Below are 144179 nucleotides of genomic sequence, written 5' to 3' on the forward strand. Positions count from 1 at the left end.
TCCTAAATGAGACAGAATTTGGTACAAGGGGTTGGGATTTTCAGTGATAGGCCATACCATGCTTTTATTTGAAGGAATGTGGACCTTTGGACTGTGGATTAGAAAAGCATTTGAACTTTAAAAGGTGTTTAATGTGTCAAGCTAGGAAGAACTTGGTAAACAGTGGTACTAAGTATGTCTTGATGAACTGTGGGGGTTGGAGATGGTGTTGGTTCAAGAGGTTTTAGAGGGGAATATAAATATGTGGCCTAGAGATCAGTCTTGTGTTATTTTGATGAAGAATGTGGTTGCCTTTTGCCCTTGCCTGAACAGTCTGCCTGAGGCTAACATGAATAAATTTGTGTTAATTCCATTGGCAGAAGAAATCTCAAAACAGCCTCCTATAAACTCTGTCTAAACATTTACAATGAAAAGGAACAAACTGCGCAGGGTAAATTACAAAATGTAAAATTTGACGAGTAAAGAACAGGAGGAAGTAGAATAGAACAAAGTCTTATGCTCAAGAAGATAAACAGATTAAGAAATGGAATAAAGGGAGTGTTGACCAAAGGGTAAGATACCAAACACCTAGTTAAGTTTCCAGCTTGTGAAAAGGAACTAAAGAAAAGTTTAGAGCTCAGTGTGGCATTGCACGCCTTTAATCCCAGCTCTGGGGAGGCAGAGGCTGGCAGATTTCTGAGTTTGCAGGCAGCCTGTTCTAATGATCAAAAACAGAAAGTTGGTAGAGATGTAAATGAACAAGGAGGTCATGTTCCATCTCCAGCAAGAAGCGGAACCTGGCAGCTTTAGTCACAGTGATTCTGGCATTAAGGATAGAAGAAAGGGGTTATGGAATTTGCCGCTGTGACTAAGGAAATCCTTAAAGCCAGGCATGTTTCAGGGGTGTCCCTGAATGGATGCCTAGAGAGGCCAAGGTGCACAGCTGTGAAGTTGAAGCCCGGATTGCCTTGGAAAACTGAGAATCAAGATGTTAGAGATGCCAGAGTAGTGGGGTGCATGATGAGGAAAGCTGTTAACAGGGAATGGAACCAGCCCAAAGGAAAGAAGTGTGTTACACTCAACAACGCTGAAAGGAGTTGGAGATCTAAAGAGTTCTTTGACAGCAGTTATGGAGATGCAGTTTGCCCTGCTGGTTTTTGGTCTTGCTTTGGCCCAGTGTTTTCTCACTATGCTTCCTTCCCTACATTTTGGGATGGTAATGTATATCCTGTGCCATCATATGTTGGAAGTATGCAATCTGCTTTTTTTTTATTTTGGTTTTACCAAGAATTATAGTTAAGAGAGTGGATGAATCTCAGAAGAATCTTTGGAGTTTAAACTTTTAAATAAGTTTAAAACTGTTATAGATCAAGGGGACTTTTGAGGTTTACCAAATGCATTTTTGCAATGTAAAATGGCTACAAGCTTTTGGGGGCCAGGGAGTGGAATGTGGTGGTTTGAATAAAAATGGATACTGAAGGGAGGGGCATTATTAGGAGGTGTGTCCTTGTTGGAGTGGGTGTGGCCCTGTTTGAGAAAGTATGTCACTATGAAGGCAGCCTTTGAGGTCTCATATACGCTCAAATTATACTCAGTGTCACAGACCACAATTAAAGAAAAAGTGGTCACGAGTTTAGAATAAATATGGGTGATATTAGAAGAAGGAAAGTAAGGGGGAAAGATGTGTTATTATATAACAGTCTCAAAAAATAAAACATATACATATGTATAAATATAATAAACAATCTGGTAGACATTTATAATTCCAGAGCATGTCACTTTTCTTTCAGTATGATATCAGGAGACATACTTTCACCAATATCAGTCATGTATTCATTATTCTAATAGAACACACACCTATTTTAAGTATCTAAGTCTATTGTGTTATTCTAACAATAAGAACATGGAATAAATAACAAATATTTATTTCTGTTAGTTCTGGTACTCAGAGATTTCAGATCAAGACACTGGAAAAGTCATGTCTAGTGAGGGCATACGGACTGCTTTATAGAAGTCAGTCCTTTTCCTCTGTCCTCATAAGGCATTGACAGTAGAAGAGGTTAGTTAGCTCCGTGGGGCAGCTCTCCTTTGGACAAAGATACTCTTGCTTGCAGAGGCTGCAATCTCTAACATTATCATAATCTTGGATTAAACTTTTCGGGCTCAGGGTACTGCTGAAGAGGTGCATGCATATTCAAACCATAGAAAGATTTAAAATAAAGTGCTGCCACTCTGGAGTTCAGCATGGCTTGTCATTGGTTTGGGATGAAGTAGTCTGCTCTGGTGTTGGTTACTTCTGTGATGTGTTTAATCAGTACCATCTGAAGAAGTACCAAACTCTCTGTTCCAAATTCATAAAGCAAAATTTATCAAAACATATCAAACAACTGTATGCAGGGATTACAATAGCAGGTAACAGTGACTCAATTAATGCACATTATTTCAAACAAATCTCATCAGAACAACTTTGCTGGAATTACATTTTTCCAAATCTTCCATCTTTCTTTTTTTTTTCTTACTGGAATCTCTTATCTCTCATGTCTTGCTTCTCTTTATTTCTTACTCTTTGTCTTGAAAAATTTTCTCCAATATACATTTTTAAGGTCTAATCTTCCTTTTTTATCTACCTCTTAGAAAATGTGGACTAATTTAAGTGGTACTTAAGGTTTTTCTAAATTAAAAGATAACAAGATCAATATTTGGAACTAATTTTTAACTAGAAAACAGGCAGAGGATGTGCATGAGCAAAGTGTAGGACCTGCAGTCAAGGTAAGGCCTCATTCTTAAATATTACCCAACAGCAAAGAATACTTTTAAAATAATAATTATAATGATATGCTTGAATAAAGATACCAGGGACAGGGTATCTGTCAGTTCTGTGACATATTTGGACATCTCTTTTTATTCATATATTCTAATATAATTATGAACAGACAAATGCATCTACTTATCTTCAGACAAGTATGACAACTAAGGCATCATAATCCATAAACAAAGGTTTGAGTATAATGCAAGGTATGCTACTAAGGTCAATAAATAAGATAATATGCACAATAAAAAAGAGAAAAGATAACTGTAAAATATGACCTCATGGTAATAAAGAAGTGACAAAGAGAATACTTTTTTCAATCAACTAGTAACTTTATAAGTTTATTCCATACATCAAGGATGAGAAGAATATTAAAAGAGCTGCTTCTTTGAATATATAACAAACTACATCTTTGAGGAAGGCACAAATATCCAGGACCTGATACATTCCACTCAGATGTCTGCTGCAGAAAGTATTCATGATAGGAAGGCCAAGGTTATTATCTGAGTCCATTGTTTCATTTGTGTTATACTTCATGGGGAATGTTACCACCTATTACTGGTCATGGCTTGAATACTTATCCTGTCTGCTGGGATACTTCATTTTAAAATTTTCTGTGTGCATGACTTAAACACACATTTATATTATACCCAAGGTTGAGATTACAATTCTTATAATAGCCTTCCTTGTTCATCACAGCAGTAAGTCTTGGGTATCAGATTGTTCGACCACTTCTACTGGCTGCATACTATTGTTCCTCGCTGTCATTTCTCCAATAACTTTTCTATATCTAATCCTCTTTTAGTGTCTTATTCTCAAAGGATATAAACAAAGAATGACTTATAAGAAAAAGGAAATTCTTAAAGTAAGCTTTCCTAAATGGTATGATCAAAAAGAAAAAAAAATGTATTTGACAAATCATGACAGAATAATATACTGTCAAAATATTGTCCCTTAAATATGAAAGCACAATAAGTTAAAAGGAAAAGAAGAAAAAAATTGAAATCTCAGAATTGTAAACCTCTATCACAAATCACACAACACAGAAGGGGCTGTAAAGGTAACTCAGTGGTTAAGACCACTTGCTATTCTTGCAAAAGACAAAGGCTCAAGGCTTAGCACCTACATGATGGATCAAAAGAAATCTGTAGCTTCAGTTCCAAATCCAAACACTCTCCTAGCCTCTGAACACATATACCTGCTAAAAGAAAACTCTTATATATATAAAAGAAAAAGAATAACCATTAAAGGAATGGGTATTATCAGAGTTGAAAAGAAAAGAATTTAATAAGATATCTAATAAGAACACAGAAATAAACTATATTCTCATGTCTTATAAAGTAGACTTTAAAATATGTTTAGGAAAAAACACACAGAAGAGTAAAGCAACAGGTACCAAGTTGCCAGTAATAACTGTCTTTCTTAGCATTAGCCTATTTAGTTGATTGGTTGGTTGGTTTATGGATGGATTGATTTGGGAAAGGTCTATTTATCTCAGACAGTATTCAAATTATAATCCCCTAGCTTCAGTTAGAAAATGCTGACTTTATAGATATCTAGACCAATTCCAGATCCTTGTCAGACACTATAGAACAAAACCAATAGACAAAGAGCAGATCAATGCAAACTATCTATGTAACCTACATGGCACAGAAAACTTATCACCTTTTCATATGACATTTCAAATTCGTTGGTGTACAATTTTCTCATGTAGATGATTAAAAATTAATCATGATGCTTTACTCATTGACATTATCTAAGTCTCATTATATATATATATATATATATATATATATACACACACAAAGATTAATGATAAGCAAACATGTATGTCTATAATTGAATTACTAGCCTAATTAGAATCAAAAGAAAATATCAGCTCTACAGTGTGATAGATATTTATAATCGAACTTCTGTTCAGCTAGTTTGTGTTCCATAGCAAGATCCTATCTCAAAAAAAAAAAAAAACCAAGTGAAGCAAACCCAAGAGAAAATACACATAAAAACATATCACATGGACAATGAAGTACATAAAAAGAATTTTAGAATGCCTATGTTCTTCAATTAGCCAAAAAATTAAATAAGATGCCAAAAAATGTTTGTAGATAGAAAAGAACATAATAAATACAATTCTGTAACAATGTGTCTCTGCACATGAAATCAATAGATTCTTTGCAAAATAAAATGGATGCAGAAACACAGCAAATATTAGCTGTAATTCCATACTATGATTAGTTGTTCCATAAAATGATTAATTTGAAACATTTCTACAAGTAAACTGCTGAATTATATTCAATCCAAATATAATGACAAAATAATACTTTTGTCAAGTATTGTTGTTAAAATCAGAGAGGTATTTTGAAATGTATTTTATGATTTTACTTAAGTCCAATAATAAAACTTGACAAATATTTCAGAAAACACAAAAATTAAAAAAATGTTCATACAGGTAAAATAAAAGGCAACAAAGTCTTACCAAATTAACTATTTCACAAGTTCCTGAGATTTGTACATAGAGTAGTTAGTTTCTGTTGTAGCGTCAACAACGCTGTAGTCCCAATCCCAAGAGCTCTGTTGCTCTGTGCTGTTCTCTGCTTGTATGAGGCATTTGGGTAATGCACACACATGCAAAGAAAACACTGATGTTCATAAATAAGTACACTTCTGCCTTGTTGCTCTTTGGTTGCTGTGGTAAAACACCATGACCCTGGCACCTTAGGGAAAAAAGTGTTATATCTGACTTACAGTTACAGACTTCGTGATGGCTGAGCGAAGAAACAATTGAGAACTCACCTCTTGATCCACAGTCACAAGACAGAAAGAGAATACTAGAAAAGTGTGCATCTCTTGCAAATGCCCACAGCCTGCCCAGAGTGATACACATCTTCCCATAAGGCCACACCTCCTAATCCTTTGCAAATCTATATTATGTACATTATCTAAGTCGCCAAACATACTTAAAGACTAATGTATTGCAAATATCCACTAAATGTTAATTATGTAATGAAAGTAAAAATTGCTAGTTACCTTTCTGAGAAGACAATGAGATGAAGTTGATTCTTCTGGTTTTTGAACATCCAAGGGCCCACAGCTAATTTTTCTCTGTTCAAGTTCCTCTACTTGATCTGTGAAATATTTGGGGTCCTTGATTCGATGTTCAAAACTTCTGAGGAATATTGCCCAAAGTATTGTTAATTTAATGAGAATATGTGACTAAATAAAATGGTTCCAGGACAGCCTCTGTGCTCTTTGTTCTCTGGAAGTCCTAGGGAGGAAATAATCCCTGTTTAGAAAGCAGTGCCAATAGTGGTTGTTTCCGCAAATAAACACCAAGATTTATGAGAGAGTCGAGATAGCTGCATATAAACTCTACACATAGATTATTCTAAGGAATAAATGTGAGCTGTGTGGTGGTGGCACATGCATTTAATCTGAGCACTCAGGAGGCAGACACGAGCGGATCTCTGTTGGAGGTCAGCCTGGTCTACAAAATGAGTTCCAAGTCAGGCTCGAAACCAAAAAAAAAAAAAAAACCCTATCTCAAAAAAAATAAAAATAAAAATAAAAACAGCAACTAAATAACTGAATAAATATGCTAATGAGAAAGGATCCCAATTAAAACAGAAACTCTGAAACATCAATTCTCAGTCTTTGGGTTATGACTCTTTTTTGAGGTCACGTATCAGATATCCTGCATATCACGTATTTACTTTATGATTCACGACAGTAGTAAAATTACAGCTCTGAAGTCGCAAAGAGAATATCTACGGTTTCTGGGAGGGGTGACTTCCTCATGGAGAACTGTGTTAAGTGTAGCAGCATTAGGAAGATTGAGAACCAGTGTTTTAGAGCAGAGAAACAATAATTTTGTTTGCTCCCCATCGGACTCTCTTTGTGAAATGGAAGCTTAGACCACAGCCCTAAAGCAGATGATGTGACTTGCATATGTACCCCCACGCTGAGGTGAACAAGAAAGGTTGCTCCCTGTATGTGCCAAGTAATGCAAGCTTCTGCTTGGGTATGCAGAATACTTGGAAATGCTGATAGAATGGTATCATCGAGTCCACAGTGAGACACTAGATTATGAAAATTTGCCCTTGGTTTTTATCTCTTTGGTTTTCTGCACAGAGGAGGTTAGAAACATGAAACAGCTGGTTTTCCTTCCAACAGTGATATTTCCACTCTGTTTGCTTTTTTTATATTTTATAAAGAACTTACAAATTAGTTTTGCCTTCTTAAATTCCCCATCTCTGTGGATGTGGTAGACTTGACCAGCAGCTTGACCCTTCTCTCGCAGTTATCACTAACCATGCTCTCATTGCACTGTGGCTTTTATTTTTTATTTATTTATTATTTTTTTGCTTTTTCGAGACAGGGTTTCTCTGTGGTTTTGGAGCCTGTCCTGGAACTAGCTCTTGTAGATCAGGCTGGTCTCGAACTAACAGAGATCCGCCTGCCTCTGCCTCCCAAGTGCTGGGATTAAAGGCGTGCGCCACCACCGCCCGGCTCTGTGGCTTTTATTTTTGAATATATATTTCTATCTAATGTGGTGTAGTTATTGTAGTATGCCTTTTCAGGCTTAAATCTCTGTTTTCTTTTTCATATTTTTCTGTCTTTCTTTTCTCTCTTTTCTAGACTCATTTATGGATATGTAGGAAACCAAGTAACTCCTGAAGGAGCTACCGTTTAACTATCTCCCTGACTTCGAGCTTGACCATATGCCAAACTTTGATAAGCCTTCGCAGGGAACTTAACACTCAGATATATCTGAGGAGAAAACAAACTGAGGGCTGCATTAGGAGTTTCTACTATGACGTTTGCTGTTATTTCAGAGAGAGTGCTCCTCCTGACTGGACTCTGGAATGAGAAGACAAATAATACAGAGCCATAGAAAATAGCCGGCAACAGGTCATGAAGAAGAAATTAGATGTTGCAACCTCCATCACTGGTGGGTTTGCCTGTTAGCTCAAAACCAGCTAATGAAGCTCATATGCTAGCTTAGAAAATAATTACAGCCGGGCAGTGGTGGCGCACGCCTTTAACCCCAGCACTCGGGAGGCACAGGCAGGCAGATCTCTGTGAGTTCGAGGCCAGCCTGGTCTACAAGAGCTAGTTCCAGAACAGGAACCAAAAGCTACGGAGAAACCCTGTCTCGAAAACCAAAAAAAAAAAAAAAAAAAAAAAAAAAACAAACAAAAAAAAACAAAAACAAAAAAAAAACCCAAAAAAGAAAGAAAATAATTACAATAAAGTATTTTAACACCAAGTACACATTGCAGGTTTTCATTACTAATCTTGAATTGATATTTTGGGTGACACCTTTGCTATGTAAAGAGAATATATGAATAAATAAACTATTTGAATTTCACAGTAATACGAGTTAAGGAAGCAATACTCTGCAATCCATGGTTGCTAAATGAGTATCTTTGTCCATTTGTTGTGATATTGAAGATAAATCAACTAGTTTGTCATCATCCATTTGAAGAATTTTTTCCTTCTCCAGAAGCCCCCAATTCTGAGGGGCTTTTTGGGGAGACCCATTAGGCAGGCTATGGCCAAGCGTAAAGAGAGCATCCTTTCGATTTTCCATGGCAGCGCCACCACTGGTGTTCCCCTCCACCTCCTCTACTTCCATCACCTACTTACACACTTACTCTTAGTAACCAGCTGTCTTTTGCACTGTCTGTCCTTTCTCCTGCCCTCATTTCTGGTGACCCAAAATGTCTCTGTGTTGCTTTACTTTCTCACCTGTAACAAATTTGATTTTACTTCAATTTACCTCCTCATTTATTCTTGTACCTCAGAAATTCAAGTTGCTTTTGTCCTCTTAATTTCTCTAGCTTTCCATTAAAACTGAGACTTTACTGAATTTTTTATTTTATGAATGAAGTTCTCTGTTTTCTGGTTTTCTACCTTAAACTTGGTAGTTTTTCTTTTATTATTAGGAGTTTTATTGCCCTGTTAGGGAACATATCCACTCTCTTTTCAAAATTAACTGACAGTTATCAGCACTGCTTGATCACAAAGATGTATGTTTCCTGTGACTGGAACCTGTTAACAATGAATGCTGTGTTCCCAAACCCACAGTGGGAGTTCTCCTTAAAATCAATGTTAGGCTCCAAGGACACAAACAACGCTACAAGTCTTCGTTAAATTTTCTTTCCTCAGGTTTCACGAAAACATATCAGAAATTTGTTTCTTATCAATCCCTTTTTATACAGAATGCTGTTTCTTTTAGCTTATAATACTGTCTAGGGAGCAGTTTGCTGATACTTCTGACATTGATTTCCTCTTTCAAGAGACTTCAGCATGTATTAAATAAGAACCTTCATTTGCAAAACCCCCTGGTGCAAACATGTAGGTTCCATGCCGCTGATCATATACACTCTGACATCTTTGTCAGTTCTGGGGCAATTTTAATAATACTTTACATATAATGTTACAATGAGCATTCATTTTTAAGAATTCACTGTAGATGTAATCTTTTGTCAAGAAGATTAAAAGTGAATAAATCCACCATATTTACATCATATTCTAAAGCATGTTTTGGAGAAATAAATAATTGTACATTTAGGTCATACATTAAAAGTCATGATATTTTTATATTCCTTGTATAGCGACTCAATTTTATAATGCTTGTTTAATAGTAGGATTGTTATTACAGCTAATATAAATCATCATAAGCACATAAATGATGGATGTGAGAATGATGTGCCTAACCACAATACATATGATATCTATAGCTATTGACAGATTTTCAAGTGGGATATAGGGAATTATGATTGTGGTAATAGAGAGGAAAGATCAATTATTTATTTTATGTGGGGGAGTTATAGGTCAGACGTAAAATGGACTCATTATTTTTCTCTTATTCTCAAAGGCTCCCTCCAATGAGTGTCTATTGATCCATCTTCACCAGCAGTATTCCTTTACTGATGGATCAGGCATTTCTATGCTTGAAATTCAAACTTTTTTATCAGAAAGATTTTTTTCATTTGTCCAATTTCTTACTTTTCAAAAATTGAGATTTTCAGAATCTTAGTACAATAGCAGGCCAAGCCTAAACTCTGTAATCTTTAATAAAATTGGTTGCTTTGTACATTTAAATGTGAACCAATCCAACTTCAGTAAATAAAAGTGGGAAATAAAAGTTCTGGAATAAACAAAAGGTATAAATAATGAGAGAAGACAATTGCTAATCAACTCCACAATATTGTCACTCTAAGAATAGGAGAGTCTGTTTTTTCTTAATTGTAATATGTATTATGTTGTGTGTGTGTGTGTGTGTGTGTGTGTGTGTGTGTGTACATGCCATTGTGGAGGTCAGAGGACCACCAGCAGAAATTTATTCTCTACATCTTTTGTGTGGATCCCCAGGATCCAACTCCTTTGTTGAAACTAGGTGAATACATTTACCAGTTGGGTCTTCTTACTGCTCTGAGTCTGGCTAAAAATTTTAGCTTATTTTTTGGAAAAAAGTACTATAGGGAATGCAATGCATGTGTGTTTGTGTGTGTGTGTGTGTGCGCGTGTATATGTGATGAGTAGATACAGGTAAATGCATATATTTAATTTCAACACACTTTTCAGGAGAGCAAGTCTTTTGCATACTATACCACCAATATCATGCCAGCTAATAATAACCATAATATTATTTTTATTAGGGTATACAAATCATATTGTAAAATCCATTAAAATGTCCTTTTGTTTACGAAATTTATTTTCTTAAAAACAATGAAATGTAATTCGACATTGTATAAACCATCACACGATTTTTTCCAAAGCTATTCATTATGAATTGATAAAGAAGTCATAAGAATATATATTCAGATTTCAAAAGAAATAGATCTTTTGGTCTTGAAATTTTGTGTTATAATTTTTTCTTTAGATTTTAATATGATGTATTGAGAATTATGTGAAAAGGAAGTACATAGAAAAGAAATTAATTCTTTTTTTTTTCAGTTGGGAAATGTGAGGGGAAAAGTTCATAAAAGAAGAAATGAAAAGTAGACTAGCCCAGGAGCAAGAAAGAAGATTGAAAAGGCACACTTAAAAATTATAACCATTAATGATATTTTTAGAGGTAGTGACTCAAACAATCACCCAGTGAAGTTCCCCTATTCACAAAGAAAGCTGTACTGACGAACATTGGTCTGACACACACTCTCTTCCCATCAGGCAGGACCAGTCATCATATTCAACCAGAGAATCAAAGCAAAAAGACATTTTTTTTAAAAAAAAGTAAAAAGCCAGGTAATAGAGTAGGATATACCAAAATGCGGATGGGGTAGTGCTTCTGTATATTTTTAACATCTCAAAGTGCTATGTAATAAAAAGTAGTAAGAGCAAGAACCACAGAACTCCTAGGCTGAAACAAGGGTCTATAGATAATTAAAATGTGTACCTTAAGCAATTAAAATGGTTCTTAAAAACGAACATGTCCTCTCATGGGACATTCAAATTAGCTATTACGAATTGAAGATTAAGTAATAGTACTTGTTGTCCACTGCAAAACAAAACAAAACAAAATAAAAAACATCCATGCTTGGCTACAAACCATGGCAATGAATGCAAAAGAATATGAAATAAATTATGCTAGCCAAAGAATGATGATGAACTGAAAACAATGATAGACTTTTGCTGATTTGTAAACTAAATTTATGGTTGTGCATTCTAGCTAAAGTCAAGGTCTTTCTTGATTGGACACATTATATTTGCTTCTTTTGTATGGAAATAACAAAAGGGCAACATATAAAAAAACAAGAAATAAAAGATTTTAAATGGGTTTTTATGTGAAAAATGAATTAATATAGAAAAAGTTTAGTCACATATTCATGTAAAAATAATTTGCCTTTCAATAAACAGAAGTTTTTTTTTTATTTTGTAGTGTTTTTTTTTTTATTGCTACATAGACAAATCCCCACAATACCTTTCCTTTAACTCAAATAAGAAACTCTTTTATGCTTCTCCCTGCTGCTAGTTGAGAAGTCTAAGTAACAAAAATGCATTAAGGCAAGCAGGATTTGCCTAGACATCAATAAACTGGGAAGGCTCCTGGCAGGCCACTTATAGTGTCAATAAAGGCTCATAATGACTTGCTCCTTGGTGCTTTCTTAGAGTCAGCCCTTTGCTTGGCTGTGTTGGTGAGATTAGGCTCTCAAAATTTGAGAGATTTTTAATTTAGTAAACCTCAAATAGGGACTGACATGCATCAGCCAGGAGCCCAGGTCTTACAGTAAGCTTTCTCATGTTATTTATAAACTTCGGCAGCTGGGCAAACTCTATCCCTGAACTTCTGGAACCCCAGAATTTAAGAAAGAGAGTGATGTGTTTCCATTTCTTGCTTCCCCAGGAGTTACTCAGAATTCCTCCTCCAGTCCAAGAATGGCCAAGTCCTGGTGGTGGGCCTCATCGTTTCCTGATGAGAAAAGTGTAAACTTAATGGCTTGCCTAAAGGACTACCAGTGGCAATGCTCAGTCTTAAGGAGCAGGAATTCAGACGTCAGAGCCTCAGGGATCTAGGGGCTAAGGCACACAGATAGGAAGGAGTCTGGCTTCCAGGCTCTGTCTCCAGTTGAGGAAGAGTGCAGATGGTACGTGTGATAAGCCCCTGTAGTCAGCTCACGTGGATGTGCCGGAAACTAGGAAGGAGAGGTGCTCACACACACGAAACTCAGAAAGCGCGCCAGCTGCACAATACAATAGGGATAAGGAAAATGGGAGGAGGGGTGAAAATCAGTGGCCAAAACACTTGAGTTCGATTTTCAAGACGTGTCTGCCGGTCCTGCGTTCAACCCTTCCGTTCTTGGTCTCTTGGACTGAGAATGTTTGTGGGTGTGCCTGAGTCCAGTCCAGAGGTCGCTGCTTTTTCTCTGAATCCTGGTTCTCTGCAGTTAAGTTTAAATGGCAGTGGACTTCCCTACGCTTCTTCGTGAGTAGTTTCCAAATGACAACGAGAGGGTCACATAAATACCCGTAACGTTCATAAGGCCACCTCTGACTTCACTGGCTTACCGTAAACCTCGAGCTGGGATCCTCATTACACACCCATTCTGGCCGAGACCAGCTCATTGACTCCCGTGTATATTTGTATTTTCCAGACAGAGCTGTGCACTAAAATAATGAACGTCCTCCTTCTACTTCCCTGCTGGATGTCACTCTACATCGGACAGGTTTATTCGCTAGTGCGATCATGTATGTTTAGCAAACACGCTTTCCGTAACAGGCTCCTTTCTCATCCCACCCCTAGTCCTATCCATGGCATTCCTCCGGTGGGATGAGTGTCTCTTCTTTCTCAGATCCGACACTCTCTTTACATTGATGTAGTCAGATAGTCCGGACGCTCGTGGATCCGTGGCGTTGTCGTTTAGGCGTCCTAGGAAACGGTAGGAGTGTGTCTGTGTGTGTCTCTGGTTTTTTGAGTATGTGCGCGAGAACGCGCGCGCGTGCGACAGTGAGCTTCCTCCCCCGGCATAGTGCAGACCGAGCCCACGACGTTACTCTCCTAGCTGCCGCCAGCAACGCAAGGCAACAGCAGCCTCCGCCCCCTCAGCCCGGTGATTGGCTGGCCTTGCTTATCAGTTCCCTGTTACGGCGAGGAAAGGGCCAGTGACGCCCCCAGCCCAGCTGCAGAAGCGACCGCCACCTCCTATGCACAAGGTGTCACATTTGAAAAGAAACCTGAGCCCCGGGGAGACGGCGCCTAGCGACCCTGGCCTGGCTAGTGCAAACTGCGCGGCAGGACGCTGGGCAGCGCTGGGGAGCCCAGAGAGCTCCACCGCAGAACATCCTAGCGACCTGATTCTGGGATCTCGGCTCCACGCTCCCTTCGCAATTTTCAGATTTCTCCCCTCGCTTATTTCCCCAAAACGGAGCCTTTATACCAGGAGAAGGTGCCGGAGCTGGGGCAACCAGGACTTTCCCGGGCACCCAAGATGCGCTCCATTAGAAAACGGTGGACCATCTGCACTATAAGTCTACTTCTGATCTTTTATAAGACAAAAGAAATAGCAAGAACTGAGGAGCACCAGGAGACGCAACTCATCGGGTAAATGCGTGTTCAGGATATGACACAGTCAAGCCATGGTGAAATGGGCACAGAGTGATGTTTGGATAGCTGTGTGTGTTGGTTTGAGCTTCTTTATGGCTAGTGCCATGAATTAAATAACAATGGCTCTTTGGAGGTGTGTGTGTGTGTGGAGATAAGGGGTTCCATGCTGTTTCCTGTATGAGTTTAACTTGTCCTGTCCTGTGCGGTAGTGGTGGTGGTGGTGGTGGTGATGGTGGTGGTGGTGACAGATATATTGGCACAGGGTGCCGCTTGCCAAAGAAGTCACTGCAGAAGTGTCAACAAAGAACGTGTGCCCTTGTCATTTTAATGTTTGAGCGGAACTCAGGAGATGTCTTTACTCATTGAGTCCTTGTCTTTCCTCCCTTCTGTGTCCTGCCAGTCTAGGAAAATACTATAAAATGCGGCTTTCTCGAAAGGCAGAAGTTTAAGTTCACAGAAGAGGAAATGGCTCTTCTTTACTCTTCCTTGTTTGTTTGTTTTTGATTTTGGTGGTGGTGGGAGGCGCCTGTGAGATCTGGCTTCTTTCTTTCTTTTTTTAATTAGCAATTACAGGGCCAATAAGGATGATACCTTACTTGCTTCTCCACGGATAAAACTCCTGAGTTTCGTGGTTTCTGTTTTAGAAGGGCACTATGCCTTCACAGTCTGTTTTCTCTTTCTTGAGTTTGTCAAGATGTGTTCAAAATCTCCGCCCCATTAAGTTCTGTAAATATCACACTTCCTTCCTCTCTCATCTGGCCTCTCAGCCTTTGAAGTCTCTGGGGAGCAGACCTCCTTGTAACTTCGTGTCTCTAACTGACTTGGAAGCTTTTTTCTGAGGATATGATCCTCCTTGTCAACTCTGTTAAAAGTCCTGTTTCGGAAATCCTTCCTAGCCCGGAGGTTTCCGCAGTCGGAAAGAAACTGCCCTGACTGAGATTTCCTTCTGTTTTTAAATTGTCTCTGACATTTTTAAAACGAAGAAGGATGCTTGCCATTTTTGTTTGCGCGGGGGCACGGGGCTGGTAACACACACACTGTGAAACTTTACGCAGCTCTTTTCTTAATATCCCTGCTCCTCTATGAGTAATCAGTCGCATTTAAGTGAGCAAGACGCAGGTGTATCCTCGCGGAAGGACTTGCCAGTCTGTACAAAGCTAGCCTAACAGTACCACATTCAAAGGGGACTGTAGGAGAAAGGAAAGCTAATAAGGAGGAGGCTGAATGGTCCTTATGCTTCAGCAAACCTATTCAAGGTCTGTATCAGAGAAAAGAAAATAAATAAATAAATAAATAAATAAATAAATAAATAAATAAAAGACCCATGTGAGGTCGTTTACACAGAAGTGGGTGGTTTGAAAATCCACGTCAATGGTGGGAAAGAAAAAATTGGGAGGGGTGTGGGCATCCCCAGCAGACCTGTTTTTGCCAGGCAGACAAAGGAAGGGGTCTTGAAGGTGGTGAACTCACGCGTGGGAATTCCTGGGAGAGGCGGAGGCTGGGGCTTGTGAGTAGAGGCTCTTTGTTCCCTTCTGAACTGATGGGTTCGGAAGATGAGCCCCAGCCTAGACAAAGCATCCAAGCCTCCCCAGGACTCCAGTGGTTTGAGACCCTGGTGAGCAGGAGTGGGCGTGGCGACGAGCAGGGTCTCCAAATACTAGGAAGGAATCATTTCCTAGCTTGGGTAAACTGCCTCCTGGGAGAAGGCATGCACCCCAGTGCCCTGGGGGGGGGGGGGGGGAATAACAGATTCAGGACGTTCCGCGTTTCACAGTGACACGTCTTCTGTGGCCTTTTTCTGGAAACCTTTGGCGGGTGGGCGCAGCTCTGGGAGGCACTAAACGGAGGTGGGGAACCTCCAGCCCCCGCACCGTGGCTGGGTAGCTCTACTAAGCCGTGGCCTGCACCCTTTGCCCTCTTTGGTCCCAGATCATTTGAAAAAGACTGAGGCAGTCACTTGAGTTAACAAAACAGGAAGAGAGGTGTGCCTCGTGTCTAGCCTTTCCTCTCAGAGAACTAGCAAGCCAGAGCAGGATAAAAGGAAACGGATCGGAGGGTGCATCGTTTGTGAAAGGAGTGAACCTTTTGTGACAGTCAAACAAAAAATTCACGCTCAAAGCTCCTCCTCTTTAAATAAAGCCGGCAACTGCAGTCCTTTCAGAACAAAACGGGGGTCTGGTTATGGAGATCCCCCTTCCCCCCCCCCCCCCCCCCCCACACACACACACACGTGCTGGAGGAATTCTGACTCCCAGGAGTTCCAGACTCAGTAGCACAAGGTGGAGCCAGTGTTGTCAGGAGCAGTGCAGGGAAGCTGTTGTCTCTGGACATTCGTTCCCCTTTCCTCCAGAATGAAACATTATGGGAGAAAAGCACATGCTTTTCTTTCAACTCCCCAGCCCTGCCTCTGGTGGAACAGCTGACTCTCAGCTAACTCATCTCTCTTCTCCCTGCAAGCTTATGAGAGAGAGACCACTTTTGAGGTGACTTAGAGAGCCAAGGGGCTTCATTTAGAAGTGAAGTCACAGAGGCAGTGCACAGCCTTTGGGGGGCACTGCATGCCGTGCAGGTGGGCCGTAGTGTCAACCTAGTCCTTTAACCTTACGTTCCTCTGGGTTCATAGTCAATGTCCCCGTCCCCATAAGAATTTCCCAGCAAGGCAGTGTCTGTTCAGCCCTTCCTCCTGTAGCAGACCCCAAGCAATCAGTGCGGCCTCACTCTTTGTCCCACTTTCCCACTTTTTCTATGTTTGTCAGAATACATTGGAAATGGCTTTGCAGATGTCCACATGCAATACATGCACATGAGGAAGGAATTCGCAAGTGTGACAAAGTTAAATGGTGTAGAGGTGTCTGTTTGGATTAGATTCCCCAGAACTTGCTTGGCTGTCTAAAATAAGACTTAAGCATACTTGGTCATTGCACATCTCCCCCCCCCCCCCTTAAGTCTGCTTACATTAGATTACTAAATTATCAACAGTTTTGACTTCTGGCATTCATAAAGCTGAGAGGAAAGTTAAACACTGGTACTTAGACTATGCATAGGGCAAGTGAGTTTCGATGTGTTTAAAGGTAGATGGTGGTTTTGGAAATCAGCATTCCGTGGTTTCCACTTTACACCATACATTATCTTTCTAATTACACTACACTATATCTTACCTTTATTTATTTGACACTCTAGGAATAAAATGTGGAAATACCCGCTGCTTGGATTTAAACTTAGTTTGATATTACTTTTAGAAGTTTAAAATAATGAGGAAGCTTAATCTAGTCACATTCATTCCAAAGATAAGTAGTCATTAGGCGCTTCAGTGGGATGGCACTTGGCTGTAGAGACCTAATATCCAAAAGCATATTTAACCACCTTTGTCCTGTATATCAGCACTGAAGAAATAAAGATTTGCAAAGTCTGAAAACTCATATCAAGGAGAAGACACCAACAAAAGATTTGTAGATATTAAGTGACAAAAATAAGAGCATCCCTTAACCGTGGATGTTATATAGTATCATCTTTGTCCACTTTTTGCAGCACAATAAACAGGAATATTGGAAAATTACAATCTTTAGAACTGAGTAATTTCTTTGACATCTTTAGTCTCTTCCCTTTTAAAATTGCATGTTGGATGTTTGGGAGATATCTCTGTGCAAACAAAAAATGTTTCCAGGGCAGCTGTTCAGAAGACATGTCCAAACTAGAAAGAGAAGCAACCAGTGGGTGGCAATATCCATCATCATGCCTTGAGTTCATGGGCAGGTAGTCTGCACTAAGACAGAGCGAAACCAACATCATGTGCAAAAACATCTCTTGGGACCTGTCTAGCTTTGCAGAAAAAAAGAAAAAGTATGCTCTCTAGGCTCAGATGACTCTTCTCAGCGTAAAAGAGAAGTTTGAGGACTTGTACCCACCCATTTCCCTTCAAGGTTCTTTCCAATGACAAAAACCTGATATGTGGCCAATCACCAAGGTAACAGAAGCAGTTCAAGCAGTGAGGCGCTGTGGTGGCATAGTGTCCACAGAAAGCAGACTTTTACGTTTTAAAAATTGCTGTTTGAATTTTGATTTTAGAAGTTCTGATAAGGCTCCATAGAACCAACTATATCATTATGAAAACCACTGAACAGGTAGAAATACACCCGCGATTAAGTGCCATAATAAGACATAAATTCTAAAAATTCAATCTCATGTGCAATTTTACTTCTATGAAAACATATTGGTTGGAAAATTATTATCCTAATCTTTGCAATCTGTAGTAGAAAAAAGAAAAATTTACAGCTATTAATGGAGTGAAGATCCTTGTCTCTTCCCACGAAAATAATGATAATTTATGCCTCCTTAAAGGTGCATGCCAAAGTACTAAGGTTAACTTTTGTGCACATCCACATTTTCACTAACATGTAATTATTATCACTAAAAGTATAATATGAAAATTAATGACTGGATCACTGCTTAGTAAAAATATACTCTGTTTCCTAACATCCTAAGTGACCCCTGCAAAATGATTATCATTATCCTTGCACAGACATGCAAATGTGTCATTTTCATCAGTAGAACTGTGTAAAATATTAATTTTTATAGAGTTCCAAATTTCAGAAGGAGTGGCTTTCATGATTTCAAAAACAGCACAGTGGGTTGCTTTAAATTAAAACTACGTATTAACAAAATAATGCAAAGCAAGAAACAAACAACAAGCGTCCAGTTTGAGAATTCTCCAACAGCTGTTAAAGGCTATGTTTCTATTGGTAGGGAAAATTATCTAGGCAATATACACACATTCAGACTTTGTGATTTTAACAGTCAGGTTGCTTTTTAGTAATGCTATTGAGAGGCAAAAAAAAAATTGTTTCGTAGTTACAGTAAATAACCAGTACAAATATTAAAAGAGCTAAGCTTTTTCTTCCTCTGCAATAGTGAATGTCCTTCTAATTTTCTGAATCATTTATAAGAATCAGAAAGACAAATATCTTTTCAAAGGTGAACTGCTTAGTTCTACAGGTCACAACAAAACAAAACAAAACACTGTCTATCACCATTGTAACACCACCAAAACCCTAAAAATCACCAGTTCACATGGTAAACTATTTACTAGAGAACATTAATTAATAGAGGTGGTTACTTTTACAACAATACAACAGCACTAGATTACGAACAGAATGAGTTTTCTTCTCTGTCTCCTGGGAATCTCATCCTTATGATGTTAGAAAACAATTCTTTTTAAATCGGCACTTCAACAATGTTTGAAAAGTTACTTTGTTAGAGAGAAAATGCACAATCTCCACAGTCATCGCTTATTAAATAATCTTATTGCTGTTTGCCATAAGGCTAAGGTAAGACACAAGAATACAGAGCAAACACTGCATGCTATCAAGAACATGGACAGATCTGCTATGCATAAGATTTTCTCTGTAGTCCTCAGTAAAAAGTATTTTCAGTACTTTTATATGAAACTTTACCTTTACCTTCTCTGAAACAAAATGAATCTTGGTGGCCAAAGTCCTAGGCTTACAGAGTCATTGACCAAATATCACACTGCTTATTATGTAGGCAGTGGGTGTGGGGCTAGATGGCATTGTAGCTTTGATGGGAATTGTTTTTCTTCAAATGTCCTGAGGTCTGTCTTATATGAAAGACAGATTCTGTTCTAAAATATTATGTAGAAGTTTGCTGGGATAATATCCATCACTTAATTTCTAGAATATCCCCCCTCATGCTTCTCCTCCCTTCTAACTTGTGAAAATAATATACAATCTTTTATCACTAATGTAAATATAATTGTGTATGATGACACTTATGCAAAGTGCTTCTAATTCTCACACAGCTTGCCTCTTTGTTTTCTTTCAGAGATGGTGAATTGTGTTTGAGCAGGTCGCTTGTCAACAGCTCTGATAAAATCATTCGGAAGGCTGGCTCAACCATCTTCCAACATTCTGTACAAGGCTGGAAAATCAATTCTTCCTTAGTCCTGGAGATAAGGTGAGTTTCTTTAATAAGCCCCCCAAATTTCACATCATGATCTTAAATATGTTGGGTTTGGCAAACTTATATTGGACACTTGATTTATGGCTTAAGTATGAATCCTTAATGAAAAAGTGAATCAGTTATATTTAATGTTCCTCATGGAAGAATGTGGAACCAAGAAATAAAATCTTTGCATAGTCAAATTTTCAAGGATGATGGACTTTCAAATATACTATCTTATTATCAGTAGAATAAAATATTGAGCAAAGTACTAACCTTTAGCCTGTTTTTACTCAATTGATCAGGACGGACATTCATTTTAAGAATCATTTTCATAACTTTTCTTTTTTGAGACTTCATTCTGGTTTGACATTTAACTGCATGGAACAGAGGTTCCTTGATTCCTATTGTTTTAAGTATAGATTGGTTTGATTTATTCAGTGTTCATGCCTGTATAATTTCATGTGAAAAAGGGTATAAAATCAGCAAATAAACTTTCTGAAGTTCTGACTTATTCTTTACCAGACTCACATTTTAAGCAAGCATTAACTATTGAAGCAAACTCCAATGACTCCTTATATCCATTTCACTCTCTTTTATTTCAACCCAAAGTTAATGAGAGAATTGGGCTAGACATTCCTATGCATGGAGGAAGTAAGAATCTCATTTTTTCCCTTATAATTTCATTGCACCATTGCTATGGTTGGTATGCCTAAACTAGAACATTTTGGTAATTAGGAACTCAAGAAGCTTTAGAGAACATATCCATATACATAAAATCATCAGTTTTCAGTGTTTTTTTGCAAAACGCTAATTATTCATTGATGAAATACTGACTGATTAAAAAGTGAGGGTCTCATCTATTCATCAGCTTGGCATTTTTGTCATCTTGTAATACCTATAGAGTAGTATCTCTTTTGGTGTCTCCCATAGGTAGCTCTGCATTGGAATCTAATATAAGTTAGCAATGAAATAATTATTAGGAATGAGGAGCATTACATTAAGTCTCAGAAGTTGATTGTAAGAGAAAAGAAAAAAATGATTAAAAAGAAAAGTTATTTAAAATCATGACTCCAAAGAAAAATTATCTGGCAAGAAAGGAGACCTTTAGGTAATGCTACATAGAGGATGTAAAAGAAAGCCATAAAGAGTTATACAAAACAAAATTGCATTAGTTTAACCAACATGCATAGCCATGCTTAAAATGTGTCATTTCCATGAAAATCTAAAAAGTGTATTAAATGAAAAATACACCTCTATAATTAATACTTCAGTACATGCATTTTTAATAAATAGATTATATATATATATATATATATATATATATATATATATATATATATTATGGGACCTATATTTTACATTTTACTTTTTACTAAGGTAGCCAGTTTTAAGGTGTTAAATATAAACTGACTATTGTGAGTCCTCTGTTGAAACTTTATAAATGAATGAAGGCTGCAATTGCAGTTTTGAAGGTGAGCTTTTTCAGTTAATAGCTGATAATGTGAATGAAAAGCTAGTACTTGCTATGCTCATATTTTTTTCTTTTAACAGTCAAAGAGGTAAACAATGCAACAGTGAACAAATATTGACTAATACATAGAAATTTGCATGGAAGTAATAATTTGTAAGTTCATTATTGCAGAATGTGCAAACAGTTCGTAAAAATCACAGTTGCTTCTAACAGCAATACCTAATGTGTATTAATCAGTTTGGCACCTGTAATAAAAGATTTAGCATATGAAAACAACATCTTGTTGTTTGACTTAGATTTTACAAGTCTGTTGCTAATAAACCCATCTGTGACAGGGTAGTTGGATACTGTCAAAGTTTCAAGTTTTACAAATATTCTACTTTGAATGCTATGATTGGTCCAAAACCTATAATTAGTTTTGTCTTAAATAGTTGAATTGTGTTTTAAGGTTTTTTTAGTTTTCCTCAAAATTACGATTTTATTTATAATGATCTAATGACATTTCTAATAAATTGTTAATTTACATTAAAGTGCTCAATAATTGTATAGGAGCCTTCCCTATATTTTGGGGGTATAAATTGTTTCTAGTGTTCAGTCCTTCATCCCGTTGGTCTGCAGCTTTCATTAACACATCAGGTGTTGACCTACCAGACAATTGTATGGTAGAAAATTGTCCAAGGAGATTGGAGTTTCTTGTGCTCTGAAGACTCAAGGTTTAAGGAGTCCATGAACTTTACGAGCAAATTTACAACCAAAGTGCCTACCACATTCTAAGGCTTTGCTGTATCAACAATAGTTTGTTTATATCATTGTCTTCGGAAGTGACCCATTTCAGCTTCCTTACTTGTGAATAAGGCTTTTAATAATGTCAGCTTCTTCTCAGCATTTTCTCCTGACCTATTTTACATATTTTGTTTCTTTTTTCCTTTTCTCAGTTTTCATATATTAAAAATACAAAGCACTAAGAAGTGCAAATGCTAAATAAAGGTGTAGAAATGAGTGAACTCAGTTACTCTCCCAAAACAGCCCAACCAATAATTAGTGAGCTATTTTAATTTGTCATAGTCCTTAATCATTTAAGACAGCTCAACTCAGCAGAAGCGCACATTTGTGTGTTTAGTTCTGTAAAATAACTTGCTGTTACATTTATAGATTTCTTTTCTAGATAAGCACCACATACAACAGTCGCATATGGACTGTGATCAACCAGTGATGAGAATGTTAATTGTGGCCTAAGAAGCTCATGTAGCCAGAGTTGGCATTCCAATTCAGAGCTTTGCTGAGCCAGTCTTTTAATGGAAAAATTGCAGATGATACTATTTAAGTACTAAATGTAGAGTATTCTTTTCTGGAGTAGGCGATATTTATTTGATGTAAATTAACAGAAATTGTAAGTTGTCATCATCCAGTTTTACCAAATTTATAGCTAAGTGTGAAATGCTAAAGTGTATAACCAATGTCTTCAATATATTGGAGTGATTTTAGTTTTGATTTTGTGTGATTGCTTAGGATATTCTTTTTGGTACTAAAACATCCCCCCGTAACATGTTTCTAAGTTCTGAATTACTAAGTAATAAAGGGACTTTGTTCTTTTAGACCTTTGAGGCAAATGGCTTCGGAAGATAGCTTTTAGACAGATTAGTCTTGTAGGGATATCTTTCCTTTTACAGGCAAAACCATGTACTCACCAATTTCTAAGTTCTAACACTGATTCTCCTCTCTCCTTTTTTCTATGCACTGTAACAAATTGATATCAATTTCATTATGATGTATGTGTGTTTATACACAGAAGGTAATTTGATTTTCCACTTAACGTTTCCTTGCTGTAAGGAATGGCACTCAGTGCTTTCTGGTGCCTCAATGTAGCTCCAGTGGAATTTCAGTTGCTACAACACGTATTGTTGACAAAATGTACAGAGAAGAGAGAATGGCATGTGATGGGGGGTTAGCTATATTTAACACTTCACAGATGAAAACAGTATGTAGTAAATTAGTCCCCTGGGCCTCTGCAGCTGCTCTGACAACTGATGAGCGGCATGGAAAGGGATGTTACATTTGAAACTGCAGTTGAGAAGTTTCTGTGTAGGATCTTTCCTGTCAGTTTAACAGTTCACCAACCTTTTGGTTTAAGCCAGCTTTGGCTGGAAAAAAAAAATGGTTTTTGTGACTAAGATTTCAGTCTCACTGAAAATGAAACGCATTTTCAATTTTTTTTCCAGTTTCTATTAAAACAGCCACCGTGAGTAGGTGTTGGCTTAACTAAAGACCTTTGAAGGTCTGAATGTCTGAATTAGAATGACCAAATGACAGTTGGAGATCTGAGTAATCTCCTGCCTTTGTTCTTTTAAGTCAGACACAATCCCTGTCTTTAAATAACTGTAGTGGCTTGAACACATAGCAAGAAAGTTTGCAAAGTTTTGGTTCATGTACAATATAAGTTTTTGCTGATTTGTGAGTCTGTAACTTTAGAGTTTAAGCTGGGTTTCCGTTTATTTCGGAAGCAATTTTGCTTACTCTGCTTTTGAGCAAAATTAAATTCATATTATGTTCTAAAGTAAACCATTTATGTCTTTCTGACAAAACCTAAAAGTTTTTTCAATTTATTCTAAGAAGTACACTTCCTGTTTTCAGGGACTCTCAACTAATTAAATATTTCTCCCTCAATATATACAGTCTGTGACCACTACATATAGTAAATCCATGAGAATTCTTATGTCTCATTGCATCTAAAATCTGATAAAGATGGTTTTAGCCTTTTCTAAAAATGAGAAGAAACTAACCATTTCCCACTGGTTTCAAAGGAGCTTTGTGCTTCTAGGCCACAATATTGTTCATCCATAATTATTGTCAGCATATTGTGCACTTCTACCAACCATCTTATCTCCAATAACTTCCTATGCATAATTTCAGCCTTAAAGTAAGAATTAAATGTATAAAAATGTATAAAAAGCAAAACATACCAAAAATCATTTAAAGTCATCCAAAATCTTTTCCTTTTAATTTTCCATTTTAAAATAGCACATTCTGCATTCAGAAGGCTTTAAATCTTATCTAAAAGCTTTTTCTATTTTTAATTTTAATTGGTCTATATGATTTGGAATTTTTATGGCTTTTAAAGGTACTTTGCTTTTTTTTAACTACTGCTTTGTAAAAACAAATGCTTGCTAAGCATATAACCCAGCATTAGAAGAATACACAACTTTAAACGTGTACTGTCCTTAGGATCTGATATGTCACTGACTGACATTGTCTCTCCAAAGTTAGCCAACCTAAGCATCAGTAAATTTTGTTCAAACATTTAAAACACCTTTTAAATATTTTCCCTAAGAGTAATTAAAGTCCATGTGTATTGCTTACTTGGGCATCTGATGACACATTTTGAAATTAATCTGCTTCTAATTTTCTATTAGCCAGAAAAGAAATCAATTTTGGAAAGTCCCTCTTTGTCTGTTCACATGCGTGTAACTGTAACAGTTTGATGCTATGAAAGGGAGTTTCCCTTCTGGATTTCTAAGCTACGGAAACGTCTTTTATACCTGAGACTCTGATCATCTCATCTGAAGCTGCCAGAGACGTTACTGTGGAGCACAATCTTTAAATGCATCTGCAGCCACCCATTTTTGGTCTCTTCAAAGGGAAATGGCAGCATCACCCACTTCGATGATTAAACCACATCCGTGCAGTCTTTATTTCCAAGACAACCTTCTTCACAGCCAATGAAAAGATGTGTGAAAATACAGATAACGCTCCCTTCCTATGTCCTCTCAGGCAATCCAGTGGTGGTTAATAAATGTGTATAGATATTTTTTTTTGTGGTGCCACTTCTGATAGTAGGGGCTACATTTGTGGAGAATAACTAGATTCTTATAATGTTTGGTTCTTAATAATGAAACTTACCCAGTGTCATAGCGCATAGACAATATTAGTACAGAAGAAAAATATGTCTCTATCATACATATTTCTACCAGGCACTGACTTTTATCCCTTTGGAATTGAAAGCTTCCATTTAGAACACATTGGTAAATAACATCTACTTTGCACATTTTAATATTGTTTTTCTCTGATTGTCTTTTGGCTGCTGTTCAGTTAAAAAAAATCTTGGACTTTTGTATGCCATGTTCCTAAGCTTTTGTCTAAATAATTTCTTCAAAAGCTAGTACATCTTGGTCTATTTCCTTGATGTTAGTTACAAACATGAATGAATTCTTCCGAAGATCCCTTTTTATGCTTTAAAAATTACTCTAATCTAGCCAGGCAGTGGTGGCGCATGCCTTTAATCCCAGCACTCGGGAGGCAGAGGCAGGCGGATCTCTGTGAGTTCAAGACCAGCCTGGTCTACAAGAGCTAGTTCCAGGATAGGCTCCAAAACCACAGAGAAACCCTGTCTCTAAAAAACCAAAAAAGAAAAAAAATTAATCTATTTTTTTCTGCTGTGTAGTACTCCATTGTGTAAATGTACCACATTTTCCTTATCCATTCTTCAGTCAAAGGGCATTTAAGTTGTTTCCAGGTTCTGGCTATGACAAACAATGCTGTTATAAACATAATTGAGCATATGTCCTGTGTCATAGTTGAGCATCTTTTGGATATATACCCAAAAGTGGTATTGCTGGGTCTTGAGGAAGGTTGTTTCCTAATTTTCTGAGAAATTGCCACACTGACATCCAAAGGGGCTGTAATATCTTGCATTCCCACCAGCAATACAGGAATGTTCCCTTTACCCCACAACCTCTCCAGCATAAGTTGTCATCAGTGTTTTTGATCTTGGTCATTATTACAGGTGTAAGATGGAATCTCACATTTGTTTGGATTTGCATTTCTCTGATTACTAAAGATGTTGAACATTTCCTCATGTGTTTTTCAGTCATTTTAGATTCCTCTGTTGAGAGTTCTCTGTTTAGGTCTGTACTCCATTTTTTTATTGGATTATTTGTTCTTTTGATGACCAATTTCTTGAGTTCTTTGTATATTTTGGAGATCAGACCTCTGTCTGATGCGGGGTTAGTGAAGATCTTTTCCCATTCTGTAGGCTGTCATTTTGTCTTGTTGACCACGTCCTTTGCTTTACAGAAGTGTTTCAGTTTTAGGAGGTCCCATTTTTTAATTGTTTCTCTCAGTGTCTGTGCTATTGGGGTTATATTTAGAAAATGGTCTCCTGTGCCAATGAATTCAAGTACACTTCCCACTTTCTTTTCTATGAGATTCAGTGTGGCTGGCTTCATTTTGAGGTCTTTGATTCATTTGGACTTGAGTTTTGTTCATGGTGATAGATATAGGTCGATTTTCTATATGTTGATATCCAGTTATGCCAGCACCATTTGTTAAATATGCTTTTTTTTCCATTTGATATTTGTTGCTTCTTTGTCAAAGATCAGGTGTTCAAAAGTGTGTAGATTAATATCCAGGTCTTTGATTCAGTTCCATTGTTCCTCCTGTCTGTTCTTATGTCAATACCAGGCTGTATTCAGTACTGTAGCTCTGTAGTAAAGTTTGAAGTCAGAAATTTTGATGCCTTTAGAAGTTCTTTTATTGTACAGAATTGTTTTGGCTATCCTGGTTTGTTTGCTTTTCCATATGAAGTTGAATACCATTCTTTCGAAGTCTGTGAAGAATTTTGCTGGGATTTTGCCTTGAATCTGTAGATTGCTTTTGGTAAGACTGCCATTTTTTCTATGTTAAATCTACCTACCCAAGAGCATGGGAGATCTTTCCACTTTCTAGTGTCTTCTTCAATTTCTTTCTACAAAGATTTAAAGTTCTTGTCATACGAGTCTTCCACTTGTTTGGTTATAGTTACTCCAAGATATATTATGCTATTTGTTATTTTGCAGTCAAATGGATGGGTACAGAAAACATCATTTTGAGTGAGATAACCCAGACCAAGAAAGACAATTATCAAATGTACTCACTCATAAGTGGTTTTTAAACGTAAAGAAAACCAGCCCACAAATTCTAATCCCAGAGAACCTAGAGAACCATGAGGACCCTAAGAGAGACATACATAGATCTAATCTATATAAGTAGTAGAAAAAGATGAGATCTCCTGAGTAAAATAGGAGCATGGGGACCTTGGGAGAGGGTGGACGGCGAGGAGGCAGGCAAAGAGGGGAATAGAGAAAAATTTAGAGCTCAATAAAAAGAGCTCTAAATATATATTCTAATATAGTCCTGCATTCCATGATTTGTTCACCCATACCTGTTTGCATCATTCAAATCTACAGGTTTACATAGAAATATAATTTTATCACTCTTGTGTGGACAACTATGATTTATGCTCTCATTCCTTACCAATCAGGGTGCAGTCAAATATGGGAACTGCAAACAGCAGAACATCACATTTTGGACTGTTCGCCCTTCCAATAGATAAATTCCTTTGCCTCACTGATTGCCACTTGGCTATTTTATGTATGATTCTCCTATTTTGCATCTTAATTAACAAAATTAAATACTTTCAAAGCAGTTTTCTATGAGCAATCAATTTATTGTGTACAACATTCAACTTCCAAAGTTTAAAAGACCAACCACTTTACCAGGTACATTTTTATCTTATGCTCCACTTCACCTGCCCTCCCGTCAGTTCTGTCTAGTTTTGCATTTTCTGTTACTGACTTAGAATATGCACATATTTATATTTGCACAGCATCTTATATCTTATCATTAGCTTGTAGCATAGCTATAGGATGGGATACATTTTAAAAATGAAAATATGGGCTTTAAAATACAGTGATGAGCTGAGTTACAGTTGTTTCTCTTGTACTTTCCTCCATTAGATGCATTCACATCCAATATGAAAAGATCAACTCAATAGCCAAAACAACTAGATGTACACTTAAAAACTTAGAAAGGTTCTTACTTATCTAGGGTGTGTTGTGCATGTGCACAAACACACACACACACACAAACACAATTTCCACATCAAATTAATGCTCTGTCTGTTCAGGACTTTCTGTACCTAAACCATCTTACTTCTTGGACTTTTAAGCATAAATAAAAACTTACAGACAGATTTAATGTACCATTTTGGTAAAAGTATTTTGTGGAGATTCTCAATGATTTAGTATTTCTGTCTATAATCTAATTCAAAATTATGCCAAGTATTGCTATTCAATTCACAGGACAATATTAAATAAAAGCAAAGACTCTAGATAATTGAAAACACTAACCAAGTATCTACTGGTACAAAACCCAACTGTACTAATTGTATTTATTTAATGAATTATATTTAAGTGTATTTTCAATGAATGGAGTGATTTCTTCACTTTTGATGATATATAAGTATATACTATATCTACGTACAGAATTTTTCTAAACTCCCTACACGGTATTTTAAAAAAATGCGTTTCTGATAATATCTACTTGATTTAAATACCACCTGAAGATTTAACAGTAGCAGCTACCAGTTTATATTGTGCATGCTTTGTCTAAATAGCCCCATCAGGTAGATATGCAATTCTTAATATAAAACTTTGCTTGCATTCCAAATATAGGAAGAACATTCTCCGTTTCTTAGATGCGGAACGTGATGTCTCTGTGGTCAAGAGCAGTTTTAAGCCTGGTGATGTCATACACTATGTGCTGGACAGACGCCGGACACTAAATATTTCACATGATCTGCACAGCCTCCTGCCTGAAGTTTCCCCAATGAAAAACCGCAGGTTTAAGACCTGTGCTGTTGTTGGAAATTCTGGCATTCTGCTAGACAGTGAATGTGGCAAGGAGATTGACAGTCACAATTTTGTAATAAGGTGAGCATCCTTCTGTTTTGTGAGACTCTAAGTATGGTAACAACCTTTTACTTAGAATCCTGTAGGACCTGTTTGAAATTCATATTAACATTAGGAATTATTGATAAGTCTACCATTTATGTATCATATCCTTTGCAGTGCTGTTTACAAACAACCCTTTATTTTGGTTTAGAAATTTAATTACTGTATCATTGGAAGAAAAGTTGATTACCTTGGAGTAGCATTTCACAACAGAGTTTAAAGACAGAGGCAATGATTATGTTGATTATATTATTACATACAGAGACAAACATTAGTTTCTTATAGCTCTTCTTTCAGTCATCCTTTTCATATAACTTAATTTGTGGAATGAAGATTATTATGTAGTGTTGTCAAAGACATAAATTAATTTTGCTATTTTTATTAATAATTAGTTATCAGTTACAAAAAAAAGCTAAGTTAGTGAGTTTGTATCTACTGTCCTGTGTCAAATTGTCTTTATTGTTCTTTATTTGTGCTATTGAAATGATATGTTTTTAAGTTTAGCTTTCTCACGTAATTGAACACCCTCATTTGTTGTTCATTAGTGATCAACATATCTGACAAATCATGTGTTTGGTTAACTTTTTATTAACTTAAAGAATTAAACAAGTGATCATATCTGAAGATGTTAAGCAATTTTATTCAGTTCTAGCATCTGTACAGTTTTTGTCATGTCTTATATCCTTAGGTTGAGTGAATAAAACTTATGTGAAAAAAAATATGTATATATATATATATATATATATACAATGCGAAGGTAAAGAGTGTCCACGGTAGCTTTAAACACTGGTGTCTACATGGCATGTGATTGTGAAGAAAATATAAGGATTCTAAACACTCTCACACCCATACATTTACAGGGCAGGTAAGATAAGGCAGTGAAAGTACCAGCCTGTGTTAGAAAGTATTGCAACATGCAGAAGTAGATTTCAACATGGGACTAATCCTGAAGGTAGTTGCACCAAATAGGACTCACTTCTTGTTCCTCCTCCTTGGAACATAAACATTACAGGCTGATTAAGCTGATAGATTCGCTCCTATTTTGGATGCTGATAAGAATATTGTTTTCCATGTGACAGGGGCTGTAATCCGTATTGGTGGCCTTTATATCAGTTCATTGGTGACACTTCCTTTCTTGGCTTTGTTACCAACTAACATTGACTGTAATTTTTAAATTATTATTATTAATCTAATTAAAAATACTGGTATCTTAATATTGTAATATTCCTTCAATAAACAGATCCCTACCATCTTTGATCATTTGGTGACTATTGTTACTACAAACCACAGCTTTTCATTTTCATTTTTTTGCATTACCTAGAAATTGTCAATCTTTGTTCCAGTCTCATTCTCTTGCAACAGCTTGTATGTTTGCAGAGCCCTAGGATCTGATCAGCTAATGATTAGAATTTTCACTCTAAGAATCTTGATGTCTGTGTTTTGTAGAGACAAAATTCTCTTTCTTAGTCTAGAGGAGCAATAGGCAACATCAATTCCCAGACTGTTCTACTATGGGCAAGTAGAATTTAAATCACAATGCTACTCTGCCTAGGTAAATGTTGAGAAGCAGGGGTCTGGCTAGTATTGTCTCTTTTCTGCCTTTAATGACTTGGGCACTTAACTTTGCATCTAACTTTTAGACTTACAATTAATATATTCTGTTTCAGATCGCTAACCATCAAATATATTTTGAACATTTCTAAGGAAAGCAAACTCTGGTAATATCTAGTATGATATTTTCATATTTGAAACCTATAGTCTGTGTCTTCATTATCATTGACTTGCGTCATAATGATTGGCAGGTGTATGTGGGGACTTATTTTATTGTCTGGAACAGAGTTGCCTCTCACCCAAAAGACAAACAATAAAAAAAAATGTGGTCATACATCCTCCATGAGAACCCATTTGAATCCAGCTATATTTGACCCTCCAATCTTGTATGGATAGCAGATGATTGTTTTGTCTACTTATGAATTCACAGGTATTCTGCTTTCACCTGCAAAGATTAAAAGGCAACATTCATTGCTTCAGTAGCTAACAATAATTGTATGAAACTACTTTAAAAACTTTGACAGTGAGATGGAAATAATTCACTGACTAATGGCTTCTCTTCCTGGAGGTTTCCAGTTGCTTTCTCTCCCAGAGAAAGGATCTAGATGGACTAAATTATAAATTATTACATGTAGATATATGCCACAGAATGTTATTGAGCATCAATTGTATATTACATGCACACATACTAATGTATTATTATTTCAGCTTCAAATTCCGTTGTGTGGCAAATGTACATGGAAAAATTATATTTATCATAAAGTAGCCTTGTTCCTTCATCACCCTTAGCACTGCACTGTCAACATATCAGCAATTTTCAAAGACAATATTTTCAAATGGAAAGATATGGCATCATCAGCCTGCTACCATCCTTTTTTTGTTGAGAAATTAGTCCTTAAATGATCTCCTTAGCTTCATGCTTTCTCCTTTATTCTGAAGCTAGACTCCACCTTAACTGCAGCATCTGAAACATTATTACTATTCTAATCGTCTCTGCTTCTTTGCCTTTGATGCTTAAATTTAAATATATATGTATATATACATATATATCTTCCTTTTTGTTTTGATTAATTTACATTTTTTACTTATCTATTTTTTAAAGTTTTAATTTTTGTTGTTTTGCCTTTTGTTTGCTTGTTTGTCTGTTTGTTTCCAAGACAGGATTCCTCTGTGTAGTCCTGGCTGTCGTGGAACACATTCTATGAGTTCTGCTAGCCTCAAATTCAGAGATCTGCCTGGCTTTGCCTCCCAAGGGTTGAGATTAATGACATGTGCTGCTGTGCTCAACTTTATAATTTTCTAATTAAGATATAATGACATCACTTCCACCTTCCTTGTTCTCCTTTTAAGCTCTGTGATGTCTCCTCCCTCCACCTCTTTCCATGCCTCCCCACCCCTCTGAAACTGATGGCCCCTTGTTATTATTTTTGCATATACATACATAAGTACATACATACCGCCAATCAAGTTCATTTTTATTGCTGTGTGCATATGTTTCCAGGGCTCACCACTTTGTTTTGGATAACCAATTGAGAGTTCATACCCAGGAGAGGCTAATTCTCTCTTTCAGTAGTCATTATGTTGCCTATAGTCCTTTTCTGCGGGTGGACCTAGTGAGATTTTCCTCTTCTCATGTTAGCGTGTTTACTAATATTGTAAATGTTCAGGATTATGTCGTTAGCCACATTGGAGGTGTCAGAGGTATAGCATTCCTGTCATTGCTAGTAGACAAAATAACAACAGCCTTTTCCCTCTGCCGCTTACAATCTTTCTGTTCCCATGTTGTAGACATATCCAATGGAACTGAACTCCCACAACCCATTTATCTCTGTAATATCAGAGTTCTGTATCTGTGATATTAAAAAAAAATCAGTTGTGGTTTTCTGTAATGCTCTTCTTTGATGAGGGAAGAAAGCTGAAATTTCACATGGTTACCCATATAGATACCATTCAGAGTGCAGTAAGAAATGCTGCTAGTCTAACAAAGCAGTACTATATAGGTTCTCTTTGGAGATCCATGACTTCACTAGACTAGGGTGTTGGCCAAGTTTCTATTTTCCGGTGTGATTTTCATACTGTTGATGTTTGATAAGTCCAGTTAGACGGCTGTTAGTTACCACCAACATTTGAATATCACTACTATACTTTACGATACCTCGCTATGATAATCATTATTTTGATTCATATGGATAGGATTATCTTGCTTGTCTTTCTTGGCAGCTTGCATAGTACTTTCTGGTACCAAGAAAACTAGATTGCAGAAAAAAGATTTTCAGGTTAGATCCAGCCAAGTCTTTCAAGTCTCATGCCCTATGACTGAGTGTGAACATCAATAGAGTCCTTCAACTACTGAGAGATGATCCAAAACAATAAAAACATAAACATAGACATATGTTTATATGTATGTATACACACACACACACACATGAATATAAACTTAAATGAAGTTATATCACTTGGGCTGACTATACGCCTGTATAATATCTATACACTATAAAAAAAACCCACTATCAATTTTCTGCTTTATTGATAGTCTTCTTATCCACATGCAAGAGTGAACCTCTGTCTATGTAAGTTGTGTCTTTCAAGGGTAAACGGTCATGGGGCTTGTATCTCTTGTCATCATTTTAACTTTGTTAGTCACAAATAAGTGCATGAAAACCTCTGCTGACTGACTCTTTCTTCCCATGAAAACATTTTCGAACTTACAGTAAAATTATTTCTCGTTAAAAATTTATAACGTGTGACTTACAAAACAAATTTGTAATGAGTTGAAATAGCATAAATTAAGTGTTCTCCAGCCTATAGCTAGTCTACAAGAAAGAGGCTAATGTGTATGTGAATATTTGAAGTCTTTTCATAACTAATTTATTTTCCTAAGTTGATCTCATTTCTGTTATATTATTCCCTTAATGTCACAAAATATTTTAACACGATAAACTGGGCCAAATCTTTTGGGATGTACAAGCCAAGCATCTATTAAGTTAACACTGAACAAAGGTTTTAAACAGGCTGTCAACAAGAAATAATTGACTGCTCTTTGGGTGTTTGAAGCTGGTCAATACCCTTAGCTCTAGAACTTTTGAAACCTCTTTATACTATGTGAACCTATGTTTACTAAGTGTTTAATAAAAATTTCATAATGATAAGGTATATAACTTTTATCTTTGTTATATAGGAAACAAGGCAGGTTTAGAAAGGAAGTAAAAAAACATCCTTTTTGGTTGTTTTTATTGTAAATATTTTTTATTGATTTTTATTGAGCTCTATATTTTTCTTTGCTAAGAAACATCTTAATGACAATTTTTTGCCTTTTTGAACATTTTCTTTACTTTAAAAGAATAGAAATGGATGTGTTTCAATTTAGTGTATTTTATGTAAATCTTGTCAGGATTTTCTGTTTTCCCAAGAGATAAAAAAACACCTCATTTTTCAAGATTCAATTTAACTATGTCCATTTTAGAAAGCTTCTTAATTAGTTGAAGAAATGCCTTTTATTCAGTAGCAGTTCAATTCATTCTTTTGGTTTTTATTAGGCATTTGTTGAGTGATCATTTCCTGTACGGTACAGGATAGTTGAATGGACATATTTGGAATTTTTCTTAAATATTCAGGGACTAAAAATAGTCATTTTTTGAATGAAAGAACAGATAAAACATTAGTATCTGTTTACCATTAAATAACATCTGATTTTGCCAAAGTTGGATAATCAATTAAAATTCATCACTCCAAACAAGAAAAAAATAAAATAAAACTATAAAAGTAAGCAAAAATAATATGAGAGAAATAAATCATTGTCACTTGTGAATAAAGATTGCCACCAAGGGGTATGTGATGCAAAGTCCTGAATATTATTAATGAGAACAATTCTCCGGCATATAATAGCAATCAAAGTAGTGCACGTTTATTGTGTCTGGTACTGTGAATGAAGAAGTGGGTTCTCCTAGTGTTTACAGTAGTTCTTTGTTGATTTTTTTCTATATATATATATATATATATATATATATGAAAATGAAAATGAGAAATGATGTCAGAGGTATAAATATTTTCCCCTAGAACATGATGAAAATAAATTGAATCTACCCTGAGGATACTGATTTGTATTAGGTAGGTGGAAGATGTGAAACATAATAGTTTAAATACACAGCATAGCACACAGGCCAAAGATTGAGATGGTGATACTTCTAGTAATCAAGGAATGACACTACCCTTTTGAAAGGGTTCAGTCTATATTATATTATGAGTTGTTTTTTACATTTCTCTCTTTTACTGAGTGTATTTACCTCATTTTTCCCCAGTCATTTTGGGGTAACTTTTAGATGTCCTGATGATGGTAATTATCTCCAGGAAACTAAATTCTAATTTGATTCTTGAACACCAACAAATCTTGATAGTAATACGTGCCCCAAAGTTCTTATCCTCCATAACATCGTATCATTACATGGAATTCATTAGCACGTTGTGTGCCACTCTGTAGTAGTAGGAGCGGCGGGGCTGCGTCCCCGGCACCCAGCCGCCCACATGGCTAGCTTTAGCTTATGCCCCGAAATAATTACACGGACACTGTATTCTTTTAAACACCACTTGGCCCATTTCTATCTAGCCTCTTCTAGGCTAGCTCTCGCACCTGGACTAGCCCATTTCTAATAATCTGCTGTAGCCCACCAGCTGGCTTACCAGGAATGATCTTAACCTCTGTCTGTCTGGAGTGGGAGAATCATGGCGACTCTCTGACTCAGCTTCTTTCTACCAGCCTTTCGTTCTGTTTACTCCACCCACCTAAGGGTGGGCCTATCAAATGGGCCTAGCAGTTTCTTTATTGCTTAACCAATGAAATCAACAGATTGATATATGACACTCCCACATCACTTTTCCTTCACAAGTACCTGTGAATTTCTATTATTGTTTCTTTGTGTAGTAATGGTATTCTTTCCATTAAAGGGTCAGAAAACATATTTATTTAGAGTTTATTGAAAATTGCACTCTTTCTTGAAATACTTCTATATTTATTTTGAGCTGACTAGAACATTTGTATTGTTTCAGATATCTGATCTACTTAAAGATACATTATACACCTGCAAATATACACAGGCTATAATTTGAATGGTTTCTTGAGTAACCTATGCTTCCAGCTTGTTTATTTGTATCCCACTTGCCTTAGTGGATAAAGGGTTTGTCGGGGGAGAGATGAATTATGTCTAGTCTGCTTTTATAGGGCACCAACTAGTGTAGTGAATTCACAAGATTGAATTTGTCTAAGTAGTATGTTTAACTTGACCTCTCACTTTAAAGATAATAAAACTTTTTAATGATAGATCATTATTTGGCATCAACCACATTTTTATTCATTTATTACAGTCATAGTAAGAAGTAAGTTGACATTTATCTAGGCTATGCAGCATTATGCATACTACAACATGCAAATGGCAATCTTTTGCTCCAAGTAGTTTCCTTTTGGAAGAAAGCTAGGGGAGTGTAAATGGTATAAGTCTCTTGTCTTGGCTATTTACTTATAAGGACTACAAATCTTATTGTCCCCATAAATTTTGAGATAAGCACAAGAAAACACCCAAGTCATTTTATAAGCATGGAACACATTGAAGCACATTCTTTTCCCCATGCATATGACACTCACAGCACTAATTTGTACAATTTATCAATCAATTGTATTAAAGATCGTTTCAGATAGATATTAGACAAGAGAAACCTATGATCATATCAAGATATGATGCCTGCGGTATCAAAGTAAAAGTTGAAATATAAGAATGGGAAAAGCTACTGAGAGTTTCCCTCATGGTTTGAGCATATTCAACCCTCCCTACCACTCCCAGGCCCACCCAAATTAGTGCCTTTAAAAAAATTCTTTAGGACTGATTTGTCCTACCCAAATATTCTTGGATGTGTGCCCTTCTACTAGAGCACATAGTCTTATACACTTAGAGACTATACACTTAAAGATAACTGCCTCTCCCTTTCCTAGTATCTAAGCTTTTAATAGCTTGAGGTGTAAGGGTTGGATTGTAAGTCCAACTTTCCTTTCAATTCTGGAATTTTTCTAGCTTCAGACTGCACCAGTTTTTTTGCATGCTTCCAGAACCACGGTGAATTCATATGTACGGCTTCCCTGAGGTATACAGAAGATAATGTTTCATTGGACTCATCCACCACAAAGACTTTTTGCAGTCTTTATACTCCCTCATCCACAATGATTCCCAAGTCTTGGTGGTGTGGTGTGTTACATGTGTTCCCTTGGGGAATGAGCATTCTGTCTCTCACTCCCAGCACCTTGTCTAGTTGTGAGTTACTGTATTGATCACCATCTACTGCACGCAGAAGTATCTCAGATGATAGTTGAGAGCTGTATGTATCTATGAATCCATGGGTACAGCAATAATTCGCTAGGATTCAGCTTAGTACTATATCCATTTAGTAGCATAATATTTGTAATCCCTCCTTGCGCTTGCAACATGTCTAGCCAGAGGCTCTTAACCCAATAATGTTTTTTATTCTCATTGAGTGACTAAATATTCAAGCATTTCCTATATAAAAGTTTTATAACTATGTGTATTTATATAAAAAGCAAAGAGAAATTAAATAAGCATTTCTAAAACCATAAATAAGAAATACTGTCAACTGCACAATGACTAATGTTTTTTCATGTATATACCTCATGTATATACCTGTACACGATTCCTTATGTAGCAGATCTGATGTTTCATCAAAGAAATCTTAAGACAAAAAAAGTCAGCCCCCGCTTCAAGTTGAAACAATCTTGCCCCGACATCTCCTCTGATAGAGATGGCTGAGGGAATAATGGGACCCATTGGCATTGGCTATTTTGTCATTTTGGGCAGGAGGACAAACTGATTATTTTAATCTGGCACTTATATACCAGTTATGAACCACATCCACCTCCTCCTGCTTAATAATATGAACAAATAAAAGCATAGAATGAAATATTATTTCAGCTATTTATCACAGAAGCTTATTCTTGAAAGATTCAAGGAAATTGTGTTCAGTTTCAATGTCCTTTATTTAAACTGCAGTAAGTTATTATTTTTGCATACCAGATTCTACACTGGTGTTGTAGGCACAGACTGTGATCTATACAAAAGAATTCAGCTCTATGTATGATTTTCATATCTAATATTTTTTTTCTCTTGAGGATAACCGCTTCTATTGTTCAAGAAACATTTGTGTCTCTGATATTGTTAAGTACACAGGGTTTAATTTGGGGCCTTTCAGCTTTTTTTATTAAAATGAAACATCACAAATATTGACTTTTCTGAGTCTACCTATACTCTTAGCATCAATAACAGCACTGTGTGCAAACATAAAAAAGAAATATGTCATATTAAAATTGTAAAACCTGAAATATTTCTGTCTCTTAATATTCAAAATATCATTATATTTAGCATGCTTGGAAGTAACATTTTTATTGTGGTTTTTTATTTTGTTTCTTTTGTTTTTCTGAGACAGGGTTTCTCTGTGCAAATTCCTTGCATTGTAGATTAGGCTGGCCTCGAACTCACAGAGATGTGCCAGCCTCTGCCTTCCAAAGGTGTGTGTTACTATACTTGGTGGCTAGAAATAATTTTATAAAATTTACATTAAACTGTTCTTCACATTGCATAAAATTGTTAATTAGAACAGTTCAATTTTATATTACTTTTGTACCTATACAAAGTAATCTGTTATACAAGAAAACACTAGTTTATTTTAGAAAAACACTAATAAATCATGATAGTACTTAGTCTCAAGTAATACTTGATATGTGATACCATGGTCCAGTCTAAAGCAGATCTCATTATAGAATCCTTTTTACAGGAGACTGAGGCTGCAAAGGTCAGAAAGAGTCACTGAGGCAACAATCTCTGTAGATACCTGGTGAATGAGTAGTTTTCCATGTCAGTTATAGCCAAGAATGGAGAAAGACTTATAAAAAGTTCTAGAGAAATAAATAGTAGCTCTATTATTGAATATAGTTATTCAGCCTTAGAATTTAACGTAGTTTATTAGATACTACAAGGTAAGTTTAAAGGCTAGATAGATGAGAAACCGTTAGTTATCTTAATCACTTGTTTTTGGTAACCATTGATAATATTTGATGTTCCTATCGTACCATGAACTAGGTCAAACCAACCAGAATAGAGCAAACATGCATACAGCTACAGAATTAGTCACACTATTAGGAGACAGTCACCTTTGCAAAGTGGTATGCACAATTTAGCTTGAGCCCAAACAGCATGGTTTAGGCTATGTGCAAAGTATAACAGGGGAACACACTTTGAACCTCTCTCTATAAATATTGATGAAGTTTTCAGTGTTTCAGAGCCAAATCTAATTCAATTGGATGTAATTTTGGCACGACACAAATAACTAGAAATAACAGAAACCTTCATTAAGTTAAAACATAAAGTTATTTTAGTGTTTGTGCTATCATCTAATTTTTAAGATATTGTAGGTAGATATATGACTTTTTGAGTATAATTAATTTTATTTTCAGTGATACTGAATAAAGTGTCTATTCTTACATTTCTAGTTTTTGTCTTCATGAGACAAGAGCTAGACTGGCCTCAGACATATTCTGCCTCTGAGGAAATCCTTAATCTCTGATCCCACTTCCTCCAGGACCTAATTGTTGGGGTTAGAGTTGCTTATACCACACTCATTCCAGTTTTCAGCCTTCATGGACCTGTGTTTCCTACTTCAGAACCTTAGATGCTTTCTCTCTATGGACAATGGGCAACTTAGCTAGTCACACAATCACAGAATCATAATCTCTCCCTCCCAAACCCTGACTGAAGTGCTGTCGAAGACACTCTGAATACTTATGTATGTAAATAAATTCTGTGCAATTCTTTTCAATTTAGTTTATAGCAGAAAATTCCACTTACATTTCACTCTATGAAAAGCAGGGTTAGAAGCCAACCTTTGCCGTTTATTTATAGTACCATTTCCATTCCATTTCCCCCACTTTGGAGCCATGGAGTTAACATGTTCAAGCCGATGAAGTGGTTAAAGTTATTTTGGGGCTTTCAAAAAAAAAAAAAACTCATCAAAATCTTTAAAGTGATTTGAATTTTCCTGAAGTCCAATACAACTTCTTCTGTAGGGTACTTTACCACCTTTTATGTCTACCAAAAGTGCATTGTAAAATAAAAATGCTGCAACTGCTGTATCCCTGATGTGAGTACAGAAGTTGTTCCCTTCGCGCTGAAACACTCTTACCATGGATTCTGAGTAACTGTTTCTGCTTAATTTTGTCATTTTATTCCTTATTAATCTTGCTTTTATCCATTCTACCTTTTTTCTTATCTTTAGCCTAAATCACTTTCTCTTATTGTACTCTTTTTTCCTTTAGTCGCCTCTACCTTTGTTGTAGGCTTCAAATTGCATTGTTAAGGAATAGATTACTTTAAAAAACAAGGGAGGTTCAGAGATACAAAATACTTGATCTACATTGTAGGTCAGGATTCCAGCACCAACCAGATGCTCCTTACAAAACTGAAATCTCAAACTTGAGTCAGGCCTACGGAGTCAGAATGTGTGTTATTATGTGTTCCGGTGGTTCTTACGGTGTGCCATAGGGAAGTTGGAGCTAAACATATTTCTGTCTCCAGCTTATGCATTTATGGTCTAGTAACCAGACTGGTGCACTGAATTTTACATTGTTTAAATGACTAAAAGACCAATAAGGAAAACGTGTAAATTTGATCAAATTTTCCTTTTTTTGTGTTGGTGTAATCATTTTTTATTTTATTTTTTAAAATTTATTTTACATAGCAACTCCAATTCCCATCCCTCCCCACCTCCTGTTTTCTGTATCTCCCTGTCACAGCCCCCATTCACTCCTTTGAAAAGGTAAAACCTCCCATGGGGAGTTAACAATGCCTGGTATGTCAAGTTGAGGTAGGAGATAGGGCCAAGCCCCTCCCCGATGCATCAAGGCTTACCAAGGTATCCCACCATAGAAAATTAGCTCCAAAAAGTCAGTTTGTGCACCAGGGATAAATCCAGGTCATACTGCCAGGAGTCCCCAAGAACAGACGAAGCCATGCAACTGTCACCCACATTCAAGGGCCTAGATTGGTCCCATGCAAACTTCCCAACTGTCAGTCCAGAGTCCATAGCTCCCACTATCTCAGGTCAGTTGTCTCTGTGGTTTTCCCTATCATAATCTAGACCCCACACACCTTGCTCATATAATCCCTCCTCTCTTGCTTCAACTGGACTCCAGGAGCTGAGCCCGGTAGTTGGCTGTAGAGCTTTGAATCTCCAATTGAGTTTTTCTTAAAATATGTTTATATACAAGTATTACAATATTGAGTTTCGAAATTAGTAATTAGGCCTTCCTATATTATCATCTATATTCAGTAAAATAATCATGAGATCTAAAGTAAAAATAATGAACAGGGAAATAATATATATAAATAATATATATAATAATATATATAATATAATAAATAATATATATAAAATGTTTAAAATGTTATTATTTTTAATTTATGTCTCTGTGTGTTCTGCCTGCATATATATTTGTACACTGTTTGTACTTGGTACCACTGAAGAACAGAATAGGGTTTCAGAAACCTTAGAACTGTGTTACAGTTTTCTGTGAGCTTCTATAGGAGTCCTGAGAATCAAATGTTGTTTCCCTGGAAGAAACAGCTAGTAATCCTCTAATCCACTGAGCTGTCCCACCAGCCTGATTATTTCACATATGCATGTATATTCACATATACATATACATACACACACACACACACACACACATATATATATATATATATATGTTTGTATAAAACGAATATGCGAATATCTTGCCGAGCATGGAAACTCAATGACTACACTTGAAAAGTCTTATTGTCCAATATAAATCACACATTCATTACCTAAATTTATCAAATACATATAAAGTTGACACTGGGTAAGAGAATCTGGATGAGATGGAGTAAGCTATGAAAGAATTTCATCTGAAAGGGCAAAGGAACACGGCTTTAGTAGACAGGAGTATCTATAGAATACAAATAGCTAAAAACAGATTTAAATGTCATGAAGGTATAGATGTCCTGGGGAATGTGATGTAATATGGTAAAGATGGCCTGTCTGTCTAAGAAGAGGGATGTTTCACCCAAGAAAGAGATGAAATATGGAAGAATCAGATTCCCTTGAGAATAAAACATTTTGACTTTCCCCCGGTGTGTAGTTTATGACAAACATTAAATCACACAACTGACCTTTACTGCATGCTATCATTTATAAAAATAAAACTTAAATAAAAGACTATTTGCTAGAAGAAACAAAGTTTCCTTGTTATTGCAAAGGATAGCTTTAATTCTTCCTCAGGTGCTCACACATTTCTTAATGGCAATTAAAACCCACAAAATGTGTAACAGAGAGGCAGTCCAGAAAATGAAGAGAATGTTTAGCATTTGTATAAATTCAAATAACAATTTGTGTTTCAGAGACAAGGCCATGTCTTAAAAAGATTTGGCCATTTTATTTTACATTATTTTTTGCTTAACATATTTTTCATAATTTAATTCTAATAGAATTTTACAGCTTTAAAATAATTACCTTTGTATGTTTTAGCTACATAAAATTATATTTAACTAATTACATTTAATTATAGTTAATTAATTATGTTTAACATAACATCCATAAAATTATGTTTAATTAAAAAATCCATGTCCTGTGTACAACTCAGACTTCAATTTCATTATGATCAACGATTCTAAATTTTAACAATGCTAAATAGGAAGTCTATTGTGGATTGCTGCATGATATGAATATATTCGTTTTTGTAATTATGTTAGTTCTAAGACAAAGGGACACTTCAAATAAAAAATAATAATCAAAATGAAAATGAAAAATATTAAATCTATTTAAAACATGTTTACTAATATATATAATATATATATAACATCTATAATGTTAAAAATTAGTACATAGTGAAAAGCTTCACTGATATTCTTATTTCAGTGAAAAAAAAATCCAGAAATGTAAATAGATAGAACTTGACCAAAAATCAAATTGATGATGCCTTCCAAGGCCCTAAAATATTTATGTTCATTTACATGTCCTTTCCCATTGTAGAAATCCTGCCAAATGGAAACAATTGCCTAACCACAAAAGCCTTGTTACTTTGCACAAAAACAATCAAGAAATCACTGGACACTTATATAATTAATCATTCTCTTGGTGGAAAAGAGAAGTAGAAGTTCCAGTAATAACAAAATACAAGTGTTTTCCAGGGTCATAAGATAACATAAGAGTTTGGGTTGCTTTCAGTTTGGGTTCATAAGGAATATTACATGCCAAAGGAAATGTCAAGTTTTGACATATCTGTTGAAGAATAATCATGTGATGTTAATTATTACCTGACATTTTCAAATATCTCAAGAAATACCCACTGGAGTCTTGGTTTGTTTAAACAAAAAGAAATAGATTTAAAATTCTAGAAATAAGTATCTATAAATGGAGTGATAACGCTATAAAAAGTGGTTACGAAAAAAATTTTCAGTAAGGGTGTCTAGAGGAAGCAAACTTGAATTTTAGGTCAGAGCACAGAAGAAGAGAGAAAATTGTGCTGGGACAGCATGGCATAACAGAGAGGTTCTTATATTTGTTTGTTTTATTTTGTTTTTTTTTCTTACACAAAGTGCCACCAAATGACCAGTTCCTTATTCTTCCCATAGATTTAAAAATATGGTGTCAATTTTCATGTAAAGTTAAACAGTCACCTGTTAAGTCTCTAGTACATGAATGCTATACTTAAATTTTTTGATTCAAAGTTAAACACAAAATTTTGAGTACATAATTTGAAGTTTTTTGTAATAACTTTCTGTCATTCACCTGAGTTATCCTGAAGTAGTTCAGAGAAGAAATCTCTTCTGTTGAACTTACCAGAGTATAGGGAAGGACTGTAGCTCATGAAGCAATGGTGTGGAACAAAATGTATAAGAGAGTTCTCACAGTACACAACCGTGATGAGAAAAAGTAGAGGAGGTACCACTGTCCAGTTGAGAAAGGTTTGTTGAAGTTGGGTGTGTCTGAGTTTAATTGTAAAGAGGTAAATATATAAGGGGAACAAGCAAAATTATGTGATCTTTGTTAACATCCATGGACATGGTGAATAATTTTTGTGTGTGTCAATACAAGAGTACATTGGTTAATGAGAGTTAGTAAGACTGAAAAAGGAGGTGGGACATGTTATACAAAGTGAAAGGACCTACGAAGATTGAGATTAATTTTGCACAAGTTCTGGGAAGACATTCAGCTGAAGAATTGTAGGAATAAATGTCAGGCTCAATAAGATGTTTAAAACAATAGATTAATGAAAAGGAAATAAAATTGATTCAGGATAAGTATGAATTATCATACAGTAATGATTAATACTGAGTCTGCCATTACATTCATTTTTTCTCATATTTAAGGATATTTGCACATATGCAGTATTTACATGGCTGGATCCTGTCTAATCATAGACACTTATGTCTCACATACTCCTTTTCGACATTGCCTGAAGGTATTTTTAGTGAAGTGGTAGAGCATAGCATTTTGACTCTGACTCATCACTAGCAACATCATGATAATGTCAGAAAGCTTCCAGATACTAGCACGTAGGCTTTGTATGTTCACATGAGGGATGCTCAAACTGTAATGCTGAAGACAGTCTGCAAACTTCCAAGAGGAAAGAGAAACTAAGAGAAAGATGTAGGGATGATAAACTGAGGACAAGCAAAAAAAAATAATGTAGAAATACTGTGAATTTGCATAATGAGAAAAACACAAATGGTAAGATGAGTATGCAACTCTAAGAAAAGGCTCGATATCTTTATGATATATTAAACCCAATCATGGAGAATGTGAATTTATTCTAGCTGAAAATTCCAAGGTGCTTCATACATAGGTTAATCTTCTGCATTTCTTCACAGAACAAGAAGTTTAGGGCCTTCTTGTAAGTGCTCAGAGACTAGACAGAAGAACCACACATACTTCTTTCCAACTCAAATTCTAACAATATTCCTAACACAGAAAAATGTGAAAACACGTAGAACTTCACTGGTAAAGATAAATCAGTGTTGTTCCTGATTGAGAAGAATTAACCGAATGTTTATTATGAAACTAAGGACATCTCTAAGTTATATTCTAACTTTCAGGGACACCATGAAGGGCAAAGGGAGAATCCCATTTTAATGTCTGATCTCTTTCAAAGGTACCAAGAATTCTCAGGTGTACATTAAGACTCTATTTTTTTTTTAAATCAAGGAAATCCAAAGTAAAAACCACGAAGCTGAAATGTATATGGCTGAATAGATTTTTATGGTCTATGGTCTATACTATGAGAACTTCTTTTAATTAAGTTCTTACTATGAACAAAAGATATGTTTGAGTATCTTTAAGACAAGTAACCAGGAAACTCAAGAGTTACTACATTAAGTGCCTTATCATCTTAATCAAAACGATACAAAATTTTAAATCAAGTATTCAGGGACTACCTCTTTAATTTAACCTTCATTCAAACCATATCACAGATATTTTCAAGTACATTGAAGAAATAATTTGTGTCTAATAATTCTGTCTGTATTTAGAAGAAAATAAAGGTTTCTAGTACAAATGTAGTACAATGTAGTTATTAAGAACAATTATTCAATAAATATATAATATACTTCTGATGATTCAGGAGTAATGTGTAGTTCAGATGTGTTGTAAGTAGCCCAGCTATGGCTATGAACACAGAAAATGCTAGCATTTGCAGTTAACTGTCCCTTTGCGCTATGTGGGATGCCCACTCCTGGGAAATAACAGTTGAAAGGCAGTCATTTGACAATAAGGGACGCAGGATTCTACTGTTGGCATGGCACTTAAATGCCATTTAACTTTGAGCAAATGATACAATACACCTTGGGATTCATTTTCTCCAGCTGATTTGCCTAATGAGGAAACTGAGCTCAACGGTCTCTTGTACCCCTCTGCGGCTCTTAAACCCTGTGACTGTACTTCCTATGAATTCATGGATGTCTTTGGAACAAGGCCAGTGGACTTACATTGTTGGGAATTTTTACCCTCTAGTTATCACAGTTTATAGACCAAATTCTTTTCATCAATGAAGTTGTGAAACCAACACTCATTGCTGGGCTCTCTGAAATGGTTTTTGGTTCAGAAATTGTTGATTTCCTTCTGAGGAATGCCAGTCAGCTGGCTAAGCTGTAAAATCAAGAGATGAGCACATCTGTTTAGCTGAAGAAAAACAAGCCTAACATTTAATGATTCACAGAGAGGACTGTTAGTGTGATGAGATCAGGTTCTAGAGAATGCATAGATTATAGGAAGTGTGCAAAGAAGAACCAAGTAGCTGTTAGGATTACTGAAAGAAAGAGTAGTAGCTCTACGTCATCATTACTCAGGATGGCTCTAGGGAAAAGACCCTAACACTTTTCTTGGGGGGGTATAACCGAGTTCCTGTATCTGCCACTTTACTAGCAACCATCAAAATTCCTGGAATGACAAAATGCTGTATTGAAATGCCAATCGACTCATCTGTTACTAGAAACATAAAGTATGAATTAATAGCCATCATGATGCCAAATGTTAACAGTGATTATTTTTAACAGCATTTACAAGAAGATTATGTTTGAAAACATAACTTCCTTCTTTTGGGTAGAATGATTTCAAAGTTTTCATGGCTTCATGTGTGTGTGTGTGTGTTTGTGTGTGTGTGTGTGTGTGTGTGTGTGTGTATGAGCATATAAAATAAATACATGGACCTCCATTCAACGAATATGGATTCAGCTTTAAAAATTATAACAATACTAATTTTAATAGAAAAGTTCAATTAAATATATGAATAGTGTACTTTCAGAGAAAGATTGAGCTCTGTTTCTTTTGCTAAGAATTATGTTCTATTTAAGTATATGTCTATGGGAGGGTGAGGGGTAGGAACATACGTGTATGTGTATGTGTGTGTTTGTGGGGCGGGGGGCTAGCAGCAGGGGTCAGAAAGCATTGAGTCCTTCAGGAATTACAGGTGTAATTACAGGAGATATGGATGTTTGTGAGCACCTAGCATTGATGCTGGGAACTGAACTTGACCTCAGGAAAAATAGCAAGTTTCTTAATTGCTGAACCATTCATTTATCCAGTCGAAAGAACTTCTTTGTAATTAAATATTGAACATTTAATATTTCATGAACTACTATTTTATGTATTCACCCTTGGATTATAGCACTGTTATGGACACTGTATGATTGTTTTTATTTTTTGTGAGGTAAAAATGTATTATTAAATTACTGACAACCATTGAAACTTGTAATGTTGAGAGATAAGTTTTAGATTCAGTGCTTTTGATTCAGAACATAGGCTAAATCCAGTTTCTAAGATTTGAATGTCAATGGGAGGACATCTTTCCTGCTTATTAAAACTTTACTACTAATTCTTCATCATATTTATGATTTTTAAGATCTAGATAGTTCACAGATTTACAATCTTATATGAAGTAATAATTGATACCCCTGTGTTCAGTGCCTTACATATATGATCAGACTAAACAATGAAGTCATGAGTCAAAAACATAGATATCTGAAAAATGAAAGGAATTAAATTTTGTACAATGATTCAATAAAAATTTGAAATTTGAATTTCAGAATTATTTTTCAATATTGCTAACATATTAAAATACTTGAGTTTAAAATATAGGCAATTATTTCATTAATTTGTTACATTGATTCAGCGATGTTTTATTTTTTGAATGAACTATTACCTAACATCCTCTGGGTATCCAGTTCTAGATCACTGTACCACTATTATACAGGTAAAGACAAAGGTATGTTGCATTTGGAGTTTAGATTTAAAAGGAAGAGTCATATATCTAGAGGAATAATAAAAGAATACCATGACCCCATTAATTGAAATAAGAATTGAAGATTATAGGAAATGAGGCAGGAGAATCCATTATAAAAATGAGAGTTCCATACTTGATGGTGATTCTGATAGAAAAAGGAAAAAATGACATTTAAACAAATTACTTACATTTCATGATCTACTTGCTCTCATTTATAAATTAAGGATATTGATTTTACAAGCTCTCAGTTTCTCTTGCTTGCTGTGCTTCATACATGCCATGCTAATGAAGTATTGTCAAATACATACACTTTTTTAATGCTTTTAGTTTTGATGATTAAAAGCATTGACATCACAAAACTAATGTAATTTTAACTTTGTAAATAGATGCTTTGGTCTCTTTCTATTTTCTTAGACTCCTAAGATGCAATGCTTTATATGCAGCTTAGGAAAACTATACCTATTAGGAATACTTAATTTGGTGTCCTTTATATTGAAACTCTTTATCACCTCTTTATTCATATGCCAAGAAGATTTCCATGTCTTGGACAATTTCTTATATAATAGACATTTACCATATTTCAAGATTACATGTGCTCTTTGGCACAGCACAAGCTTTACTGAGTAAGTGATAATTTGTACTTTCACCTTTTAAAAGAATAAATTTTACCTGTTGCAGTTTAATTAAAGCGTAATCCTGAAATTTAGACTTACTTTAAACACTACAGTTTATTTTCTACGTATCATCACACCTAGACTGTGTTTGGCAATACTTGAGGCCAACTCTTATTAAGAATGAATTTTGGTTTAGAGTTTCTGTTTTGTTTTATTTTGTGGGAAAGCCTTGATTAACCCTCAGCATCCTCACAGTTTCCCCAACTTGCTTTGAATGATCCTGCACACACGTATAGAAACAATTTGTCACTTCAAATAGGCACATTGGTCTGCCAGACCTTATTTCTTGTTCTAAGTCAAACAATTCCAGCTGCTAGGCTCTTTTAGGAGAATGTTGGACTATTTTAACCTGACTTCTGAGCTCCTCTTTGTGCTTTCCTCGGCTCTGGCTGCACAGCACAGGAATACACAGTGGAAACAAAAGGAAGTATGAATTTCAGGCTAGAGAGATGGTACTATGGTTAACAGCACTTGCTTCTCTTCCTGGGGATCTGAGTTCAGGATACAGTATCCATGTCACGTTGCTCACTGTTGTCTGTAGCTGAAGTTCCAGGAGCTCTGAGAACCCTGATCTCCAGGGACCCTGCATGCGTCTGCTATACCCACATGCAAACATATATATCTTCGTGTCATTCAAATGGAAGAATGGATGAAGAAAGTATGGAATATATACATATTAGAGAATTACTCAGCAGTAAAAAACAAGGACTTCTTGAATTTTGCGTACAAATGGATGGAAATAGAAAACACTATCCTGAGTGAGGTAAGCCAGACCCAAAAAGAGGAGCATGGGATGTACTCACTCATATTTGGTTTCTAGCCATAAATAAAGGACATTGAGCTTATAATTCGCGATCCTAGAGAAGCTAAATAAGAAGGTGAATCCAAAGACAAACACATAGGCATCCTCATGAATATTAACCTTCATCAGGCGATGAAAGGAGACAGAGACAGAGACCCACATTGGAGCACCGGACAGAAATCTCAAGGTCCAAATCAGGAGCAGAAGGAGAGAGAGCACGAGCAAGGAACTCAGGACCACGAGGGGTGCACCCACACACTGAGACAATGGGGATGTTCTATCGGGAACTCACCAAGGCCAACTGGCCTGGGTCTGAAAAAGCATGGGATAAAACCGGACTTGCTGAACATAGGGGACAATGAGGACTACTGAGAACTCAAGAATAATGGCCATGGTTTTGTTTTTCTTTTTTTTTTTGTTTTGTTTTGTTTTGTTTTTTTGGTTTTTCGAGAATCCTACTACACGTACTGGCTTTGGGGGAGCCTAGGCAGTTTGGATGCTCACCTTACTAAACCTGGATGGAGGTGGGCGGTCCTTGGACTTCCCACAGGTCAGGGAACCCTGATTGCTCTTCCAGCTGATGAGGGAGAGGGACTTGATAGGGGGAGGGGAGGGAAATGGGAGGCGGTGGCGGGGAGGAGGCAGAAATCCTTAATAAATAAATAAATTTTAAAAGAAGTAATAAAAGTAATCTTTTTTTAAATTTTTTTTATTGAGAAAAGGAAAAAAAAAGTATCCGCCTCCTCCCAGCCTCCCATTTCCCTCCCCCTCCTCCCATCCTTCTCCCCCTCCCCCAAACTCCTCTCCCACTCCTTCTCCAGTCCATAGAGCAGTCAGGGTTCCCTGCCCTGTGGAAAGTCCAAGGTCCTCCCTCCTCCATCCTGGTCTATGAAGGTGAACATCCAAACTGGCTAGGCTCCCACAAAGCCAGAACATGAAGTAGGATCAAAACCCAGTGCCATTGTCCTTGGCTTCTCATCAGCCCTCATTGCTCGCCATATTCAGAGAGTCCGGTTTTATCCCTTGCTTTTTCAGTCACAGTCTAGCTGGCTTTGGTGAGCTCCCAATACATCAGCCCCATTGTCTCAGTGGTGGGTGCACCCCTCGTGGTCCTGACTTCCTTGCTCATCTTCTTCCTCCTTCTGCTCTTCATCTGCGCTTTGGGAGCTCAGTACCAGTGCTCCAATGTGGGTCTCTGTCTCTATCTCCATCCCTTGCCAGATGAAGGTTCTATGGTGATATGCAAGACATTCATCAATGTGTGGGAGAAGGCCAGTTTAGGCACCCTCTTCTCTGCTGCCCACAGACCTTGTTGAGGGAAATCCCCTTGGACACCTGGGAACCCCTCTACAGCCACGACTCTAGCCAACCATAAAAAGGCTCCCTTAATTAAGATATCTTCTTCCCTGCTCCCATATCCACCCTTCATCCATCTCAATTATCCCATTCCCCCAAGCTCTCCCCATTCTCCCCTTCTCCCTTCTTTCTCCCCATCTTCCCTTCCTCCCAACTCACCCCCACCCCACCTGCTGGCATACTTCTTATAAAATAGATAGTTTTTCCTAGACTCATTGTTTGAGAAAAAACATGTATCTTTGGCATTGTGTTGAGAAGGACAAAGAAAACAATGTTACCACCTTGTTGGGATTCCAAGATTGCCTGGCGATCTTGTCTACTTCCAATATCCAGGAGGATAACTATATGTATTTCTTTGGGTTCACTTTCTTATTTAGCTACTCTAGGACCGTGAACTATAGGCTCAATTTCCTTTGTTTGTGGCTAGAATCCACTTACGAGTCAGTACATACCATATTCATCTTTTTGGGTCTGGGTTATCTCACTCGGTAAAGTATTTTCTATTTCCATCTATTTGTATGCAAAATTCAAGATGTCATTACTTTTTACCCCTGAGTAGAACTCTAAGGTATATTTGTGCCAAACCTTCTTTATCCATTCTTCTATGGAGGGGCGCCTAGGTTGCTTCCAGGTTCTGGCTATTACAACTAGTGCTGCCATGAACGTAGCTGAACACATGCTTTTGTAGTATGATTGGGTATCTCTTGGGTATATTCCCAAAAGTGGAATTTCTGGATCCTGACTCCCAGTTTCCTGAGAAACCACCACACTGATTTCCAAAGTGATTGCACAAGTTTGCATTCCCACCAACAATGGATGAGTGTTCCCTTTACTCCACAACCTCTCCAGAATAGGCTGTCATTGGTGTTTTTGATTTTAGCCATTCTGACAGGTGTAAGATGGTATCTCAAAATTGTTTTGACTTGCATCTCCTAGATTGCTAAGGAGGTTGAGCATGACCTTAAGTGTCTTTTGGCCATTTGAACTTCTTCAGTTGAAAATTCTTTGTTCAGTTCAATAGCCCATTTTTTATGGTTTGGAACATAGTACCTCTGAAATTTCAAGATGAGTATTTGTGGATTGTTCAATGAACACATTCACATACAAAGTACATCAGATAATGGTCATCATTTTCTGTTCTTTTCCTAATTCATTGAACATATTTCTTCTACATAATTTACTATATTTATCATTATAAATAAATACTTCAGAGTAGGCCAATAAATTAATGCTATCAATTTTTTCTAAAACACTGTAAATGGGTATTACCTTTTATTTAAGAAAAAAAAAACCACAGGACATTTTCAAGTTAATGGTTCATGTACACATTGGCATTCATAGAGTGGTAGAAACTGTATGGTCCATGTGTCAGGTAATGCCACTAGAGTATAAGGTATAGAAAGTGCATATACAAGAAATCTCTGGGAAATAGGAGGTCTGTAATGAAAGCCACTGTTAGAATCTTGGCTGCAGCCATTTCAATTTTGAGTTGCGAGAACAGCATGATAAAATGTGCATTTTACCGCAGAATACCCCTGCAAAAGCTGAATACAGATGGAAAGGCCTTGCGAGCAACGACTTTGAATAACTTTTTAAAATGGTGAATAATAAATAATGCATTTTACATCATTATTTACCCCTGCTGTCACTCCTACCACTGCAATTGCTGTATTTGGACACATGAGCAATAATTAAAATGATTACACAAAATTTTCATAAAGTATGTGATGTGAATACTCTCATTTTTTTAATCCTAATCTCCTGTATTCTCCCAGTTTTCCAAACTTGCTCATTCATGACCCCAAATTAATTCATGACTCACCAATGAATCTAGTTTATTTAATGAAATTAATTAGAAACTAATTGCAATAAGAGTTCAACGAAATGTGGTGGTACCTCACCCAAGAAGATATCAATAGAACTAGAGATGGCAGAATGTATTCAGGGAAGTTTTTTTTTTTTCATGGAATTTTGAGAAGTTTGTAAAAAATGAGATAGGAAGAGCAAGAACAATATGGGAGGGATAGAGGTCTTTCAGTCATGTTAACGTGTGACTGTTGACAAGACCTACACCATATGCTATTGGAATAAGAATGATGCAATGGATGTGCGGTTGTTCTTTCCTTCTTCTGGCATAAGAACGTGAAATGTCTATGCTTACACGCTTAACCTGATAGTGTCCTAGAGGCTTAGAGAGTAGAGACTGTCTGAATCTTCTGAGAATTATATTGAGTTTCCAGGACCCAGTGTTAAATAAATCATATATAGCAAAGACATCTCAGTGTGTGTGTGTTTGGCGGGGGGTGGAGTTAGGCGACCTTTATTGTTTAGCTTATATATCTGTAGGAACCCCAGAGTTTGAGAATCAGGCAAAAATCCAGGTGCAGTGTTTGATTTAAAATAAATATGAATAAATTTTTAAGGCAAAGACAGTGAAATACTAACATTTTTCTCTTAAAACCTTTATAAAATCCAAGACTATCATTTTATTTAAAATGAGTTTAGCAGATACACTTTGTCTTAAGACTATATGTAATATCAGGGAATATAATAGCTATAATGATTCAAGTTAAAGCTGGCCTTGGGTGTGTGTGTGTGTGTGTGTGTGTGTGTGTGTTCACATTTGTGAAAAGACAAAAAGTTAGTCATATGATAGTGTTTAGAGATTTATGAAAATGGTGGAATAAAAAGGTCATATTCATTATCATAATGGTAGATCTCTACACTGATAACAAGGAGCATAAAATTGAACATACGTTTTTATAACTATGTATTTAATTAATTATTTACTTCAAATATTAAACATATTTTAGCATAGATTAGATACTTTGACAGCTCTGCTGCTCTGGCTCTGAGACAAATGACCAAGGCCTACTCAGAAGCCCTGTGTGACCCAGCTTGCTCCTCAGGGAAGTGGATTTATGATCATGTTACTTTTGTACTTTGTTGTGTTTATGAGAAATTCAATGTTTATAGTTCTGTGTATGTGTATGTTTGCAATTATATTTGAGTGTTTGCAATGAATTTTAGAATTTATGGATACCAAATATTTCCATATACTTAGTCAAATATGGTATATGAGTATGTATACATGTGTGCACATTTTTGTGTTTGTTTGTGTGCAATTGTGTTCAAGTGTTCATGAAAATCAGAGCACAAACTGAAATGGCATCCTCAAAAATACTACCCCTTTCCTTTAGGGCTTCTCATTGGACTGAGGCACACTGAATTGGCTAGACTGGTTGATTTGTAAGCCCCAGAGATCCCATGTTTTTGCCTCTACATCACATAGTCATATATGTGTACTACTACACTTGGTATTTTCATGTGGGTTTACGAATGAACCTCAGAATCTCATACACTCAAGGCAAGCTATTTAACTACCTGTCTTTTTTTTTTTTTTTTTAGCAAATTATGTACTTCACTACTGGTAAACATGAATGACACAAAGAAAGAAAGTAGATATGATCTGAGGAATACATAGTCTAATGCTAAAACTGACATAGCAAACAGTTTGATAATGAGAGAGAGAGAGAGAGAGAGGGAGAGAAAGAGAGAGAGAGTGACTGTTACTATTGTCTCAAATGAAAGCAAGACAGCTAGCTCCTTGTCCAAGGGTGATATTTGCTTACCCTATGATTTGAGACTTGCTTCTGAAGGTCCACTCCTGCCAATGAATGTTTAATCTTAACTAATCAAATTGTCATTTATAAAAAAAATCTGAAATAAATTCTGGAATATAAGTATTAAAGTCTCACTTATGTGAAGCCTTGCAAATGAGAATGATCACAAATAGTAAATGTTAGCAAAAGATGAGAGAAAGATGAAATTAAAAATTACAAACTTACTGAAGTTTTAGGAAAAATATAGGCAAGATGTAGCCAAGGTGGAACAGTGCTGAGTAAAAAGAAAGGGTATGGAGGAATAGGAAAGAACACGCCATCAGAGGCCAAACGAGTAGAAAGAGGAAAAATTATGAGAAATCTCTAAGATGTTGCTCTTGTCGGGGCAGCAGGAGTAAGAGTTAGGAAATAGGAAATGATTCAGAGGGGTGAAGAGAACTCTACAGACAGTGTTTTCCTGTGTACATGCATATCTGAAGGGTTTCAAAGGCAGCCCCGGAGGAGTTCAGTAGGAGTCAGGAGTTCATGCAAAAGGCATGATAGGTGACAATTTTTCTCATTGTGCAAATTGGACGGCTAGGACTCGTCATTGGGCTCACTTAAGGGGCAAGGCATGTACTTGATTGGTACTAAATCTCTAGAAACTGGTAGCCACTGCATATGGATTCTGAGTGACCATTTGGACATTCGTTGCTCTCTGGAACTGCTTGAAGTCTGACTTACCAATCTTCTTATCTGGAATAGGTCTACTCACACAGTAAAGGGCCTGCTGTCAGTTGTCAAATGAAAACAAAGCAGTTATTTAATTCTGTACCTGACAACAACGGAAGGGCCATGTGACCAAGCGATCTAAACAGATGTTCTTATTTGTGGCCTTAAACAATGAGAGGAAGTCTTGAGTACAGTGAGAGTTCCAAATGTCTATAAGTGCTCTGGCAGGAGACTTTTGGAGACTTAACAGATCTAAATAAGCTATGGCAATTTTATTATCCATTCGAGAAAGAACTCCCCATTTAAGTTACTTAGAGTTGGTTTCTAACTGCTTTCCACAAACAGAAGAGGTGAGAGTAGAAGGAAAGAAAAAAAAAGGACAGCCTTGAATTATAAAACACAGACATCCTAGGAAGCCAACTTCATTAAAGATGATTTAAGTGTTGCTTACTTTCTAGGAAAAGTATTCTAACATTTTGGTATTTTGTTGTTACATATTGTCTTGCAGTTATGTGTGCTTATGACTATTAGTAAGTGAGGGATGGAAGCTTAAATATTCCCTGAGTTTATACCTTGAGAATCTGAGGTAATGAGGACTAGGTTGTGAACCAGATGAGTAGTGCCCTAATTTGAGTTCTGCGGTCAGTTGACATTTCAGAATTTTCATCTATAAATATAAAACGACACAGAGGAAATGGAAGTCACCTTTTCCTTGTCTCCAATACTGCTTAGTACACAATCTTTGATTACTAAGCAATCAGGTTTTAGTTAAGGAAAATAATTCTTGCCAATCATTGTCCATGTGGTGTCTACCCCACTTTGTCCCCCCTGTTTATTGCTGTATTTCAATCTTCCCCATCCCCCTTATTTGAATCTTTCTTGAAAAACAAATACTGACTTGAATTAGCCACACCACTAAATATTAACCAGAACCTAAAGAGAAAGTTGATAAATATGTAGCTTGAGTTTGATTAAAACTGTGAATTTGCAAGGAAACATTCTATGATGGTGTCCTGATCTCCAAATCTTGTCTATTGGCGTGCTAAAGTTAATAATGTTAATATAATAAGAAGGAATCTGTTTTTTTTTCCTTATCTAAAATTTTGGATAGTTTGTCTTGTTTAAGTGCCTTCCTTTGAGTCCCAGATGATGTGAACATTTTGTATTTATTACTCATACACTTATTAAAAATATTTTATAGAGTATTTTGACATTTTTATTATCTGTCATCAGAGAAATACATGTATTCCAAAACTAATTCACTGTTCTTTCATCAATTACTTTTCCTGTACTTTTTAAATAATAATCATGACTTTAGTATGATAGAATTTTGCAGGAGATGAATAGAAATATAATTATTTTGTTATGTATGTTTTTACATTAAATTTTATAATAAGATTAACACATCCCACTCACCTAAGCCAACTCTTATTGAAAAATCACCTGATTTTTGGGAAGGAGTACATAGAAGAGTGAGGAAAATAGAACTCCTCTTTAGTCAATACACTTGGAATCAGTAGTGTGATGGAGATCATAGTCATTCTCAAAATCACTTGTAACACAACTTGTGACCAAATTCTCTCTAGAACTTGCCTATTGCCTAAGAACAGTGGAAAGAGCATGAGCTTCAAATTTGCCTGTTCTTGTTATAGGACGTGAAATCTTGGACAGTTTTTCTTTGATTCAGTTTTTATGTCAATGCAAATGTTTAACACAGGTGTCTCTATTATGTGACTATTTTAGAATCACACTATACTATATGCAAAGATAATAAAATTTCTGGCACATGATCAGGGTCCATAAATAGTTTTTATAATCACAATAAATTGCTCATCATACATGAGTTATTAAGTTTCAGTGTGACAGCTTTGGTTTCCTGATTATTATATTTCAATCTGTACTTTCATTTTTATGTACAATTAGGCATGTCAATGAACCTTTAAACTTGCTTCTTGCTTACTAAATAATATTTTTTTTCTATTCAAAATGGAATATATGTGTATATATAGGCACACATACATATACAATTTCATGGGTGTTTTCTGTTTCTAAACTGAGAATCTACAAAGAGAGAAAACATAAAAGAGAACAGTTAAACTTAAAATAGTTTATCATCAGCCACATAGGTTTGAGTTAGAGTATACTGGTTGAGGTAGATGAAAACAAAAATGATGCTGACTGCCTGCTTATTCTTCAAGTTTAACACAAACCTGGGCAAATATCAGACGTGTTTAACATTTTATTTGACTTAAATTAAAGCCAGACCGGGAAACAACCTAAATGCCAATTGACTGAAGAATGGATAAAGAAAATGTGGTACATTTACATAATGGAGTACTACAGAGCAGGAAAAAATAATGACATCTTGAATTTTTACAGGAAAAGGGAAGGAGCTAGACAATATTATTTTGAGTGACACAGAAAGACAATTATCATATGTACTCACTCATAGGTGGTTCTTAAATTGTTCATTCTAGAATATCCTTGTGGTTGTAGCACTTCTGACATTTCCATCTTTGTCTAACTGAAGTACAAGAACGGCAGTCTAAAAGGTTTCTTTGTGCATAAAACTTCCATTTTAGAATGGGATTTCTTTAGACATTGAAGACCACTATTCACTCCACATTTTCTAGTAATGCAAAAGATTACCTGAGTTTGTAAAAAAAAAAAATTCTTAAAATTCTTATGTCTTTACTCATCGGTGTTTTCATGAGGTGACATCTCTGCATTTATATCCAGTTGAGGATTCCATCAATTCCTGTATCAATAACAACATTCACATGTGGCAGTTATCTCCGTGTGTTTGTATATTTGTATAGGAACACCTTATGAAAAATGCATATATTTCTTGTTTCTTCTTTTTTTTAATTACTATTTTTTACTTAAAAAAAATACTAGTCCAAATTCCCACTCCCTCCCATTCTTCCACTCCCTCACACACTCCCCCTCTCCCCTCCAGTCCTAAGACAGGACAAGGCACCCTGCCCTGTGACAAGCAAATGACTTTCCAGTTTTGTTTCTTACACCTTGTTTTCAGATAGAAATACCTGCATGTAGGTGGATTTCTGTTTCATATGAAAAAGAAAATAAAAAGTTTTATCAGATGGTTTTTGATATTTTTACTAATGCATGATAATTATTTACTTCAAAAGCTTTCATGCATTTCATTTGATTGGTATTACGTCTATATGTAGCCTCAGAACTTCATCCCAGAAAATTGAGTTGGCTGGCAAGTCATATATTCCAATTTTATCAACAGTATCAAGATCAACATAAAGTCTAAAATATGACAGGTGGAAGACTTTCTCTGTCCCTCTGTTTGACTCTTCAAGTTGAGAACTAAGATAGAAGATTGAAGATATCTTGAAAACTTCCTTTATAGGATAGATATGGTTTGACAAATACTAACACTAGCTGTGGCTGAGAGATTAATGTTAACTCAAAGAAAAGTAGGTGGATTTGGCCATAGCAATACATACATACATATATGGAGCTTGTTTGAATAGTAACCACGGATATGGAAAATACTTAATACAACCCACTCAGAACCACTTCTTTTAATCTAATATACCTTGTATAAGTATTTAACTAACACCGTCCAGATACACAGAAAGTCATGTTTCAGCTAAGAGTCTTCAGTGAATAAGTATATATGTAGTATAAATTTGAAAAGAAAAACACTTGAGTGAATAAACAGTGAATAACTGAATGATCAAGTTTTTGCTGACAGTAATGATAATATCTGTCCACATTATATTTAGGATTAATAAGATCCTTGAAGAACAACATGACCATTAAAACAGCTAGGGAAGCATTTTGAACATAGTGCTATGTTTGAACAGTGAGTTCTCAACGAATGAATGAATGAGAGATATTCTATTTATTTAGAATATAGAAACATAATATAAGAGAATTTTTGAAAATGATGATAAATCCAATAAGTAATTTCTTGCTCGGGAGTGCCATGATCCTTTAGGATTCATACATGCAGCAATTATTACTTTCTTTGTGGATTATAAGATAATTTATATAGCCTTGAAAAATAGAAGCACTTTCACTTCACATGAGCATTATAGAAAAACAATCATTTACAGTATGGGGTCACAGAAGAAAGTTCAATACTGCAATATAGTTGGATCCATCTCATTCCTGCAAATGCTGTCAATAATCTGGAATTACAGAATTTATAAGTTAAGAATAAGCTTGCCAAGGCTTCCAAGTTTGTGCATTTTTAAATTTTTTATTTGTTAAGAATAATTTGAAAATACAGAATTAATTTGATTAAAGACAAAGGAACTCATCGCTATAACTGCTCATATTTTCACACTAGTTTGGCTTATAAAGATCTATCATTCTGAAATTGGCCACCTCTGTCTCACAATGTTAAGAAGAAACTGAGTAACCAAACAGCACTTCCTGACTGTTTGAGGCACTCTGTTTAACCCCACATTCTTCACTTTCAAAGAAGATATTTAGAAAGGATGAAACTTTGTATTGAGAAACAATTACAGTTTGCTTTATCAGCAACATTGCTGCTTTCAGCACCTAGGCTAACTAGTTATCTGCACTGCTGCAGGGAAGAACTGCTGGTTCACTATAGTGGTTTGTTAAATATTTTACTTGAATATGTGATGTTCACCTAATTATATGACTAGATATCTGGCTTATGTGTATAGTAATTTGCCAGCTACATGTAGTCATCATGGTTCTATTCTTTATTTCCAGTGGGGGTGGGGAGGGGGAAACAGGCTACTCACTTCCACAACAGTGGCAAAATGGCCTTTTATAGCCAACGTAAGCTACATTTTATGGTGTATCTTTTTGTCTTCTAATTTTCACTATATTTACTACCATTCTTCTTGAAGCCTGATTGGTCTATGCTCAAGCTGTTAGAATACCATGGTTAAGTTTATTTTTTATTCTACCATCTCCAGTTGTTCTTTTTGTAATTTTATTTTTGGGATTATAATATTTGGCATCATTTTACCCTTTCCTTTCCACTCTCCAAACCTTCACATAAAACCCTCCATATTTTTCTTCCATATCCTATAACCCATTTTATTTGTTAATTTTTATCTGCATATATGTATATGCACATAAATTCCTTCATATAACCTTCTCAGACTGTATAATGCATACTCATATGTATGTGTTCAGAGCTCACTATTTGTAACTGGATTACCAACTGAAGTGCTTCTTTTCAGAGAACACTTTTTCCTACTCTGCATTTCTATAGCTCTTTCTGTGTGGATAAACTCTCTTCCACCCACGTTAGCAGGTCGAAATGCCCTTTGGCAGTCAAGCTAGTGAGAATTTATAGATACAGCTTTGACCTTCATAGGAGATACAATGTTCTTTATGTCATCATCATCCATTGAACTTCACTTCTTTGCATTAAGCATGTTGTTTTTTCTTTAAGATCAACCCTATTCTCAAACAAGCAAACAAACAAAAGCTTTATAGAGGAGTCTTTATGCTTCCAAAGTTAAAAATGTCTTCAGTTAGTACTGATCTCTAATTGTTGAATTTCTTTTTAGCTCTTCTTATCTTAAGGTTCTGCCAAATTTTAATTTTTATTATTTATTAGTCCTTTGAGAATTTTGAACAATAATTTTGATCATTCAGACCCCTCTCCACTCCTCACAGGTCCAATCCTCCTTCAGTGCCTGTCCAACCTTGTGTTCTTTATTTCCACCCATCAAGTCCAGTTCGTGCTCCTCATACATCCTTGGATATGTGGTCTTCCACTGCAGGGCAGTAGACTTAGGAAGTGCCATACTCTTAAAAGAACTAACCACCCCACCCCCCAGCAGCTATCAATTGGCAATAGCTCCTGGGGTAGGAATTTGTTCCCACTCTTCCTCTCCACATGGGATTTGATCTGGCTTAAGCTTTCATAGAGTTTATTCATGCTGTTAAAATTCCTGTAACTTCATATTGCATCTGCTTTACTGTATCAGCATCGTCTCTAGACCTTATAGTCTTTCCTCTTCCAAAATGATCCTTAAGGCTTGAAGGGAGGGGTGTGACATATATGATCCATTTAGGACTAAGCATACCACAATTCCTTATTCTGGGTGTCTTGTCCCAATGTGGGTCTCTGTGTTAATGACTGTCTACTTCACATTGAGGCTTCCCCAATGAGGGCTGAGAGACACATTAATCTATGGGTCTATGGGTAAGAATTTATATGTACTTAAATATGATGTTCATTTATCACGTACATGCCCACACAGTTGTGTGTCAGAACTGTGTTTAGTTCATGTTAAATAGTGCATGCTGAGGAGTTATGGGATTATTAGGGAATATAAACATAATAATCATAACTCTTTCTCACTCAGCAGATGATTCAGCAATAAAAACTTTCTCTCTCTTCAGCAGAATTGTTCCCGATTATTTTTATATTATTGGTATCATGAAGTATAGATGCTATCTAGAAAGAGAAATCATCTGCTGAGGTTTTGTGGGTGGTTTTTATTTCTTTTTTTAGCAGTAAGATATGTATGATGTCATCTATCTTGACAGGATCTTGTCAGCTTTACTGTTAATTTGTGATCTTGCAAGTTACTCGAGGTATCATCTATAATAATAACCCTTAGAATAGCCTTTTCCCTACACGATCCAAACTCAAATTATGATCAGATTGATTAACATGTTAGATATTTAAAATATTGGTGTGATGCAGGTGTGAATATTTCAGATGTTTCTGTGCACACTTGATGTCTTAGCAGTTGAAAGGTGGGGGCAGAAGAATCTGGAGCGCATGGTTACCCTTTAGACTGTAGACATATAAGGCTAAAACTATCTATAGGTGTTTGAGGAAAAAATGGGCTACATGGAGATCCTGTTACCCAGTAAATTCAAACAAATAATATGAGGTGTTAGATCTTAAGTATGCCATGATTCTCATAACAGATTTTTTTGACAATGGTTCACATTAGAGTATTAGGTGAAATATACTTTCTATTCTTTTGTACACCATCCTGGAATTTTCTGCTTTTCTGAGTGCATCAGCCATTCAGGGCTTTCCTATTCTGACTGTCTACATTATAAAAGAAGTGATTTACAGTTAGTAAATTAGTGACACGGACTAAGAAAAGGTAAAATCTCTATTATATGACACAGCATGCATATGCATATAGATATATGTTAAAATATTACCTTTACTTTCTAATATGCAAATATTAAATGTCAATATTTTTCCTTTCCCCTTTTAATAGCTCACCCTAGAAAATAAAGACTTTACCTAATAGTGTGAGATATAAAATATCTATTGTTATAGATAAAGTTGTAAGAGATCTATGAAATAACATATGTTAACTAAGAGAGATATAGACTTATATCTAAGACAATGTTTCTATAGTAGGATACACAATTTCCATTTAAATTAAAATTTAAGTTTTTTGGAATTTAATTGATGTGTACATTCATGGAAGAGAAATAAAGAATTTAGTAAAACTAATGAACTATAAGATCTATATTCATTCTTTTGAGGGATTGACAAAAAAGGGGTGAAGCTGTATTTTAGATATAGGCAGGTGTGCTTTCATGAATGCATAGATGGAATGCATTTGAAAGACATTTTACTTTTACAGAATAAAAAAGCCTTGTTTGAGGAAAATTTAAGTGTTACATACTAATTGAAGCATGCTTACCACCAAGCTAAAATAAGTGTATTAAGGGTCTCTTGATTCGTGATTAATATGAAATATTCAATACAGTATCACAAACAGTTGGGCATGTATTGAAGATACTTTCCTACATTGTCTTTCAATATGAGAGTGAGATCATGCTGCATGAATAAAGTTAGGTGTAGGTTCTTTTTAAAGCATCTTGATTTCATGGTAAAAATCAGAAACTCATATCCTATTTCTTTCCTTGATATGAACCCAGGGATGCAGAAGGCCCTGGAATGAAAGAATCTACAGGGTACCCTCAGAAGGATTAGAGAGGGAATTTCTCCTACACATCTAAAATCTCGGGACGTCGGACTGAAAAACATAATTTTATTTTGTTATTTTATTCAATATAGAGGTCTATAGAAGGCAATGGACAGTATTACACAAATTGTATAGACTCCCTTACCACAGAGTGTTAAAAAGTCAAAATTACTCAGCAATAATTATAAAGGTGTGGAAAAGACTCAAGCCCGACAAACAGGACAGAGCCGACCAGAAAGTATATTATGTTTTCTTTACGTGAACAACATATCGCTTAGATTTCCTGCTGCGTAATAACAAAGCCCTCGTAGATTTATCCTTATAAATTCATTGATTATGAACTCCTGTTATACAGATTTGTGAAGACAAAAAAAAAAAAAAAACCCTCTTAACAGGTTAGATGAACTGGAGCTCTGCTGGGAGTTAACTTCTTTATTGAAAGTAATATTTCTAATATTTTGTTGATTGATTGAATATGTAATTTTGCCAGGCAGATTTGGGAAGATTTTTGTTTTGCTTTGATATGCTTATTGATAAGAAACATGCTAGTTCCTCATTCTTTTCATTCACATCATTTTACGAGTGAATTTTTCGTATTTATTTTTCGTTTTTCCATTAATTTTTCCTCAGGTGTAATCTAGCGCCCGTGGTGGAGTTTGCTGCGGATGTGGGGACTAAATCAGATTTTATTACCATGAATCCATCAGTTGTGCAAAGAGCATTTGGAGGTTTTCGGAATGAGAGTGACAGAGAGAAATTTGTGCGTAGACTTTCCATGCTGAATGACAGTGTCCTTTGGATTCCTGCTTTCATGGTCAAAGGAGGAGAGAAGCACGTGGAATGGGTTAATGCATTAATCCTTAAGAATAAGCTGAAAGTGCGAACTGCCTATCCATCACTGAGACTGATCCATGCTGTCAGAGGGTAAGTGGCTGGAAAGGACCAGTCTGTCCTTGGCACAATGGAACGCGTAACTAAAGATTTTCTCTAGCCAGGAAGGAGCATCAGTAAGACCTCCACAGTAAACACATTTTCATTATCTTATAGTGCTTTCTATATTTTCAAATATGAATTTTATTTGTGTACTTAGTTGTTTTTTCTCTCGCATTGGAAACGCACATTGTTGAATTTGACAATGATGCCTGCTCATGAACAAAGTACCGATTTTTATTTCTTCCTGTGACTGAGGGTAATAAGAATTGGCGGTAAAACTGATGACATGCTAAATGTCTACTAGGCAATGCGATGCGCAAACAAGTGTTAGGTTTGTTAAGAAAGCAACTATCTACATGGAAGAGGACAATCAGGAAGACAGGAGTTTTTAACCGAGACCATCTTCATGCTCCACACTAGTATCACACTTGCCAGTTTTACGAATGAGGGTACCATTTCCCTTTTAAGAAAATGAATTCATCACGAAAATTATATAAGGAATAATCCATTACTTAAAAATCAGAAATGACAGAAAGGTCAGTGGTATTATTCACACAGTAAGTGTGTTAAATAAGTTGACTCACGATAAATATTTCTGTTTCTTTATGGGTGTGTCTTAAGTATTAAATACTGTACATGTAAATATGAAGAAAACATTGGTAAATGCAGAGGCTGTATGGGGGACCCACAGGCATAGGATGTTTCAGCGACATTGTAGCAGAGCATACTGGCAGGGATGTGTAATTTCTTCCTCAAGTTCGCAAAAGCTTAAAACGCAGACTTATTATTTGACTAGATTTAAAAAGAGAATAATAATTGTAATGATTAATAAAGAACGGATTGGTGGATAAAAGTCAGACTGGTGAGACAAATAACATGGGATTTGGAGGAGAGGAGGGAGAGGGAGGGGGGAGAGGGAAGAGGGAGAGAGAGAGAGAGAGAGAGAGAGAGAGAGAGAGAGAGAGCCCATTGTGAATACTGAAGCACAGGCTGGGAAAGTAAGTTGGGAATTTGCTAGCAGGGAATCACCTTTATTATGCGTGAAATACAATAATATTTCTGAATGTGGGATGTCACATCCTGCATATGAATAGATATTTTAATTAATTTACTCACAGGAAAAAAAGATATAGGTTGGTCATGGTGGATGGGGACATAAATACCAGGTTTAGGAGAACAAATAAATACAGGAATAGAATTCCTAAAAGAAAAACAAATGATCCAAGTCCAGAGTTAAAATAGTTTCTTTGTATAATAGGAACTATTCTCAAGTTTTTTGTTTTGTTTTATTATTGAAACCTTTCCCTGAAAATGTTTACCATTTCCCATTTAAGCCTCCAGAAATCTTTACGTGGTACTATCCTCTTCACAATTAAATGTTATAATTGGATCAAATTATTCAATATTCATTACTATGTTTGATGACAAGTTTCATATATATACATATATATATATATATTCATTTAGATTATAATTAAATCAGCATTTATTTCTAAATGATCAATATCCTTTTAATAAAATTTGACTGAAAGAATGATATATTCCAAACAGAGATTACAATTTGAATGCATTATGTTAAAAACTCATATCAGTGCTGAGTATCACATTGTTCTTAAAAATAGGTTTCTTTCTAATTTTAGACATATATTCTCCAGAGATAGATGATTAGGACTGGAAACCACATACTCAACTCCTGATTAGAACAAACATAAAACAAATTTAATATGTCAACTGATATATGTTCACTAGATTCTAGCTAATATTCTGCAGTTAAATACCAAAACAAGTCATGAAATTGAAACTTCAACTGTACAGTTGAAGTTATTAACCAGTTAGAAACAAATATACTTAACAAAATATTAATGAAAGATTTATAGATATTTTCATGTCTTATTTTGTTTTCTTTTTGTGCTTGAAAGCATCTGCTCCCTCCTAGGTAGGCAACTAGCTCCTGGGACACTCAAGTGAATTGCCTGCCTTGCCTTTATAGTAACCAAGTCAACAGTTATATTTATTTCACCTTGTAAAGTGTAAAAAAAAATCAATTATTTTTCCTTCAGTTGTCAATATTTTATGTTTCATCTTATTTATATTTCTCACATAAATATTTTGGAAAACCATTTCAATAATTAGTAAGTGCTGTAATACAAAGAGCTTTGAGATAAATCCGATAGCCATAATGTGTGACGTGTTAAACTGTGGTCACCATGTTTTCTGTAGTTTTATCCGGATTGATTCTTGACTTTGCTAGAAGGTGTATTATGACATTCTTACTCATATAACTATGTACCTTCCTCTAAGGTAAAGAGATGGAATCCTGAAAGGTGGTATGCATAAAAAATAGTTCTGGGGTAGCCAGTCATCTTTCAAATGAGATTGAAAGTTGTAGACATGGTGTATCAAAAAGCAAAGGCATATAAGGAGTTATAAAACTAACATTACAGGCAGTGTGCCGTGTCATTTCAACATGTTCTGTGTAGCTGGAATCCTAAAAGAGAATAATAAATTGTAAACACTGGTAAAACAAGATTAAAAGGCAATGATAAAACAAGACTTATCTGAAATTAACAAGATCAAAATCTAACAGATAAGTTTTTACATATTTAGAGCGGTAAGCCCTACTGGCTTTTTCATCTGAAAACCTGTGGTTAAACAGTTTAACGAAATAGTTTCAGGTCCTCTATTGGTTACTGGTGTTGACTGACTGATGAAAGGTTAAGGGAGCAGAACACACAGTTTCCATAGAGTATCACTATGATGCTGGCTGAAACACGATGGCTTTTCTGAGTGCTGCAGTTAAAAACAGAATGTTGATGTAGTGAAGGGTATCAGGGTCCCTGAATATAAGGATCAATTGGAAGTTATCATACAGTCAGACTATGTTATCTGAAAATAATGAAACTACTGACTTTAAACTCTGACTTAATTTAGTTTTGTTTTTTTTTTTTTTGGAACTAAAAAAATAAATTAACAACCCCCAAGTTCAGGAAAGTCTTAGGTTTTATTGTAATGTATGACCTATCTTTGAAAGTCATATGAAATGAAACCAGAGAAAAAAATAGAGAAGTCTTGTAAAATAGCAAAAGGTAACCTAGTAGATGAACGAATATTTGGGATTAAAATCTAATGGTTACCAGAATATGGAGCAAGAATATGAAAAATTGACTATAAAACGCCCACACATCACTGAATTCAGAAATTTCATTATAAAGGCTTAATCATCATTTATTAACTTACAGAATGGGTTTATTTTGTCTATTTTTGAAAGTCCTAGGAAATAGTACAAAATCTATGCTTCATGAGCTTCATGATTATCCTACTGTTTTTCTAACTTTTATTGATTCTTTGTGGATTTCACATCATGCATTGGGTCCCACATCTCTCCTTGTTCTCTCACATCCCATCCATTCATCCTTAGTCACAAGCATTTTTGAGTCATTGGTGGGGCTTGAGGCTTCTTGTTTCTGGTACGCCACTGCTAATGGGCTCTAACTGGGTCTCTTTTCGGATATTCTGTTGTCCTGTGTCATTGAGATCCTGCTCTTTTGGATTTCTAGGTTAATGCCCTTCACATGCTCCAACAGTTCATAGATTCTGTGGATCTTGGGGTGGGCCGACTCAAAACCCTGGTTCTTTGGCTGGGTGGTAGCTGGGTTGGTCAATTGCCAACTTTTCTTCATTGCCACTACCCAGGGAACATAGTGTTGTATATATAGCAGTTTATATGTACATGCTGAATAGTGAGATAAAATTTGTTTAATGTCTTTTAAAGTCATTGTACATTTTTGAATGAAATTTCCTTAGTATCATTTTTTTTTCTTCTCGTATGTATTTCATCCTGATCATAGTTTCCCCTAACTCCTGACGCCAGTCTCTCCTCCACACCTCCACTCTCCCTCAGATCCACCCCCTCATCAGCTGGTCTCTTCTGCAAAAAGAGCAAACCTCCCAGAGACATCAATATACATGGCATAATATGTTAACAATAATACCAGGCACATACCATCATATCAAAGGCTGGACAAAGCAACCCAGTAAGAGGGAAAGGATCCCATATGCATGCAAAAGTCAGAGTTAACCCCCAATTACACTGTTAGGAATCTCACAAGAACACCAAACTACTCAGCAGAGGACCTAGATCAGGCCCCTACAGGTTTACTGATCTCAGTGAGCCCCCAAGAGTCCCATTAAGTTGATTCAGTGGCCTTGTTCTCATGCTCTCCCTGTTTTCCCTGGGTCTGCTGATCCTTTTCTTTGCAGACTATTTTAGATTTTTGTAAAAATTTTAATTTAACTTTTATCGATTTTTTTCTTTGTTAGAATTTTCCCCATTTAAAAAAAATTATTCATTTTTACATATCAACCACAGTTGCCCCTTTTTCCCTCCTCTCACTCTGCCACACCTCCCCCCAGTTTTCCCCTTTCATCCATCCACACCTCAGAAAAGGTAAGGTCTCCCACAAGAAATCAGCAAAGCCTGACACATTCAGCTGAGGCAAAAATTTTTGAGGACTTTTATTAGTAAGGAATTTGCAATGCTAATTTGGGATAAAACTATTTACAGGTTTAAAATCTCAGATTTATTTATTTTTTATTGTCTTTATAGAGCTCTATATTTTTCTCCACTCCCCTCCCTATAGTAGGAGGCCACTTGTTTGTTTCCCAGTCTCCTAGACCCAAAATAATCACACAGAAACTGTATTAATTAAAACACTGCTTGGTCAATCTCTTAAGTGTATTGCTAGATAACTCTTATATCTTAAAATAACCTATGTCTATTAATCTGTGCATCATCACAAGGTTGAAACCTACCAGTGAGGTTTGGCAGCTACATGGCATCTCCTTAACTCCACCCATTCTCTCTATATATTTCTTTCAGCCTTGCTATATTCTGTGAAGCCATTGGCCAAAAGCAGTTTAGTATTAACCAATGGCAATAAAACATATTCATAGCATACAGAGGGGAATTCCACCTGACCTCCCTTCGTCCCCCATCCCCTTGTACTCTCTCCTATGATTCCTACACTCCCAATTTACTCAGGAGAACTTGTCTTTTTCTACTTCCCATGTAGATTAGATCCATGTATGTTTCTCTTAGGGTCCTCTTTGTTGTCTAGGTTCTCTGGGGTTGTGAATTGTAGGCTGTTTTTCTTTGCTTTGTGTCTAAAAGTCACTTATGAGTGAGTACATATTTTGGTCTGGGTTACCTCAGTCAATATTATGTCTTCTAGATCCGTACATTTCCTGAAAATTTTAAGAAAGCATTATTTTTTTCTGCTGTGTAGTACTCCATTGTGTAAACGTGCCATATTTTCTAACCATTAAACAATGAGTATAGACATTAAGACATTAATAACAATTACATTTCTTTGCCGTCTGAATTTTATTTATTCAAAACTATAAATTTATGCATACATGATGTGTAAAACTCTCATGTCATGCTCACTTTTGTGCTAAGTTTTCTTAAATATTCTTAGGTGTTTCTTGTCTACAGCCTCTTAAAAACTAACTGAATTTTTTTTTTGTTTACTATGAAAGCAGACCCAGCCTTCATAAATATTCACTTTTAAAGTATAAAGTACATTTTGGAATAAAAATCATGTCTATACACTTTAAAACAATTACTACTCAGCTAAATATTTCTTCCTCACAGTTAAAGAGATGTATTTATACACATATACATGTATACAAAGTTGTGTTTGTGTGCATGCATATAAAAGTTAATATATAGATGCATGAATCGATGAATAAACAAGTAAGTAGGTAGATGTGTAAATAGATTTGTAGATAGATGGATGAATAGATGGATAGGTGGGTAAATAGAAATTAGATAGATAGGTAGATAGATAGATAGATAGATAGGCAGGCAAACAGATAAATTGACATGTTGATGCTGGATTTAGTCCTTTTGTGTACTCCTATAAAAGTAAAGTTTTTTTTAATTTTAATAAATATAAATTTCTTAAAAATCATTAAGTATATTCTATTTGTTGCTTACATAGATATTAAAAGGCAATAAGCATGTATATGTACTAAATACACATTCCTTTATCTTCCCATACATTATTTATATATAATATATACACAGAAAGCTTGTATACTAGTACAACTTTCATTACACATTTTACTAAGTAGTATATTAAATAATTAATTTGCACTTTTATTTTTTTAGAAAATGCAAAAACTAATGTTATATTTGGAAGTCCACAAAGTGTTTAAAATTTAATATAATGATCACAAAATAAATGTACAGGTAAAAGATAAGGTGGCAATAGCACAAACATGTATATTCTCTATGTGATCGTATATACATTTATGTATATTGGCATCGCTTACTTGGTATGCTAGTAAGTATATGAATATATACTAGCAAGTGCATATAATATGTTAATATTTCAGGCATTAATTGTAGTTTATGTAACAGAAAAGTGATTATCTGTTTTACTCCATTCATGCTCTTGGTTATCGATTCACACATGAGATGGAGTTCCAGGGTTTAATATGGCCTATAATCACAGCACTGGGAAAACGGAGGTAGAAGGAGCTTCAGCTTGATGAATTGTGCTTCCCAATAAGGCTGTACTGGGAACAAAATGTGTTTCCACCTAAACAAACAGTCACACAGACCACACTTTGAACATACAGTGAATCCCCTTAGTCTCGATATATCCCTGACTCAAATGAAACCAGGAATGTCTTCCAGTTCTCAAAAATTACACGTTGTCATTATCAGATATATAACAAAAATCCCCTACTTTATAAGTATGTTGTTATTTGATGTGTATTTTTGAACTTATTCTAGTAATTTCACCTTGAGTTGAAAACATATTCTTCTGCATTAGTTATTCAAGTGACTAAATGTCTCATTGTTTCTTCCATTCATCATAGAGCATAATATCCTAACTCATCTACAGTTGTGTAGATAGCATCATTATTTCTTGTTTTACATTATCCTTCAAATAAAATTATGGTGAAGTAGGCTGTTTTGAGCTAAAGTTTCCAGAAATTTGCTGAGCAGTTGATGCATTCTCTTGTCATCTACTCTTAAAAGCACTTGTATGTATTATTACTTTACAGATGCCACAGGAGCATGATTCTTAACTAAGGTAGGAGAGATACATTAAGTTAGAAGGAACTAAACATGGATAAGTTCTGCTCTCTTCTCTCTACAGGAGGTATCTCTGTGTGGTAGACTTCTACTTTGACACAGAAATGTTTCTATAAAGGGAAGGAAACTGTAGAGTACTTGGTGTGCTAGATCCTGTGACAATTATAGATCTTAACAACAACAACAAAAATTCCGCATGCCTTATAGAATGAAGCATTTTTTTTCAATTTTACTAATGACACAATACAAATTTAAAATTTCAGTTATTGAGTTTGTCATTCAGATGCGGAAATCTGCCTACATAATCGTGTGCAAAGACAGATCAAGTGCTGTGTAAATGTAAGGTATTTCTCTCGGGAAAATTTCATGTGTGCACCACTAGCCTTCAGAATTGTGATTCAGGCCAGATCCCAGCAGAGTGTCCAATCAAGCATAGGCAGAAATATCTCCTAGGTACACTTGAGGAAATTGCGTCTGTCACAGTCATTCAAACAAATTGGGTCGGAGTACTGAATAAACTCAAAGTCGTGTTTTAAAAAGACAAAATGGAAAGATTTGGAAAAGGAAAAAATATTTATTACAAGGAATTTCAGAAGATGGCTTAATTGTTTTGATTTCAGCTTGTTCTCAAACATTCCCATATGGCTTCTATTATGACCTATGTGCAATACAACTGCAATATTTCTCTATAAAACATGTGCCCCCCAGAGCCGGGCGGTGGTGGCGCACGCCTTTAATCCCAGCACTCGGGAGGCAGAGGCAGGCGGATCTCTGTGAGTTCGAGACCAGCCTGGTCTACAAGAGCTAGTTCCAGGACAGGCTCCAAAACCACATAGAAACCTTGTCTCGAAAAATCAAAAAAAAAAAAAAAAAAAAAAAAAAAAAAAAAAAAAAAAAAAAAAAAAAAAAAAAACATGTGCCCCAGTTTAATCTTTTTGATTAGTAAGACAATGAAGCATAGTAGTTGTTTCAAATTGAAGGCAACTTTTTTCTGAAACAGTATTTCTCTCTCTTTCTCTGAGAATATTCAGATGAGCTACCCGAGGCAGCATCATTTTGCCAATGAATTAAACTTTAGTCACAATATTGTTTCCTTGCGGCTTTCATTATTTACACTATACTAAGAAATATGACCATGTAGGTGCCTCATAACTAAAGATTTTCACATGAGTGGATTCAAAGTGATCGAAATGCTAAGGACATGTTTTAAAATGTGGGTTACTGGGTTACTTCCTGGACAGGCGTTCTCCCTGTGGTCTGCGTACAGTTTGTGTTTTCTTTCTCAATCTCAGTTTAAAAGTTCAAGTTTCATGTAGGTCCTGTCTCTGTTTCCTTTTTCCAAAAATGTCTTGAGTAGTGTTTCTCTGTATTCTTCTCACAAGTCATATACTTCTCTCTTGTATGTTGTTAAAATGTGTTCCTACTTTTCATGACAGCAAACACACACACAGCAACAATCATAGAAAAAGAGGTCATAAATTTGTAACATAGTAAGGCAGCAAGAGGCATAGATGGAAGAATTTGAAGGGAGTAAAGAAAGGGTGAAAAGATATAATTATATTGTAATTTCAAAACTAAAATATATACATAATTTTTAAAAATAGCAACTGGATTATATTAATTAGAACCTGAAGACTAACCACTACAAATTTGCCTTATGGTCTGAGAAAAGCAACTGAGTAATATAATTTAGTTACTTATTTTTCTTTTCCATATTATCTACCAGTGTCTTTTTAAACATTTTATTTTTAAGCAATTTATTTAATCTATTAATTTAATATTTAAAATGGTATTTTATGATTGTGATACTTTCCAAAATTTCTCTAAACATTTTAGCATGGGAAAAAAACCTCTGATTTTAATAATTTTTCAAATGCCATGCTGCAATTTAGTAATCACAGCAGAAGTGTATATTATATATACATATATATGTACATGTACATAGAAAAGCTACGGGAAGCTGATGCATTTGGTTCATAAGCTATATTCATTACAATGACTTTTATTCTGTGTTTCTCAATTTTTACAGTTTGTTCTTCCTTTTTAATTGAAAAAAAAAGCATAAATATAGTGATTGTGGTTTCCCATCCCCTCAACCCGTTTCAGTTAGATGAGAAGGCTCATCTAACTCCCGTCATTTCTTTCTGTCTCTCTTTAAAAAGCAAACCAGTCTATCTTTGTCTTTATAGGGTTCACTCTTCTAGTTAGGGTACCCAGTTCACAACTAACCCCAGAAACTCCTTTGTTTCTCTGAACTTTCAGGATGAAAATAGAACATTATATACTAATTGAAATTGAACTAATCTGCACTAAGATAGTCTAATTTATATATAAGGAAATGGATATTTGGTTTATTTGGATCATTGATAATGCACATTTAATCATCAGTTATGTACTTCAAGCAGTGTGCTTACACAGCAAATATGTGCACACACTACCTAAGTTTTTTATCCTACTGCACGTACTGGCTTTGTGGGAGCCTAGGCAGTTTGGATGCTCAACTTACTAGACCTGGATAGAGGTGGGGGGTTCCTTGGACTTCCCACAGGACAGGGAACCCTGATTGCTTTTCGGGCTGAGGGGGGGGGACTTAATTGGGGGAGGGGGAGGGAAATGGGAGGCGGTGGCTGGGAAGAGACAGAAATCTTTAATAAATAAATAAATTTAAAAAAAAAAGCCGATTGAATCGAACATACAAGTCTTTTGAAAGTGTCAGTTTAGGAGGTGGCTCAGTGACAGGGTCCTTGCCCCCTCTGCCCCAGACCCTGGTTTATCCTTTAACACTAAGAGAAGGTTATAATTTGTTCTGTTTCTGAAGTGGGTTAGCTGCGGTTGAGCTGGATAATAGTAGGTTTTAGGGGTATTCCTGGGAGACTGATCATGATCAACCATTTTTATTATTGTTACTGATATTATAGAGCTTGCATTGCCAATAGCTCCAAGCTATAATTCTCAAGATATAAATTGAAGTTCTGACCATGTCATGAACCAAAATTATTTTTATTGAAAAACTAGTTTTCATACATTATATTCAGATTTTTTTCACTCCTCCAACTCTTCCAGATCCTCCTAACTTTCCTGTCCGCCCAAATCTACATCCTTTTTTTTCTCATTAGAAAACAAACAGGCATCTTAAAACACAGAGAAGAAAAATAGTAAAATTCTTCTCTTCTGATATCACCTTGTGAATATTTGTTGGTAAAGTAAATATTGTATAACATGGTGGAAACTCTTTATATGAAATGGATTTCTAACCCTAAAAATATTTTGCTTATATGTAGCTCGGAAGGCTTTTAGTCTCAATTATGAAATTAGTACCTTAAAATATATGACCAATATTAGAAAATGAGCTATTTGTATAGAGAAATGTAAACAGCTTATCAATTATTCTAGGGAAGAGTAATTAAATTGTTAGAGTAAAAGAAAAATAATCGCCAAGGCTTTGTGTCTGTGTTTGTGTGGCTTGTGGGGTAAGAAGATGAGGTCCAAGCACTTCAGATTCCCGTTCCTCATAATAACTCTGACACTGTCCACCTCACACAACTGTGTCAAAGGCAACACAATGGGACTCAATTCCAAAAGCACGTAGGTGATAAATCACACCTCTGTTCAGAGAAACTAAGCAAACACATGCTGCATTTTATGTCCACAGGAGGCTTCAACACAGCCATAGCATTAACTAGCTTTATTCCCATTGTTAAGAATTTTATTTATGATGAGAGCATCAATCAAATGCCAGTGATCTAAACTGTCAAGTACAAAGCCCGTTTCAACTTCTATCCTCCATACTGTCCCAGAAAGACCATGTGGGTGACTCCAGCGGACTGTTATGTAATGTCTAGGCCAACTGTATCACTCTTGCTAGTCAGTTCTTATGAACGTAGACTGCTTTTGTTTCAGAGAGTATAGACCTTCACTGTCAAGGTCAGATTGTTTTCATAATGAAAGCAGACTGTGTTGCTTGAAGCATGCTGCTATAGAGATAAATTGCTCTTTGTCATTGTTGTAGATGTGACATCGGCACAAGGATCCATTCCCTCTTCTGCAGAACATAAAGGTGGAAAGAGATAGTGTCACGAAGTAATTAAGAATTTGTTGGAACCGATTTTCATTAATCAATTTTATGGACAGTGATTCCTTGGTCATCATAACAATACTTTTGTTTGTTTGTTTTTGAGATTCTACTTTAATCAAGTTTCCATTCTCTTTCTTCCCTTTAAATAACCCCAAATATCCTCCTCTACACTCCTTCAAAGTCACAGCCTTTCTTCATTAATGCTATGACATGCATATATGCATTTGTGTATGCATATATATTCATAAATAAACCTACTGAGCCCATATAAAATTACCTGTATGTTTACAGGGAAAAACATTTGTTATTGGACAATCAGTTAGAGTGCTTCCTCCCTGGAGAGGGCTACCTATGCTGTTGCCAACTTTCCTCAGTTGCCTGCAGTTCCTTTTGTAGAGTTGAGACCTCCTGTGATTTTTCCCTGTTCTGATCGCCATGTTTGCTAGTGTCTCCTTGCTTAGTTCACATTTAGGCAGTGAATTTTAATGACACTTTAGAGAACTATTTAAACATTAATACCTAACACTGAGTTTTGACTCAAATAATGTCATTAAAGATTCAAAATGTACTTGCTCAAACTGCAAATGTGAATAACTGTGAATAACTAAAACACTAACTGGTTATAGTTCAGCATTCAGAACTAGAGGGTTGATGCTACCTACCAATTAACATTTTCTACTACTATTAACTTTTTCCAATTTTAGTCTAGAGAATAACATATTTTTCTTTTTTCAAGTTTATTTTACTTAAAGTAGGATGATTTGTTGCATGAAATTTTTAATCAACATTGTATTCCATTGATGATCTTACTGCTCTCAGCAGAATTCTGCAAGCATACTAAAATCGCATGGGAACATAGAAAATATTTTTATACAACACACTGATTTTGCACCAAAAGTATCTGTTTTTCATCGGTGCTTGAAACCGTTGTGTAGAAATCATAAATGTTTGAGGAAAAACTCTTAATCTTTAATTTCTATTTGTTAAGAATAATTCTTCTTTTAGAGATTTGTGGAGTTAACTGGTGTATGCTGAAACCAACTACCCACCATGAATAATCGTTAAGAAAAGTCCCACCAGCAAGAATCAACACTGCTAACATTATTTTCTTTTTTAATTTGTTGATGTGACATATTTTTTTTTTATTTTTTTCTTTTCTAGGAAACATTCCTATACCAGAAAGTTTGCTCAGATTTTTATTTTATGGGAAGTAACTGACACAGACTATATTCCCAAAAATATTCCTATAATGTACAGACTGTTAAAACACGAAATACATCTTCTTTAAGAAAATTTACTGCAGCAGAATAATACTTAGAATTTCTTGAGTTCCAAACATTCATATATTTTGAAAATAAACAGGCCAGCTATACAGCATGGTCATTCCTTTCCCAAGAAGATGTAGATGTCTTCTTTGGTAAGGAGCTTTGAATAGTCTCTAGTTGCAAGTAGGAAAACAAATTTATGTGCTTTCAGAAGTGACAGAATTGCCAACTGGCAGAGCAGATGTGGGGAAGGCAAGGACTTGAGTTACATCCTTAGGGCTGTGGTCAGAGGGTCACAGAAGAGTTTCCGGAATTAAAGGGTAGACAGCAGTATAAACCAAAATTTTAAGTAATTATAATACCAGTAATAATATAATATAATACCAATAATACCAAAATTTTAAGTAATTATAATACCAATTATAATATAATATAATACCAATAATACCAATTATAATACCAATAATAATACCAATAATAGTGTACTAAATACTAGACATATTACTAAAATTCCAAATTTACTAAAATGTCCATGATCCAAGCTCTATAATTCTATGTGTTAAAGTCTATGGTGCAAAGAGTAATAAGACAATAAGAACAATTACACAACTACTGAAATAAGGAGCATCTTTAAAAATAATTCTAGCTAAAATAAATAAGGCCAAGACAGATTCATGAATGCCTCTTTTCTATCAACTGTGATGCATGGTAGGTTTGATATGTCCCCATTCTGGTTTTCTCATTTAACTTTGGGCACACAGGAAATATATACTTGTATTTCCCGCTGTTACAGAGTGTGATAAGGAGAAACATTGTCAACGCCAAGGGAAGGGAGCTTCCTGAATAGCACATGCAGATGTCATCATAAAGAGGAAAACTGGATAAACTATTTTCCTTTGTTGAATTCTCTGGGATTTATATAATGAGAACACTCACAAAGGTTAGGGCTTTACTCCCTGAAGTAACATAGTTCCCAGTGTTCTGAAAAATTTCCAAGATAACTGAATAGAATCTATTTAGACAAACATTTATTATAAGCTGATGCTTCCAAGATTGGGGAGTGTGTTGTGTTGCCATCCAGAAACCTCTCCAGAAATTTGTATTAGAACACCACTTTGACTCATAATGACATGAATTGCTTGGGGGAATTTTGCTACCTTCTGAATGATCTCAACCTTTTGAGATGGGACTTCCTAGCTGACTAATGTTCATGATATTAGGGCACATTACTATAGCTTGTTATTTATTATAACCATACATTGAAAACTAGCTTTGTAACCTTTCAAATTCCCCCATCATTGGCCCTAAGAAAACTTAAGGATTGATCACATGCGTATGATCAATCATGGTGGGTACACAGTCAGAAAAATCATACTCTATTTCTACTTCAAATTTAGCTTATAAGAGCCCTGAAATAAGTACTATTCTCCACAAAACAAGTTAAAATGTCTTAAAATATTATATCAGGTAAGAAAAATGCATAACTATTTGACTATCTGAGCACACTCAAAGACAATATTTTATTTTAGGTATTAAATGAGTTGTATTCATTGCTAAGAATAAATACAAAATGATAACAGCATGAAAGCTCGGTATAGACAATGGGTAGTTTTAAACTTATAGATAAGTTGAAAATATATAGTTTCTTTATAACAAAATCATTTGCATAGCTAATAAATTTATATGGAGTTTTAAAAATAAATCTGAGATAATATAATTAAATCTCTTATTTCAATTACCAGGTTTTTTTCCTGACTCACCATCAACAAACGCTCATTCAATGGCATTGCCAGAGTTTCTGTTTAAAGGACTAGGTCTATATGTACCAAGCCCTTTACATAACAATATAGCATTATATTAGCATGACAGCCATTGTCCATTCTATCATTCCTCTTTATTTTTTCATATAATACCATTGATACAAATACTTTGTATCATGTTAAAATAATATTTAAAAAGTTAATGCATCTTTATTTATATGAGTTACACTAGTTTTAAATCTGCCTATGACTTGAGTTTGCTTCTTGGACACAGATTTAAAAAGTAATTTTTTATAGTCAAGAAGAAATAACTAAATAAACTGTCAAACTACACGCCCAAGTTTTCAATTAATTCTAAAATAGAATTTCAATGGTTATTTTTTCCAACTGTAAAAGAAATAGCAAACTTTTGATCACTGCATTCCGAAGCGTTTCATTAAATCCAAGTTCATTTATCTGCTCACTTTCAGCTGACGTCTGCAGAGTGAAATCAAGCACTCTTTTAGAGATCTGATGGATGGCGTGATGTACTATTTGTAAAGCTCAAACCATCCACATTTTCAATATTTTTCTGTAAATGAAATTTAAGACAAACTAAGGAAGGCTACCATGTGTTCTTGGCCAGAGAACAAATAAATTTTATACATTAACTTTATAGCAATTCTTATACGTTGTAAGTCAGTCAAGATTTATGGGAGTATATAAATATTTTCTGTTGGTGGGAATATGCCTTAACATAATTTAGGTGATTTTCCTGTTGAATGGTTTTTATAGAGAATTGAATATTTATGGTATTGAATAAGGAAACTATCGCCTTTCTTGATTTGTTGATATTTGTTCATACTGACAATTTTATTTTCTCTTGCAAATATATAGTATTCTGTTGAAAGCAAATATTCATCATTTTATAATTGAGGAACTTTCTAGAGAATGTATTGTATATAACCACAATTTGAGCATCTAAGTCAGTAACTTGGAGCTGAGTTTTTGAAACATGCAAAAAATAATCTTTATTTTCAAGTTCTGTGAAGCTAAGTACATTTTTTGTAAGGAAATTCTTTTACTGATGGGATTTTTAGTTTAGTGCTTAATTTGAATTCTTTGTTTTTGCCACTAATGTATCTATATAAGAAACAGGTGCTTAGACTTGAATTATGGTGTAGGTATTAGTCCTGATCAAGACTTTAAAAATATATTATTCAGTGTCTACTCACTATATATCTATCTGATAGCAGTTTAAGATATAGTCTCCTTCACTGAAGCATAGAAACTTTATACTGACATTTCTGTTGCTTTTTCTACTTATAGAACAACACATTAATAGTTAACAATTTAATTACATTTATAGACATTTAGCAACACAGATATTTAAAATGAATTTATTGACATTAGAGAAACCTGTAGTTTTAACAGAAATGTCAATTTCTAGGTAGTCTAATAAAATAAGAATATCTTCATGACACCAGTGAGACAGGATAAAATAATAAATTCCAAGATATTTTTTTGGTGTTTGTGTACACGACTTCCTGGCCCATTGTAATACCAACTGAGTCGCTCAGCCAGTTCTCCGGTTTTTCCCAATTCTTTAGCCTTGCATTTGATTATTTTGGTATTTTATAATGAGTTATAAATATATACAGTAATTAATTCACATGCTCTTAAGAGGAAAAAAGACTTTATATGTACTGTAATAATGCCTTTTTTTTAAAAGATGTCATCGAGTTGTCCTTAGGATAGTGGGTGACTTTTTACCTAGATAACAATGAGGATCCTAAGAGAGACATACATAGATCTAATCTACGTAGGAAGTAGAAAAAGACAAGATCTCATGATTAAATTGGGAGCATGAACACCATGGGAGAGGGTTGAAGGGGAGGGGAGAGGAACTGAGGGGAGCAGGAAAAAAAAAGTATAGCTCAATAAAATCAATTTAAAAAGAACACATCTATGTCTATAGTACATCTATTTGGACACAAATGTAGGAAACATGAATTTAAACAGTTTACAGAAAGTTAGGCATCATCTACTTCTTATATAGAAAAACTGTAAGTTTCAATTAATAAACTGCAGTCAATAAACATGATGGTAAATGGGTTACATAAAATTAGTCATCATCATTCATCCATTGAATTTTATTTCAAGCAATGTGTGACAGTGACTGTTCAACAATGAGCTCTCTGCAGAAATAGAAATATCTGAATTTATAATATTAGCTCATCTTCATACTTCAAACGCTCAGCATATCTGGTTTAACGTTAAGTACAAAATACCAAACAGTTTGCAAATTACCAATAATTTGACAGCTGCTTTATGAATGAATGAAGGCAAACAGGAGGACCAGAATAGATATCAATGTCAAGCAGAGTCTTGAGTGGCGTTGGAGAAGCCAAATTGAGTCCACCAATGTATGTTGTTACTAAATGAAATATTTCTAATGCTGGGCACTCTACTGGAAATGTCTATTTCATGTAGTAGTATATTTTCCTTTTATTATGTCTGTCATCATAGTTTAGACTGGCTAGCACGAAAGCACTGGCCAAATGATGTCTGGGAATGAAAACTTAGTCACTTATACTTAATGCCTGTCTTTTATTTTATTAAGATAATCAAATATAAGCATACATAATGGAGTTTTTATGTAATAACCCTTAAAGAGGAGATTTTAAGTGCTATTGATTAAAGAAAAGGTACTTAAATATTTTCCCTCTACTTTTGAGCTTGTCCTAGGTACATGCTTTTGAATAGCTTTCAAATCTTACAGTGTTTGTTAGAAATAATTAAATAATTTATAAGCTATAAAAATCTTAGGATTCATAACCATCCTTAAACACGGAGTTCAGATTATAATTATTCCACTGTAAACATTTGAGAGATGATATTTTTGGATATGTTTTTATATTTTATTCTGAAAGCATGGTTGTTGTGACGTCATTAATTTTCACAAGATGCAAATTTACCTACATAGTTGAAAATTTTAATTTCTTAAGGACTTAGTATGGCATCAGATATAGTAATAAATATGGCTACAAATTACCTGAGAAAATAAAATCATTTTCTTTGCTTGCACCTAAGTATATTGAAAGAAAAATAATTTGCAATAAAATTCTATAAAAGGAAATATGTTTCAACTAATAATAATACATATTAAAATGACAAATATTTATAGCATAGTTTGCACATGTAAACACTTACTTCTTGCATATATATATTACAATTACTGTACAAGTTAGGCAATATTCATCTAACTCTATTTCTAAGTTAAGACCTTTAATGATAATTTTATAAGCTCCAATTCCAGAAGGAAGTGATACATATGGTAAACATTTTTAGGAGAAAATAAATAATGGTTTCACTGTGGTGTTTAATTATGGCTCTCATCTGCTCATGGAACTTTTAAATTGTGTATTGAATAGCATTTCTTCCTTATTCCACATTGAAATTATTCATAAAAAAGTGAATTAGAACCATATTCTTTTCTGTAATATTTAAAATCAAAGATAGCTCAATATCACTCCTATTTTCTTTATTTATCATCCCTATTTTATTAGCTGTTTAATTTAATATTTTGTGGGATTTAAGCCATTAACACACCGTATCACTTAACTTCTCCTATCCTCTCTGAATCCTCTGACTCCTGCAATGGCTCCTACCCTTTTATCAAATTGTTCAGTTCTAATCTTAAAACAAAATATGATTAATTAATTTTTGTCTGAAGTATTATTTTCCAGGACTATGCTAATAACATTGGCTGTTTCATATTTGGGTAATACTAGTCCATGGCATCCCTTACATCTAACGTTCATCACCTTTTTATTAGCAGATTAACCTTGTGTTGCTGAAATATTAAAGGTTACAGACAGATGAATAATGTGCATTATTCCTATTAATGAACTGTCTGTTAACAATAAGCCAGGTGATAATTGAAAACTGTAGAATTAGATTTAGGAGAAGTAAAAAAGGTAGGGCTTGTTGGTGGCCGTGGAAATGATAGTAACAGGTTGCTACTGTTAGCAAGACTCGTCAAATCTTGATTTATTTGACATATTGTCTATGGAAATATTTACAAAATGAAAGAGGTGTGTGTGTGTGTGTGTGTGTGTGTGTGTGTGTGTGCATATGTACTTTTTTTTTTTTCGAGACAGGGTTTCTCTGTGGTTTTGGAGCCTGTCCTGGAACTAGCTCTTGTAGACCAGGCTGGTCTCGAACTCACAGAGATCCGCCTGCCTCTGCCTCCCGAGTGCTGGGATTAAAGGCGTGCGCCACCATCGCCCGGCGCATATGTACTTTGAGCAGTTGTTAAATGCCATGTTTTTTTGTTGACAATTTCTCATCCACAAAATAAAATTATTGCTCAATCCCAGCTGCCATGGCCATGATTTAGAAAGGGTTAGGACTTTGTCTCTGGATTCCACAGTGTAGGAGAAAAGGCAAAGACATAAGAGTTAGAATTTACATGCCAGTGTCCTAGATTTGTCTATGAAGCCAAATTTGAAACTGATCTATTAAACCACGAATAAGGTACAAACTAGAATATTGTTTGGTTGCATATTTCTGGAAAACATTTATAAAGACTCTTATGAACAAAGTTTCAGTGTTCTTGCCTATAGGCTGTTTCTCTTCCTTCTCACTCTCCCTCCCTCTTTCTTTGCAAAACAGTTCCTTTTACTTTTTCCTCATGTCGTCTTTGACTGATTTTGATCTCATAAGTGGGTAGTGGAATCAATTCTCAGAATCTTGCTTTCTCTCAGACCCTATTTGTGTGTGTGTGTGTGTGTGTGTGTGTGTGTGTGTGTGTGTGTGTGTTATCACTAATGAGAAAATTCCCAAGCTTTCTTTAGAACTTCTGTGAGTCAAGTCAATAATGATAGTGAGTGACCTGGGGGTATTTTTACCTCTAAACTGTAAAGTGAGTCTGCAAAGGTTTCCCTTTAATGTCAGCATAAAACAGGAGCAATTTGCTCTGATGCATTTTATCCTTTTCAGAGTAGAAACATACTACGTCAAATCTAAGCAAAAATACAAACTAGAAATGAAGTCACCTTCTTAAATGTTTTTCTAATTATACATAGTTCAAATCAATAGCTTAAATTATTTTTATTTCTAAGTATTAGTTGCTCCTCTTGAAGATTCACAATAAGACCTTTGATTTGGCAATTTTAGTATATAAATATCAGATTTCACATTGATCATAGAAATGTGAAATTTAATAAAGCCCAGGCTACACTTAGTAAGGAAAACTAGTTACTTAACCTTTTCGATGTTTGATTTTGAAAGTACTTTATTGCTTTAGGTTTTGAGAAGCATATCTATTGCTAGCTTTATTTCTTATCATTTAGGACAATGTATTTGATAAGTAATCTCAGAATACCACAAAATTCTGCAATTAGAACTTATCGCACCTTACATTAAAAGAATTAAGTATTTGATTTTTTTAAATAATACAATGCACCGAAAATAACACGGTTATATTAATATTAATGCAGAGACATCTAGTTCCACAGTTGTGTAGGGCACAGACTCTGGGGGAATTCTTAGTTCACATTTTGGCAACTCAATGACTTCAGACTGTCCTCTCTTTCATCAATCTTCAGATTTCTGATATGCACCTATTAGAGTCCCTACTGCAAAGGGCTTGCTGAGATCAACACCAAGTTAGATATCAAGTTACTGGGAAGAATTTCTAGAGCACACTGACTATGAAGGAAGACTTAGCACAAATTAAAATGTCATTGGAATAGATTCAGTAAATTCAATTGTTGATTTCTAGCACAGTGCCTTGCAATCAATATAGAGGACCTTGATTGGAAGACCTAATGAGTATACCTTTTGAACTGCCTTGGTTTCAGAAAGAAGAGGGATGTCTGTGTTTGTTTTCTGTTTTATTTCTGTATCTCTCTCAATTTGGATTCAAAACATACAACTGATGTTTATTTTTCCACTCTGGTAAATGTTCATAATAGATAAATTGACCTAATATTTCCCAAAAGAATGCATCCATTTTAAACTTGGCAGATTCGATGACTATGTGATGTGTTGGTGAGTCATGACAATTTCTACACAAGTTGTTTTCTGCAATATTTATTGTTAATCACAGTATCAATTATGGCTTGGTTTAATCTTGAATTTCAACTTAAATCTTTTCCATGACTGATAGCCAATTTTTGATGAGAATTGCCATGACTTCAAGTAAATTAGTGAAAAACTAATCTCAACTCCCAGTAGTAACACTATACTATAAAAAGATGTTTGCTAAATGTTTATCATTTGCAAAATGGAATGTTTTCAATTTTCAAGTGACCACATTATTTGAAAATTAAAATAGCAATAGTTTATCTGGTGTGTGTTTCTGTTAATTGGACTATATTTATATAAGTATAACATAATTTATTTTCTTTTGAGAAAAAAGCCAATTACTTTTCAAAATAAATAGCTAATGATATTTGACCGTGATAATATCTCATAGTTCTGTGAGCAAGTGACTAACAGCACATGATAACCTAAGGAAAAATAATGTTTGTACAATTAATTAAATTCTATCTACAAATAGATATGAAGTTATTGGCATGTTATAATTAGTAACTGGGTACTTTGTACATCTAGGCAGACAAAAGAGGATATATGACACCTAAGATAATTTTGTAACATAATACTTTATTATTGTCATATATAGTCAATATTTTCAGTATGAAAGTTTTAGAAAGGCACTTAAATACAAAATAAATTCATTATAGTAGGCTTCCTTTTCTAACACAAAACAGCAATTAAAATTGTGATAGATACCAACTTTTAATCAATAAAATAATTCAATAAGCAAAAAGCAAATAAGTAAAATCCTGCATGCTTCATGAATCAGAAGTTAGCAACACAATTTGTCATTCAGTTGACTTTAGCAACATTGTCTTCGGTATTCAAGGTTCTGTGCTAGAAACCAAAGATATAAAGATACATTGCTCTCAACTCTGACTTAACTTGCTGAAAAACTTTGTACTCAATGCTATGTATATAACTAATAATATATAATACTCATGGAAGACAGACAAATTGAAACAAGCATATGATAAGAGTACACAGGTTTCATTGCAGTCACCTTAAATTTATAGTACAATGGGGTCTACAGATTAAATGCCACAAAATCATATAAACAGAAGAATTAGTTTCAATAGGGCAAATCAAGTTTTTCTTTAAAAGGTGGCCTTTAGGAAACTGGAGATCAGGCTGTAATTCACTAATACAGGATGAAAGCATGAATGAGCCTTGACATGGGGGAGGATGAATGAAAACATCAAAACATTTAGAAGTTGAAACAAGAACAATGAGAACATCTACCAGTTTGTCTACTATAAGATTTCCATTTGCTAATCAGGGAGCTTTATTCTTTTTAAAAATGGAAAATTAGCGATTAAAGATATTTGAGCTAGAAGTAACAAGATCAGAGCTGTGCTTTTAAAAAGATTCCCATATTATTATTGGGTAACTGGAGCCTATAAAAATATTTATTGGGTGATTTGTTTAGCTTTGCAAAAATCATTGATGATCTACATATGACAAATAAAAACATAAACAGAAGGAAAATACAGGGGGTACGGTGTTAGTTAAAGGTATGTGGGGTAGTTAGAATTCCAGAACACATTTTTAGTTCAAAACCTTCAAAACTGAAAAAGATCATCAAACCCTGAAAAAAGAATGATTTCCTTCCTTTATTTCATTGATGGAGACAGGAAATCTTTCTAATTTTTATTTCAGTTTCTGTTGTCTAAAGCATGTTTGAAAATGAAACATCTGTGATACAGAAATATCTTCAATAGGATGCATCTGTGATACTGAAATATCTTCAATCTTTTTTTTTTTTTTGTAGGTTTTAGGAAGGCTTCCCTCGGGCATATGCCCTAGATACACTCCTTTATATTTCAGTGATAATTACAAGGACTGTGGTGTCTTACCAGACCCTACAAAGAATGACTGGTTCATAGAGAATCAATGGGAAAGTAGATGAAACCTAAAGCATGGACGGATGTTTGTCCAAGCTCCTGCATTAAGTCTAAATAAACACAGTGCATTTAATTATTTGTTTTTCCTTCAGTGTCTTTTAAAACAGTATTTCAAAAGAATTTAAACTAAATAGGATCTTCTGCAGAATTCAAAGAAAAACTGTTCCGAAGTATTTCCCAGAGTCGCTGTTTCAAATACAGTTTTGGTTCCGGGTATGAATAATACAGTCATATATTTTTGACATAAATCTATGGATTCTTTATGTCCTAATTTTTATTATTAATATATAATTTTATTGATAAAAAATCTTTCTTGATCATTGACCATTAGGTAAAATATGATTAAGGATACATACATACGTTATCTTCTTTAGAAGTGGGACAATAATGACATGTCCATATTTTTCCTTTTTTAATATTAATTTATTTTTGGAAATTTTGTACATGATTATAATACACTCTAGTCACACTATACCCCACCGTTTTTATCCTTCACCCATCCTCTGCTTCCTAATATTCTACAACCTGTTTATAAATTCCTAACTGCTCGAAAAAATAGGGTGAACAATTTAGACCAACAGTTCCACAGAGAAAGTTCTTTAAATACAACCTTTTATTTGGATTCCAAGAGTCTTGATCAGACATGAATTTATAGGGACAATTTAGCTAGACTGGCCTACAGCTGCAATGGGGCAATAACAAGTGAGGAAAGAAAACATAGAGGGAAAAGAAATGAGTATGGACGATGACATAGGATCAAGATGATTGGAAATGGTGAAGAGCCATCTGTCTGTATCATAGGACTGTGACCCACAAGCCCCAACAACCATACACTTGTTATTGGTACACTTGTTATTTAAATGTTGTAACAACGGGTTTTATGAGTCTGCTATTAAGAGGAGAAGAATTGAGGTCCAGTAACCACAAGGCAACAGATGAAAAACCCACGAGACGAAGTGGGTAACTTAAAAAAGTGCTTTATTTCTTAAGCTGTAATGCTCACATTATTCTAGCTGCCTTCTGGAGGGTGTTACTATTGGCACACTGAAGCACAACATACAGTCTTTTCTCTGTCCATGCCCGACAACTTACAGAAATCTCACTGATGAGACAGCCTTGGCTATGAACTCCGTTTGTCCTGGTCTTTGTTTATTTGGCAGAAGAGTACTTGTCAAATAAAAAGTCTCAAATCTAAGTAATTGATTGGCAACTAGATGAATAAGTGAAAATAAAATTATTTCCAAAATTACTTATGTAGATTAATATAATGATATTGTTATTAAATGCTGTTATAAATTAGTAATCTTTTTCAAAATGAATCTATTTATTATTGCTGTATGTGTGTCCATAGCACACACATAAAGGTCAGAGGACAGCTTCCTGCTGTTGATTCTCTCTTTTCATCTTAATGTGGGCCCCCGTCATTGAAATTAGCTTGACATACTTGTGAGAAAGTGTCTTTATCTATTACATATTTCTTCAGGACTATTCAACAATCTTCATTTATTGAATACTTATGAAGAGAATCATCAGTGAATATTAAATACAAGCTAAATATCTATATATAGATTTATTTTGAACATTATAAATTTAAACTTTAAGGCATAAACTATCATCAGGCCTAACTTTTACAAGCAGTTAATAAAATACTTGATAGAGTTATGACCTCAGTAAAGAAAAATCAAGGATATTTATATTAAAATATGCAAAATTTGGCTATAATTAAATTTAAAATTTAATTATAATAATATATTAAATCTTCTGTAGAAATTATCTCCTAACTCTTTTTTAAGTTGATTATTTTATGCTTGGCTATGTATGTGTCTGCCCTGTCTGTGTACTTATGAATACCCTTGTACACTAGAGACATCGGTAATATAAACGTTCAAAGGATAGCTGTATTAGTGTTTTATGCACGTACACATGCATTCACTCACACACATACACATGCACATAAATGCACAATACACTCACACCAACACACACAAACAGACAGTCATAATTGTATATAGAGATTTTTGTCTGAAGCTTGTGCTCCTAACCAGCATTCATCCTCTGTAACTGCTGTATGCACAGTGCTGACCCTGTTTCTGGCATCAGTAAACAGTGGTCAAGTAAAGCAGAGGGCACGGTGATCCTGAAAGGCACAGTGCTGTGTTTGTAGAGGTGTAGTTATTTCTGCCTAGAATGTCACTGGTACTCAGAGCAGAAGTAGAGTGATAAGGATATGATCTGGGCTTCTTACAGTCATGTGTACAAACACATTTTGTTTCTAAGGCCAAGAGAACTGTAATAGATGGAAACAAGATGCCGAACTGCCCCACTGTGCGAAAACCCTCTGGCATCTCCCAGCTGCCATTCAGAACGTGAGAGCCAGGATGTGACCTGTCAACTTGAGCCTCTTCAGCATATTGTGGCAGTTGCAGCTGTCACACAGATACATATGTCCCCAGAGAAAAACACTCAAAACTCTTCCCGTTGTGGGATGAATACAAGTGCAGAGAGCAAGATAACTCGACTGTGACATTTTTCCTACAGGATGCTGTTTATTAGATATGCAGATGAGTGGAGCTGACCCCAGGACCTTTTCTGTCCAATTGCCAGGCACTTTATGGGAGTAGATTTTTCTTAGTCCTCATTTGAAAGGGAGGGGGAGCATCTGATGATATGCATATTTAAGTTCTGAAGTTAACACTGTTTTTTCATCAACCTACACAAAAGAGTTGCAGAACTTCGGAGTCAATTCAGTGGAAAAGGAGTTTTTCACTGTTTGTATTTAATATTTTAAACTTTTTTAAAAAAAGCACTATAGTCCTATGTTTGTTTTGCCTGCATGTGTGCCTGTACTACATGTAAACAGTTCCCATAGAGGTCAATAGGAGGTGTTAGGTCCCTTGAGACTAAGGTTATGGAAGATTATGAGCCACCATCTGAGTGTTGGGAATCATATTTGCATCCTCAGGAAAAGTAACCAGTAATTTTAACTGCCGAGTCATCTTCTCCAGGACCCACTATTTAGACCTTCGTATTTAATAGAAAGATTTTGTATCCATTCCTTTCTATCAAGCTCATTTTGGTCTATTTAATGTTTTTTGTTTATTCATTATTCTTTCTCTCTCTTTCTCTCGTGTGTACGTGTGTGTGTGTGTGTGTGTGTGTGTGTGTGTGTGTGTGTGTGCATGCACACACACATGTTGGTCATCTACTGCTAGGCAAGGGAGCTCTCTTCAGTGTGGTTTCTAATCTAGCGAGATTCCATTGGGAAAAACTGATTTTCACTTTGTGAACAGTTATCAGTCTGAAATACCTCCTTTGTTAAAGATGCGAACTAAAGTTCACTTCCCTTCTCAGGGCTGGAACCCTATTTGGCTTGGACCTGTTCAAGCCCTGTACATGATGCCACAGTCTCTGACAGTTCACATGTGCATCAGTTCTTTTGCATCTGGAAGACATTGCTTAAGATGTGTATTTTACCTTTATTTATTTTACCAGTTTGAATGGCATGTCCTTTATGTTGTCATATAAACATTCATTTTATATCTCCATCTCAGAAACTCTTGAAGTCGTTGGTTAACTAATTGACTTAACAGCATATTGAACTTTGCCACGAACCATTGTTCAGTGGTAAGTGCATATAGCTTGTGTGTATACTGACATAGATTGTGTATCTCAAACTAGGTGCAAACTTCCATGAACCATGGAATAACCTTAAAACTTTACATACCATTTCCTACTGCACTGTGAATCACTTTGCTTGAGCATGTATCATATCCCCTAGAAGACTTAACCATCAACCTTGGCAGATAAGGAATTATATTTTATTTTGAACAGATGTAAGCAATTTGTATTTTTCCTCTTTATATACCAGCTTGTTTTTATGAATCAACTAAAGATTGAAACTTATGTAGAGTTCTTATTTGTAGAGCAGTAATGTTTCTCAACACTGGGATATATACTCAGTTCTTAAATTTACATTTAAGCGTCAAAAGAAAAAAGGAAAAAGAAAAAAAAAAGATATTGGCAGACTTCAGCCACAGCTGATAGAATGCCATGTAGTGTTACAATGTGGTCCCATGTTCTTTATATAAAGCATATATACAAATTTTAGATTTTTCTGTACCCTTCAAAGTTCCTTCAGATAGACTACAGCTCTGTAAATACAGGCAGTTTTGTTGACATGATATCAGAGAAATAATAGTATTTTATGAGATCATCTATGTGCCTTTTGTTTGTGGGTTTAGCCCAGGGCCTTGAACATGCTGGATATGTTCTCATCTTCAACATTACCGCCCCAGACCCCAGTCTCTTGTGAATACAGCCATGTTAAGAAATACTTTCTGTGTGTTTTACAAATTAATCCACACAAAGAAATTCATTTCCTGGCCTTTTATCCCTTAGGTTCTGTTAATTTATATAGGTTCAACATCAAATCCAAGATGAGTTCTTGAGTTTTCTCTAATTCACAGTCATTATAACAGAAAAGGAAAACCTTTTTAAATGATGACATTTATTTTTTTCAAGATTTTATACACGTATATAATGACTTTGATTATTCTTTACCCCATCCTCTCTTGTCTTCTTCCCTATCATCCGTTTTACTACCAGTCTCCTTTCTATATTTTATTCATATCATATTTATTTATATTGTGACCCACAGAGTTTAATCAGAGCCATCTCTCTATTATAGCTTCATAACTGAAGGACTCTGGATAATTCTTGGAATTCCCACAAATTTTAAGGATTTTCATTAGTGGTGAATCATTTATCATTTCTGTCAGTAATGGATCTTATAATAACCATGGAGACATTTTAGATATATGAATTAAGTAACAGTATTATAGCTTCAATGTGTGGTTTGTTAATATTTTAGACTTTTCTCACCTTTAATATTTAAGTGGTAGTCAAAAACATTTTCTGAGTCCTTTCACAACCAGGATTCATCTACTGTTTTCTGTACATGATACATATTCTGTACATTATAGGATTTTATACAAGGAATTTGAGACAGCATACAAAACCATATTCCATGATCTAGTAACAGAGACAAAGATAGTCAAAAATATTGTGCATAGTCCTTATAAAGAAACACCTCCATGTTGCCTGTCTTCAGATCCTTTTCCCCATGTAAAATCAATCTTAAACAAAGGATTAGAGATGCTTTATCATGGAAATATTCCTCTTGAGTAATCATAACAAAAGACCATTTCACTCACATTGTCTTTGTGAAGAGAGCCTTGTTTCACCCTTTTCAAGTTTTTATTGTTATGAGATCTAAGCTAATTTTCTCCATCAGCTTATATTCTTATTCAAAGTGTCTGTTGAAAAGAAGTTTGTGACTCTCTACGCTGAATTTTTACTGTATCCGTATAGCTAAAAGGAATCAAATTGTATGAAGATTGTGGTTTTCTTAGTGATTTAAATCCCCATGGATTTCATGATTGGCGCATTAAGTTAAATAGGATAGTTCACAGTGAAGATGGATGGCTATCTCACGACTTTTTTCCCAAGTTTTTAAAAAATTTCGCAAATTTCAAAGAAGCAAACAATAGACTTTTTGTTTGATCATTTATTTTGCTTTGTTTTGCCAGATTTTCAAGCTCTAGTTGTATAATATAGACAAGGATTCATCAAAAGTTCTAAACAAAAACAGGAGCTAAACTCAACTCAGACTTAAAATTAGGGGTTATGTGTGCATGGACTTAATGTGGTTGAACCTTCATAATGCAGTTATAGAAATACAGCATATTGTATTTCACTTGTCTATAAGTTCATAATTCACTGGATTATGATTCGTAGTATAGGGTTCAGTTCCTTTTGCCTTCCTGGAGTAAAATATTTACCCCTCATAAAGTCACGAATCTGAAATCCAGGAATAAGGGCCTCATTTAAGGGTTGCCTTAGGTTGATTTTCATTGCAATCCAACTGCCAAAGTTAAATGTGAAGCTGACCTATCGTACCAGAAATCCAGAAACAGGAGGACCCCAAGTTCCAAGCTGGCCAAGGAAACATGTTGTGACCCCCTTAGGAAAGCTACAAAACAAAACCTTCCCATTTATTCAAGAAAATGGACATTTTTTTCATCACCCCCCTCTTTACTAGTTACTGAGTCTTCCTATGTAGTACAGGTTGACCTGAACTTAAGAACCTCTCACCTTCATATCCCAAGTCCAGTGTTACCAGGTATGTGCCATCAATACTAAACTTCACTCTTGTTTTTGAGTTTTTTGCTTTTTAAACTCTCAGTCTGAGAAACATGACTCATAGAACTCTGGCTACAATTTATAGACATGTACATGATTACTGTACTGATAGTTATACAACTTTCATTATAAAAATATTATAGTTCTGTATCTTTAGGATTATATTTTCCATGCAGTTCTTGAGTGCAGCAGACCATTTTGTGACACTGGGAGAAAGTACTGTGTTTGATACAGAACCTTCAGCTATGACCACTCGGTGGTACCTTTTTTATTATAACAGCTTTTCAGCTTTCTTCTGGATTTAGTTTACTAACACATTTAAACTATAAAATCAAATGGTTTTTATTTTGATATGATTACTTTACCATCATCACAACTCACTTTAGGATGTTTTCATCACCCCAAATAAAGTCTTTATGTATCCTTAGCCATTCCCCACAAATCCTGTGTGCTTCCAACATCAGTTGATGGCCATCTGTAATTAATTTTCTGTTTAAAAGAACTGCAGCACCCTGTACTTTTCATTTAAATGGATTCATATGTCAAGTGCTTTCATTGTAACTGCCATCTTTCACTTACCATATTTGTTTTAAAGATTGGTTTATGTTATGGCACGGATCACCATTTCATTTTAAGTGGCAGATCATGTTCTCTTGTGGAACATATAACACTTTGTCTATTCATGAAATGTGAGTTGCATCTATTTTGGGACCATTAAAGTAAACAATTTTTGGACACATAGTTGTTTTTTTTTAATTCTCAGTCTTTCAAGAGAAGACTAAAAATAACAGTAAATAGACTTTATTCAGTGTGTTTTAAAACAGATGAAAAATAAATTTAAACATAAGTAAGCTGACTTCTGAATATAGCAAGGGACAAATGGTATTTCATAGCAAAGGAGCATATTGAAGAAGGAAATTTTACTAAGGGAGACACACTGTTGTTTTGGGAAATATGTGCTGAAGCTAGACTCTGTGAGGATTGACATGGAATCTGAAGTAGGGCTTCCATCAGAAGAAGGTTCAGGTTAAGGAACAAATTTTGGTAAGCATATACTATGGAATGCAGTTGCTACATATTGTAGCAGTGCAGTTTAATCTTTTCAGAAACTTCTAAACTGCTTCCCAAAGGACTTGAATCCTTTACTTTTCTGCCACCAATGGACAAAGTCACTCCATCATCATCATACTTACTATCTCTTTAGTTTTCCACGAGAATTCCCTCGATGAGAGAGACACAAAACATTTTCATGCCCACATTGGCCATTAGTATATCTTCCTTTGAAAATTATCCATTTGGATCTTATTCATTTTTTAATTTGTTTCATGTTTCATTATGAGTTGCTGATAATATTTAAGTATTTTAGATAAAAGTTCATCACCAGATGTGTGATTTAGCTTTTTTTTATATTTTGTGAGTTTTTTCCATTTATCTATTTTCTCTTGATCAGTTGCCCTTTTATGTTCTCCATTGATGCCTGTACTCACCTGAATACACACACACACACACACACACACACACACACACACAATAAAAACATTTAAAAATAATTTCAAAATGTTTTAGTGTTTGAAATCTTAAATTTTAGTCTGAGTCACTTAATTTTCTTTATATGGTGGTGAAGGTATTCAACTTTTGCCTTTCAATAATATACTTTACCCCACTGTTATGACAAACCTCACAATGAGAGTATACCAAGTATACAGTTCATCACAGAAGTGCCTGACTTTATAGCTCTATTTTTACTTTGTGGCTTTCCATAGCAAAAGACAGCCTATGCTATGTAGCAATTATCTTTTCAGCTACAATTCTTATTGTTTCCTTTCTTCACAGGAACATGCTTTTCAAATTTCTATATAGCAAGGTTTGACTCTTCACGAGCTATAACAATGTGCGGCTTGTAAATGAAGCGACTCCACCTAACAGAGTGGAAAGGAATGTGGAAGGGGGTGCTGATTCCACGAGGCTGGCACCTCAGCACTGACGGTGTGCAAATGACATGAAAAAGTACTTTAATTAACATGTGACAGAACAAAGCTGTTGGATGCTGTCTTACAACCTGGCAAAACTTCAGTGGTAAAATACTGCTAGCTGATTCCCTTCATGCATCTTGCAGAGTAGAATGTGAAGCAATAACATTCTCAGAGATTTACGTATCTTTGCAGTATGCATCGGATGTCAAGGCCTGCACTGCTGGCATGGCCACATGGTTCCTCCTTCATGGGATTTTCTCTCAACAGAAACCCTTTCTCCATCAATACATTCCTAGATAGTCCTTTATAGATACATTAATGCAAAGGACAGCAAAGTTGCCTAAGTGAGCATTGCTGTCATCTTGTAATCCTTTATGGAAAGTATAAAAATAGAGAATTATGCTTAAACTGAGCCTTTTTAGACAGGAAGCTTTAAAGTTGGGGAAACCTTAAAGAACGTATGAACTTTGCTGGTAAGAATTATGCAACATTGAAAGGAGTAAGGGTCACATTTGTTGGTCCTTATTCTTTTTGAAATAGGTTTCAGCTCAGCTCCTGCCAGGAGCTTAATGTCACCCAACTTACTGTGTTGGCTCATTTGTACACAGTCCAGTGCAGTCAAAAAGAAACCACAAGCCATTAAGAGTTGTTTACTCTGTTTTCATTGTAAAGTTGGCTCTCTTTGGGAAAGCCCTTCTGAGGGCTGAGTTGTTTCTTGAGCTAAATGTTAATGTGAAGGAAACATTTGCATAATCCCTTTTATCCATTTCCCATTACCTAATGTTACTAAATACGTGGGTGGCTTAACTCCTGACAAATACCTCCCCCTTTTTGGTTTTTGTTTGTTTGTTTGTTTTTGCTTGCATTTCAGGTCCCAAGATAAGTTGCTGTGTTTTCCTTCTTTTCAGCCTTCAGAGAAAAATACAAGGCTTTCATGACTTTTGCTTATCAATAGTGATCCCATAAATGTCACTGAGAAGAGACTTTAGCATTAACCTTATTTTGCTCTTCCCTCATGATTCAAATGACAGTCCCATTTCTGTCCACTATTTCACTTCTTATATGTCAGCACTTCCTCATTATACGGTTTCAATTACGTACTCAGTTTTTCCCAGATGAAAATTGGATTAAAGTAAAGGGCTTGTAAAACTTACGGTTTTATTGTATGACATCTTTCTAAATAGTGTTATAGATTCCATCTACTAGTTTCAAATTTCAAGTATTATCTTTAAGATACCCTAAAAGATTTTAAGTACAATTGAAAACTGTCTATAGATAACTGCTTTTTAAAACTCCCCTTCATTCATGTCTATCAAGACGTAATGATCTGAGCCATTCATGTTGCTGTGAGTAAATTCATTATTATTACTTTCAGAATTTTGATATATAGATAGTCCTGGATATTTTGTTGTTAATGTTTGAAGTGTCATATAGCATACCTTTAGATCATTACCCCTGCCACCACTCCCTCCCAAGCACTCTTTATCAAGTTAATACTCTCTATTATATAAATGTACATACTACTAATATATATAATATTGTATTAGTGTATTGTGTGTGTATGTGTAAAAACCTGCTGAGTTTGTTTAGTGTTGCATGTCTGTATATGTTTTTAGGGCTGACCACTTGGTATTTAACAACTAAGAGGTCTCATCCCTGGTGAAGATTAGTTCTCCCCAATCACAGGCTGTTGATTGTCTATAAATATTCATCTACAGTTGGGGCCCTTTGAATTCCCCCTGTTCAAGTTATATATAAGCTTGTGTCAACATTCAGGTCCTCTTCACATGGCCATGTTGTTGAGACTTCTGGGTGCAACTTCCCTGTCATTTATAGAAGGTATAATTTTACAGCAAATGTCTTGATCTATCATTCTATGATCATTTTTTTTTAATTTTTTAAATTTATTTATTTATTAAGGATTTCTGCCTCGTCCCCACAACCGCTTCCCATTTCCCTCCCCCTCCCCCGATCAAGTCCCCCCCCCCCCTCATCTGCTCGAAGAGCAATCAGGGTTCCCTGACCTGTGGGAAGCCCAAGGACTGCCCACCTCTATCCAGGTCTCCTAAGGTGAGCATTCAAACTGCCTAGGCTCCCACAAAGCCAGTACGTGCAGTAGGATCAAAAACCCACTGCAATTGTTCTTGAATTCTCAGTATTCCTCATTGTCCGCTGTGTTCAGCTAGTCCGGATTTATCCCATGCTTTTTCAGACCTAGGCCAGCTGACCTTGGTGAGATCCCAATAGAACATCCCCATTGTCTTAGTGTGTGGGTGCACCCCTCGTGGTCCTGAGTTCCTTGCTCGTGCTCCGTCTCCTTCTGCTCCTGATTTGGTCCTTGAGATTTCTGTCCGGTGCTCCCGTGTGGGTCTCTGTCTCTGTCTCCTTTCATCGCCTGATGAAGGTTAATATTCCTGAGGATGCCTATGTGTTACTGAGCCTCAGATGTAGATGTTGTGCTGTGAATATAACATTGAGGACTAGGTACACCCTGGCCAATTTTTTCTGCATTTTTTAGTTGTGGATTTCTGTAATAGTCTCTGTATGATGTGACAAGAAGTCTTCCTATGTGACAGATAAAAGCTACACTAATTGTGCATATAAGGATCAGTATTTAGAATGTAGTTTGGAATTATACTTGTTTAGGAAAGTGGCCATTCATAGTTAGTTCCTCTTTAGGAGCATAAAACATACTCTACATCCATTCCTTTCTTGAGAAGTAAGGAAACAGTTTATTTTTTTTTTTTAGAAATCCTTGTACATTGTTTAATTACTATTGAAATGCAGATTTTAAGCTTAATAGTGTTGTGTGTATTGAGAAGTATTTTTATCTTGCACTTGTATTGCAAACATATACTGAAGTTGAACTGTGTTGTTGAGAGCTGATTGAACCATGTCATTCCAGTTAAATATTTAATGATATTAGGAGGTTATCTTAACATAAATAACCTGAGTAATATTTCCACCATAAATACTGACAACATACAAGACAGCAGTGGCTTTTTCTTCCCTTTGAGCTTCTCCTCTTAATCTTCAACAGCATACACATAGCCAACTTGTCAACTGAACAGATCAGACAGGACATATTTTCTTCTGGAGCCATGAATTTAATCTCTCATGATAGCCTTTCATGTACAGCAGAATTCACCATGAGATATTGTGAATATCAGGTAGCAGTTTAAACCTGAGTATGAAATGAAATTCCAATAGTTAATATAATCATTTATTAATAAACCGTGAGGCACAAGAGAAAATGCAACACTATATAATCTGATCTAGAATTTCTTAACACTGCGTTTACACTCAAACTCATGGACTAATGTAGACAGAGAATGTTCATTTGTTTCCCCGCCACCCAGACCTAATATAATCACACAGAAACTGTATTAATTACAACATTCCTTGGCCAATAGCTTATGTATATTTCTAGCTAACTATTACATCTTAAATTAATCCATTTCTATTATTTTATATTTTACCACAAAGCTAATGGTTTATGGGTACCGGTACATGGGCTTCTTTCTCTTCTTGTGGCTACATAGCATCTCCCTGACTCCGCCTACTTTCTCCCAGCATTCAGTTTAGTTTTCCCACCTAGCTCTATTCTTCCCTGTCATAGGCTGAAGCAGCTTCTTTATTCATTAACCAATAAAAGCAACACATATACAGAAGGACATTCCATAACATACTTAGACCAAATGGAATATAGAAGAGAGAATATTCCATAGGATACACTGTTTGTTGGCGTCATTATTCTGAGCTACTCTACTTGAAGATTAGGTAGAGACTTTGAGCCTCAAGCATGTCGTTATGCTTTCTCATCCCATGAGTGCCTTATGTTTGCTTTGAATTATGCTTCTAAAGTTTGATCAACTTTTTCTAAATTATGCGAAGGGCTTCTATACAAAAATATTTCATTTTTAAAATAAAATCCTTCTTCCGAAAAAAAAAAACTTGCATAGAAAGGACACAAAAGAAATGGCACTAATTTGTGACTTCTAGAAATTAAAAATGTGTCCTTTCATTTTAACAAAAATTTGAAAATATTTTAATACGTATTATTCAGATCCACTGTTAAATTCTTACCCTCTGGTACAATGACAATGCTTTTCATAGTCACAGTGTGGTTGAATAAATATTAACATACTTAAATCAGAAAGTCACCTTTATTATTTTTTTGTTTATTTATTTATTTTGGTTTTTTGAAACAGGGTATCTCCGTAGCTTTGGAGCCTGTTCTGGAACTATCTCTTTAGACCAGACTGGCCTTGAACTCTCAGAAATCCACCAGCTTCTGTCTCCTGAGTGCTGGGATTAAAGGCAGAGGCCACCACTGCCCAGCTAGAAACTCACCTTCTAACATGAGAGCGCACACTGATAAAGTTGGGTTCTATTTACTATTGATGCAATTTACAACAACTCCATGTATAAACCAGAGCACTGCCAAAATTAACCTGATAGTCACCATAATGCCTTATTTTCATTTTCTCCATCAATTCTATCCCAAGTTGAATGATCTAGAGAATCTGGGGAATCCGGGTCCTTGCTATTTGAAATTGAGGTCATTGTAAATGCAAAAGAAGTTCAGGCTCCACCACCTTCCTTCTACAGGAGCTACATTCCTTATTTAGCCTTTCCTAATTCCCTAAGCCTGAGAGGCCTCTTCTGTGAAATAAAAGCTGTTTAAAATTTCAGAAACTCCAACGTGGAGAGTGTAGCGCAGTCTCTATTCCTCTAAATACTCTATAGAATAGTATTTTGGTACCTCTGATCAATTTTTCTTAACTTTGTAAATCATGCTAAACCCCCTTTCTGTCCCCTTGTTTCCTCGCAGTAGAAGCAGGTTTAGGATCTATGCATTCCGGCCACATAGGTGAAGAATAAGGATTAATCCACACTAGACTCAATCGTTCTCATTGAGGCAAGGCAGGAACATTTGCTTCTTTTTTTAAGGGATTTATTATTAACTGTAATTTTGGGGGCAACACAAGCCGCCTTATAATCCTGAAAAATATAGTGAACTTAGGTCTAATAGTTTCAAAATTATACAGAATTTTAGGTTATTCTCTATTATATCAAAATGCTTAAAATTCTTTATTTAAGTACAAAATCAAATTCTTACTCATAACTTGCTAATTTGCTGAAGGCAAGCACTAAAAAGTAAAATTGAACAACACATTTTTTTTCTTTTTTGAAATTGTCGTTTTTTGAAGTTAGCGAATATTTTCATTTATCGGGTGATTATTATTTGATATAATTACCATGTAAAAATCTAAAGCTACCCATTTTAAAATCAAAATAATTCATCAATCATACACATTGACTTGGGATGTTATGTTTGAAAAAGGAAATAACTAAATGGTTAGATAGAAACATATTTAAGATATTTATCACAATTTCATGAAAAATATTTTAATCTGCAGTGGGAATTAATAGAGCAAGCAAATCCTAAGGCACAGAACAAAATGTTCATGGTCCTTGGAATAAAAAACGTGTGCATTGAAGTGAAGTGACATCATCACAATTGTTTGGAAAATATGTAATTCTAAGAGATAATTTCTAAGCAAGATGTTTTGTACATTATATTGTAGAACAGCTTCCTTTGTGCCATCTTGAGAGGCAACAAATATTGTTCACTATGTACAAATCACCATGTTGTATTCATTCACATTTACTGTCTCTTTACAACATGCTAAATATTAACTGGATTCCAGACAGGTGAAGCAGCTTCTTCCTGGATTGATGGAAATGGATTTTATAATCATGTATATGTGGTCTTCTGTAGTATTCCAGATTTTAGTTTGCTTGAAGAATGTGAATACTGTATTGGAGGAAGAGTAGTAAGCTCTCTGGTTTGTAAGAAGTGACATTTCATGTATGGAACAGTGATGAGGCATGTTTATATGGATTATACTGTACCTATAACAGTTTTTCTACTTTGAAAGAATGTAGAAGTTATATTTAACTTTCTTATGAAATTTTTGCTCAGCAGTAATAAAACATATTTGCTTTACATTGTAATAGAAAAGCAAAGCGAAGAAACAGAAGGGAGGAAGGAAGAAAGTTGCTTTTAGATGTCAGCATGTGTATTTGTGGATAAACACATCAGGAGTGATTTCGTTTACTTATTTTATTTGTTCATTTTGTTTTGTCAAGACAGGGTTTTTGTATATAGCCACCTTGGCTGTTCTGGAAATTTCTTTGTAGACTAGGCTTTTCTTGAGCTCAGGGAGATCTACCTGCCTTTGCCAAGGGCTGGGATTAAAGGTGTGCACCATCACCTCATGGCTGGGACTAAAGGCATGTGTCACTACCACCTCATGGCTGTGATTTTAAAAGGAGTACTTGGGGTATGGATTGCAAAGTTGACAGATATTATCTAGCTGACTATGCAAACAGAGTTAAAGAATGTCCCTGCTTGTTCTTTCTGGAACAAAGTTAACTTCTGCAGAAGTAGTAAATCAGTAATTTAGATTGATCCATACAGTTTCAAGCATGCCGTTAGATTTCTATGGTACTTAATATATGCATTTATCTAAGATTCTGATTCTTTTTTAATTTCACAGACCTGTTACCGTAGACTTCATTATTTACTTAGATAGTTTTCTTATCAGGATTGTTGCAAGTACTGGAATGCTCGATAGGCTTGATAAGGTTAATATTTATATACAAATGCACAACAATAAAGTAGCCCATTGTCTTCTATTCTACACAAAGAGCCAAGTACATATGCAAATGTGGGCTTTTCATTTTTGGTTTTGTTTTGTTTTTATTTTCCCTGGGATGCTTAGGTGAGGAGCTCTGAGTTTATTCTTTTTCAAGTAAATTGAAGGATTTTACAACTGCACTTGTCAGTCTGTTTCCCAAATTAGGAAATAGTAGAGCAGCATGTTGGTTGTTTCCAGAGAGGTGCTATCACAATCTTACCCTTCTGGATGAGCTTGCCCTGTACACAGTTTGAGGTATGAGATCTTTAGAAAGTTACAGTACGTTATATCAGAGCTGTGAATGTTTTCTTAAATGATTGGAGAAGCATCCTTTCAAAGATGGAGAAAAGCTTCATTAGGAGAGATAGGGAACAGTAAAAGTAAGAGAGGTAACCATCATGGACTGAATGACCATAGTGGTCCAGAGGTCAGCCTTAAGAAATCCACCTAAAGCCAGGCAGTGGTGGCGCACTCCTGTAATCCCAGCACTTGGGAGGCAGAGACAGGCGGATATCTGTGAGTTCGAGGCCAGCCTGGTCTACCAAGGGAGTTCCAGGACAGGCTTCAAAGCTACAGGGAAACCTTGTTTCGAACAACAAAACAAAACAAAACAAACAAAAAAAAAATCCACCTAAATAAAATAGGGTCTTTAAATCCTTTCAGAAAGTGGTAGGAAATTTCACATAGGGCCATTTAGCCTAAAGGATCACCTGTGTGACAAAATGTATGGAAGAGCTAGGCACTGAGTAGGACTATTAATTAGTGGATATAAAACCACAGTACAGATGGCCATCTAATTCTGCCCAGAAGGAGGACAGCTGGAGGTAATGCTTTCTTCCAGTTCCTAGATCTGTACAGCTAGAGTGGCTGCTGTCTTCAAGGGAAGACATTTGTGATGGGAAAAGAAAGGGTATTAGTCTCGAAATTTTCAGATATCACTGTGGTAATTAGTTGGCAGGAATCTTCTGCTTTTCATATTCATTACAAGTATGTATGCCAGTAGAATCTAAATGTGTGTCTGGCATTTAAAAATTAAACTTATTTTGGTAAATCTTTGAGAACTTTATTTTTTGTATTCTGAGCCTACTCACCTCTTTTCATGATCACCCAAATTTTGCCCTCATTTAAAAACAAACAAAAACAGAAACAAACAAACAAAAAACAATTTGGGTCCAATTTGTGCTATCAGCAGCTGCCAATAGTTTATCATTTGGGGGTGAGAATTCTTGCCAACCTCCCTTCCACCATGGTGGAATTTTATCTGCCTTGAGATTGCACAGGTTTTAGGCATGGGGTCAAAACAACAGCAGAATTTCCGATGCAGCTTGAGAGGTACTTATCTATAAGTATAGCAATAGTCCATGAATTAGTTCAATACTGTGTCTCTATGGCAAAATAATAATAAGTTCCTTCTGATGATCTATGATTTATCTCATCATGGGTCTTGGGCACCAATAATGGTTCCATGTATGAATTTTGATCTTGTGAAGCAGACATTAAATCCAATTAGGAAGAACTGATTGGATACTCCCATAACAATTTTGTCATTATTGCCTTGTTGGGCATGTCTTTTCAGGATGCTTGCTATTATAACTCCTAGGATTCACAGCTTAGTAAGGCTGACAATTACCATTCCCCTCTGGTAGTGAATGGAGTTCATTAGAGCACTGTGAAAGTTAGCTAGTAGGGTTAGGCTTTAAGGAAACAACTGTTTTATATCGTTGGGTTCCATCACTGGTCTTCAGAAGTTGTGCTTTACTATAAATTTATGGCGGGTTGTGGAGAACAATGGCAGTGACCTGTAATATTGGGGGTACGTGAACCACTTCCACGTTAGTCAGAAATTCCAGAATGTAACCCACTCCTTCACCTTGGGCTTTTCATTTCTTGGCCTATTGTGTCTATAGGGGTACTGTCATCACACTAGAGGACTATTTCATTCTCTCAGTCTATTTTATATATGTATTATAGGAAGCTTTTATAACATTAGATTTTCATATCACTTAAAATAATTCTTTAGTATTAGTTTATCTGTCCCATATTTCCTTTTCTACCTATTTATCCATTCCATATGTCCTCCTCTGCCTGGTTCTCCCAGTCCACATATTCTTTAACCAACCCTTCCTGTTTCGTTAGTTCTCTCTGGAGGCCATCAGTTGAGTGAAGAGGCAGCCTACAGAATGGGAGAAAGCACTATCATTTATACATCTGACATAGGGTTAGCGTCTAGACTATAAATAACTAATCATCAAGAAAAGAAACAATCCAGTTACAAATGGGGCATAGAACTAAACAGAGAGTTTTAAAAGATGAAATACAGACTGCTAAAAAATTTGATGTGTTCAAAATTTTTAGTCTTCACAAAAATCAAAACTAAAACCACATTGAAAATTCATCTTTCCTAATGACTAAGATGAAAAGCTATGAATCAAAACCCTGAATGAGGACAGAGGATGGCATGGATGTGAGGGAAAAGGAACAGTCATTCAGTGCTAGTGAAAACTGCTACAACCTCTATAGACCTCAGTGTGATATGAAGGTTGCTGAAAAGAACCCAGAAATAGAACTACCACATGATTCAGTTACAGCACTTTGGGGAATTATAGCCAAAGGATTGTCCATCTTACTATATAAATACCTGCTTCATTGCTCTTCATCCATGTTCATTGCTATTCTATTTATAATTGACAGGAAATAGAGACATAGCTGTGCCTTCATTAGGAAGCCAGGCCTTACTAATGAAGTTGCTTCTCTATTAGCATTGCTAATGCTAAATTATTAAGTCTACATTGTTAACTGCATAAATTAATTTATTTGGAATACAAGTTTCCAAAACTATTTCCAGATAAAACACACTTTTAGGATTCTTTGCTACAATTTCAATTATATTCTGTAGTGTCCTACTAAGAAATCCTTGGGTTAAAAATTTTCGGATGTTCATATACCTCTAACCCTGTTTTGAACCATTTAGGTAGATAATTTTCTTTCAGCATTTCTTGCTGACATTGCACTTAACAATCATGTGGCTTATAGTTTTTCTCATATATTTTTGCCCAAAAATAGTTAAAGAACTTCCAGGATTTCTTATGAATTATAAAATAGAACATATTTATTGATAAGAAGGACATGAATTCTCAAAAATAGTAAACTACTACATTATTTCCTGCTGGTAATACGGTTTTCACTTTAGAAATGATTCCGTAGAACTTTTATTGTAGTGCCAAACATTTGCAATCAGTACCATTGATGGGAATATTTTTGCTCAGATTGACTTTGCATTGGCTTTGCTAAGCTTCACTTCGGCAGTTGTAAATAACACAGGCATCTTTTCAAAACTACCAATTTCACTACCTCACCACTGTGACGATTCTCAAATCATCTAAACTTTCCTGTGATAATCATACCATGTGTAAAACCTCTGCTTTACTAGAACACACAGAGACTCATAACCAGCCTCCTTAAAGGGTCACATTAAGGTTTAATAGCAGATTCACTCTGGTTCCTGAATGAATTTAACAACACATAGGCTATGAGTTTTACTTGGTTATCTACTATTTGATCAAAAGAGGATCCAGATAGTCTGCCTTTAAAAAATATTTATAACTCATATATTTTGAAAACAGGGATGCACAGCTGTAATGATATAACTTTGCAACACATTTTACATATCTCAAAATGTTTAGAGTTGGCATTTATCAAATGAAAAAAAAACTAAAAAAAGCATAAATTTCTATGAACTGGGTGTTGTGCTAAAATAGTCTCCTTCCACATTTAAGGCCCTGAGTTAAATGCCACCACCAAAGAAACAGCAGAAAGTGTAAGACCAATTATATCGATTTTTCAGTCAGCATGATAAAGATATCTAACAAGTTAAAGAAGGGGAGATTCATTTGAGTTATGGTTTCAGGGGTCCACCATGGTAGGGAAGACTTGGCAAATCAGTTCATGGCATGAGGTTTCAGGAAGCAGAGAAAGGGAAAAGCGTGAGATCTGCTCATCTTCTCCTTTCCCCGTTATTCTCTGTGGATTGCTAGCCCATGGCGCAGTACCAGCTGAGGTATGAGTTCTCCAGACTTAGGAAGTCTGCTCCAGAAATGCTCACAAACAGACCAGAAAGGGTTGGAGCAGTGTCCTCGGGGATTTGAAGTGCAGTAAGTTGGAGCTGATGATTGACCATCACACCAATCATACTTGAAATAAATAGTAAAAAGTAGGAAAGTCAAGACACTAACAAGACTGATATGTCTTCCCTGTTTTGCATGTTTTGGGTCAATTTTGAAAGCAATTATGTTGATAAGCTGTTGGGATAAAATAGCATTTAATTTCTTTTGATTGTTTTCATAGTCAGTACTCAAAATTTATTTGAACTTCTATGAACCATTTCATTAAATTGTCTGCAAAGAGACCCAGGCAGATGGCTCCATGGTCAAGAGCATGGGCCACTCCTCAGGAGGACCTGTGTTCAATTGTCAGCACTCACCTGGTTGCATACACCGGTCTGTAACCTAGCTTCTGGGGTTCAGATGCCCTTTCCTGGCCTCCACTGACACTAAACATGTATGCAATACATGTAATACTCAGACATACATGCAGGCAAATCAAGCAAAAAACAAACAAACAAAACAAAACAACAAATGAACACACTCATAATACTTTTAAAATTAAATAAAAACTTCTAAAAGGAGAAGATAATGCATAAAATCCAAAGGTAACACGGTAAGAGAAACAATGGGCAGTATCTAAAATTACCTCTTCACATTTGGAAAGCAGGGATATTTCTCAAAGTTTGAGATGATAGTGAAGACAATAATTAAAAACATACATATATTAAGTATACTGTTTTTTAAGCAAAACCAGTTTAAAGTAACAGGACAGTCACACTCTTCCCCTTTTGGTTGTTTTTCTCATGACACCATTTTCTTTAAGGAAATGAATGTGCCCAGAGCGTTGGAAACTCCCTTCCTACTAAAGGTGATGGTTAACTGCGGATTTGCAGGGTTTACGGCCAGCAAAATTTGACAATGGATCTGAACATTCTGAAGCATTTTATTGTGGTTACCAGTTAATGTTATGAAAAATGTTCAATGTAGAGATGCATTTACCTATTTAAAAAGAAACTATGGTCCCACAGCAGTCCTGGTTAAAAACCAAGGGTGACAAAATAAAACAAAAAGGCAGGAATGTGGGAAGGGACCTATAGGAAGGAATAATAGGTGGCAGAAGTGGCAGGAAATAAAAAGGTGGGGTAGGAGTAAACAGAAGTTGTCTGGGAACATATTTTATCAATAAAAAATTTGAAAGTATAAATTATATAAAGAATGAATTCTGTATTAGTTTATTATAAAATTAGATTTATTTTTTATTGCTCATGTCTCTGTGTGTGTGTGTGTGTGTGTGTGTGTGTGTGTGTGTGTTTGTGTATGTGTGTTTGAGGTAAAGAAATATTCATGATTAAAATACGGTTTTATGACTGGAGTTGAAAAAGTCAGTTAACCGTTCATTTGGCTCTTTTTGTGTGTTTGAGGCTGTTCATGTGTATGTTTGAAGCGGAAGGTCAGTTTGGGTGCTGCTTCTCAAGAATGTCCCTTCCCCCTCTCTTTCTCTGTTTGTGCCTGTGCGTGAGTATGTGTCTGTCTGTCTGTACATCTTTTTTCCCGTTCTCCATCTCTCCCTCTTTCCCTTCCTTCTTCTTCTTAATATGTCTCTAGCTGGACTTCTGGGCCCCGTGGCTCACCAATCAGGATTGACAAGGTGACAGGTGACACTCTAGATCCACCTATCTCTGCATACCATCCCAGGCCTTAATGTGACTGCTGACAGTCAAAGTTGGGTCCTTAATGCTGTGCCTCTGCAGTGATACTTATACCTTTCTTGGAAGATTCTACTCTGAATATTGAATAAATGTTTATCCCTAATCAATCTAGAACTGGGTATTATAGAACAGAAATAACCTATGTTTTTAGTCTTCTGGCTGTTTTTATGGACTCAAAAATCTGTTAGATAATAAATACCAAAAAAAACCCATAAAAGTATAAATTTTTCTAAGTACATAAACACTACTTGCATTAATCACTGAAAAGTTTATTGACAAATGTGCATTTTGTTTGCTATAGGCTGTAATTTCTATAGAATATATTATATGCCACTGTACATTTTCTTCTGTTTTACTTTTGTTTTTGTTTCCCCTAGTTACTGGCTGACCAACAAAGTTCCTATCAAGAGACCCAGCACAGGCCTCCTTATGTACACACTGGCTACCAGATTCTGTGATGAAATTCACCTGTATGGCTTCTGGCCCTTCCCTAAGGATTTGAATGGAAAAGCTGTCAAATACCATTACTATGACGACTTAAAATATAGATACTTTTCCAACGCCAGTCCTCACCGAATGCCACTAGAATTTAAAACATTGAATGTGCTGCACAACAGGGGCGCGCTAAAACTGACCACGGGGAAGTGCATGAAGCAATAAAGCACATTTTGAAGGGTAAAACCTGGATGCAAACTTTTTTCTAAAGATGCTTCTGGAGATTTAGAAACAGGATCCAAAACAAGGCTGGGTTTCTGCCTCCACCAACTGACTGAATAACTGAAATGGAAGTCCGTGTGAACCCACCACCAGCTGATGACATACCTGCAAAGTGCTCTAGCTAGCAAATATTCTGACTGCAAGGGTCCTTGTAAGTGCCACTTCCACGAAGAATACAGTTTGAATGTATTTTCAGTAGTGTTTACAAGATCCAACAGTACACTCATCATTAATTAACAAAGCGAATACGTTCATCACTGTGGAGCAGCCACTGTAATGCCAAGCACACTGGAAGCGGAACCATGGAGACGACTCGGCGCTTGGGAAATTAAAGCATCCTTACTCACCACATCGAAGAAGGAACGAGTTCAAAGAATGAAATCCATGAGATGAAGAAACTGGAGGGAACTTTTAGTCAGGACACTGAGAATGATGATCGTGTTTAGGTTCTGCTTGTGTTTGTGTTTGTCTTCTGAAACTTATTTTGGTTGGGGTATAGGGTGCTTAGAAATTTATTTGAGGTATAGAAGTGGGAAACACAGATAGATGGGGAAAATAAACATCAAACAGTCCTTTTTAAAATTCTTTTGCTTTTTAAGCAGGAATCACACCAAATTTTTGTTTATTTGTTTTGTTTTGCACAGTTATAAATCTCTGGATTATGTATCAATGGTGTGGCAGGTACCAGCCAAAATATAGCACTCAATAATAGTAAACTATTGTGAAGGAGTGATATTTTAAAAATTGCAAAGTTGCTCTTGGTACCAAAGATTAAACCATGTTCCTACACAGTATGCCATTTTCCTTACATTAAAGGGATATATTATTAAAATGATCACATCGTTGCTATAAAACTTGGCTCTAAGTATTTAAAAAATTTCAAATTCAAATCCTTTTAATTTATACCTTTGATATTTTCTAATATCTTCGTGGAAACACATTGCCCTGTAGAATAAATGTTGGGTTGGTATAGCTGAGATGTTACTACTAGTTCTGAGATATCATCCTGGTTATTCAGATGCTAAGATCAATGTGCACCACTTAACACAATTTTAAGATTTCTCTCTACAAAGTAACATGACTAATTGAGATTTGTTTTCAGAAGAGATGGTTAATTCAAAGCAGTTTAATAATAATATATCAGCATTGTGCACTTAAAATGAATTCAATCGACAAGGATTATTATTTTTTTGCAGTTAAGTACAGTTCCATTATTACTTCATTTTAAAGAAACATAAAGTTATTCATGGGGTAATTTAGAATGATTAGATACGTGACTGAAGTGACCGGTGGGCCCGTTTTCTGTTTCTTCTGAAAGCAGAAGCTACGGTCTCACTTCTGCTTTGGCCCACAGCAACTTCATATGACTTCTCGTTTCTTGGGGAAGGCACTCTGAAGAAAGCAGAAATAGTATGAAAACTGTGAATGTTTTGTTTTTTTGTAGGACAGGCAATCTCAAAATGAATGAAGAGAGTAGGGGAAATGTACGTATATAGTATACATATATGTATCCATACTATGGAAAAGAATTGTCACAGTACTGCAGTTACCAATATTTTTAATAATAGCTTTTATTGCTTTTAAAAATCTGCAGAATCTCAGGATAAAAAGAACATTTTCTGAGAATCTGTATATCTATCACAAAACAAAACTGAGTGCATATGGAAGATTCTTAAAAACTATGGATAATCTCAACATGCTTTTGTCATTAAAATCCTTATCTACTTGAAAATTTGAAAGTATTAGATACATGTTATATGAATGCCTATTGAAAGTCTAATTTATTTGACAATTGAAAAGTGGGTAACATAAAATTTACTTTGAACTCTGTGCAGATAAGTATTCCCAGCAGCACGTAACATGAATTCCATAGAAATCTAGAAGTCACAAGTCTAATTTAACAAGGATATACCAACTTGGCACTTATTCAAAGTATGTATTTGAAAGCAGCAACATAGCCTTTTGACTGCAGTTTCAGAAAGAAGAAATATATGATTAAACAACATTCAGTCCCCAGTAAACACACCACACCATCCACCATTCCCTACATTGCTGTTCATCCCTTAGCCACATTGGGTAGTGCCTTTTCAACGTCTTCACATGGATTCTTCACCCACACTTTGTGTTCTCTAAACGCTTGCCCAGTTAGGAAAATGTTCAGCATCCAAAGGGCTTCAGATTTGAAAGAAAACTACTTTTGTTCATCTCAGGGAACTTTCAATGCAGAAGAGCGGATTCAATTGAAGGTATTTAGTGCTCACAGTGGAAATGCCGCGTGAGAGCACTTCTTCTCTAACATACACCTTTGCATTCGCCCTCACACTTCGATCCCCATCACGGCCGTCTTACAGGGAAAAGGCAGAGAGCAATGAAGGCTAATAGTTCAAGCGAGGAAAAGAATTACAATATCACACACACGATGGCCTGAGGGATCATAACAAAATCAAATTATAAGTATATACTTGAAGTATCTGTGTTTTCCTTTATATGATATGCCCACAGCTTTAATGTTTTCTTTCCTTTTTCATGATTTAGTCATGCACCTGGGAAGGCCTAGGCAAATGACTGTGATATATCGCAGTCATTGAGGTCACATGGTTGCTACTGTGCTATTGACATGAAGAGACCACAGAAATATTCTTCTTATTATTATTCAGTATGATCTGTACTTAATAGCAAGTTGCTGGAAGAAAATGTGAATCAGTAACAGATGATCAGGGCCAATCCAGTGATGCAGCCCATGGGAATAACGAAACTACCGTGGAAGAATTTCTTTCTGGGGGAAAGTGCTGGGCATTCGAATGTCTTCATGCATTGTACATCATATGAACTGTATATGGATTGCTGTTGAAAACTTCTACATATATGCTTACAGAAATGCTTTATTTAAGAAGTGCCGAGGGTAGTGTACATACAAGTTCCTCAGCTACTACTGAAGAAGGAGTGAGCAGTGATTTTTTCTTTCTAGTTGTGCCACTTTATTCATAACACACATTATGTGATATTTGGTTCCCAGAGTTGTTTTCATGTGATACCTGTCAGGACTATCTATAGTTTTGGAAGGGGATGGGAAACGTTGTGTATAGTTAGCTGTTATCTCTACAAAGTTGGAAGTTTACCCATTAAATGTTGTCAATATACCAAGGTTTTAATAAAAACAGGTAAAGGTCATTGTTTGTATTTGATAAACAAACTCCAAATACAACCCTTCTAGAAATAGATATTTTATTAAATACGTGCTATAAATATATCTATATAGTACAAATAGACATGTGTGATGCATATATACCATGTTATATATGTATATCTGTGTGTACACACTGAGTCTGTAATATGTGCACAACTTGATGTGTGTTATACATATCTTCAGGGTCTGCACTGTGATCTTCCCTGGAGATCATGACCCACTTTAAAAAGAGAAGTTCTTCTGAGACTTCATTTACTACTCTGCTTTAAGGAAGACCTACTTTATAGCTAAATTATATGTTCTTTCCTAGAGTAATAGTAAAGAGACTAGTATGTTCAAATCTCTCCAAACAAAAGTAAAGAAAAAAAAATATCTTCAAGCTGGCAATGTATTTAAATTGCAATTTTTTCTGATTGTGGGTCTAGGCCATGTGTTTCTCCAATACGTAGCACCTTTTAAGAAATCCTGTTTCTTTGTGTAGCTGAAAGCACAAGCGTTTTAAATGTATATAGCAGGAAGGAAAAATGTGTTTACAGATAGCTCTGCTGCATAGGATCGTTGCTACTGAGTCTTTCTTATACCATCCGTGGAATGGGAAGATAAAGCTTCTTCGGTAGGTATCCTGTTCAACACTGTTCCCTGTCATTTGTGTATAGTGATTATCTATTCTTGCTTTAGCATTTGTACAATTGTAAAATAAATTAAATTACTTTTTTTTCAATTTTTCCTCTAATCTTTGTTATCTGCGCCTTCGATTTCCCTTCACATGCCAATGTTTAGGTGGCTGATTTTATGAAGTCTTTACTACTGCTTAGAACCTCTCCATCTCAGCCTTACTGATCAATTATTGATCTAAACATTTGTTTTAAAAAATATTCATGGATATATGAGTAATTGCCATACCAACATTAATATTGGGAAGTCCTTAACAGTTTGGGGGTGGAATACTTTGTGTGTGGTTTTGACTCTGGAACATTTCACAACACAGATCACTGCAATTTCTTTCGGGTTTACACTTGCACTAGCAAATATAGCTGTGTGGTTTAATGTCCATGGCTAGTGTGCTGCTTGACTTGAACACAACAGTTTCTAGGGCCACCTGCTGATTTGTGAATTCATCTACAAATCGCGACCCTTTGCTTATTGACTTCCTGAAGATGATTTGGAAGGACTAGTTACTTAAAGCATTTTCCATACCTTTCAATAACTTTCAAATTTATGTTTTCAAACATAGCCTCTCTTTTCTGTAAAACACTTTAGAAGTAATTTTATGACTTCCCTTTCAACATTCTACAATTTTGAATCTTTGCAGGACTCCATCAAGGAATCATAAGAGATGCTTGATAAGCTGAGAGGTCACTTTATTTGTTCTGGATGCTTTTGTACTTAAATTTATTTTCCAGTATCATAAATAATGTTTATTCTATGTGCTCCTGAGATATGGTCAAAGCACATCATGCTGAAAAAAGTACTACTTTTACAGTCAAATATTAATGTGTGTTTTAATTTAAAATAGATTTGAGTGTCTGAAATTGTGGCTAGCCAGCATATCATCACTCTATTTCGTATGTTGTTTAGCTTTGCAAGTGACTGAACAGCATGCCCTCACCAAGCTTCAGTATGCACACAGGAAAATACAGCATTATAATATGATATATACTCTGAGGAACTAGGAAGCTAAAGAAAAACCTAAACTAATTTGCAATGGATTATACTTACACTGAAAAACAGACTAAACAAACACTTAAAGTATCTTACCAGTTATTTGGCCAATTTGTCTTTCACCTATCTTATATTAATAGTACTTAAATTGCCCACTAGTCAAACAAAATACTGTACCAACTAGTTTATACATATTAAATGGACAGAACTTGAAGAAAAAGTATAAGACATAGGTACTACAAATATTCAAATTTGACATATATTTTTAAATAGTTATGCGATGTCATCTAGTACTCAAAAGTAAGAGAACCAGGACTTGAACTCACTGACTCCACAGTCTACTATCTCTCTTGACTCTTGTTTCTTTCCTCTCCTCAGCAAAGCTTTTTCATCACTAGCAGTCATGTCCTTTGTTAGAAATTGTTTTTCTACAATACACAGTGATCTTTATAGAGACCTTCAACGAGTCAATGTGCTGCGAGGAAGAGGCTGCAGAATATTCAGGCATAAATGGGACATCTGTGTCACAGTCATTCATTCTAAAGCATCGGGGTCATTGTGTCAGAGGACGGGAAAGGAATCTTAGGGCCTGAGGCAGTGCACGACTACAAGAAAACAGATGCTTCTGACACAGCATGGCAGCCGCTCATATTAACTCTTAGTAATTATGGCATCAAGCTTAAGATCCGTGCAAGTTCAAGCTAGACCAAAGTTCAGTATTTAGACACTATGTTACCCCAAAGTCCTACTCCAAGGCAAGCAACTCTTGACTGGTAGCTGCTGGCTGAGGGAGAATCCGTTTCCTCTAAAGGTCTAGCCCCTCATAAGTCGAGCATGGTTCACTGGAAAGCCACACCTCCAAGAAAATGCCATCAGTACAAATTAGACTTGATGAGTGAGAATAAAAGCATGTTAAATTTTATGGATAGGGAAGTAGAGGATTGACATGAAGTGCCCAGATCAGCACAAGCTTAGATTTTGCATGTTCTCTGACTCAAATATTTGAGGTTTCAGTGATATGTTCTTCTATTGCATTTGCAGAACTTGACCAAAGGTCTATAATCTATGATGTTTGGAGTTCTTGGAACCTCAATGGACAACTCCAAAAGAGTCAACACATTCATTATATTGAGCCTGTAATCTGAGGTTTTTATCTGTTCGTTTATAGTATTCAGCATATTCACCCCAATTAAGGGAAACTCCACTTAAAGTAATACCAACCCCCCCACACACATAAATATATTTGGAAACTCTACAGTAGTAGATTAACTGATGACTTTCCCAAAAATCCTTTGCGCTATTTGTGTCTCCTTCCAGTCCTCTTCTTAACTGGCCTTCTATCCCTTGAACCAAATTCAACGATCCCTCTCTAATTCTTTCCTTTGTTTTATTTGTGCTAGTACATTCTATCTTCCATTCCTTGAAAATCCTTTGCTTTTGTAATTCCTTACTAATTCCCACTGACACACATATCTGAAGATTCCAAGCTAACATCAGCAAATGATAAATAAATACATATCCTTCTGGGTCTGTAGGACCTGACTGTAGGAAGAAAAGAATCTTTTTTTATCCCATTTTTATACCTTTGACTCTGAATTTCATAATTTTATTTTTCTTAATACTTCAATAATATCAAATTTTACAAATACCAACTTTGATTTCCCACTCATCAGCTAATAGACATAAGGCTACTTTCAATTCTAAGAAATGTAAGATAATAGTCACTCAAATATTCAATATGTCTAATTTCAATGAAAATATTGAATGCTGGTATGATTACAGCTAATTTATTTCTTTGCTCTCAGATTACAGATTTCTGATAGTTTGCTGATTTCTGGCACAATCACCAATATTAAATTTCTAAAGTATTCATTAAGCTAAAGAAATTCATGATATGTTTCTCCAAATCCAATTCTATGAATGAATATGCTATAATTCTCCAAGAAAACTCAGAAAAATTTGAATTGGTAACACAGTAAAAGAACTGGTATCTTACAATACAGAAAACTGTATTTTTTTAGTTTCAGAAGTCAGATAATATTTAATAATTTATATTAGCTTTGAAATTATTTTTATAACATCACCATGAAATTTTAATGCAAGAAAAAACATGTGTGTACATTTGTTTGGGTATAGATGCATGCGTATGTATGTACAAGTGTGTGTACATAAGTATGGGGTCCAACGGATAACTCCAGGCGTCATTTATCATGGCTATGCTCTGCTTTTTTGAGATGGAGGATCTCACCAAGTTGGGCTCAAAAATTAAGCTAGACTGTATCACCACAGAGTCCCAGGAATCTTCCTGTTTATGTCTCCCCAGATTTGAAAGTACAAATGCAGGTTTATCATGCACAACTTCTTAACAAGTATTCTGTGTATCAAGTCTGTAAACTCCTACTTTCTCAGGAAATGCTTTACACTCCAAATTATCATCTAGCCACAAGTTAACTTAGTGTTTTGCTTTCTCAAAAACCAGGCATTTCTCTTAATAATGTTTTAATTTATTATCTGAATTATATTTGTAAGATAAATTATTCTCATTTATTGAACATAACAAAACAAACTAATAAAAAAACACAATAACAATCACAAAAATTGATACTTTGCTCTACAGGCTACTGAGAGAGAAATGTGGGCACCGGGCCAAACACAAAACCTTTGACCTAAAAATCTGTCCTGCTGAAAAGTATGCTAGGGAAATGGTGGCACAAAACTTATGGAAGTTATCAGTCAATGTCTGATTTGATTTGAGACACACTGCACAAGAGGGAATTCAAGACTCAAGACAGACAATGCTTGGGTAACTAAGAACCAGAGACTACGTAGCCCCGAGATCTATGCAAAACCAAATACACAAAATTATCGATAGAATGACTCCTAGTGATATTCTGCTATACTCATAGATCAGTGCCTTATGCAGTCATCATTAGAGAGGCATTCTCTGGTAGCAGATGAGAACAGATGCAAAGACCCACAGTCAAAAAGATAGTCTTGGCAGAAAGATAGCCTAAATGAGAGCTATCCATCAAATTCCTCCCCTTAGAGCTCAGATTATCCCATGGAAGAGGAAACAGAAAGATTGGAAAAACCAGAAAGGATGGAGGACACCAGGAGAACAAGGACCCTCTGAATGAACTAAGTAAGATGTATATGATCTCTCAGAGCCTGCAGCAGCAAACACGGGTCCTACATGGGTCTACACCAGGTCCTCTGAGTATATATTTTATTTGATAGCTTAGCAGTTTTATGGGACTCCCAACTATGAGAAAAAGTGGATCTCTGACTCTTGTGCCTTCTTTTGGAACTCTTCCTCCAATTGGACTATCATGTTCAATTTTGATATGATAGTTTTTATTTCATATTACTATATTTTGTTTTGTCATGTTTGGTTTTTATCTCTTATAATTTTGTTCTTTTCTAATTATGGAAAGAAAAGGAATGGACCTGGAGGGGTGGGCAAGTGAGGAGTAACTGGGAGGAGTAGAAGGAGGGAGAACTAGAAACAGGATATATTGCATAAGAAAAGAATCCATTTTCAAATTTTAAAAGAACAAAATGAAAAATACCAACTGTTCCTGACTGAGTCCCGTTTATGAAGAATCCCATTATTAAGCATTGTTTCTCAACTATTGCTCATGCTAACTTATATACACATATCACAACTCTTAAGGCAACAGTATTATTGCAGGACAGATTAGGTTTCTATTAGGTGCTAATTTGCATTTTCTACAATTTAGTGTTTTACAGTACCAGTACGCTCACTCTCCAGTTTCTGTTCAGCGCTGCTTCCTCAGCCCCAGGCTCTCAACACCACACAGATGGGTTGAATCTAAGCACATCTGCTAGTGCTGCCTAGATACAAACACACTCAGCTGGGAGCAGATGTTTTCCAGGAAAAATCACTACCATCAGTACTGTTCAGGGCTGGCTTCTGTGTTAATTAATCTTTATGCTTGGACATAGGCCCTTCTATACAAACAGATCCTTGACTCATAGGCTTAGAACAGTAACAGGGCTGATGTAGGCTTGTTCACGTGATATTCATCAGGCACAAGTATGTTGAAATTTGTATAAAGTTTTTCCCTTTATGTCGAGGTCTATTATTGCTGTTTTGTTTTAATAAAATTTTATGCTAACTTTAAGATCTTATTTACTAATATCTTCAAAATATAAATCCTAGCTCAAAGAAAATGATTCTTTATATTTTTGTGTGTTAGTAGTCTAAGTCATGTTTGTGTTTTTCTGTGATAGTCTAACACTTGTCTGTATTAATAATTCTAAATTTTATTTTCTCTAGGGTATCAAAAAGCTAGATATTTTTCTGGGCATTATTTTATTCTACAGACTCTGTTAACATATATTCATTCTAAGAGTTATCAACTAATTTTCAATGCATGTATTTGCAAATCTTCATTCCATAAAAATTTAAAAACTACTTAATCTACAAAATTATTATATTGATTCAGCAATTATGGTATAATAACACTCTGAGATGCTCTCTTAAGCATTAGTTGTATTTCCTGACCAGTGCTGTTTCAGTGAGGGTTAAGTCAATATAACAAGCATTCAGTAAGTGTGGATTACATCAATAAAGGCATAATAACAGTTTTGTATGTGTACTTTAGTTTAGTTGTTGAAATAACAAGAAACATAGAATACTGATCATCAACAGTATGGCAGTTGATTTGAGAAATCAAGAAACTAAGAACCTTCAGAAACAATCTAAGACTAGTATAGCAAGACCAGAGTTTCTGGGAAAGATGCATTGCACATCCTCTGAAGCTTGAGATACCCAGGGCAGAAGCCAAGATCCTAGAGAAAGGATAAAAGATATTTTGTTAACACAGAAGAAAATAGTGGATGTTTTTCCATTATTATAAGTGGTAGAGTTTGGAAAAGAAATAGCTACTAGTTTAAAGAACTGCAATCTGACTGAATCTCTCTTTATAAAAAAAAATACATATTCCATCCTCACTTTACTTTCCTAAATTAATTTTTGAATTTTAAGTTTAAATAAAATCAAAGTCCAATGTAAAACAAGGAATTACCATCAAAATAATTAACATTACTGAAATTATCCATTATTCAAGTTTCAACATAACCACTTTAGTATATATTTTATGCTACCAACTTGAAACAATGTACCGTTAAAAAAATTATTGGTTCCTACCAACAAAATTTATATTTTTTAATTATTCTTGTGTAATTTTAAAGTGGTATTTTATAAAGACACTGAGCTTTAAAATCCACCATTCCAAACTCTCAGAATATAGAATAGGAGTAATTGATTATTAATTTTGGCTTGGAAAGCAATGTTTCTTTCTCTTATGTAAATGTTCTTACATATGTTCTCTAAAGTGTGTAGAAGACCACACTAATCTTTTTCCTTTTTCTATTTATATACCTTTATTGATTTTTTATTGATTTCAATGAGCTATATATTTTCCCTTTAATGATCTTATCAGTTCTAAAAGGTTTGTAAAGTTTGAAAGATTAAGGAACACCCAGAGCAAAATCAAATAAGATAAAATGTATTAAAAGTGTACAAATAAATAAATAAGCTTCTATTTTTTAGGTTCCACTTAAAATATAGCATGAAAGATTTTATAGGAAGATAGTTTAATTGACAAATGTCCCTTAAAATATAAAATGAAGAGGTAGGAAAAGCTGAGAGATATGAGATAAAGTCCACATAAATAAATGTTTTAAATTGTCTGATTCTGTGTACTGGGATTCAGTCTTACTTGAATAAGTGAAGGAGATTTGTAATAAGATTTTGATGCAAGGAATGAGACAACAAATTGTTCATCAGACTACACCCTCTATTAGATATTTTTTGATAATCCCTTAAATATCTCACTTGCCTTTTTGCCAGTGTAAATTTTAAGAGGTTCTTACCATCTACTCTTTTATGTTTGTTAAGACAGTTTCTGGATCTCAGGTGAGTCAGGGGAAAGGAAACAGTATTCAGGCTCCCGAATGATAAATTTAAGGCATTTTTTTCAATAGGTTTGTTCTTTCTACCAAATCTAATCTAATAACCAACTTTCTAAATTGGTACAAGCATGTCAAACTAACAGAACACTAAAGATGGTTCTTTAAAAATGATAAACCCATTATCGACAAACCATCTTGAATGTGTTACTATTCACCCTGTTTTTTTTCTCACACACTTGAGATCTCACACTTCTTCAAGAGTCTGACCAGTTACTGTATTTTAATTTTCTAGACATCGATTACCGCAACTGTGAACTAAGATTTATTTCTGGAACGAGTCACCAAGAGATACTAAATGAACCTTCTGGGATTCAGTCTTACTCTCCCCTCTAAGCATTTCACAATGTAAACTGTCTTCTTGTTACCATCGGTGTCACTGACCTCCACCAGGATGAGAACTCTTTTTCCTTGACTAATGGCTCACCGTCATGAAGAAACACAGTTTAATGAAGCTGCAATCTTAGATTTAACTTCAGCGAGATATTTATTGTGTGTCTTGAAAAAATATCAGACCATTCAATCTAATAGTGTTTGAATTGTGAAGGCAAGAAACGAACTTCCGGAAATTATCAAAAGTAGCCAGAAGATAAGTAAACAGTACTTTTATCCACTTTGTAAGACTGAAACTAGATATTGAGGCTGATCATAAAATGCTTATTCAAACTGAAAAGCACATCCTTGTAAGCATGCATAATGTTTTGACCATGATCTATCATTCCGCCGAGCAGTTAGGACTTCATTTCATTACATTAGGCTAGCACACGTTTTGTTGATTAAGAGAGAAATGTTTTCCACAGCAGAGGTAATATACCCTTTTGCCTCTCCCTGCTTGGAAGAAACTGTCCATTTATGTTAGCAAATAAAATATAGAACCATTTTCCAATGAGTTGGAGGTTTTATAAGCACTTGCATGATAAACCTGCAGTTGCATTATGTTCATATATAAAATTGTCATTCAGAATCATAAGTTCTGATAAGGTTTAATTATTACCTCCTCCAACATGAATGGTTCAATATAATCCACTTTCCCTCATTCCATCATACATCTAAGTTGTTGAGTTTGTATTTGTATCATCTTCGGGAACCAGACACAGATTAGAGGCATTGGCAGTTTGACCATTCAGCATCTGGAGTAAAGAGGGAACCTTCACTGTTTGACCTATCCATAGTTCCCTCCTCGCCAGCATAGGAGTTCATAAATAAAATAAGTGTCTTTATTAATAAGAACAAGGAAACTTTGTTCATTGTTTATGAAGAGAGAGCACAGGAGACTGTAAATTAGTAAACTAAAACTATCAATGAAGACATTTCTATCTGATCTTAGTAGATACTGCACAAAGATGAGTAGCTGGTAGTCAGATGACTGCAGAGAAAGAGAGAACAGTGAATTATGGAAAAGTACCAGTAAGCGGTACCAACAGTACCGAGTAGTGAGAACAGAACAAAGAATGGCAACAATAATGAGGTGTTAAATTAAGAACGGGGCAATTGGGTGGGAAGATAGAGAGAAGCCTGATATTACCTGTTCAAACATAGCAATAATTAGGTTACACTGGGAATCTCACTTGTTTCTTTTTATTCCTTTCTCATTCTTTTCCCTTTTTTTAATTTCTTGTGAAGAATATAAGTGCTTTAAATAATATGCTGTTCTACTCTGTGCCCTGCTGCTATGATCAAACACTCTGATCAAAAGCAGCTTGGAGATGAAAAGGCTTATTTAACCAAATATTTTTAAATAACAGTTCATCACCAAGAAAACCAAGGGAAGAACTCAAGCAATAAATGAATGCAGGAACCATACGGAAACATTGCTTACTGGCTTATTCCCCAAATCATGTCAATCTACTTTCTTATACAGCTCAGTTCCACCTATACCTAGGGATAGTATTGCCCAGAGTGGACTGGAGCCTCCTAAATCAAATAGAAATCAAGAATATGTAACACGCTCATGCAGACAAGCAAATATGATGGAGGCAATAATTCTATTCCTTCCACACATGTTCAGTGGACAATCAAGATAAGCCCTCACAAATATTGAGGTACCACAATGTTGAGCAAATTTGAAACCAGTGAGACCTCTTGAAAACTCTTGTACCCACTCCACTTAAGAGGTGCTATTCACACAGAAGTTAGGACTGTTGGTAACTGAGGAGAGATGTGGTTAGATAGTAGATGCACAACAGAAGTTTGGCATCAATTGTTTTTGATAGAAATTTTGATGTAAGGGAGAGAGAGAGAGAGAGAGAGAGAGAGAGAGAGAGAGAGGTAGGTAGCTGAACCAAGGATGATGGTTCATCATTGCACTAAGCATTTAGAAGAAAAAATTAGTATGACTAATGTGACTGTGAACCTTAGGAGGAAAATAGGACCACTTAACTGTCATCGTAGAGGACTGGTACATTTGTCAGTGATTTAAGATTTGTCTCACCTGGAGAGAGATGTCTTGCCAAATATCAGGACCTCCCAGACTCAGTAATAGCTAGAGACTAAAATATGTAATCTCTATATCAGTGTCAATGTAAGCTAATTTAAGTAGACTCCATACATTTTGAGCTCCTTTATATCTTCGTGATATTAGCTGAAACCTCCATTAGAGTGTGGAACTCCTTTCTGTCTAGTCGTTCTTCTTCCTTTTATAGTTCACTGGCCTTATTGCCCCATCAAGCTAGCATTAAACTCGATTGCAATGCCTGCTTCGAAAGAATCTAGATTACAATTGGTGCTGTAGGTAGATGAGAAATGAAATTCAAAAGAATGTTAATTAACAGGAAAGAGGCTCCATTTCATTGTTCTTAGTACGTGATACACAAATATCTCTAGGCATAAACTGGAATTGACCTGTTAAAAAAAATTTATTCATAGAGTCCTGTGATGCCCCATCCAACTTCCCCACATCCCAAAATTCTGCACTTACTTCTCCAGGAACTAGCCTTGTGAGTTTACCTGACCTTCCCCAAGTCACCAGATCCAGCATGGGTACCCTATCCAGTGTCCTTTGCCTAGTACTATCACCCCTGCTTGTCCTGAAAGGAGCTTCTAGGTTTCCACCAAAACTCACTCCGCCTGACCAGATAAACAAGCCCCTCCCACACCACATCCAACCTCTCCATCCATCCAGATCCTATACATCCTTTTATGTCAAACCAGGTGAGTCTGTCTGAGCTCCCCTCCATTTACCCTCCCCAAATGCCATATCTCACCTCAGTACCATATCCAGTGTCCAGACCTAGTCTGGTCTCCCCTGTCTGCCCGGAAAGCTTTCTCTAGGCTTGTACCAGGACATACACTGCCTCTACCTAACAGATGGCCTCCTACCTCATGACACATCAAGGCTTTCCACCTATGTCTCCATGATTGGAGGAAGGCACACACCCTGTATACCAGCCCAGTCCTTTCTATCCACCTGACTTAATTCCACCTACACCATTTGCAAATTCTGCTCTCAAATTACATACACATCCTATCTTTTGCTCCAAACTGTTCCATCTATATCAAACTTAGAACTAATAAAAAATTCACATGTTAACTTCTCATGGGAAAAATACAATGTCAATTATCAGAATAGTGTCTTCTTTCCAAAACATGCCAGTACCATAGACATATTTGCCAATAAAAATTACCTAAATTAATCCCAGAATAAGGAATTAGAAGAACAGTCATAACCTCATGAAAAAAATCAAGGGATTTTCAGAAAGCACACATACACACACACACACACACACACACACACACACACACACACACACACTTAATGTAACTAAGGAGAAAGAATTTAAGAAAAATAAATATCCGAGTGATGCCCAAGAAAGTACAAACTTAAAGTGGATAATAATGACAAAGATTAACTTAGGATTTGAGAATGGAATTCAATGAAGAGATAGAGGGTTGAAGGGAACTCCTATTGAAATGACGATGGAATTAAATGTCCAACAACATAACTGAAAAATTTAGAGGTAAGTCTTACAAGTAGAATAGATCAACTAAACTATAGAAGTCTCAGAGACACAGGTTCTAGAACAAATAAGCAAGAGATGAAATTTTAAAAATGAACACAGGAAAAGAACATATGGGAAACTATGATAGCCCAAACCTTTAAAGTAAAGACATCAAGGAAAGAAAACAAACAAAAGGCAATGACATAGACCTGATAGTCAACAAGAATATAAAAGAAAAATTTTCCAAGCTGAGGTAAAGACACAACCTCACAGACACAAGAAACATGCAGAGCAAACAATAGACAAGATTTTGCAAGAAAAGCACAAAGTATATTCTGATTAAAACAATAAGTATCCAGAACAAAGCCTTAAGAAAAAGAAAGAACACACAAGAAGTTACACATAAAAGAAACCCCATCACAATAGAGAATAATTTGTCAGTGGAAGTGACTTTGAAAGACAGAGTTGCCAGGAGCAATACATTCCAACTTCTAGACACCATGATGCCAACATAGATTAAAATACCCAGCAGAACTATCCTCCACAACTAAGGGAAAAAGAAAAATATCCCATGATATAAGAAGTCTAAATTTTTCATATCCAACATCATAAACTTAAGGAAAATACAGGAATTAATATATTAAGAAAGATAACAAATATAACAAGGAGACTGTGCAAAGAAATACAAAGCCTTTCTTGTTAAAGTACAAAATACAGCTGAGACACAAAAAATACCACTAAAAATCAACAACAAAATAACCTCAATTAACACACATTATATATATTAATATATTTTGTATATAATATATATTTCATATAATATATATAAAACATAAAATCATACATGTATAATTTTACCTTCCAGGACCTAATTTTCATAAAAACAATCACCTTTGTTAGAAAATTTGCCTGTTTAAAAAACTGATCTAACTGCTATGTAGGTGATTATATGTAGATAGATGTTATATATTATGTGTATATAGAATATACTTACAAATGATTATGTGTGTATGTGTGAATATGTGTATATATATGTTTATCAAAGTGGCAAAAATGTGTGGATCAGGCTAATTACTTAGTTACCTATATAACAGATCAATTCTTTAAAAAGGTAAAACTTTCTAACAAAGGAGATTGCTTCATCAAATTTAGGTCCTGGAAGTGAAAAAAATACATATCGAATACATAGGGAATTAACTTCCCAAATATTGAATTTGTGTCTTTTTTCTGAAGTACATTCATGTTAACTAAGGGCAGCACGTTTTAAGAACTACATAGATCTCTTAGGTAGCTTAGGAGCACCTTCACTACATATAACCAAGATATGCATAAGCAAGTGACAGAAATAGACCACAGGTCTGCCTTGAAATCAGCTTTTTCACTCATTTTCCCATGGTAAAATAACCTGACAAAAGCAATTTATAGAAATAAGGATTAACTTGGGATTATTGTTCCAGATAAATAGTTCGTGAAGGCAGAGGTGACACGACATCAGACAGCCAGAGAAGAAAGCTAGCAAAGCAATCATACCTTCATCCACAGGCTGAAAGCAGAGAAGAAACCAGAGGCACAGCAAGGCTATCAACTCTCAAACGCAGCCCAGTGTGTCCCTCCTCCCACAGGCTCTACTTTACAAAGATCCTTTAACCTCCACAGAGCACCAACTGGGGACGAAAATTCCTAGCTCCAACTGCTTCCTCTGTGACCTCAGAAAGTAATACTATCAAAACGTGTAGTATTTGACAAGGCTGAGATTCAATAATTTGTAGAATATAATGCTAATGTTGAGAAAAGTTTTATAATGCATTGAAAGAACTAGATATAAAACTATAATGACTTAGCCAATACAATGTAGAAATATTAACATGTAATTAAAACATGGTAGAATTTCGAGCCCTCAATTTTCTTTGGTATTAAATAGCATATTTGTATTTTTTCAATTATATGTGGTTTATTTTACATGTTTTTACAGTGAATAAAAACAGAATTATGACTCATCATATACTATTGGATATTTCTCTTATAATTATCTTTCTGCATGGTAATCTATGAATGCTCATATTCTTAAATTATTATTTGATAGTCTAGTCCATGAATAAACCTTTTCAAAATATATTTCTGTTGGAATACTCAAATTAGAGAATGTTTCTCTGGTGACACCCTGCTACCAGTTTTCCAGATGTGACACCCATCTCTCTGCGTGGGTCAAAACGAACTCCATTTACGCACCTGCACATCTCAAGGAAAAAAAGTTCTGTTAATTATAGGTTGAAACTCTAGGTAAGCATTTTTTTTCTCCCTGCAAGAATTGAAATCTATTTGTTCCAAAGGAAACTGGCTATCTTAAGGATAAATACAAGCACAGTGACAAGGACCCTGACTGTATTAAATGATAGCTATTATAGATCTAAATGTAGTTTTATGTTACTCCGTGTCCATCACTTCTCAGAAACTTGTTTTGGTCTCTTTAATTGTGTTTCTTGGTGCCTAACTTTATAAGCTATAAGGGAATAAGTTGCTTTTTGCTTCCCTTAAGCAGATTTGTACCTGAGAACCTTGCAACAAAGGCAGATTAATAAGAGAACATGCATTAAGTATATTTAATATGTCATGTGACATAGTAGCCTTTAGAAATGAAGACTCAGATAAATAAAGAAAACTGAATTTCATGCTTAGGTTTGGTGACGAGTGAATGGTCAATCATGGAGAAGCATCAACACGTAATTACAAAGAGTACAGGAGAAACTTGGTCAACACAGTTTTTCAGATTATTATTTTATTCATCATAATATTTTGAAAGATAAGATGTCTGAGAATAGAAAATATTCCTTTCAATTAGAAACTCATGGCCTGCTTCTAGAGAGGAAAAACTGTAAGGCTCCTTAAAGGTTTATGATCTTTTTCAAGGAGGGACAGGGGACCTCCCTTCTCATACATTCCCAGTACTCCATAGTTACCTGTTCTGAATTTCATCACATCTGAGCATTATGTACTGTCCATAGTTCACTTAAGATCTTTAGTGTTCCACAATCTCACTATTGCCTCTGGTTAAATTCTTTAAGTTAAAACATCCTTCCAGATACCCACTCGCAGCATATAGTCTAGCGGACGTACAGTGGCAATTGAGTATTACTTCCAGGATCAACACCTTTTCTTCTCCCACCATGTTGTCCAGACCTATTGTTAACAGTTATCTGTCTGATTCATAATCCTGCGCATAGTTTAGATATATAAACCGTATTTTGTGAGGACAAGTTTTGTGACTAAAATGCCAGTTATTAAACCATATAGAATAAGGTGAATGCTTGATACTTTTAGGTGAATGATTTATTTCATCATCAACTCCAAAGCTCACATATTTTAGAAATTATACATCTCTGAAAAGAGAGTGAGGTTTAATATTGGTAATGACATAACTGAAGTTTTTGATTTTTCTTAATTTTACCTAAAAATGATAGTAAATGATAATGAACATTTGAAGTTTATCATTATATATTGTTTATTTTGTTTTAGATTTAATAATAATGTGAAAATATATTGACTATTAATCATGAAGTAGTTTTGGCCAAAACGTCTCTACCTCATCTTTATTCCCAAGACAAATGACTTGAATATTTCATTCAGTCTACTTTCAATAGTGCCAACTGCCACAACTAAAATTTAATCAAAGTTATACAAATAGATTGATATGAGAAATTATCTGCAAATATAACCAGGAAAACTTGCACCTTGAAAGAGGAAATCAAACTAATGTTAACAAGATGTATTATCAAATTTTTGAGTCCTTATAAGTAGATATTTTCTCTAACATATAATCAAAGCTGGAAATACTATGTGTTTATTCATTTAAAGACTCAATTATTAAATATGATAAATAATTGTCTTAAGTAATGAGGATCTGAGCATGATACCCAGGCAATGCTGAAAAGAACATAACATTTCACAGTGTATTTTAAATTAAACTACTTCAATTTTTAGTGTGTATCTCTGCATGTATTTGTATGCATGTTGAATCATAATAGCCTACAAAAGATTAGAACATATAATTGCCTCTGAAATTACTATCATGGACTTCCTTTGAAGCAAATTCTGCTTTTGGCAGCAATAGGACATGGGCATTTGTCCTGAAATGCACACTCCCAGAGCTCAGAAAATTGGTAGGTCTAGACTCCTTGTTCTGAGTTTTACTGTCAAAGGGTATTTTATTCCTTGGCCTGTAGGTTTTCCTAAAGATCTGGGCTGAGATTAAGAACTGCTGATAAGGCATTGGGCTCCCATATTCAGCTTTCCACTGTGCTTATCAGCCTTCTGCACACTTAAACTTCTCGAGAGAATTTTCATGATGAAAATCACATCTAGGCATTTTAGAATAGTTTACCACTCAACTACAGCACTTTATCGCCATTGTTTTTTATCTGCTTCGTGTGTATTGGCAATATATAAAGTTTTATGACAAAATACGACCCTACATTCTTCTTCACTGCTCAAGAGGCAAACTGAAGTTCCAGGATTTGCCCTTGTTTTGAGTTCATGCTGAAAAGTAAACCTCTCCAATGAGTTACTGTGACATGAAATGAAATCTACAGATTCGTGGATTGGGTTACTTAAGTCACTTATACAGTGTCACTCCTAACCAAAGTCATGCAAGACCTGAGCTTCTCACATACTGATTTTTATCTCACTGCAACACACTGGCTTCCAAAATACTCTTTCCAAAAGTCAGGATTCTGCCAAAGGGCCCTTGAATATCTATTGTCTTCCTTAGTACCACCCCTGAAGGTCTCCATGGTTCATGTCTTTATCTTCTGTACTTTGATCAAATATGTCCTCCTTAGTAAGATTTTCAACATTATATTGAAGTTAAACTACCCCCTCTCATTTTATCCCACTATTCCCCAATATTCATTACTGTACTAGTCACATTAATAATAGTTTACTTATGTCTAATTCCCTTAGAAGAGAAAGTTTGGGTTTATTCATTGAACTACGTATTGAATTTCAGTATCTATCACACATTGAAAAAAATATACTAGTTCTGAGAGAAAAAAAATTAAATCAAGGATCAGGATTACCATAAAATTCAAGCCTTAATTTTGGCCACTGACAAATTGATTGAAATGGTAGTTATGTGGTTTACGTTTAACTCTGTAAATCCTTTATTTATGAGTAGAGTTTTTTGATTTTATACATTGAAATTTACTGCAACGTTGAATATTCCCTTAAGAAATTTATAAAAAATTTTCAATTAAAACTCATTTGCCAGGTGATTACAAACATACTTTTATGTTATAATTGAACTGATTTATTTTCCCATGCATTAATGCTTTTCATGCAAGATTACGAGATGCTTTCTCGGTGACCAGTATCCTTAACACTTTTAGGGTGCCATGAAGTTGGTTTTGCTTATCATGTAAAAGCTTTTATAGAAACAACAATATGTCACATGCTTTCTGGTTTTGCAGAGATTTAGATCATTACACAAATAAGGCAAAATAACAATTATTCAACTTTATTCTCTCTTCTTTCTTTCCTAAAATTAGACATATAACACATAGAAGTAAGTAATCCCTTTCTAGATCTTCTGAAGGGAATAACAGAGGCAGATTAAATTTGATCAGGATGATATATGATTCTGCAGGTGTATAAATACAAAATGTTCAGTGCCTGCTCTGATCATTGTGGTTAATATATTTTTGAGTTTTAATTTGATTATTTTAGTTTTAAAGGGTGTATGATGAAAGGATTCCATACATTTGACTAATATGAAGAAAATAAAACATTTCAAACAGGAACATTTATAAATATAATCTCATGATATAAAGTAATTTAAGTGGCAATGACATGTAGGATAAGCAAGATTTATTACTACTAAATTCACATTACAAGCAATGCGTAAGGGAATCCTGAAAATAAAGGAAAAAAAAGGATAATAATTACGTACATAAAAGCATTCAGAAACATGATATTTACCACCAAGCATACAGTCAAACCCAGAATACTCTACAATTATTAATTTAACTATATTCTGTATTTTAAACTCTGTGTGGCACACAATAATTATGAAGTCATACATGTCCCCCAACATGATAGTAAAACATCAAAAAGTAAAACCAACATAGTTATGTTTTATTGAAGAAACTTTTAATATAAAATGCTATGATATGTAGAATCTAATTTATGAAGGGGAATCTAAAAAACTAGAGATATTATATAAAACGAAGTTAGATTGTTATCATTTAAAAGTGCCATATTTTTAGAATACTTCAAGTGACGTTCATGTTTGCTATAAAATGAATTATACTCTGATTATAAAGAGCAATGGATCAAAAGAGTACTACAGGAAATAAAGTAATTACAAAGATAAAAAAGAAGAAGTATAAAGGGTATACGTAAACAATAAAAAAGCAATTAACTAATAAATTTTGATCAATAATTCTACTAAATGAAAACTGATTAAAATTTCACACTAAAATATGTACAGTTTTTAGATTAAAATATAAAAGAAAATACAACACAAAGCCTTAGAATGTCTACAATGTGTTCAGCATAGCTTCAAAAATACCTCCAGGTGGAAAGTAAAGAGGATGACTTCTTTTTATGAAAATTGCAGATAAGAGCAAAATTGTTATGGTACATCATGTACAATAAGTATCAGGTGAAAACTTCCAACAAGAGACAAAAGTGATCCATATTTGATGGTAAAATAATCTTGACCTGGAGAGATGACTCAATGGTTAAGAATTCAATGTCCAATGTAGGTTAATGAAGATCTTTTCCCATTCAGTGTACTGTCTTAGTGATTATGTCCTGTGCTGTACAGAAACTTCTCAATTTCAGGAGTGCCCATTTATTAATTGTTGCCCTTAGTGTCTGTGTTGGTGTTATATTTAGAAAATGGTCTTCCTATGCCCACACCTTCAAGGTTACTTTCCACTTTCTCTTCAGTGAGACTAAGTGTGGCTGGATTTATGTTGAGGTCCTTGATCCATTTGGACTTATGTTTTGTGCATGGATAAATATGGATCTATTTTTTTACATGTGAACATCCAGTTATACCAGCAACATTTGTTGAAGATGCTTTCTTTATTCCACTCTATAATTGTAGCTTCTTTGTCAAAAATTAGGTGTTCATAGGTGTGTGAATCAAAATCGGGGTCTTCGATTAGATTCGATTGTTCCACCTGTATGTTTTTATGAGTTTATCTTTCTGGGTCAGGCTTACCTGACTCAGAATGCTTTTTTCTAGTTCCATCTATTTGTATGAAAATTTCAGAATTTCAATTTTTTTTGTACCACTGAGTAGTACTCCATTGAGTAAATATACCACATTTTCTTTATTAATTCTTCAGTTGACAGGTTCTGGTTATTACAAATAATGCTGATATGAACATAATTGAACAAAAATCCTTGTAGTGTGATTGAGCATCATTTGAGTATATGCCAAAGAGCAGTATTGCTGGGTCCTGAGGTAGGCTGATTACCATTTTTTTTAGAAACTGTCATACTGATTTCCAGAGTGGTTGTACAAGTTTGTATTCCCACAAGCAATGGAGGAGTGTTACCCATGTTCTAGATGATGACTCCACAGCCATGCACAAATATGAAATACTAAATGAACTCAATGGAAATAAACAGACAAAAATAGATGAACAAATAAGAATCTCCCAGCAAGAAGTAGGTGCCTTTAGTTCTCTGTTTATGAGTAGAACCTCATGAAATTGCCATCTTCTACATGAATTAGCATGTCCATTGATATTGTCAGTATTCTGCTCATGTATGCAACCAATTCTAGCAGAAACTATTATCCAGAATACTTCATAATATTTTGGTTTCTATGGCTTTTCCTGCCTGTTTAGTATTCTCTGAATCATAAATGCTGGGAAGAGTCAAAACGAAGAAAGAGAGGGTGGAAACAGATATAATTATATTTCAATCAAAAATATATTTTTTTGAAAGGAAAAATAAAACAAAACAAGCTCAGTGACTATTAAAGAAGGAAAGACAACACATGAAGTTTAAAAGGGAAATATGGTAAGGGACTAATAATTGGATAATTGGAAAAATAATTGGAAGGAAAGGAATGGGGTGGAATTGATCAAGCATATTATATGTTCCAATTAATATTCCAATATTTTTGAGGTTCATCTACTTGTAGCACTATGTAGCTTTAGCAAAATCCTATGACCTCTAACTTTTTTTGTAAAGCACTGAGAAACTAATGCAGGAAGTAGTGATAATGAGTAGACCTTAATACAATAAGCAAGTCTTGCATAAGCATATCTAAGCAAGTCTGTTTTTGTATTATTCACTTTCCCGTTGCTGTGTTAAACTGCTATGAGCAAGGTAACATACAGAAGAAAGAGTTTATTTGGCCATATGGTCCAGAGGGACAGAGTCCATGGTGGTAGAGACTATGAGGGAGCAAGTGGCCAACATGGTAGCTGGGACAGCAGTAGGAGAGCTCACATCTTGAACTGCAAACACAGAGCATAGACAGTGAAATAAAAAGGACAAGAGTTTTTAGATTCTCAGTCTGCTTCCAGTGGCATATTTTCTGCAACAAGGCCCCAACTCCTGAAATAGTGCCACCATGTAGGGAACAAGTGTTCAAATGCATGAAAGTATGGGGAACATTTCTTATTCGAAACATCACAGTTTCCTTCACTGTTCTACAAAATCCTTAAAAACTATGTGGTACAATTTCAGAAAGACTTTCATTTGAGTAACTATAAAACGTGCTTCCCTAAGTTATTGGCAATTAACTTTCTTAGCCTGTTGCATGTGGCCTCCAGTATATGAAGAACTGTATAATATACTTACAACTACAGAATTTTATTATTTTCTACCTTTGTGAAGAGGGAAGATCCAAGACAACCCTTATCCCTTGCTTCAAAGAGCATCATTGCTGCTTTGGGGTTCATGTTTCTTCATCAAGTACTGTTCTTAGAAAGGGATTAGTTTCAGGGTCTATGAAATTTTGGAGAAAGCTCCTAAAATGCCTCTGTTTTTAATTAAAGTGAACATATTTCTTGGTTGTGTTGAGTCTATTTAGGCATAAAATTACAATCATTTTGACATTAAATTCTCATTACTGTATTTTCCCTGTGTGGTCTTTTACATATGTTTATAAAATGCTAGCTGAACATATTCTTTAATTTAATTGTTTTGCCTTTTACTTCTTGCTAACACATTGTTTTTTTTTTCTAACACCAGCTCTTCTCTCTTTTATGGATTTTGAAATACATACAAAAATGAATCAAAAACAAAGAAAAAGAAAGGTTCAATTATCATTGCCTCACTGGTGGAGGAGGAGGACGTAGAGGAGGATGAGGAGAAAGAGAAAGATCAGGAGGAAGAGGAGGACCAGGAGGAAGAGGGGGAAAAGGAGGAGGAAGGAGAAGAAGAAGAGGAGGGAGTGGAAGAAGACTCTAAATTGAGAATGTTGTTTTGAAATTACTCCTGTCACTTCCAGGTTCTGAGAGATCAACTCACGTGTCTCAAGCCTGCTATGAAAACAAAGAAATGTTTATATACTATTTGCATGCTGAGAATTCATGTTTCTGTGAGTTCTGCTGCATCACTGCTTGGCTGTATTTACGCAGTGAGAATAATGAAGTCAATTGCATAAACAAACCCAATCTGTAGATTTCAGAGAGTACCTGGAAGTGAGAATATCAACTAAGGACCCGCATAAGTAGCTCAGATGGACCCATGAGCTTGCCAGGCCAGTCACCTAGCTTTGTCCTAGGAACTTACTTTTTAAAATTTATTTCCCTACACATTCTGCCTGACCTTTCCTGCCCTCTGACTTCTGCAAAAGCCAACATGCACAGCTCCAGACAATGCAACCTTAAAGGAGGCATGCTAGCTTCAGTTTCTCTTTCAAGTACAGCTTGTGAAGTAAGTCAGTCCAAAAAGCCACGGTAGTTCTCATTGGGATGGTACTGCAAGGTCAACTCTGCACTGGAAGCATGAGAAGAAGATAAGAAATTTAACTTCACACTCTCGGCGATTTTCATTAAAAGATAAATCTACTTCAATCTATTTTAAGCCTGGGTTTTTATAACATAATAACAAGGGTCAGTGTGAAAAAGATTTCTTTTCATACACCACATTTTTCTTACTGCTAGTTCTCGACTGGCGATGCGTTTTTGCAAGTCTAAAGGTAATTGGGAAGTGTGTCGCATATGGTAGCTTAGTTGAGTAGAATTAGAAAATTCAAGATGCGATTCTCACAGAGAGAACTGTTTTGATCATTTTTGAGAATACAGCAGAGGTCAACATACTCTCCATCTGGTCCCTTCATGTGAAGTTACAACATGACAAAGGTTGCAATGTACAAAAACACACTGAGCTGCAGAATGCCATCAACCATTTCAACCATAAACCTCAGAGCATCAGAGACTTATGGCTTCAATGGGCGATTTTAGTGAAGAAAATGTAGCTTCAACACAGGATGCATATGAGAGCAAACTGCTTAGTAATGCCTTAGGGATGGAGTGATTCTGTTCCCAGAAAGCTTTTATCACATAATTAGGTTAAAAGGTTCAATCCCATGCTCAGGGTGTAGCTACCACAGAAGGGTCAACCAAAAGCTGACATGTTTCCTGAGATGCCAGAAGCTAATATTTTTCCAACACTTAAAAATATTTAACACAAAGGTAATGTGAATTGTGAGTAAAATTAATGTGTGATAATCCACTGAACTCCTCATTAGAAATAATTATTGTAATAATGATATAGGATTAAATTTCTGGCAATAGGTTTTACTGGTAATATCTGCCCAATCATTGATAATACAGAGGATTAAAACGAATAAGCTCACTATTAAATTATTATTTGAAACTTAGTAAGAAACGATTAACTAAATAGGTATGTAAAAATAAATCTTCAGTTTAGATAATTTGGTGAAGACCGAATAAGAAATACAAATAAGAAACAATTAAAAACCGAAAACGAGAGGGAAATTATGTTGTATGAGTTGGAAATATCAAAGTACAGGAGTCCATTTCACTTGAACCAAAATATCAATCCCTCTCTTTGGAGGTATTAATATTTTAGCGTTTTGATATACTCAAAGAATGACATTTGACTGTCACAGTGGCACTAGCTGAGATAACTGTGTTGTAGTAGTTGGAGCAGTGGGGCTGCGTTCCAGCCATCCCACATGGCTAGCTTATGCCTGAAATAATTACATGGAAACTGTATTCTTTTAAACACTGCTTGGCCCATTAGCTTTAGCTTCTTACTGACTAGCTCTCAGATCTTGCTTTAACCCATTTCTAATAATGTGGGTAGCCCCACGAGGTGTGGCTTACCAGGAAAGATCTTAACCTGCATCTGTCTGGAGTGGGAGAATCATGGTGACTGCCTGACTCGGCTTCTTTCTCCCAGCATTCTGTTCTGTTTACTCCGCCTACCTAATTTTTCTGTCCTATCAAAGGGCCAAGGCAGTTTCTTTATTTAACCAATGAAATTAACACAAAACAGAAGACTCTCCCCCATCACTGTGTTCTCAATAAGTCCTCACTATAAGATATTCCAAGGACCATACTGTTGATAGTTGCGGACATAGCTAGAATCAGGAGTCACTAAGAGAAGAAGTGAAATAAAGGAACTTCAATGTCAGCAGAAATCACTAGAAGGCAGACAGCAAAGAGAAATTCTGGCTCACTAAGTCTCTGGGAGTCTAAATAGGGCCAGGCTAGGGAAAGTATTTTGGATGTGTGGTCTCTAAAGGAATTCTCATTTCCTGGGCCCGTCTTTAAATGTTTGAGGTAGAGGCTGGCTTAATGTGCAAAGTTTGTATTTTTATTTTTTGCCATGACTGAGCCTTTCTTTCTCATATGATTGGCATGGTGACACAAAAGAAATCATGCTGTAGTGGGAACCAGTGGACAAGAGCCCAGACATTTCCTGACTGTCCTGACACTCACAAGCATCACTGCTACCTTTTGGGATACTTCCTTCTCAGCAACAGTAACAGTGTATAGGAGAAAGAAAGGTAGAGATAGTAAGGCTATATATAGACGGTATAATCAACACAGCCATGGCCTCAATAGACAGATCACTTAAGCAGCTGTCTGGGAACAGATTGATGAACACAGCACTCCTGATTCCTCTAACATTGTGTTGCTCTGACTGTTTTGCCTGCTCTGAATGTTTTTGTTGAGTAATGAAACCTTCTGAAGCATGGATGACTTATCTACTAGAGATACTTCTCAGGAAGTTTTGCAGTTCCACAATCTGAGCTATACCAAGTACTCTAGCTAGACTTAATGATCTCCTCCTCTGATATCATACATATTGATTGACCTGTCTCTTCTCTCCAAACTATGCATATACTAGGGAAAGAGCTTTCAGAACACCCAGTAGGAAATCTTACATTTTTACAGTGCTTTTTCAAGCTTCAGAAAGGTAGCTTTTTGGGAACATTTGTGCCATTCAGTTCCCTCTCTTTCATTCACAAAAAAAACATGCCTCTTATCCCACTATTACTGACGTGTGTCTGATTTGTTTCTGAACTAGTGTGTGACTTTCTATGATGTGTACTGTTAAACATGCTATCCATTTTAAACTTTATATGATAGGTTACAGAATACTAAAAACTGGCTGTACCTCTGAATATTTTATGTGGATTTTTCTTTGGAAGGGTTTTTTAATATCTCCTGAACCTGCATTATAACATAAACAACTGAAAGTTTACTTTTACAAAATTCCTGTAGCTGAATTTATGAATTTATGTATCTGAGGGCATTATTAATTGTGTTAGAATAAAAAATAGAACATACCCTTGGGTTATAAATAAATACTAACATCTTATATCTTGTGTGTTTTATACTGGAAGCAATTGATGTGAAACTTGAGATGTCAACATTATTCCTAGACCCTAGAGTATGGCACAATATTGAGTGAATGAATCAATGGTCTCTGACAAAAGGAATTTTTAATTCCAATAGAGAAGAAAAAAAGCACTAGATTATTATCATGGGAGTAATAATATTTTGAGAAGCGCCACTGAAGATTGAAGGGGTGGTACTATAGGTAATGATACAATTTAAGTTACATTGATCCAATTCTGAGATAATTACCAGCTAAGAAAGAAACTTGAGGTAACTCTATTCTTACCTATCCCTTTCCTTAACCTCAACTCCTTCACTCCCTCTTCATCTCTCCCTCCTCCCACTCTCACTTCCTTCTTTTTTCCTTCCTTCTTCCCTTCCTTCCTCTTTCCTTTGTTCAGTGATATTTCCTTTGTGTTTTAGTAAATAAAACTTTAATGTATTTAATAAATAAAGTAAAGCAGTCACACTGGTCAGTCTTGCAGATCAGGCAGTGGTGGCACACACCTTTAATCCCAGTAGCCACACTAGTTAGACATAGAGGCCAGGTGATAGTGGTACACACCTTTAATTTCAGCACTGAAGAAGAATATAAGACAGGAAGAGACAGGTCCCAGCTCAGTTTCTTTCTGAGGATTCGTGGAGGCAGGATCGACATTTCGGTCTGACTGGCTGCTTTTTTTTTTTTTCTGATCTTCAGGTTGAATCCCCATATCTGTCTCTGGGTTTTTATTATTCATGCTACATTCTTCATTATGTGCTTCCTGTTTTGAGTTAATTGCTGGTAAACAGGGCATGTGTGCTTACCATTACGCTGTTCCTTAGAAACTAAAAACTGAGGGCAAGTAGTGATCACAGGAGAGTGTGAACCAGAATCCAATCAAATCTTAGAATTTTAAAAGAGAAGAGAATTGCACATACATAAAGAGACCTACAGTGAAGATACATTCTAATTGCAGTCATGATAGCAGAATAGAAAAACATACACAAGGAAAATGGAAAGCTGTGTGTTAGGAAAGACATGGAAGGTGTGCTAAGTCATTAGTCATGAGCGGATTGCAGTGACTTTGTATGTGAAGCAAAAATAAAGTCTGTGTGTTTGTTTTGGAAACTGTGTGCAGACTGGGTTAAAGGAGTCAGTGTGATCAAAAAGTCAATAATTTTAACATATGCTAGCTTGAATGGCTGTAACTATGTGACATTAATGTAGGACTATGGTCAGTGTAATATATCAATATATTCTTACAGGGAGCAGGGCCACTTGTTCTGGCTGCCTGACTAGCTTACACCTGAAATAATTACACAGAAACTCTATTAACTAAAACACTGCTTGGCCATTAGCTTTAGCCTCCTATTGGCTAACTCTCATATCTTGATTTAACCAATTACTATTAATCTGTGTTCACCACAAGGTCATGGCTTACCAGGAAAGTTTCAGCATGTCTGACCTGGCGGTTTTCTCACTTTGCTTTCTTCCTCCCATAATTCAGTTCTATGTTCTCCACCTACCTAAGTTCTGCCCTATCAGGCAAAGCAGTTTCTTTATTAATTAACCAATGTAAGAAACACACAAACAGAAGGACCTCCTACACCAATATACTTATTCATTTCCAGTCAAGTGACTTAGGCCATCCAAGGATGGAAATTTTTAAAGCAAGTTTGAGGAGGGGGCATAGGGTGGGAGGAGGGGGAGGGAAATGGGAGGCTGGGAGGAGGTGGAAACTTGTTTTTTTTTCTCCTTTTCTCAATAAAAAAAGAAAAAAAAAGAAAATACATTATTCAGTCTCAAGTGATGTGAATAAGGTAGAGGCTAAAGTATTACATCATATAAGTATATGGTATGGTAAGGAATGTAATTTTTATTTGAAAACATAGGGACATTCAATGCTAAAGAAATGACAGGGAAGGTAGACCTAGCTTTCTTTAAAATCTATTTTGTTAGATATTAGGATAGCTACACCTGCTTGTTTCTTAGTTCCAGTTGATTGGAAAACCTTTTCCCAACGCTTTACTCTGAGGTACTGTCTATCTTTGAGGTTGAGGTGTGTTTCTTGTATAGTAGAAGAGTGAATCCTGTTTTGGTATCCATTCTTTTAGCCTGTGTAAGTCTGTGTCTTTTTTACATGTGAATTGAGTCCATTGATGTTAAAAGATATTAATGACCAGTGGTTGTTAATTCCAGTTATTTTTCAGTAGTAGTGTTTGCGTGTTTCCCTTCTTTGGGGTTTGGTGGTGTGTGTGTGGTTTATCAGTTGCCTATGGTTTTGTGGGTGCAGTCAGCTTCCTGGAACTGGGGTTTTCTTCCTAGTGATGTCTTTAGGGCTGGGTGTGTGGATGTGTTTTGTTTAAATCTGTTTTTGTAAAGAATATCTTGTTTTCTCCATCAATGGTGATTGAAAGCATTGCTGGGGATAGTAGTCTGGACTAGCATCCGTGGTCTCTTAATATCTGCAGAACAACTGTCCAGGACCTTCTGGTTTTCATGGTTTCCATTGGGTAGTCAGGAGTAATTCTGATAGGTCTACCTTTATATGTTACTTGACCTTTTTCCTCTGCAGCTCTTACTATTCTTTCTTTATTCTGTATGTTTTGCATTTTGATTATTATATGGCATGGAGACAGATTCTTTTTTGATCTAGTCTATTTGGTGTTCTGTAAGCTTCTTGTACTTTCATACAGATATCCTTCTTTAGATTGGGAAAATTTTTTTCCATGATTTTGTTGAATATATTTTCTGTGTCTTTGAGCTGAAGTGCTTCTCCTTCTTCTACCCCTATTATTCTCAGGTTTGATCTTTTCATGGTGTCCCAGATTTCCTGGATATATTGCTCAGCCTAGATATAATAGGGAAGGCCTTGGACCTTCCACAAAACAATGTGCCTTACCCTCTCTGAGGATTGGGAGAGAGTGGGGTGGGATGACATGTGTATTGGAATGAGGGTGGGAACTTGGATTAGTATGTATATTGAAAAGAACAGTTTATTTTCTATAAAACATACAAAAAAATTAAAGCAAACAAAAACCAATCAAACAAAATAATTAGTTTTTTCTGGAGAGTGGAGTAGCCACTGGTAGACTATATGCCAATACTTAAAAAGAAAGAATAAAAGGATGAGTGATGTCTTCAATTTAAAAGAAAAATTTCAAGTTGTGTGTGTATGTAGAAGGTATGAAGATGAAAGCATCAGAGAAAATAAAGCCCGGTAATTGACTGTGTATAAGCAGCAGAAGTGTGGTGTAGACCTGGGAAAGAGAATAAAGGTAGAAGTCAGCAGAGAAGCTAAGAAAATGTAAGTTCATGGATACTGAAGTCAGAGTTTCAGTAACAAAGGCTGTGCAGAAAATAAAGAGGAACATATTCATGCTCTTCAAGAATCACACATATATTTCAAACCTGGAGACAATTGCGTTTTTTTGCCAGTTTGCAAAAAAATATAAAAATGGCTATATATTCATCAAATATATATTGTTTGTTATCACAAGAATTTATTAGTTTTCTAATGATGTTTCTTCTTACACAGGTTATATCTAAAGCTGAAAATGTGCTTTTTTTTTGAGACAGGATCTCTGTGTAACTTTGGAACCTGCCCTGGCACTTGCTTTGTAGACAAGGCTGACCTTGAACTCACAGAGATTCACCTGCCTCTGTTTCCCAAATGCTGGAATTAAAGGCATGGCAACCACTGCCCAGATGAATTTTTTTTTGTGTTGCCCATTATGATATCATAGAATTGAAATTAATAAAAAGGCTTGCTTTTCTTCACTTTTCTTTTGCCATCTCTTCTTCAAGGGAAAACAAAATTTAAAAGAATACAGTATAAATTAGATTAAGCCATGGAATGAGCTAATCTGTTTAGTATTTTTTTTTTACATTTTGCAGCAGTGATTATTTCACATTAATTGCATTTTTCCTCATCTTGAGCTTATTATTGGAAATATTATTACCTGATGAAACTTGCTGAACTCATTCCAGCCTAGAAGATATTGAGATAGTTTAGAATAAGCTCAGTTTCAAAGGATATCTATTTGAACTTGAAGAATGTTTTTAATATTAGGATTAGAGTTTTTACTGTTTTGTTGTATAAATGACTAGATGTGAAGGTGAATTCATACTAATAGAACACATCCAGGGCTTGAGTCCAAGATCAAATGGTATCCTTACCTTTGTTTTCAAGCATTGGTAGCATTTATATAAATAAACAATATATAATATTATGTTGCTTGAAAAGCCAAATATTTTAATAATTCAGTTTTTAGATGATCTTTATTGATCTATACAATGCCATTGTTAGGGTTTTTATTGCTGTGAAGAGACACCATGACCATGGCAGTTCTTATAAAGGAAAGCATTTCATTGTGGCAGTTTCCGAGGTTTAGGCCAGTATCGTCATGGTGGGAAGCAAGGCAGCATGCAGGCAGATATGATACTAGAGAAGGAGCTGAGAGTTCTTACGTCTTGACTTACAGGCAACAGGAAGTAGTCTGTCTGAGTGGGCGTGGCTTGGCCATTTCTAAGACCTCAAAGCCCGCCTTCACAGTGACACACTTTCTCCAACAAGAGGACATCTACTCTGCAAGGCTATACATCCTAGTAGTTCCACTCCCCTTGGTGGCCTTTTCTCTCAAATCACCACATACATCTTAGGATTTTTTTCATTCCTTTTTCTTTTAAACATTTAGTTTAAATTTTGAGACATTGGTTTTCTTCTCAACCTTGGCTGACTTGGAACTCTCTATGTAGACATATTTGCCTGGCAGAGATTTGATTGCGTTTGCCTCCTGAGTTCTGGGATTAAAGTTATACATTTCCATGCCCAGCTCTTATTTCCTTCATTTCTCTAAAATTCAATAATATGTTTTATTTTCCATGTTAATGTTCTCCTTACTACATATTTTCTTTGGAAACAGCTACCGTCATCACGTCTTATGCATGACCACATAAGTTATCTAAATTTCATCTATTTCTTCACTATATATTATTCTCCCAAAACTTCCCCACCTATCATGACTACTTTCTAAGAAGCAATGCAGTAGAAGGTGACATTAACATTTCCTTTCAGAAATCCCACTTGCAGTGACAAAATATTCAAATAACAATTTCTAATTTTTTCTTCCATGGAAAAAGTATTTCACCATTGTGGTATAAATCACATCTCAACAAGTAGTGATGTGACATTTTAGAAGTTTCTATTTTGTGTTGATTTTCTTTATTCCACCCTCCCCTGTCCTCAGAATGATAAGCTGCTTGTCTTACCCATAAACTAAAAGAACAGCCATGAATGATTCAATATATTTCATTAGAACAGCACTGAGAACTTCTGTACTGGGTTTAGTGTAGTTCAATGTTGGGTTGATGATAGTTTTGTGTGGTTTTCCAGCTTTTCTTCTGTGTGTACTTCATACCCTTTAAAATACCAAGGATGTAAAGTCTAGGAGAAATGAAAAGAAATTATATTTCACACAAATTAGACCTAATTAGATCCTAATCAATGCTGAAGAGCAGATCTAACATAAGAGAACCGTAGAAAGTAGTAGACATATTGTAAATGATATAGTCATATATGTGTCATAATTTGAGTGAGAGTGCTAGGACATGTCTTCTAGTCTAACATCAAAGAGGCCTGAGTTCATGATGTGGGCCTGGAAATTGCCCCGGAGAGCAGAGACCTGATGAGAATGCAGAAGAAGGTGGCCTTCACAGGTTAAGCTGCCTTTTCTTGGTTAAAACTGACTTGCCAGCTCACTTCGGGAGTCATTTAATTCCATCCTGATCAAATTTCACAGGTCTGTGATTCAAATTATTCCACGTTGTCGGCCGCTAGACTTCATCAGGAATGAATTTGTTCTGCTTGGGCTCCTTAGTTAGCATTCGAGCAAGACCTCAGTGATTAGCCAAATCAAAACCTTTCAGCGCAGCCGCCGCCACGTTCACATGGAATCTCTGCAGCTGGCTTTTCTAACAAACCATTATCCTCTCTTTAATCAAGGGCTAAAATGCATGATTTGGATTTCCTCCGGTAAATAATTGAAGTCTGAGCAGAACTAAGAATGTGGAGAAGCCGAGGATACCCTTCCATCCCATGCGAGTGGGGCATCTCTTCTGTCCCACAATTCTCAGGTCCTCTGGGTCCGCTCAGCAAAGCTCTGACCTCAGCATGTGAGGAAAGAGATCTTAGGAACTCTTTCCAAGGAGAGAAGTAGAACCCAGATGACTCACTTCTGAGAGATATTCTCAAAAGAAGCCCACCATGGAAGCCTCCTGAGGAAACACGGGCAACTTATCCTCCAAGTAGCCAGATGCCATATTAAGTTAATTGTCCTACAGGTTGCCGGCTATTATTAGATTCTGGGACCACTAGGTTAATTGTACTAAAGGTTGTCAGTTATTATTAGCTTCTAGGGCCTCTAGAAGCTACAACTTCCCTTCCTATGCCAGTCACTGAGCTCATTACCCCCTCTGCCTTGAGAAAGATTCCCAATAGCTGTCTTGCTATTTCCTTATATATACTTTTTTTCTTTAAACTCATTGACTGCCATCTCTCCTAACTTAAGCATGCATACACGTAGAAAACTCTGATTTCTTGTTTCATGGATGGTTAAATGTTTATTGTTGTCATTTGCTGGTCTGCTAAGCTTTTTGATGAGTGTAGACAGTAAGCAAATACCTCTGCTTTACAGTTGAGTAAGTTACCTGGTGTGGACCAGAGCAGGATAGGAGACTGCTCAGATGTCTAGGATGTTTGTTAATGCTATTGTGGTGCCTGCTTCTGCTTCCAAAATATCAACTAATTACAAGAAGTCCTTCAGGATATGCCTTACAATATGTTGTTACCAGTTCCTCTACCCATCCCTAAGCGAGCTGGGATTCACTAATATTCCAATATATTTTAATGAAAATCACATGACAGGCCTACTCACAGCTGACAAATGTGTTACTAAGCATCTGCATCCTAAGTTTAATTCTTTTCATGATAATTAGATATCTGTTCACTAGATATCCAAGGTAATGTCCACTCCAGCACAGTAATCAATCGACACATTAGTTGAATATGCTATTTCATAGTCATTCTTATTTAATCCTATTTTAACACAGAGGCTAATTAAAACTGTATTTTATCGAGGAAGTGAAATACAAAGAAATAGAACATGACCACTAAGAATGTAATATTATTAGCAGAATTATCTGCTCCTGTTATTTCCATTTGTTTTGATTCCATTTAAAAATTTTTAAGAGGTTCATACATGACCATAAACTTCTATTCTTCTTATGCCCGTTACTGTAAAAAAATTATGACATCTTCTTCTATAATTATAATTCACACACACACACACACACACACACACACACACACTCCACACACTCATACACATATGAATGCAATTTAATCTTGGTTTATTTGCATGTGTTTAGGGTTGACCACTTGGGAGTGGATACCTACCAGGAGCTCTTACCAAGAGAAGGCTGATTTCATCTCTCTAAGCAACCAGTGACTGCCTGTAGCTCTTCATCTAGGAGTTTGAGCCTTGGGAAAATTTCCCTTTCACATTGGCATGTCAACTGGCGCTATTGAGAAGGTAACCCCAGTTTTCAGATTACATAGGTCCAACATCCCTGTTACATTTAGAAGACAAAATCTAACAGCAAGTATTCCGATCTTTTGGCACTGATAATCTTTCTGTATAACAAACAAGAGAACAGTCAAAAGGGGGAGTGGAGGTGAGATCCAGAGCATGAGGAGACAGCAGGATGATCTGCCAAGGTATAGAAACCTTGCAAAGGAAACACAATCACATTGAATATTATAGTAGTCTCTAAAGGATAGAACATCTTTTAGAGATGTTGAATCTGGCTGCAGATTGGGATCACTGAAGCAACTAGATGATAGATAGGAAGGAAAACAGAGCAATGTGAGACAGACAGATCAATTCATGATAGAGCCTAACCACTTATGTGTAAATTCCTGGTAATAGATTACAGGCATTTTTAGTTTAATATATTGCTCCCACACTGCTTCTAATGTTCAGTCACTCACAAATAATTGATAGACTCCATTATTTCTAATCCATGGACATTCCCTTCATAGGATTTCAAGCAGGTTCCATTCGTGAGGCTGTGTGTATTTCGTTGACTTCCTAGATCTTCTCAATGGATATTTTTCGTTCACAGAATCTAGTTCCGTTGTTCTTCCTTGACTCTAGCTCACCCCCTGCCAGTCAGTCATAGTTGTTGATTTGTTAAATTTGTTCTCTTCTTTTATTGTTTTGACAAAAGCAATGTGATTCAACACTGCATGACATTTTACTGAAGTGTTAATAATATTTTACTTGATCTTTTCAGATTGATGTCTTGTTCTGTGAAATCTTTTATTTCTCTGCAAGCCCCCTTCCCATGCTCAGGCTAGATAGTGCCATTCCACATTTAGAATCCTTTTGCTGGTGCCCATTACATAGAGGACACAGGGAGAAAACTCCCTCTAGTAATATCCAATGTTCGCGATCTAACCTCTGTGCCGCCATTCAGCCTCAACCTACCCTCTGCCAGTATTCTAATCCTAGCGCATGTGCTACTCAGGCCTCACCATGGGCATAAACACAGCACTTCTCCAGTATTTCTGAGATATCTGGTGCTTATACTTATTACAGTGTGACTTTAAAAAAAATGGGCTTGCAAAATGAAAGAGAAAAAATATAATAAAGAAACTGCTCCCAGTAAATTCTCTCTTCTTTAGAATGAATTCCTCCTTCTTTTCCACCCTCTTGCCACATTGTATCCATAACATAGTACTTAATACAGCATGTCTTACTTTATGGTTAATTGCTCTTAACTTCTTTCTTTCACGCTAGACTGTGACCCACGAGGGGCCAGCTGTCAAGTTTTAGTGTCCTCTTAACTGACATTTACCTAGTACGCAGTTTTGTATAAAGTATTTAATATAGACTATTGCTTAACTGAATTCACAAGCCCTGAAGTTCTGAAAGTACTGGAACATCAAATTTTCAAAGGCAAATAAATATATCTTGGCAAATTATTAGATATGTTTTTAATAGTAGAGTGCATTACCTGCTAATACAATGGCTATGGTCCAGCTTCCCTTTTAAGCTGTATTACTGTTTTGTGGTTATAAGAAGTACTCATAAACCGCTGTTAGCATTTTTTTTGCATTTGTTGCTATCTATCAAACCATAAACAATTAAAGAAAACTCCTAAGATAAGAAGAGTTCATCTAAAGAAATTACCTTCGTTCTTTGGATACATAAGGTAAATTGTATTTATGAAGTAATCTGTTTGGATTTAGACCATCTTTTTGTTAAAGCTAATAGATTTCTCTTTTTATTTAGTATTTATAGTAAAGACCTTATGAATAACTGTGGGCTTTAAAACTTTTAAAACAACAGATCTTGCAATCTTACTTTCCCTCATCCTTTCTATGATATGAAAGTCAAAATTGCTACCATATTGTTTCCAATGTTGTAGCAT

At 35.5% G+C, this 144179-nt stretch overlaps 1 protein-coding gene across 1 annotated transcript; it reads left to right on the plus strand.

Annotated features, from left to right (window-relative positions):
* The first annotated feature begins 13408 nt into the window (after positions 1-13408).
* Positions 13409-110983, plus strand: LOC121447632 (CMP-N-acetylneuraminate-poly-alpha-2,8-sialyltransferase-like). The gene is given in 6 exon segments (XM_041650994.1): positions 13409-13631; positions 13634-13835; positions 19677-19808; positions 28755-29012; positions 63167-63460; positions 106736-110983. Coding segments are annotated over 6 exon segments (1362 nt in total). The 5' UTR covers positions 13409-13438; the 3' UTR covers positions 107019-110983.
* Positions 110984-144179: the final 33196 nt, after the last annotated feature.

This window comes from Microtus oregoni, unplaced genomic scaffold (genome assembly GCF_018167655.1).
Source record: "Microtus oregoni isolate MIOR12 unplaced genomic scaffold, Mior012 000004F_ref0000308, whole genome shotgun sequence".
NCBI classification, from domain to species: Eukaryota; Metazoa; Chordata; class Mammalia; order Rodentia; family Cricetidae; genus Microtus; species Microtus oregoni.